The 144,179-nt window shown below is 39.0% G+C and overlaps 1 protein-coding gene across 1 annotated transcript; it reads right to left on the reverse strand.

The window, feature by feature from the left end:
• Positions 1-27,337: 27,337 nt before the first annotated feature.
• LOC137502821 (gastrula zinc finger protein XlCGF57.1-like) lies at positions 27,338-117,911 on the reverse strand. Its single transcript, XM_068229866.1, has 4 exons — positions 117,842-117,911; positions 96,544-96,661; positions 86,595-86,677; positions 27,338-29,555 (listed from the first exon to the last, which is right to left on the reverse strand). The coding sequence occupies exons 2-4, from the start codon at positions 96,607-96,609 to the stop codon at positions 28,589-28,591; spliced, it is 1,116 nt and encodes a 371-aa protein (XP_068085967.1). The 5' UTR covers positions 96,610-96,661; positions 117,842-117,911; the 3' UTR covers positions 27,338-28,588.
• Positions 117,912-144,179: the final 26,268 nt, after the last annotated feature.

Genomic DNA, 144,179 nt, shown 5'->3' on the forward strand with positions numbered 1-144,179 from the left:
ACTCTGGGCTGCAGAAGGTAAAATTATACGTAGTGCCACAGTCACATACGTTATACTGCTCCACACGAACTTATGTCTGGTAAAAAACTATACATTATTGGTTAATCATCTGTGCATTGTTTTTTCTGTTATTAAGTGATCGGCTGATTACGACCCGGAATTTCGGTCGAAACCGGTACCATTTATGATCAACTAGTGATGTAACCTTACATTACTAAGCTTACATGTATTGAAAAGGTGGAACCATTACAAATTTTATTCATTTTAATTCTGCAGCACTGGCAAGACAGTATCAATCAATACTGATCTGCATTTAGGGCAGTCACCCAGGTGGCAGATTCCCTATCTGTTGTCTTCCTAGCCTTTTCCTAGATGATTTCAAAGAAATTGGAAATTTATCGAACATCTCCCTTGGTAAGTCATTCCAATCCCTAACTCCCCTTCCTATAAATGAATATTTGCCCCAGTTTGTCTTCTTGAATTCCAACTTTATCTTCATATTGTAATCTTTCCTACTTTGATAAATGCCACTCAAACTTATTCGTCTACTAATGTCATTCCACGCCATCTCTCCGCTGACAGCACGGAACATACCTCTTAGGGTATTAACTTATTGTTATTATTCCAAACAAATATCATCAATACAGATCAAAAATGATATTTATCACATGTAACATACCTCTTAGTCGAGCAGCTCTTCTTCTTTCTCTCATTTCTTCCCAGCCAAAACTTTGCAACATTTTTGTAACGCTACTCTTTTGTCGGAAATCACCCACAACAAATCGAGCTGCTTTTCTTTGGATTTTTTCCAGTTCTTGAATCAGGTAATCCTGGTGATGGTCTCATACACTGGAATCATACTCTAGTTCGGGTCTTACCAGAGACTTATATGCCCTCTCCTTTACATCCTTACTACAACCCCTAATCACCTTCATAACCATGTGCAGAGATCTGTACCCTTTATTTACAATCCCATTTATGTGATTACCCCAATGAAGATCTTTCCTTATATTAACACCTTGGTACTTACAATGATCCCCAAAAGGAACTTTCACCCCATCAATGCAGTAATTAAAACTGAGAGGACTTTTCCTATTTGTGAAACTCACAACCTGACTTTTAACCCCGTTTATCGACATACCATTGCCTGCTGTTCATCTCACAACATTTTCGAGGTCACATTGCAGTTGCTCACAATCTTATAACTAATTTATTGCTCTATAGAGAATAACATCATCCGCAAAAAGCCTTGCATCTGATTCCACTCCTTTACTCATATCATTTATATATAAGAAAACATAAAGGTCCAATAATACTGCCTTGAGGAATTCCCCTCTTAATTATTAGAGGGTCAGGTAAAGCTTCACCTACTCTAATTCGTGTTTCGTGTTTTCGCGCTTCATCCGTCTCTTGACTTTATCATCTGTAATAGAAACCAAGGGATAAGAATTAATGTTCAGTGTACCAACCCAACATATAAGTGTTTAAATAAAAGACATGCGTTCATTTCGTAGTCATGAAGTGAGCCTAGAAATGTTAGTGCATGGATGATCCTTTGGTTATTCTGTTTAGAATTTTTTGATGATACACACACCACTATCTGACCTGTAGTGACCTAAGCATCTGTACACCTGGGATAGCCAAATTATAGAGAAAGTGACCTCTGGTCTGGAGACAAATAAGAGCACAGAATCTCCCCGCCAACAAAATTATACAGAAGAACATGGATATAATTAAGAAAAGTTCCAAGCAACAGACAGTAAGAAGGTTTAGGATCATTATACCCAGTAAGATTTTCACTGGCATTTTGGAAGGGAAGGTGCAATCAATGGTTGAGATTAAGTTAGATAAACTGGCTTCGGTGGTGGGGTCATGTGAGGAGAATGGAGGATAGGTTACACAGGAGAATAATGATCTATGTCGTGGAGAGTAAGAGAAGTAGAGGAAGATCAAGACAATTATGGTTGGTCAGCTTCTTTCTTTTGCTGGTGGCTTTACGTCGCACCGACACAGATAGGTCTTATGGCGATGATGGGATAGGAAAGGCCTAGGAGTTGGAAGGAAGCAGTCATGGTCTTAATTAAGGTACAGCCCCATCATTTGCCTGGTGTGAAAATGGAAAACCACGGAAAACCATCATCAGGTCTGCCGACAGAGGGATTCGAACCCACAGTCTCCCGGATGCAAGCTCACAGCTGCGCGCCTCTAACCCCTTGGCCAACTTGCCTGGTGCAGTCAGTTTGTAATGATTTAAAGATAAGATGCTTGGAAGTAAGCAAGCCACAAATAGAGGACTGTGGAGATGTTTTAAATTAACTGAGGCCTGCAGAATGAGCACTGAAAGACATAACAGTCTTCGTTTTTCTTTTCTTTTGCTAGTGGCTTTACATCACACCGACAGAGATAAGACTTATGGCGACGATGGGATACGAAAAGCCTAGGGTTTGGAAGGAAGCGGCTTTAATTAAGGTACAGCCCCAGTATTTGCCCGATGTGAAAATGGGAAACCACAGAAAACCATCTTCAGGGCTGCCAACAGTGGGATTTGAACCCACTAACTCCCGGATGCATAAGTCTATAATGAAGAAGAATGTAAGTATGAGTTACAGTATGTTTCTCTCGTCGTTGGCCTCCTTCCTTCATGACCATTGTTCTTGAATCTTGGTTATGGATTTTTAGTGATATACTCTCAATCTAATTACCCGCCGTCAAGTTCGCTTTCTGTTTCATTCCAGTATGACAACATTGTTTACTGCGGACTTCCATGTCTACGAGGCATTTTCTGGTTACACGAAATTGTCATTTGACCTACCCTCTTTTATTGGATAATCTTAGCAGCGTTTTTGACATATTCTTCAAAGTTTCATGATGCTTTTCGACATACTACGATTTTTATCCAACATTCCAAGATGTCTAAAGTCTATACCGCCTCCAATTCTACTACATATTTTCATCTTTATTTTAAATACGGTGAAATTATGCTTGAGGAAGTGGAAAGGATGGTTAAAAAAAAAAAAAACATTGTCATTAAGGCAGCAGGAATAGATGACATTAGACCTGAAATGGTGAAGTAAAGTGGGAAGGCAGGGATGAAATGGCTTCATAGAGTAGTAAGATTAGCATGGAGTGTTGGAAAAGGTACCTTCAGATTGGACAAAAGCAGTAATTGCACCTATCTATAAGCAAGGGAACAGGAAGGATTGCAACAACTATCGAGGTATCTCACTGATTAGTATACCAGGCAAAGTATTCACTGGCATCTTGGAAGAGAGGGTGCGATGAGTAGTTGAGACGAAGTTGGATGAAAACCAGTGTGGTTTCAGACCACAGAGGGGCTGTCAGGATCAGATTTTCAGTATACGCCAGGTAATTGAAAAATGCTACGAGAGGAATAGGCAGTTGTGCTTATTTTTCGTAGATCTAGAGAAAGCATATGACAGGGTACCGAGGGAAAAGATGTTCGCCATACTGGGGGACTATGGAATTAAAGGTAGATTATTAAAATCAATCAAAGGCATTTATGTTGACCACTGGGCTACAGTGAGAATTGATGGTAGAATGAGTTCTTGGTTCAGGGTATTTACAGGGGTTAGACAAGGCTGTAATCTTTCACCTTTGCTGTTCGTAGTTTACATGGATCATCTGCTGAAAGGTATAAAATGGCAGGGAGGGATTCAGTTAGGTGGAAATGTAGTAAGCAGTCTGGCCTATGCTGACGACTTGGTCTTAATGGCAGATTGTGCCGAAAGCCTGCAGTCTAATATCTTGGAACTTGAAAATCGGTGCAATGGGTATGGTTTGAAAATTAGCCTCTCGAAGACTAAATTGATGTCAGTGGGTAAGAAACTGAATAGAAATGAAAGTCAGATTGGTGATACAAAGCTAGAACAGGTCAATAATTTCAAGTATTTAGGTGATGTGTTCTCCCAGGAAGGTAATATAGTAAGTGAGATTGATTCAAGTTGTAGTAAAGCTAATACAATGAGTTCGCAGTTGCGATCAACAGTATTCTGTAAGAAGTAAGTCAGCTCCCAGACGAACCTATATTTATATTGGTCTGTTTTCAGACCAACTTTGCTTTATGAGAGCGAAAGCTGGGTGGACTGAGGATATCTTATTCATAAGTTAGAAGTAACAGACATGAAAGTAGCGGGAATGATTGCTGGTACAAACAGGTGGGAACAATGGCAGGAGGGTACTCAGAATGAGGAGATAACGGCTAATTTATGAATGAACTCGATGGATGAAGCTGTATGCATAAACCGGCTTCGGTGGTGGGGTCATGTGAGGCGAATGGAGGGGGATAGGTTACCTAGGAGAATAATGGATTCTGTTATGGAGGGTAAGAGAAGTAGAGGGAGATCAAGGCGACGATGGTTAGACTCAGTTTCTAATGATTTATAGATACGAGGTATAGAACTAAATGAGGCCACAGCACTAGTTGCAAATAGAGGATTGTGGCGACGTTTAGTAAATTCACAGAGGCTTGCAGACTGAACGCTGAAAGGCATAACAGTCTATAATGATAATGTATGTATGTTTAAATATTAGACTTCAACTTCATCAAATACTTTATCTTTTAATTGTACTATTCTTATCTTGTGAAACCTTGATTTTGATAACCTGTTCCCAGGCGTGAAATATATTGTTCAAGCCTCTTATCAAAAAGATCCATTTCAGTGTCAGTCATGGATTAGTTTTTAAAATTCAATGTGACACAAATACTTTTAGACGAACGTTTTAATCTTTCAAAATGATTTTAGTATATGTACTTCTTTTTTTTCAAAATTTTTGTGCTGTAATCGTTATGCATCCACAGTATCAACACCGTTAATTGTTCATCAATATGCTTTATGTAATTTCTTAAGATTCCTCAAATCAGTGTGTGTTTTAAGATTGATCGAGGCTGATGATGCCCATAGAGGGCGAAGCATGTACCTTTAAAATTCTGGTAATTTCTAAGTGTTTTTGACCACACAACAGTGGAATAAATTGTATTGAATAGGTGGTATTAAAATTACTTCTTGTGTAAACTTTGTGATCAGCTATTTTCAATACGGAATAATGATGAGAATAATGGTTTGTAATGTGATAGCCAACCAGGCAAGATATTACAAGTGATAAGCTTTAACAGCTTCATTTCAAGTAATACTAATCCCGTATCGACTATAATCAATTAGTGAATATTCAAGATAAACTTGAATATTATAACTAAGTGGTCCGCCTATTCAATACAGTATATAATTTATTATATTTAGTACATGTTTCGTCCCCTAAGGGACATTATCAGCTAATAATAAATTAACATTAATATATCAGAAATACAAAATAGATGTTATTAAAATTGGAAAGCCACATTAAAATATTTGATAAATGGTTACGATATTAAAATAAGATCTTCAAAAAGTTGTTAAAGTTGTAAGTCATATGATAGATAAAACATTTAAACTGTCCATTTTACTCTTGTTGATATTCTTGGAAAATACCAGTTTTGCTTTATAAAATCTTAAATGATCAATTGTTGTAAATAGCACACTTGATTTGTATCTCTTGATGAAAGATTTGTTAAAACTTTAATATGCATTCCTTAGATTAGTATAATATATTGAATGCTTCAGAATTTAAAGTCAGCTCGAGGCTGTAGTGGCAAAGTTCTTTGTGGTAATGGATATAATTTTATTCCTTATTATTGGCCCCGATGTGCGGAGAAGCACTCACTTCTACCGAGGTAAGAGTGCAGAGAGTAAGTAAGAGAGATCTAATACACATTTTGCTACCCAGACATTGTACATACCTGTATATTTTTATATATTATTGTGTCACTTTACATTGTGTTCATTATTTCCAGGACCTACTGAATTCCATGAGTGTATAAAATTTTTACAACACAGAGCACCTTATTTGTACTTTTATTCCAGACTTCTTAGTATGTATAATTTACTTGTATTAATTATTACTCACCCGCATCACACTAATATCTCTTTTTCATTTGCAACATTTCAACCACACTTCATATTGTAAATTATATATTCATAAGATTCTTACTGTTAAAAAACATGTTTTAGGATTTCGCCAAATATTGTCTATGTTTTAATATGGCTGATGATGACCCCGAGGAGGGTTGAAACTAGTCCCATGTAATGTAAATATTGTAAATACATCTTAGTATTGAATAGGTGGAAAACTCTACTGTGCATAATTTATATGTTATTCTCAGTTCAATACGGACCAACAACATGAAATTCATAACCCTTGAGGCTGAAATTAATTCCAAAATTCTTGATACCAATGCAAAGAAAGAACTTAAATAGTTATAATATTAACAAAGTTCAAAATGAAATAAATGATATTTGGATAAAGAATGAATTTAAAGCATTATATAAAAAGAAGTCGCAGTTAAATTTGCAACTTTATAAGACACATTTAATAGTGGCCCAAGTATTGGTCCCATTAGAATGGAAGTCCTTCCAGCAACACATAGATAACAAATTAATGCACTTGTTGGATAAGAAACAGGCGACACTGGATAAGAAACGAATGCAGTTGAGAGTATTACAAACACAGCATTCTAAACAAAATATAGATAGACAGAGAATAAACCCTATAGACACCAACGCTCCTTCGGTCGTAAATTTGACAAGTACACATTTTTCGGGTAAAGAGATGGAGCACTTAAATAAAGGCCCTAAATACAATTGGCCTAACAAGAAAAAAGAGGCAGAGATCATTAACACAGTGGCCAAAATAGAGACCGTTTCCAAACTCGCGTAAGAAATACAAAGCGTCATAAAAACCGAAATAAAGAGAAAACTTCCTAGGCTAGGCAAAGATTTGAATGTTAAATTTGATATTAATCAACACACATTAGCACAAAATTTAAATCTAAGGTAGAAAACAACAACATTGTGGTAACTAAGGCCGATAAGAGGGGATCAATAGTTCTCTTAGACAAAGAAACATATATTCAAAAACTGAGGATTTCTTTAACAGTAATGGGTACACAGTTGTTAAAAAATCCATTGATAAAGATACAGCATAATTTAAAGACAATAATAAAGAATTCAACATTTCTGTTTAATGAACAAGATCAACAGAAACTCGTAAATATGAATCAGAATATTCCAGTGGCAAGAGCTCTTCCTAAAGTTCATAAGAATGACATTCCAATTCATCCTATTATCAACTGCCGTAACAGTCCAACTTATAAATCCTCTAAGTACATTCATGGCTTCCTTAAGAGACATTACGTATTTAATAACTAGCAGCCCATAAGGAATTTAATAGATTTTTGTGAGATTTTAAACAAAATTAATCTTCAACCAAATCAAGCAATATGCTCTTTCGATGTGATTAATATGTACCCAAATATTCCGACTAGTGACACAGTTAACATCATCTGTGATAGCATCTGTAAACATAGTGGCCTCAGTAAAGAGATATATGAGTTCATGAAACTTTTGAATTTTGTTCTGGACAACAATTATTTTACATTTAACAAAAAAATTTATAAACAGAACGGTTTAGCAATGGGTGACCCAATATCGGGCATTCTAGCTGATATTTACATGGACTCAATAGAACACAAAAAATAAAAACTAATATTAAAGGGATTTGCTTATGGTTGAGATACATGGACGATACATTCGTAATAATTGATACAGATATTACCAACAGCAGCGAGATTTTGGAAAATTTAAATAAAATTGACCCTAACCTGAGTTTTACTAAGGAGGATGAAGACAAGGGTTCCTTAAAATTTTTAGGTATAAAAGTTACACGAACCAATAACACTTTTGATTTTCAGATATACAGAAAGCCTGCACATTCTCCGATAACTATAAATAATTCCTCATTACATCCCGGTTCCTAGTAACAAACATCTTTTCATAGTTTAATTTACAGAGCACTAAGGATCCACCTTTCCCCTACTAACTTAAGGAATGAGCTAAATTACATAAGAAACCTAGTCAGACTTAAGGTCGAGATGATAAACCGCTTAATTCATAAAATCAAAAACAAGTTATTCACAAATCCCATACCTGACAAACCAAAGCGAAGCTTTTATATAAGGTACATGGAACACTTCATTGCAGAAAAATATAATAAATACGGTACTCGGCAATGAGCACCCATATGAAGGAAACTGGACACCGTTTCACCTCAATAGAAAAAGATCTCACAATAATCAGGAATACGGGCAAAAGTAAAATTTTGAATGAATTAGAGAGTATATACATTTTCTTGGACAAGACATATAATAAAGATCGTAATCTTAATGACGACACGGAAGCCAGAAGTCCACTACATATTTTAACGCCTAAGTTATTAAATACGGTCAATCCAAACCATAGTAAAGTCCCTCAGATATTTAAATCCTTAGAATTAAAAACTCCTTCTATTTCGTTAAATACCGGCCCCATACTTGCTCTTCCAAATAACGCCCCTCCTATACCGACAACAGCACGTGATGCTCCGCCTGCTCCCTCTTCCCCTCAGCATTCCCCAACACCTCTCCCGTATCGATACAACACTAGAAGTAGGAACTTCATACAGACTAACGCTGCTCATACATTACGACATACGTTACATATTGAGAATGAGTAAGTACCCATTTCAACAAATAGTTTTTAGTGATATACTCTCGATCTAATTACCCGCCGTCAAGTTCGCTTTCTGTTTCATTCCAGTATGACAACATTGCTTACTACGGACATCCACGTCTACGAGGCATTTTCTGGTTACATGAAATTGTCGTTTGACCTACCCCCTTTTACTGGATAATCTTAGCAGCGTTTTCGACATATTCTTCAATGTTTCATGACGCTTCTCGACATACTACGATTTTTAACCAACATTCCAAGATGTCTTAGTCTATACCGCCTCCAATTGGGAACATGCTTCATTTTCAAATTTTTTTTTTGAAAAGTACACCAATGAAATAGTACGTAAACGTATTACATTGTGGTATGTTGCCTTGTTTTCTACCATTAAAAAAATATTTAATAGTGCCTTTCCGCAAGGGGAGTGAAACGGCCTCTGACGTAAGCGGCGCGCTGTGACGTCACGATCCAGTACCGCATGGAGCTCTACCAGCCGTTGTGCATCAGCCGTTGCTAAAAGCCGATTGTTTATTATTCATGATCGCGAATAACTTCGAAATGACAGAAGAAAGGTTCAAAACAGCACAGTCAGACAATCTACCATGTGTAGATGTCGTCATTCTTGAAAAATGTGACTTTTGTGGCCGTAAAAATTAGCGGATAACAAGCAAGTTTTTAAGTGGCGTCTTTTATATACATGCAATGTACTGTAACCCATAGTATTAGGATAACAACGAACCTGGATAGATATCACATCACTTTCAACATTTCCTTCTAGACTGATTCCCCTATTAAAGAATAACATTACATTTTCGGGCTTTCAGCATTAGTAAAGTAAGAAATCGGATTTCAGCACTAACATAAACATATAGGTAGCATTATAGTACTAGTCCGCTTCTGTGGTGTAGTGGTTAATGTGTGTCACTCCCGGAGGCCCGGTTTCGATTCCCGGCTCTGCCATGAAAGTTGAAAACAAATAGTACGAGGGCTGGAACGGGGTCTACTCAGCCTCAGGAGGTCAACTGAGTAGAAGGGTTTCGAATCCCACCTCAGCCATCCTCGAAGTGGTTTTTCGTATTTTCCTACTTCTCCTCCAGGCACCTAAGGCCACGGCCGTTTCTTTCCCTCTTCCTTGTCTATCCCTTCCGATCCTCCCATCCTCCAACAAGGCCCCTGTTGAGCATAACAGATTAGGCCGCCTGGGCGAGGTAATGGCCCTCCTCACCAGTTCCATCACCATACTCAAAGTTTCACGTTCCAGGACACTACCCTTGAAGTGGTAGAGGTGAAATCCCTCGCTGAGTCCGAGAGAAAACGAACCCTGAAGGATAAACTGATTAAGAAAGAAAGAAAGAAAGAAAGAAAGAAAGAAAGAAAGAAAGAAAGAAGGAAAGAAAGAAAGAAAGATCATAGTACTGTAGGTCTATAACCTATCATTTCTGAAAAAATATATATTTATGGTCGGGGCAACTGGCCTACCCACTTCCGGGGCCCATGAAAGAGAATTAAATATCTATGTGGAGGGAAAAATTTAAACATGATAAAGATAAATATGACTTCATCTAGTTTTCACAAGTTGGGCTGAGTGGTTCAGACGGTTGAGGTGCTGGCCTTCTGACCCCAACTTGGCAGGTTCGATCCTGGTTCAGTCCGGTGGTAGTTGAAGGTGCTGAAATACATCAGCCTCGTGTCGGTAGATTTACTGGCACGTAAAAGAACTCCTGCAGGACTAAATTCCTGCACATCGGCGTCTCCGAAAATCGTAGAAGTAGTTAGCGGGGCGTGAAGCCAATAACATTAATTACATTTGGCTTTTAAGAAGCTGAGCATATCAGGAAAGAAAAGTGTCCTGGTGACATTTTAATCGCTCAATACAGGAATGTCTTTGGGTGCTGTGATTTTTACTTTTTTTTTGTTTTTGCTGTTTGCTTTACGTCACACCGTCACATCTAGGTCTTATGGCGACGATGGGACAGGAAAGGCCTAGGAATGGGAACAAAGCGGCCGTGGCCTTAGGTACAGCCTCAGCATTTGCCTGGTGTGAAAATGGGGAAACCACGGAAAACCATCTTCAGGGCTGCCAGCAGTGGGGTTCAAAACCTTCTATCTCCCGGATGCGAGCTCACAGCTGCGCGCTCCTAACCGCACGGCCAACTCGCGCGGTATTTTTACCCTTCGGTTTATTTACTTGGCTTGTATAACCTAAAACTTAGGCTAAGTTGGATACTATTTTAAACACTTACATCACTATTTTCACCTGTGTGCAATTATGTTATTTATTTCATTAATATTATGATAATTATTATAATTGAGCATTGTTAACTTATAAGACCCCAACAGACAAGCATTGTTTTTGTGTAGAGTTATACATTTGTTAAATTCACGTTGTTTCCTTTCATGATGTACACGCCTATTCTTTGTTACATTATAGAGTATTTAGATATAGCCTAAATTTCTTTACCAATTAAGCTCTTCAATAAAGACATACATAACTGTCCCATGCCAAGATATATTGGTAGAATTAGAGCTGTCAAAATGGTTCATAACCCCTTTGATTTATTATCTTGACATGGATCACCCAAAACATAGGTTAGGTTTGGAGAATACTTTAATAATCAGCATTATTTAATGCACTGTTTATTACGTTTATATTCCAAGATGTAATTGAAGCATTTAAATAAAGCATCATACATTAAAATTTAAAGTTTTACTACTAGAACAGCTGACATGGAAAAGTGATTTGAAAATTCAAACAAATTCATTTTACGTTAGAATCTTCAAAAAAATAAACAGTAGACTTTTCCAATATATCACCAGCATTTCTCCGGCTCGCCAAAATCCATTTCTCCCTAGTTTTAGCGTCTTTGGAACATGTATAAACAATTTGTTTGGTATGGTAGGCGATGTGCTATTGCACATCGGAACTCTACACCATTTATAAGTTTTCTGCCTCACTGTCTGCGCAGGATTCATTTTAAGTCTAAAATATACCACTCAGATTATTATCCGATGTATAGACCTCGAATTTAACCCTACTAGACACTAACGTAAAGTAGAAATACGCGAAGTGTATCCTGCTTCTCACAGCACACTATGTGTTATTTCGTCTGCTAATTCAGTCAACCTGTACGATGACGTCAGACCAATGAGATCGCGTACTTGCGTGACGTGACATTTTCGTAGATTTTTATCATGTTTGGAGTTATTATTTGTACATTCTGATCACATTTTTGAATTCTACATGAAATTTTGAATCAGATTAGCATATTTTTAATTAAAACCCCGGATCATGCATGTTCCCTATTCGACTACGTATTTTCATCCTTATTTTAAATACTAGATTTCAACTTCATCAAATACTGTATGTTTTAATTGTACTATTCTTATCCTGTGAAGCCTCGATTTTGATACCGTAACCTGTTCCCCAGGCATGAAATATATTGTTCAAGCTTCTTATCAAAAAGATCCATTTCAGTGTCAGACATGGATTAGTTTTTAAAATACAATGTGATACAATTACTTTTAGACGAACGTTTTAATCTTTCAAAGTGATTTTAGTATATGTACTTATTCTATTCAATATTTTTTGTGCTGTAATCATTATGCATCCACAGTATCAACACCATTAATTGTTCATCAATATGTTTTATGTAATTTGTTAAGATTCCTCAAATTAGTGTGTGTTTTAGGATTGATCGAGGCTGATGATGCCCATACTGGGCGAAATATGTACCTTTAAAATTCTGGTAATTTCTAAGTGTTTTTGACCACACAACAGTGGAATCAATTGTACTGAAGAGGTGGTATTAAAATTAGTCCTTGTGTAAACTTTGTGATTGGCTATTTTCAATACGGAATAATGACGAGAATAATGGTTTGTAATATGGTACACAAACCGAACATCGCCGGTTCACTTGTAGGCACTGTCAAATTCTAATAAGACACATTCATTAGGGTACAAGGAGGGAGTAGATGTGCGTAAACACTGGGTTTTTGTACTATTACCTGACATATATGACTCTGAAGAGTACTATATATGACTAGGAGAACACCATGGCAACCATGTTTACTTAGTGACTGCGAGGTGATGACATTACAGGAGGTTAGAGACAATGAATTAATATCCAAAAGCTAAGTCCAAATTTTTGCTACTGGGCATGCAGAAATAAATTATTTAACATTTCATCATGGACAAGAAAAATGATTGTGATGTCATACATCCCCTGTTCCTCTATAGACAGCAGCTGCGAGTATGTGACGTAAGCCAGGGCCGCCAACCCTTCGTCGCGGAAGGAAGGGGGCGTAACACCCTCAGTCCTTATGTGCTTGGGGTCATCTAAATATGCAAATATACGTGGCTTGTAATGGATTATTGAAAAAATGCATAACCAAGGCGAATAAACATTGTGAAAGTAAAACTAATCAGGAAAAGGTAATCATATGATCTACTTTCTTCGTCAATAAACAGGTAAGTATTGGCATTAGGGGTTGAAGGGAATCGCCAAGCGGTAACGTTCGTTAGGTTGGTACTTTTCGTGCGCACTTGTAGACCGAAAATGGAGGGACGGTTACCTGCAGCCATTACCACTTGGTCGCGATAGTGCCAATACAGTCAATTCAAGTAACTTCAAGGGACAAAATTTTGTTAAGGGTGTGAGCATTTAATGTAGCCTTAACTAAAAGTGTTGAAATGACTAGTGGGTTATTGACGCAGTACGGATAACAATCAAATGACCATAGTTCCTGCTCCTTCCGATGTACATTGAAAGTTACTCTCAGTGGAAGATAGCTGGGAATCTTCTCCGTGTGTGAAACTGGCATCGAGAACAGCAAATCCAGTAAGATGTGAGGCAGATAGATGTCCTGTATAAAATAAAGATAACATCACATCAAACGAACTTCAATATAAAAACAAAGAATCCAGATGCAATTACACTGCTGAATCATACATACCCTGCAGCCTTTTCTGCATATCGAAGGGTCCTGGAGTCGATGAAACCACTTCATTGAATGATTTCTCCTTACATTCAGAAGAAAGTTGAAGATGACAATGTTCTCCTCTGCTTTCCACAGAGATATCCCATGTCATAAAGCTTCTTCGCAGGGAGCGGCAACAATTCCCTATTTCCACAATTTTGGACCCAAGAGCGGCACCTAAGAAAAGTAGACGTAAAAATAGTACATATTGTCTTCCGACAATTTATCAGAATTATTTTCAATTCAATGTACGAAATAATTGGACCCCTGAATATTGTAATGGACTCAAAATTCTTCTTAAATTATATCTTAAATAAAACTCGCTTACCTAGCAGAGTCCTTCGGAAACCTAAAAAGCGCTGTGCTTTTTAACCTGTCAGCGTACTCCTGACATCCTGGCGCAACACACCGTTTATGATGTGGCATATTGGATCAAAAATCTCGTTCACTGCGAAAGAATCTCAACAAATTTTCGTCTATTAAAAAAAATTAACAAGCACAATTACTGGCCGTACGACCAAGTTCCCTTCGCGCGCAACGATACGGTGTCAAAGAGAATGAGTAAGAGATGACTCTCAACGTTATTTTTCACTTCTGTACGCAACGGCTGCCGCAAAGATTGCCAGGAATTGCACGCTAGCGCTTCTGGCGTCAGCAGGGCTGAACTAAAATTACCGGGCGGGCGATTGAAATAGTTTAGCGCGGCAGGTACCCAGGTTCTCATCCTCCCTCCACTCTTAAATATTATATTAATTAATTTTTCTCTTTTTATTTCTTTTATTTCCTTTTCTTTCTTTCTGTTACCTTTTTCTGAAATACTGCATTCTGAACTATGATACACCCGGAGGTTGGCCTGTGTTTTATTATTATTAATAATAATATTTTTTGCTGGAGAAGAGCCTGTACTGCTTACTATAATTTTATTTTTACTAATTCACAAACCCATGAAGGATGGGAGTGTCCGGCCTTGCCTGTGCTGCTTTTTTCCTGCTGAGGAAAAAAGAAGCTAACTTACAAAGGGAGGAAGGAAGGAAGTGACCAGAAGGTGAGTGGGGCTGGCAATCCTTATGGCGGATTAAGAACTACAACAGAAATAGACACTAGCATCACCTCGTACGTCAGTCTTCTTTAACACCTCAAGTCAATAGCATCAAGATATGCCACTTATGCAGGAAATGAAATATAAATACAATGCAAGAAAGAAAGCCACATACAGGAACCAAAGTGATTAAAGGAAACTCATATGCTAAGGAAGGAGTTTGTAGGATTCAAAGGTAAACTCAAATGAAACATGATCTTTTGATTTATGGAGCTATATTCTACCTACTATCCACAGTATTACAGGTATAAACATTGTGTAGAAATTTTCCAAAAAATTTAGTGATCATAGTAATATCATAATTTCATGACATTACATTCAGTAGTGTTAATCATCAGTTAGAAAACAACACAATACAACATCATTCATTAATGAAAGACTGGAACTGACAAGTTTATGCAGTCTAACGTTGCACTGACATGTCAAAAGTTTTCGGCAACACCATTTGTATTTTCTCAAGGAACTATATGATACATCTTTCAGTCTGTCAAATGAGGCACCTAGGGCCACACACTGAGAAATATTGAAATTTGTACTGCTTTTGCATCTGCTAGAGGATGGCAAGTCTCTGGCAGAGTAGTATTTGAAGAAAGCAAGACATGATAGCACGTATAATAATTTCGTGTGGCTATTGTAAGGCAGACCCTCCGTTGAGGGTTGCTGGCATCTGCCATGTATAGGTAACTGCGTGTTATTGTGGTGGAGGATAGGGAACGTGCACGGTACTAGAGTAGAACGCAGCCCGGAAGGCGGTTTCGTTGCGCAGAGAGAGACAGAAGCATGAGGTGCGCTGATGCCAATTTAGCTACTCATAACAGAAGGTATGTGTAAAATCCAGTTATATCTTTAATTCCAAAGCGATGACCTATATTTTTCGTGGGCTTAAACGTTTCCTAAAAGTCCAAATTAATTTTTAACATCAAACCCCGCGAATATGTTGAGGAAAATTTTCGAGATATTAAGGAAGGTAAATGTAAGGTGAGAGAAATGAAGGCGAAGTGCAGACAGCATAACAGCATGAATGTGTAAACATTTTTCATCCAGTTATATCTTGAATTACAAAGCGATGACCTATATTTTTCGTGGGCTTAAACGTTTCCTAAAAGTCCAAATTAATTTTTAACATCAAACCCCGCGAATATGTTGAGGAAAATTTTCGAGATATTAAGGAAGGTAAATGTAAGGTGAGAGAAATGAAGGCGAAGTGCAGACAGCATAACAGCATGAATGTGTAAACATTTTTCATCCAGTTATATCTTGAATTACAAAGCGATGACCTATATTTCTGTCGGCTTAAAAGTTTCTTGAAAGTCCAAATTAATTTTTAACATCAAACCCCGATAAATTGTTGAGGGAAATTTTCGAGATATTTAGGAAGTTAAATGGAAGTTGAGAGAAATGAAGGCGAAGTGCAGACAGCATAACAGCATGAATGTGTAAACATTTTTCATCCAGTTATATCTTGAATTCCAAAGCGATGACCTATATTTTTCGTGGGCTTAAACATTTCCTAAAAGTCCAAATTAATTTTTAACATCAAACCCCGCGAAAGTGTTCAGAAAAATGTTCGAGATATTAAGGAAGGTAAATGGACGGTCTAGTTTCAATGCCGTAGGATATTCGCCGTTTTTATACATATCAAATATTGTTGTACGCAGAACATTTTTATCAAAATCATCAAGGTCACTGGCTTCTTCCTCTAAGGGTTCTTCTCTGGCGACCGGAACACCGCATTATTTTTATTTCCGAAGCTTGTTTTATCCTCTGTACTGTTCGCAGGCCGATACCACACGCGAGTGCTGTCTTCTTTTGAAGCGTGGCAACATGGCTTTTCTCACCTTCTCCGCCTATGAACGCCTGCTGCTGCATGCTTACAAAATACAAATACACTTTAAATACTATTTCCCTCGCCTGTCGACGGAATGCTTGTCTTTTTTGCTCTTCCTGGATCTATCGTACACACGCAAATAGTTCCCTAAATTCGTTGATTATGATATTTACAAATAAAACTCGAAACATTCACTCGTGACCCGCACAAACAGGCACCTCTTACTGAAATGATTCTATTGGCTCAGCGGAAAACACGTCATACTACAAAACGCGCGAATGTTACTGCGCAACCCTCTTCAAACCGCCTTCCGGGCTGCGTTCTACTCTAGTAACAGAGCGCTCTGGCAGAGTTCCGAGAATTAATACGGTGAGAGTGCGGTCCGCTAGAAGACTTGCTTCATAGTTATGGCAAAAAATATCGTTGCATCTTGTCGTCAAGATAAATTTGAAGTAATGCTATGGAAGTTGTAATGCTGTACATGTAAAAATACATTTAAACCTGATATTGTTGTCACAGGGCGAAATTAATAACAATATTGTAACTACCTCATATCTATGAATCTGTGAAAACTCAAATTTCGCGAGTGAGATTTCCGGTGAAATTGACTGTGCTTTTGACAAGCTATTGACAGGCAGCATCCAGTAAGCAAATAAACAGGAATTCAGTTGGAATAAGTAGATAACACGTCATGTTGCTAAGCGAAGTTCTGATAAGATAGATTTATAAGAGTGGATTATGTGCAGGGGTTACAGTTCTGCGTTATTTATTATTGGTGGCAAGAAATTTGCTAGCACATAACCTACGTAAACAATGTCGCTGGTATACAGAAACAGATTTTTAGGAATATTTTTGAAGATTTTGAAAATGTTCACCCTCTGTATGCATCGTTCAACATGAATTCGCACACTTGCTACACTCTGAGTTTGTAACACTTCATCTGCTGTACATCTCCCATTGTGAAGAAAAGGCGGCATAACAAGTAAAGAATGAGGTGACTGCGTTTTAATGCCTGGAAATCCTTCGTCCGCTAATATAACGTCCCCTTCACTCAAAAAATTTAGGAATTCTGAATTGTTTACATTAAAAGTATCACTAGTTCTTCCACCATAACAAGGGAAACAAAAACAATCGTTCCGTTTGGGGCCACAGCTAATAAAAATTTAAATGTATAACATGACTTGTACGAAGAATACATGTAACATCTCTCATCTATTCTTGCTGGCGTTTCTGATTTCATTTCTGTGCAATGTATTACAACTCATGCTTCAGGATAATATGTTTTAAAAGCGCGAGGTAAAGTATTTTGCATGGAAGTTTGCTAGACCAGAAAATAAAATTAGAAGTGCGTTTCTTGACTACTCCGACAGCAGTAAAAAATATTCACGCAGCAGTAGTCCGATGTACACCAAATATGACTGCCAAGGAAGCAAGGGTCCAATTTATTTTCATAAAAAGTGTGAAGAAACATCGTTATTACTTATATTTATAGACACTTTAGAAACAAAGAAAGAAATTAAAATATTGAATGTTTCATTTGGAACACTTGTTAAATCCTTCAACTGTGCCTCACTTTTTATGCTCTGGTATCCATGAAATCCTCTGCACATGTCCAGGGGTTTGTGTGTTTGTGTGTGTGTGTGTGTGTGTGTTGGGACCACAACTTTTATCCATCTTTTCCAAAATACTTGTAGGTACTGTGCTTGAGTTTCACTGTGTGCCTACTCATTCGCACTAAAGACACAAGTGAATTCGAAAGTCGTTGCTTCAATCTCAAATGCTGCTTGTACTGACTTATGTAGTTTCTCACACACTCATTTTTCACAATAAATTCATGAGTTTCCTGATTAGAAGACGAATGTATAATTGAGCATTTCATTCATTTACTCGCTCTTAAAACCGGGTTACATCACATTCTCTTCTCGGTTTCTTCTTATAGCTCTCATGAAACACAGATTGTATATATGATGGATGATTTTCAATATTATTTGGCTTTCCTCCAACAAAATGTTCACTGCAAATGACGGAGTATTTGGTGGGTTCCGATGGAGTTCCATCTGCACTGAAATGCAGGAACACATTTATTATTATTATTATTATTATTATTATTATTATTATTATTATTATTATTGCGAGAGCCTTCGTGGCTCAGACGGCAGCGCGTCGGCCTCTCACCGCTGGATACTGTGGTTCAAATCCCGATGACTCCATGTGAGATTTGTGCTGGACAAAGCGGAGGCGGGACAGGTTTTTCTCCGGGTACTCCGGTTTTCCCTGTCATCTTTCATTCCAGCAACACTCTCCATTATCATTTCATGGCATTTATCACTCATTAATAAATCACGTTGGGAGTGGCGACCCCATTGAAATAACAGCCTGTATATGTTTCATTCATTACATCCCTGACCTGGTCAATGACTGGAAAACAGGTTGTAGGTTTTCATTTTCTTTATTATTATTATTATTATTATTATTATTATTATTATTATTATTATTATTATTATTATTATTATTATTCGGCGTAGTCAAGACACGTGCACACGGAAGGACATGAATGTAAACATAAGAACCTGCTGCAATGCATAATTGAAATGAAATGAACAACGTGTACTTAAATGAACGTGTTCTTGACTTGGCATACCTGGTATGTTTGAAATGTGTGATTTACGTCACAAATGAAATAAGGTAGCCTACTGTACTTACTTCATCATTCCCACAGCCGAAATCCACTTCCTTGCATCTGCCCGGTTCCTATGGACGACCAGCAAATGTATGAAATGTAATTCCTTTTCCATGTGTTTCTTTGTGTGTTGTGGCAGTTCATTGCACAACAGTTTCTATTTGATTTAGGCATTTTAATACACTACTGCCACCACAATTTCACACCCACAGTTACACAGCCTGGACTGACCGCTCAAGACAAGATCACCAAAATATTACCGATTTCTTCCGCTAGAGGCGCTAAGAGCGGCCGTGCACGCTCCCTATAGTGTTATGTGTGGTGTGTGAGTTCCAAGGAGCCACTGGAATTAACCAATGAAGGTTAAAATCCCCGACCCGGCCAGGAATCGAACCCGGGACCCTCTGAACCGAAGGCCAGTACGCTGACCATTCAGCCAGCTAGTGGGTCATGATAGCACGTACTCTGTTCCTACATACTGCACCAAAACACAACATATCAATCAGTCATCTGCATTTAGATGATAACCAATGTCAAGGTACAAAATTGCATGCATCCCTTATATTCATTGTTCTGCACTACTTACAGTACTTACAAATGTTCTATTTTATGTGACAGTAGGATATATCTAAATTTCTCTACTACATGGAAAAGGATAGAATGATGAATATGTTTGTGGGTTTAAAAGACAAGAGAGCGCTTACAGATTCTGTGATTGTTCCCTCTTACAATATGCAGGAGGTACAAATAATGCTTCCTTTCAGTCCATCTGCAGGAGTGGAGTTCCAATAAATTGAAAGGAATATGTAGCATCGAGATCTACGTACAATAATATGGCAGCTGATCCAGCACAAAACATTCCCATGCCACATCACAAGATAGCTCCACCTATTAAGATCTACGTCCAAGGAATTGGTCGCTAATTTACGTACAGTATTATGAAAAATATGCTGCTGCCTTCCGCGACATTACCGAGTGCAAGGGACTTTGCTGTGAAGTGAAACCATCTTCAAGGTTGCCGACAGTGGGATTCGAACCCACCAGTGCCCGAGCGCAATCAAACAGATACGTGACCACACTGTGTAGCCTACTTGCTGGATGTTTTGTAATACAAAATTAAATACATTAATACCCTACCATTAGGATTTTACAAATTGAAATTGTTGAATTTGAAGTCTTCAACAATATTTTAACCCATACACAATGTTCTCCCTAGGACCTTTCACTGACCGCCCGGCTATCTTAACCTACATATGTGCTAGTTACATAAAATTTCACGTTGCTTTACATCGTACCGACACAGATAGGTCTTAATGGCGACGATGGGATAGGGAAGTGCTAGGATTGGGAAGAAAGGGGCGACAGCCTTAATTAAGGTACAGCCCCAGCATTTACCTGGTGTGAAAATGGGAAACCACCATCAGTGCTGCCGACAGTGGGGTTCTAACCCGCTATTTCCCGAATGCAAGCTCACAGCTGCGCACTCCTAACACACTCGGTTAACGTAATATTAATACATATTTCAGTCATTGAAAACTACCAACCTGTTTTCCAGTCAGTGATTGGGTCAGGGATGGAATGAATGAGGCCCATCTTGCGGCGAGGATAGGAATTGTGCCGGCTGCCCAAGCCTGTTGCACTCCTCAGGGGCAATGATTAATGACTGACAGATAAAATGATAGTGGAGTGTGTGGCTGGAATGAAATATGATAGGGAAAACCGGAATACCCGGAGAAAAACCTGTCCCGCCTCCGCTTTGTCCAGCACAAATCTTACATGGAGTGACCGGGATTTGAACCATGGAACCCAGCGGTGAGAGGCCGGCAAGCTGCAGCCTGAGCTACGGAAGCTACACTTATTTCAGTCATTATGTGTTCAAAATTAAAATGTAAACACTGTAAAACTGTTTATTTAAATGAAAAATCTTTATTACTGTCAGCATAATTGCGCGAGTTACACCGTAATGTTGTGCACGAAGTGACAAACCCCAACCGGAGCAGTAGAACACTACACCTTCGTTATAACACTAAAATAGCTGATTTTTGCAGTTAGTGTTTACTTGTCTAACAATAGTGCTAATCGCCCGAGGGGAATAAGTTCAAATTCTATCATATTTATTTTTTACGTAGTATTCCCCGCCTGACTACTCATTCCTGTCACCCAGGTAACGAAAATTTCTGGGGAGAACACTGTATACATCACGAATGAATATGGACATATGTAATTACTAACTGATGTACCCTTGCTTCGCTACGGAATTCTCAAAAAGACCATTTTTTGTGGTTTTCTCAACTGCAGTCAACATAGGTCATTACAATGACTTCAGTAGGATTGTAGTGATTAAAATCAATGTTATATAAAATACTCGATCAAATGAAAAGCGCACATTTTTGCACTTTTTACATTTCTTTTGCTATTGGCTTTACGTCACTCCGACACACGACACAGATAGGGCTTATGGCAGCGATGGGACAGGAAAGGGCTAGGATTGGGAAAGAAGCAGCTGTGACCTTAATTAACTTACAGCCCCAGCGTTTGCCTAGTGTGAAAATGGGAAACCACGGAAAACCATATTCAGGGCTGCCGACCGTGGGGTTCGAACCCACTATGTCCCAAATACTGTATACTGGCCGCTCTTAAGCGACTGCAGCTTCGAGCTCGGTGCGCACAAACAGTTCTACAGTGCCGATCTAACAATCCATAGTCCCAGTGCTGTAATGACTAGGCTGCAGACAGCCGCGAACACTACCCTGCCATTTTCCGTTAAATGCGTACACTGCTCATTCCAATCAGCGCTTCGGAGTAGGGACTGATTAACGGGAATGCTATAATGAACCAGTGTGTTACGTACCAGTAGTATCAGAAAATGTATGGCCGGGCTGAGTGGCTCAGACAGTTGATGAGCTGGCCTTCTGACCCCAACACGGCAGGTTCGATCCTGGCTCAGTCCGGTGGTATTTGAAGGTGCTCAAATACGTCAGCCTCGTGCCGGTTGATTTACTGGCATGTAAAAGAACTCCCGCGGAACTAAATTCTGGCACCTCGGCGTCTCTGAAAACCGTAAAAGTAGTTAGTGGGACGTAAAGCAAATAGCATTATTAAATTAGAAAATGTATGAACCAGACGAGTGGCATGCTAAAGAAGAGAAATATCTAACTCCCCAGCTACCTGCTGCCAATATTCAGGCCGGCTGTTATACTCGGTTCGCAGCAGTAATCCCATCTAACGGAGATGAGTGGCACCATGAGAGACGAAGAACATCACAACAAACCATGGTCAATGTAATGTTACTGTTGATCAATTTTATGAGCTTTCTATATTGTAGGTCTTCACATTTAGTTTTCTTCCAACTTTGTGATATTAGGGTATCTTATAAAATTATTTATAGCACAGACTGTAGTTCCTTATTCCCCGACTTTACATACCATTCCATTGAATTCCGTTTACCCATTTACTCATGACTCGGCGCTGATATGGACTTTAGAAACAAAAATACAAATTCATCAATATCTCTGTTATCATAGCTGGTACGGTAAAAAGACATACATGATCGGTAATTTAATACTATATAACTTTATTTATGTAGTATTTATCAATATTAACGCTAATAACATAAATATTTGAGAAACACATTTTACGCCTTCCCCTAAAACTACCATTTCACTCACCGTGATTAAAATTATTTATAGCCTAGATAGTAGCGACTTATTCCCCGACTTTACATACCAGATTTCATTACATTTCCTTGAGCCGTTTTCCCGTGCTACGTGTACATACATACAGATAGAAATCACGGGAAATTAAAAGGTGCATTTCCTTGTTATTGTTGACAAAATAGCAGCAGTAAAGGTTTAGGTCTGTTAACATTGCACCACTGAAGTTAGCCATGCTTAAAGTCCATGCCCATGTGGTTAAAAGATGACAGCTGTAAAAAAACCGTGGAATTTCAAATTGCCCGCCACCATGTGCATAAGGTAGCAGCCATGAAGTTTAGTGCCGTAAAGATGGCAGCTGTCAAAAAAGCACGTGCCGGGCTGAGTGGCTCAGACGGTTAAGGGGCTGGCCTTCTGACCCCAATGTGGCAGGTTCGATCCTGGCTCAGTCCGGTGGTATTTGAAGGTGTTCAAATACGTCAGCCTCGTGCCGGTGGATTTACTGGCAGGTAAAAGAACTCCCGCGGGACAAAATTCCGGCACCTCGGCGTCTCCGAAGACAGAAAACGTAGTTAGTGGGACGTACAGCAAATAACATTATTATTATTATTATTATTATTATTATTATTATTATTATTATTATTATTATTATTATTACCATTATTATTATTATTAAAAAGCACGTGGCTTTGTTTAAAAACAAGAGCACGTCGAATACAAATTTCCTGCGCTGCTGAGTCAGCAGTCACGTAACCCGTGGGAACCCCACTCCCCTATTACTGTCCACCTGCTGTGTGTCTAGTTACTCAAGTCACTCTTATTTATACTCGTTTTCACTCTTCTTCTGGTTCATCAGAGGTCAACCCAGAAAGAGGGGGTCGTTTTTATAAATCGGTATTTGGAAGCCGACATTTTACCAAAGAACTGTCTGATAATATACTCTTACTCGCCGTAATTTTATCCAAGTTCGATCAAAATTAATAAGATATAAATTTATTTCCGTCCTCCACATTTGGTGCGTTTATTGGCGTCGTAACTGGCGTGGTGTAGCATGCAGTCCAGCTGGGGTCAATTCCTAGAAATTGATTCCTTAATTTATCAAATGTATTGTTAATCATGGGGACGGTCTTATAAATTCCCCACATTTGAATGACTTTGGTTTGAATATTTCATTTATTATTAATTGGAAAGATAGCCGGATTTCGTATTTACTGATTCAAAGCTGGCACACCTAGGGAAGATAAAAATACTACCAGAATTTTATCATTCGCCATAAACTAAAGCGGGTCTTTTAAATGTACCCGTCGCCAACCTGACAACTATACGCCCGTAGGCTATTGGAAGTTTGTTTCAACATTTCTGAGAGCCTGTGTCGTAGTGCGAACTCGCCTTGTTGAAGAATAACACTCTTCTCTTCCTGGTAACTATTAGCGTCTGTGTTAATGCTCTCGCCTTTCCACTATTGTAAATAAGGGAGCGGACACTTCGTATACTTTCTGTCAATGTAACCATCTTAACTAGGCAGGCTTTGTGCCATGGGCATTCCCCACTGCTATTGAACGTTTAGTCTCCCTGGCTCCACGTCTGTCTGAATATTCTAGCAGGTGTGGTAATATTTCACCAACAAACACCAGGTTCCCCATATGTATTTCAGTATCCTATCAATTCATATCAGTTGTATCAAATCATGATGATATAGCCCTTTCCACACGGGTGAAATACGTCAACCGAATCCAGGATGTTTTAAATTTGAAACCTGACCGGGCTACCTTAAGCTTTGGTACTGAATTGCTGACCCGTTTTAGCGACTTTAGTTTGGTGATACAATGTCTTAATTAGAATTTTTTTCAATCGGGGATGATGTTCAACCTAAGGAAGGAGACGTGAATAATTGTGATGAAAGCCTTAAGCGCGAATTGAATTGTCTGTGCCCGATATTCCTGCATCTAGTTCACCTGTATCTTACAAACCTGTTGATCTCCTAGGAAGTGGTGTATTACCCTGAGTTGATGTCGTTCCTAATCCTGTAAATGATATGCTCAAAAATGCCAACGATCTTTAAGTTCCATTGAAGAGACTCTTGGTTTTCTCGTATAACTGTTGAGTTGAAGGAAACTGGAAATTTTAGAGCACACTTCCCTCATTGTACACGAATTCTGAAAGATGAAAATTAATATGCTTATTCCCCAAATATGTCTGTTGATCAATTTCATGAGGCGATCATAAATAATTTTATGCTCTCAAGAACCTCACTACTAAACACTGCTACAGAGTCCAAATATTTTCAGAAAATGTTTTGGGATATGTGAGACATCAGAAATTTTATAGTGAAGTGTTTGCACTCCCTATCACTCATTCTGAATTGGTAAATAACTTTATGGGCGGTGTATCCCCAGAGTACCATTCATATTCGTCATTCAGAAAGTGCCCTGTAATATTCGCTGTACTGAAAGCAGCTTATATCAAAGATGAAGAGGTCAAATGTATGATTATGCTAGGCCTTTAAACGTATCTCCTCAGGGATATATTAACCCTAACCAGGGTGCTACTATTAAAGAGTCTTGCTTGTGGTTACGAGGACCAACTCAAGTATAAGTGTCCGAGTGTCAAGAAAATGTAATTCCTATTTCGCCGTATTAGTGACCTTGATGTTGAATGTTATCAGATAGATGACGTCTGTACCGAGCTCGATAGCTGCAGTCGCTTAAGCGTGACCAGTATCCAGTAATCGGGAGATAGTGGGTTCGAGCCCCACTATCGGCAGCCCTGAAGATGGTTTTCCGTGTTTCCCATTTTCACACCAGGCAAATGCCGGGGCTGTACCTTAATTAAGGCCAAGGCCGCTTTCTTCCACACTTCCTAGGCTTTTCCTATCCCATTGTCGCCATAAGACATATGTGTCGGTGCGACGTAAAGCAAAATAGCAAAAAAAAAAAAAAAAGATGATGTCTGTGGACACATTTGGTAAGAGAGCGCTCTTCCATATATTACAGTATTGTTAAGTCCCCAACTTAACTACTTATTCTAGGTTTACTCATACGGGCGATGTTGTGGTGTCAATCATCTACACTGGACTCCGTCATTTTAAACTAAGTATGGGATTAGTTTATTTGTGCCTTTCTGTTGGATTTTCTGATGCTATTCTTGGTAGATTATGGAGTCTACTTGCTGGAGCAGATAGTTTCCCCTAGTTTGCTACAGACAGTCATTTCCATTACTGCGCTGTTGATGTGTATGGGGCTTAACGTAGGGTGTTGTCCTTTCGATGTATATTACTGGGCCCTGGGAGTCTCAGGGTATAAGAGATGAGTGATGTTGTTTCCGAGAATCATTTGTATGCTTTTCTTTTTCTGCATCTCTTGGTTACAGGTTAAGTTTGGCATATACCTTTAGTTGTTTGGTCATTACATTTCATTGCTCTGTATTAATGTAGACTGAATGAGCACTGGAATTATTGGCTGATAGCACTTCTGCTATTTCAGCTCGTTATTGTGTTGTTGACTAAGAACCTTGAACATTTCAAGCTCTAATGTTTTCTTATTACCGTTGTGGGTGTACAGCACAGTTAAGTGGTAGTTGTATTACGTCTTAGTTGGAATTGATGGACTGTTCTGATTTCATTTTGTCTAACTAAAACTTTCTTTTCAGGCATTGTGATGGAGCATGTTGATAGCTATAAAATTTATTTCAGTTCGCTCGTTAGATGCCAATGATCATCATGTAACTGCTTATCTGCTTTTGTTCCCATTACTGTAGAGGGATCAGGTTTTATCGTGTTATAGCATTATTTGTCTTGCAGTACTGTGATGGATAAGCACTCCCAAGAAAAAATGAAATCACAATATAAAATCAACCACAGAGAAACAAATATGAGCAACAACAAATACACTTACCTTGGTCACAGCAACTGGAATGAGATTGAGGACGTGGAACAGGCCCATTAAATAAAGGTAACAGTAGTGTCCAAAAGATGCTTACACAACACTTGACAAGTCATGGTTATTCAGTAAAGCATTAAATAAACAAGACCAATGACTGATTAATGGAAAATATTTAATGAAATAAAAAGAAAAGTATACAATAATCTCCAAGAGAGTAACCATAAGGAGGGAATGCAGATCATAATTATATCAGTACTTTATTTAGAAACATCAAATAATTTTTCAATCAACTCAAGAATTGATTAATAAATTAATGATGATCATCATTATTAAAGAAATATGTAATAAAATTGAAAACAATCATGAACTTGGTCAAATATAACTTAAACTATTCTTAATCGCTAAATAAGAAGGTTGAATATAATTCTCAACTACTTGTCCCAAAATTAATTAAATTAATATTTAAGAGTGCACAAGAGTTAAGTGTACACCATCATACAAACTTAATGCAGATGAGAAGATCCAAATAGTTGATTAAATCATTAATAAAATGTAACCAAAAAGAGCAGGTAATGCTACACAAGCATAAGCCACCTCAACAAACCAAAGAAGAAACAAAAAGTAAGATAATGGGTTTGATAAACCAAGCAACAACCAAGAAACAATCAGGCAAAGTACCTGAAGCAGAAGGAGAACAAATGAGTAAAGATGTAACATTCAACCCTATTTTATGGCCTCGAATAATCATAAAATAGTTGAAAATGTATACGCTTGTTATTGTTGTATGTTTGTGAAAGAATATGTTTTCGAGAATGGCCTTGAAGTGTACATCTCACATGATCTTGAGTCATGTTATTTGTTGTGGACTGGAAAACCTAAAAATTCCAAGCTCCAACATTGCTTGCTTATTCTTGTTGTGGGTGTATGGAACAGTTCAGTGATAGCTGTATTAAATCTTATTTAGATATTTTGAATTGTTTTGGTTTTGCTTGTTCTATTGAAAACATTTTCAGGCATTATGAACGTATGTGTTGATAATTGTAAAATTTATTTTTGTTTATCCTACCACCTGTTGGATGTCAATGAACATCATGTGACTATTTACCTGTTTTTCTCCTATAGTGATCACATTATGTGGTGTTGTTGCATTATTTGTACTGTGATATATCTTTTCTGTGTTTATGCATGAAAGACTCATTTAATTATTTTATTTTCCAGACTTATCTTGTAGAGCCTGCCTCACAGTATCTTGTGTCTTGTTCCTATGTATGGCACCTCAAATTACTTATGTGCTGTAGTGTTATGATTAAAGTCTACAATGTGACATCTTTCCTGCTTCTGGAAAGGAATACTGTTAGAGATATGCGAGGAGGATTTTCTCACATTACCTTCCTCTACTGGTCTTATCATGAGGGGCTTCTGTATAATAACATCAGTATTTTCCCCAACATCCAGCCTGATCAGGTGTGAGAATGCAAGTGCTGTTGACATTCCTCATGAGTTATAGGTATACACCCCTAGGTTTTGAATATTGTAATTAGATTTAAACTTATTTTGATGTTATGCTTGTTGCAAACATAATCCTAATCTTGATGAAGTTCACGAAGTGTGAGAACGAGCTGGGACTAAATTAGTTGTTTCTTATGAAATATGCTTTCTGCATATTGGAGGCTTGACATCGCGGTCCTTATATTGCTTTGCAATTTCTGACACCTGTGTCACGATTAATTAATAATTAAATAATTAGCAATAGATGTGTATATCTGAGTCAAATCAAACCTACACTATCACTGAAAAATTAATTGTAAACCCGGAAGATTATCCTTATTTGAATAAGTAGATCACTATAATTTCCACGAAACTGTTTTATTCATTTATCTCGAAAATGAGATCTTAAATGTTTTCTGACACTACCCTTACTGGAAAACGTACGGCTGCACAGTGTACATTTACGCGGCCAGTCTCCGCTGTGAATTTTCCGATGTTGCCTTAGATAAATCATACATCCGAAAGACTTACTACAAATATCACACTGGTGTGGCCTTTCTTCGGAGTGGGTTGCAATGTGTGTTATCAGATGACTCCTACGAGCAAACGTCTTCTTACATGTATCACATTCAAACCGTTTAACACCAGAATGAATCAAAATATGTCCTAAAAGACATTTCCGATTAGCGAACGCACTACCACATACTTCACAGGAATACGGTCGTTCTCCGGAGTGCACTAACAGGTGCTGTCTCAGTGAAGAACGCAGAGTATACGCACTATTGCATATCGCACACACAAATGGTTTATCCACAGTATGAATAAGCTTATGATTTAAAAGATAAGATTCACGAGCGAATGAACGACTGCATCTATTACACTGATACGGCATGTCGATAGAGTGAATTAATTCGTGGGATTTCAAATGACCTTTCCGGTAAAATGCCTTACTGCACACGTCACAAACGTATGGCTTTTGTCCGGAGTGAAGCAAGATGTGCATCGTCAATATAGATTTCCTAGAGAACTTCTTATTGCATTCATGACAAGAAAACGGTCTCTCTGTTGAGTGAGAGATCATGTGCGACTTCAGTTCACCTAGAGTGTTGAACGAACTAGTGCATTCACTACATTGGTGGGGTTTTGCATTAGAGTAAGCAAACATATGTTTTCTGAGATTACCGCTGGAGTTGAAGCCCTTGTTGCAAATTTTACGAACGTGTGATCCTTCACCTGAGTGAAATGAGAGGTGATCTCTAAAATGATCTTTACGAGAGAATGACCGACTGCACACGGTACAATGGTGCGGCTTTTGTGGATCCTTTACTGCCATTCCCAATTTGTCCATACTGAAACATACACAAAACTAGTTACAATTCGCGAGTAATAAAACAAATTCAAATATGGGAACTAGAAACAAAATCAATATAATTACCAATTATTTAGACAGACACAAGCTAAAACCACTTATAAGATAGTTGACTAGTACTATTTCAGTTTTAAGGTACCAATATAAACATTTTTTCCACTCTAAACAGATTAATTCCCTAGGTGATGGAAGCATTGAACTGAGATTTTTTTTGTTTCTAGTGTTGATGCTTATTAGCAGGAGTCAAGTTAAAATTTCGCACATTGAAGGTAAATTCCAAATTAAATGTTGTCTAACATTCAAGTTTTTTGTCTGTTCTTCCTTTTCACATCTCATTGCCTTTGTACGTATCTCAAAATCATAAATAAATGTTACATGAGTTTTATATTCCCTTACTGTGGTAAGAGACCTATGTCTAATTCCCGTTTTCTTAAAAAATATTAAGTCACTGTAAGATATAAATCAGGCATTTAAGAGTAAGAGAATTTTCATGCAGCATTTGCAAATAGCCATTCAGACAAAGGGTGCACAAAGGAATGCAGTTAGTTGATAGCTAAAACATTAACTTGTACCTAGGACAGCGATATTTCCACGATCTGAGTGAAGACACAAGTGAAAGTAACTAAAAAACTTTCCACTTAGTGGAACACGCATACAGGTGTTATAATGTAATATTTATGTTCAATTTGCGAGTTCGACAGACTGGAAGGAATTTCAGTTACATTCAACTGAGTCGACACTAGAAAGTGTGGCTTCTACCTTAAAAAATGAAAAACCCCACAAGTATGGTCATAAATATGCAAATAGAAAATTCAGCACATTACGGCAGGTATGTTCACTAACAATTTTATAAATCCATATCAAATATCATAGTAGTTAGAAAGGCACAGATGGCCTGTCCAGTAACAATTATTCAGACATTTACTGTCTTTGATTTAACATGGAGAAAGAAGAGAATAGAAGTTTTTGAAATGTGGTGTTACAGAAGAATGCTGAAGGTGAGATGGATAGATCGAATCACGAATGAAGAGATACTGAATCGAATTGGTGAGAGGAGATCGATTTGGCTAAATTTGACGAAAAGAAGAGATAGAATGATAGGACACATCTTAAGACACCCAGGACTTATTCAGTTGGTTTTTGAAGGAAGTGTAGGTGGTAAGAACGGTAGGGGTAGACCAAGGTATGAATATGACAAGCAGATGTAGGATGCAATAGTTACGTAGAAATGAAAAGGTTAGCGCAGGATAGAGTGGCATGGAGAGCTGCGTCAAACCAGTCTATGGACTGATGACTCAAACAACAACACTTTATGTTTTAAACTTTTTTATTATACACTTAAACATAAATTTACAATATGCACATAAGCACTTAACAAGGGACATGATGTATTGAAAAAGAAACGTTATATATTTATCTATCATCATTAACACTTTTCTTGCACCTCAGTGTCCTGTGCTTACTTTTTACGCCAATACACTTACATCAAAAAGCATTACGCAACATGCTACATGCAATTCACCGCGCGTCGGTGACACTCGCACCGCTTACCAGCACGTTTATGACAAGGATTAAATAAAGAAACTACGAACACACACGAGATAATGGTGGAAAGTTTAGACACTGCTGAGACAACAAACCTGAAAATATCACAGTATACTTTGGAGGTCTTTTATGAGTAGGCTAGCGTCGGGACTACCACATCTTGCTATTTTCCGTTTACATTGTAGTAAGCAGCTTCTGAAGTAAGTCAGGGATACCTTGTCGTCGGTTCGAAGGTAACAGAGATACCCCATACTAAGCCAAGTCAGAGCATGTCTACTATGATGTCTACTAATGTCCAAAGTCAATACTGCACGATACACGTCGTTCGGGTTTCTAGATCCCGTCAACCTGTGGAACGCTACTCTGAGCCACTGCCAAATGTCCTTGATGGCTCCACAACTAGTCAGTCAATGAAACTGAGTGTCAATTACCGAGCATTTCTTGCATAGCGGCGATTGTGTCATCCTGTGGCGGAATTTCTTTTCTTCCGTCGGAAGTAACTCGTTTATAACCTCATAACTAGCTACTTTCCATTCTAAGGGGATGCAAGACATTTGGAAAGTTGTCCAAATAGTAGTCCAATTGTAATTGGCGTATTTGACCATAATGTGTGGAAGATGATCATGCTTCTGTAGCAATTTATTATAAAATAGTTTAACAGTGAGGATATTGTGGTCAGGAAGTTGCAAGCTGTGCAAAGCCTGCGGAAACGATTTAAAACAAGACGAGCGAAGGTAATGATTATTTTCCATAAGGGGAAAAACTGGAGTGCTCTATCGTGGTCGGAGGACGAATACTGCACCATTTCTCTGATCAGGAGAGCTTTGCATTTTTCGGAGACTGCTATGAGGGCTAATCCCCCTTGGTCAATTAGTTTCCTCAGTTGTGGCCTGCCTATACGAAAAGGATATCCTCTCCATAAGTAATATCCGACACAAAGTTCTATCCATTGGGCAATTATTTCGGGAGTCAGTAAAATTTGTGCTACGTACCATAGTTTTGACAGGGCAAACAAGTTGATATGCCATACTTTTTGTATTATGTTGAGGTTCCTGCTGAGGTGCATCGATAGGGTGAAGCGCACCATTTGAGTAATATTACTCCAGCTTAAATCGACTATTTCTTCAATGTTTGGGGTAAAGATGATCCTTAGTATTTTAACACGCTCTGTGGTTGGTACTTCGGCTAACGTTACTGCCTGCGGCCATCCACCAAGAGGAAGAAGTTCCGATTTCTGATAACTTACAAGGGCGTTGGAGGCCATTTCGTACGTAGATATTATTCCTGTTAGCTGTTGAGCGACTTCAGGGGTCCGAAGATGAATAATGACGTCATCTGCGTAGGCTCTAACGGTAAACAGATTATTTGGATTAGGTATTGAGTTAAGGACGTGGTGAACAGCACGTACGAATGGTTCGATGCCCAAGGAATATATCATAGACAAGAGGCATCCTTGTCGTACTGACGCCTGAATAGGAATCGGACGAGAAAAGAAACCATTAAGTAGAATTCTAGAGTGGGCGGATTGATAAACATTACGTATAATGTTACAGAGAGCGTCGGGGAACCCATGTGTCTCAGAACTCCCAGCAAGTATCCGTGAAGAACTCGATCAAAAGCTTTCTGAAAGTCCAGACTTAAAAAGGCACCAACCATATCTGTATTCCTTGCATAAAATAGCACCGTGTTCCTACTGTCTTTAAGATTGTGTGTTATTTTTCTAGTTGGAATACCACACGTTTGACCTTGTTTGATGACTCTTCGCATGAAAGGCATTATACGACTGTCAAGAATTTTCATAAATATCTTATAATCTGTGTTGAGCAATGTTATTGGATGGAAGTCTGATACTGTTTTGGGCATTTTAACCTTGCCTATGAGTATTATTATACAATCAGAGAACCCGGTACAATCAGGCAGTTCTTCGATTAGTACATTCATTAGCTCCACAAAAGTATTTTTGATGATAGGCCAGTAAGTCTTGTAAAAAGATAGCCAAGGCCATCGGGGCCTGGTGCGGACTTGGGACTAGCTGCGAATATTGCCTCAAATACTTCCTCTTCAGTGATGGGACGGGTCAGATGCTGTTTTCCTTCTTCACCCAAGTGCTGCTCTACAAATGATATAATTTTTTGTTGCTCGCCTACGGAGTTCCCGTTATCTTGAAATATTTCTTTGAAGTATTTATCTGCTTCCTCTAGGCATTCTTCTGTACCATTGAACTGTCTACCATCTTCCGAGTGTAGCTATCGTACAAATTTCCTCTGAGCCTTTCTTTTCTCCATGGCTATATGGTAGAGTTGAGCTTTCTTGTCCACCAGGAGGGATGAAGGGCAGGACCGCACAAGGGAACCTTGAAGAATGTGGTCCTGGATAGATGTTATTCGATGTTTGAGAGCTGCTATACGGTTGGAGGCATCAAAGCCTGCTTATTGGCGAATCAATAAATCATTGAGGATTACATAGTTGGAATGTAGGGTTTGTCTCCTGTTATTTGCCATTTCCACCCCACGTCTTTAAAAAAAGGATTGAATAGCAGGCTTCAATCTGTACAACCATGTTGATATGTTGAGGGGCCTCTGCCTTTGTAGTCGGTTAATTAAGTCTGTCCATATCTGATTAAATTCTTCTTTTATTCCCTCCGTACTTAACAGGGAGTCATTTAATTTTCAGTATCCCCTCCCTATCCGGGGTAAAGAAAAGTCAGATCGCATTTTCAGGACAACTGCATGATGGTTACTGAACGGTACGATATTAACTGTTATGTCATGAACATTAGGAGTAGTGTCTTTATTAACATAGAATCTATCAAGACGGGATGCCGCTGATCCTTGGAAATATGTAAACTGAACAAGCGGGCCATATTTGGATTCCCAGACATCACGAAGTTGGAGAGCCGTATCTAGTCGTTCAAGCGCCGGCGACGAATTGAAGTGACCTTTTTTATCTTTGGAATGCAACACGCAATTAAAATTACCTCCAATGACTAGTCTGTGACAGTTGTGTCGCAAATAGTATGGTAGCTGTGTGGTAACAAATTCCTCCCTTTGATGTCTTCTATGTGTCCCTGAGTGCAAGTAAATGTTCACGTAAAATGTGTTGTCGTCTGTTAGTATAGATGTAATCCTTCCATTGGGATGACATTGGGTTAACTTGATGGGTATACTGGCTCTAAACAGTATAGCGGTACCTCTGGACTCCTCTCCGGGGTTTGCAATGTAATCATATAATGGACCAAGAAAAGATAGATTACTGATGTTTATCTCTTGCAGAAAAATGATCTCAATGTCGTGATCTCGAATAAATTCTCGGGGAAGAACTTGTTTCCTTCTACTTCGCAGGCTGTTCACGTTATGGGTGGCGTAAGTGCGAAGGAGTATTATAAACAAAAGGAGAAATACTTTAGCAACCCATATTTTACTGACCATTTCTGATCTGGCCTCGAATTTTGTCTTCGGAATGTTTTTAAGATTTTTCGGTCCTCGCTTATTACTAAAGTCGTCAACCGGGCATTTTTATCTGGGGTCTCTCGAACTGGTGCCCGGAGGTTTGATTATTCGGACATCCATTTCGTATTATCATGTGAGCTGGTTGGTAATGAAAGTGTTTGTAGTTGACCTGGACCATTAAGACCTGCTCCGGCACTAGAACATCTGGAGTAGAAAGGTGTTCCGCTTGATCAGCTATCATGGGTTCTTCGTCTTCCTCTATATGTTGTTGGTCGCTTATGGATTCAAGTTCATGGGGATGTTGTTGCTGTTCTGGGATATCTAACGCCGGGGAGAAGAATCCTGTTCCGTAGACTCATTAACTAATGTTGAGGAGAGGTTCGGTACAACAGTCCTCTTGTCTGCACTTGTCATATCTAATTTATATGTCTCAATGTTTGTATCAACATCCATGAGTGGTTGTAGTGGAACTTGTTTGGAGTTCTGTGGATCCTCATTCTCTCGTGGTGTGCACTCAGGTACTGTGTCAACTGTGTGTGTGTTGTTGATTTGTCCTCTAGTGTGAGTTGGGCAGCTGATAAGGGAACTAGTTTGGTTGGGAATTTGCCACTCGCTAGTGCTGCCCAGGTAGGGGCATCGACCGCGGCCGGCGTTTGAACTGGATGTTTTCGTTTGGGGCATTGACCTCGCCGATGACCTGTTTCACTGCATATCAAGCATGTTATGGGTTGGCTTTAGTAGCTGATTAAAGCTCTGAAACCACCGATATCAAGATAGGAAGGGATATGCTGTTTTAACAAGATTTTAACTGCACGGACACCATTATTTACTTGATGTCGAAAGCTTGAACCCCAGGTCTCATCAGTAATAGAAAGCACTGTACCAAATTTACCTATCCGATCGGAAATTAGTGTGTGTGGCACTTCTATCGGTAAGTTGAAAATCCTAACCAATTTGGTGCCTAGGCCGGCAGAGTCTACTGTCACTTTACTTCGGAAACCATTACTATGAAGAAAGGTGTGCTCACCTGAGTAATCTTGGAGTAATCGGTCCGATATTTCAGAATTCTTGCATTTAACGAAGAATTGTCTTGATATGCCGTTGAGCTGTAGCATTTCGATGTCATTTTCCTCAAGTTTCAGGGTGTCGAATATTCAATCGTGAACTCCATACGGTGCAGGTCAGGGAATATCACGATCAATAAAACGAATCACAATTGTGGTTTTTTCGTTCGATTGCTGTCATGTTGATTTGTCTAATTACGCTTGCCAATATGCAGAAACACCTTGTCTGGAATTGGTAACAAAGTCACTGTTTGCAAAATTTCGAACACGACCAATACAACGGTACTCGTAACTTCCTCACCACACTAGTACTAAACACGTCCGACGCGCTCGCAAGCACAGCGAGAACTATTCACAACGAAGCCTCTGTGGCTCAGGCGACAGCGCACCGGCCATGACCACTGTGTCCCATGGTTCAAATATCAATTACTCCATGTAAGATTTCTACTGGACCATGCAAAGCTGGGGAAAAGTTTTTCTGTGGATACTCTGGCTTTCCGCGCCATTTTCACTCCACTTCACTTCAATCCAATATTATTTCAACTTTCAAACAATGGTCATTGCCCCAGAGTGCGAATGTCTTCGGTAGAGTGCACAGTACACAGTTCCTATCCTCGCCGCTAGATGGGGCGTCATTCATTTCGTTCCTGGTCCAGTTGAATGACTATAAACAAGCTGTGGATTTTCATTTTCACTTTACTCGCAAAATCTAGTGAATCGTTAATGAAATTTTTGGATGCATCAACATCTCCAGACTGGCTTGCAAATGTGTCATTTTACTTTCTTTGACGTTACAAACATTTTGCTGTCCACCTAATAAAATGAATATACAAGACAGCTATAATAGCCAATAACGTCCGTGTTTTCTGGTAAAATAAACAGAATGCCCAAGTCTACAAGCAATCAGTCTAAAGAGAATCATGTCATAAATGCCTCCATCTGAAAGGGAAATTCTCTGAGTGATGTGCGCGGTATTCATGCACATTCAAGATGCTGTAATTTTATTAGTATGTAAGAGAAATTCCTTCCAGTCAGATTAGAACCTTATTATTCAGTTGTTTACTAATATGAACGAAGAATAAAGATTCAGACGGCATTTTTTCAAATATATAAAAAACGTCGTTGTGATGCACAGGACATAAATATTATTTTTAATAACTGTGACTATTTGATCCACTTTTACTGTGACTTCTAAAATGCTATGGAAATTATTTTCACAGCATGATTTTGTGCATTAAATTAAATTTTCATTACAGTGAATATCTCTGTTAATCTCAAGTAATAAGGCCCTTAATGTGCTTTATTTCACCTGTGATGCATGGGTCATTTGTGAAGTGAAACACAGGACACATTCATTCTTCCTTCACATATAATCTGGATGCATATTACTGAATTATTTGAAGCATTTAGTTACAAATTTAAGAAGATATTTATGTGGAAGTACCTGGAGACTTCGCTAGGGAGGGGTGTAGCTGATGGAGAACGCATACAAGCTAAAATCCTTGTCTGGTCTCAGGTTATAAGTAAATCAATGTCAGCACCAACTGTCCACAAGTTAGGACAACGTCCCCATATTATTAAGATGGCAGTGCGTAAAAGCATTGTTCAGCTATCAAATGGAGCAGACATCCCTAGAGAAACTACAAATAAGGAATATTCATAGACCATGGAGTTTAAAGAAAAGTCCATTATTTTCCTCAACATAGAGAGGCTAGATGTTAAGTATATAAGTTTATGATGGACAACATGGAATAAATGAGGTATTTCACAGTGACTATAGTACCTTATGAGACTTTGCTTACAAGCTTTATTTTTTTCCCTGTTTAATAATGTGCTTTTAACAGGTATGCCATATGTATATTTAACTTGTGTGTTCAACAGACTAGAAAGCTTTTACATTACATTTTACTTAGTCGACACTTGAAAGTATGGCTTTCTTCTTAACAAAATATTATAGAGACTGATTATATTTCCCTTAACAGTCCTTACTGCCTATATTCCAGCACAGATGACAACCCCTCCCCCTTCCCACCTTTGGAAAGTGCAGTACTGAGCAACACAAAGGACAAGTTCCTGGACCCCACCCATTTATTTTTTGAAGCATGAGATTCCTTCCATTTTGCCTTCTGATCACTGTTTAATAGACTATGGCTCCAAGTTATACATCCTTTTAAATCAGTAATCACCACCACCACCACCACCACCTCAATCACTCCTAAAATTCCAGCTTTTGCCGAAAGAGCAATGGCACATCTCCCCTACAAAAAACCAGTTTATCACTTAATTTACAAGTATTCAGGATCACTTGTACAGATGTCTTGAAGTCTGTAATATTGAAAATTTAATGTTGAGAAGCTTTGTTAATTTTGAAGTAGCTAAATTAATCATTCATTAATGATTAATTATATTAATATAATTAAGTGTCCTGCTTTCATTTAAATAATCGTTTGGCGAACGTGAAACTGAATGTTAGTTTCAGAGGGAGAATTCTTCATCATAACTGGAACCCAAAATACCTTGGTGTCATCTTGGACCGTACACTATCCTTCAAACAACACCTCCTGAACTTAGCACAAAAGTTGAAGTCTCGAAATAACATCCTTCATAAACTGTGTGGAACTACTTGGGGATCTTCAGCAACCACTTTGCGATCTTCAGCCCTGGGTTTGGTGTATTCAAGTGCCGAGTATTGTGCACCTGTTTGGATGAACAGTCATCATACAAGGCTTGTTGACACCCAGCTTAATACCACAATGCGCATCATATCTGGCGCAATCACATCTACTCCAGTTCATTGGCTTCCACTGCTAACTGGTATAATGCCACCTGATCTACGCCGATCTAATGCCCTTATGAAGGAATTTCACAAGATCTCAAGAAATCCTAGTCTACCCGTGAATAGTGACCTGCCACTTCTGAATCTTAACAGACTAAAATCACGCCATCCAACTCTGCGTGATGCCTCTAACATGGATGCTAAAGATTTTAAATCTCTTGATGAGTGGAAAAGTAGATGGGAAGCAGCAACGGATGTGCGCCTTCATACCTTCTTCTCAGGTCCCAGACTTCCAAGTGGATCCCACCTACCACGCAAGACCTGGACTGCCCTGAATAGAATCAGAACAGGACATGGTCGGTGCAGAGCCGCTCTCCATAAGTGGAAAAAGCTACCTAACCCAGACTGTGACTGCGGAGCTCCACACCAGACTGTTCGTCATATCGTCAGGGAATGTAGGATTCGAGCCTATCACGGTGATGAGGATGACTTCCTGCTGCTAACTCCGGATGCTGCACGCTGGATCGAAGAATTAGACATTCAATTGTGAAGCACAAGTTGCTTTGTTTCTCAGCTGTAAATATGTATATATGTATATTACTGATTATGTCTGTATAAGCCATACGCTAAATAATAATAAGCTAAATTAATTACCATATTACTTACGAAGTATAGCATACACCTTCTTTCAAATCTGATTTGTTAAAATTTGTCCAGTATCTCGCTCTTGACAAAAATTAATGTCATCTTTCTAAAAGAATAAAATTACACAAAAATGGTATCGTTATTTTATTTTCAGAAGTCTAGTGAAGAAAAGCAGCAAATCACACACAAGTGACAAGCAAATACAGACAGGAATAATACAGTGATGCACATGCAGATAGCACAGACTTCCGAAGTGAGTATAAAGCCGATTTATATCTCACCATTACAGCAGAAAACTCTGCACAACACCCATTTCAGAAATTTTCTGAAAAACTCCTGTCACCAGTTGGTCTCACCACAGCATCACTTCGTCACTTGTTTGGACACAGCCTACAAAGAAGGTATCTGCAGAAGTAAAGAGCATTTTTATTAATGGATCTTTATTGATGAACAACAGGCAGCCTTTGGCGTTTTGTAACAAACATGCTTATTGGGAAGCTTAATTCTGACTTTGCATGCAGAACTTTATTATTCTACAGCAAGCTGTTCATTAAACTAACCAGGACACACTGGCTGACTGTGTGAATAGTTTGCTAATGCTGAATGACACTAATAAAGATAAAGCCCTGAAAGCCTGGTGGGATGCTGCTTTATACATCGCCGATGACTCGTACAGAGTAACACGACAGCGCACTAGTCAGTAGAGAAGCAAGCATATTTCTGTACGAAGACATCTTTATTGCGGAGACTTTTGTTGGCTTATTGAGGTATCGTCATATGTCTCTTAATAATATCATGGATCATCAGCGAGTGTGATTCAGTGGAACTTGAAGTCTCTGACTTGGGGATTCCTTGATTGGTATGACTAGTTTCGTCATTAGTAGGACACAAGAACTTTACCAGTAGAATGCTTTTATTATGGGAACTAGCAAATGTACCCGTGCTTCGCTACGGTATTCTACATTGTATTCGAATATAGAAGTAAATACTGTACATGCAGTAAATAAGATCGTTTAAAATGGCATGTCTCTTAGCGTTATCTGAGAAACACCATGGGGAGGTTCCCAATACGGTGTTTCCAACGTAAAGTGCTTGTTACAGATTTATGATGATAACGGCAGGCTCACTTGCCTACTGCCATTCACAATCGAGTTGGAAAGTTTTCATTATAATTGCAGGCCCCATCGTCTACTGCGCGGTCACAATCGATTTGGGGAGTTTTCGTTACAATGGCAGGCCCCCTTTCCTACTTCCAGACAGATTACAGTTGGGGAGTTTTCATTAGAATGGCAGGCAACTTCCCTACTACCAGTCGAAACTGAGTTGTGCAGTTATAATTATAATGACTGGCCCCTTTTCCTACAGCCAGCCAGCTGACCAGTCACACCAAGTTGGTGAGTTTCCATCAAAATAGCAGGCCACTATGCCTAATGCCAGTCACATTTGAGATGGATACATTTTTCTTTATAAGGGCCAGCACCCTTGCCTAGAGCCAAACACAATCGGGTAGGGGAGTTTTAAACAACACTGCATGCTCCCTTGTCTTCTGCAAGTCAAATCGAGAAGTGAATTATTCATTACAATGGTAGGCCTTCTTTAGTAATGCCAGTTACACAGGTGTTGGAGATGGACCGCATTCCTACTGCCAGTCAAAGTCGGTGTGGGGAGTACTGATTACATTAGCAGACACACCTTTTCTCGATCGCTACAAAATGACATCAGTGAATATATATAGATCGACATATGAAAGTATATGCATGCTTACAATATGTAGACATTAATTTACAGATTAACTGCTGCTAAACGGTATGTCATATCGACAAAGGATTGTACCACAAGACGCCGGATTTAGCGGCCTAAATGGCTGGCCCTATGATATCTCATCTATTCATGGGTCAGAATGAATTAGAAACGTTTTGTAAGATTATCTCACATTGCATTACTTTTCAGATAATTATGTAACAGCTACATACATAGCATTTGGCTCACATATTGCTACTGGGTGGGCCAATTTTCGTGTAGAGTTTGATGATTCTATCTTTCTTATAAGTGATTGAAAGTATGCAGTGTGCATGTAAAAAGTCCAAATTTACTTAACATCGAGAAATCGACAAAAATCAAATGTAAAAGGGATACAGATGCGACAAAAAGTCATAAGACCAAGGCTGTAGATCACTCCAAATTGAACGGAGATTGTGCCATCCGTTATGTGATAGGACTTCCCGAAGGTATGCACCATCATTAAAATTGCCTCCATATTTCGATATTCTTCGGGGATAAAAAGTGAAAAATTTAAAGATCTTGGAAATGTTCTGTCCGTTACAGCCTAAAACGTATAGTTTTGCCAAATTTCAGTTTCTTTGTTCGTCTGGCAGATCCGCAATGTGGATTTTGGGTGAGGAGGGTTAAAATCAGGACTTTCAGGAAACTAAACGAAAAAATATGCAGATGGTCATTGTTACCCCTTAAAAGCGTAGCTGTACGAAAATTTCGGCAAAATAGTCAATGTAGAGGCACATAGTCGTTACGATTTTATTTATATAGATAAGGAATCTGCTCCACGTACAACACCTTCTGGTCTATGTCTGCTGGACTTAACCTGCAAAACCGACCATTCATGATATCCCCCTTTTAATCTTCCTGTCGAAAAATGCACATGAAAAAAGTTTTAGATATGGATTTCCAACAAATTTGATCGATTTCCAGTCAGATTGGTCTTGTACTGTATATATTGTGGAAGAGTAAATTCAACATTTCGGTTCACTATAAACCGCCAGTCCATTCCGGGAACAGGAAATGTTATTGACCTTTAAAATCTACCTCTGGAAAGGTGGATGCTAAGTATAAAGTTTGGTTCAAATATCTTCAACAGTTTTCAAGTTGTAAGAAATACGCTCAACACGCAACCCTTCTTAAGTTAAGTCCGGTGGGACTTGTACCGAAAAACGGTCTATGACTATGACTATGATATCTCCCTTATGAATCCTCTTATCGAAATGATGCACAAAGGTTTAGAAATGAATTTCCATTAAGGCAGGTAGGTTTCTATTAAGTATGGTTGTGTATATTTTGTAGGAGTGCAAAATCACGGTTTCGGTTTCGTATAAACCCCCAGTTACTTCATGGATTTAGAAACAATATTTGCCCTAAAACCTACCCAAGGACAAGTGGATTCTAAATATGAAGTTTGGTGGAAAAATATCCAGTAGTTTCAAAGTTATAGACAGACAGACACCAAAGCTAAAAATATGCAGCTGGTCATTATTACACCTGAAACGGATAACTGTACAGAAATGTCGCCCAAATAGTCAATGTACAGACACACTCTAGAAGTGCTGACCTTTATTTCAGGAGTTACTGCTTTGAAACTCTAAGAAATATCTACAAATAGACTTCACCATCAGACGCCTTTTTCAGTGTTCTACATGGTTGGTCCCATGACATCTTCTCGCAACACCTATATTTATGGGTTAGATTGAGTTAGAATCATTTAATGGTGTGAAATTTTGTACAGTTTTTGCATACTACTTTATATTTGCGATACAGCTAGAATCATCAAATTTGGCTATCACATGGCCACTGGTCATATCAATGTGCGTTCCAAATGTCATGATTCTATCTTTCCTATAAGTGTGCCAAATGATAACATATACATGTGAAAGTACAAAATCAACTTGAAATCAAGAAATACAGCTCTGTTTAACATATAAGGGATAGAAATACGACAAAAAGTCATAGGAGCAAAGTTGTAGATCTCTCCAAAATGAAATGCGATTGTGCTTTCTGTTTTGCGATTAGCCACCAATTATCCCGAAACGAAGGTCTGCACCGTCGTTAAAACTGCATCCATATTTCGATGTTTTCCAAGGCCAAAAGTTATACACTTGCATAGCTTAAAATATTTCCTTAAATGAGAGTGTCAAGCTTTCGGGATTAGCAATGGCATACATACGGAGTAATTAAGGAAGAAAATAATTCAGTATAGTTGAAATTAATAGAAAATGGATTAAAACTGAGGACAGTCGGATGACGACAAATATATAAATACCAAGTGTATGTATTGGAAAATCAAATGCCCTTCAATAAATTATGCTGGTGTGAGTTACAGATATAAGAAAGAAGTAACAGAGAAGAAATTTAGGTGCAGGCATTCTTAGGTCAACAGATAAGAAGATGACTAATGGTGTTATTACATTAGCTATTCGAGGACGGTTATAAACTCCAACGATATTCCGCCAATATCCTGCAGAATGGCCAATTGACGCCTCTCTTGCCTTCTACCCAAGGAACAACCGCGAATTTGAAGGCATGATGAGGAAAATGGCAATACATTACTTCCCCGCTTGCAAGCAGTCAGAGACATTGCCATGGTAACCTGTAGGTTCGTTGTCGGTCTGTCGGTCACACACGCAGACCATGATACCCGCAGAAAATAATAAATTTCTCCGTCATTTGATTAGTAAGGTAAATTATGAACATAATGAAAGTTGTTTATAATGAAGAGACGTTTCACATACAGGTCCACGGAGTTTATGGAAATCAACAGTATAAGAGAAAATGGAGGAAAACCGTTCTGGTTTACCTATAAACCCCCCGTCTAATCAAAGATTTTAAAATGATACGCATATCAAAACCTTCCTCAGGATGAGTATACTCTAAATATGAAGTTTGGTTGAAATCTATCCAGCCGTTTTGCCGTGATGGTGGAACAGACAAACAAACAGACAGACACGAAAATAAAAACAGCGGATTCGGTCTTGTGTTGGCCTAAAAACGGATAAATATCTGAAAAATCGGCAAAAGAAACTAAATTACAGACAGCGGACCCTCTACAACTTTATTTATATAGATGACGGAACATTTGACTTTGGAACTCTAAATATAAATACGGGAGACAGAACTATGACTTTATTTCCAGTCAGGGCACAGTTAATGCACACAATAGTAAGAGACCGATAATTCGTGGAAGGTAACCACTCAGGACTTTACTTAGCAGGTTTTGACAGTGCAGAGATATGTAGGATTCGATAACTTTCACGAGGAGGCTGGGACATTTCAAATATTGACGTTATGTGGTGCATTCATTTAGAGTTGCTATGCAAATTTTCTAATTACTTGGAGGAAAGGAATGCAGAATGAGGAACTTGCTTGGGGAGATAAGAAGAAACTTGATTAGTAGGTCAAGAGATCATGGAACAGTAGCCAATGAACCAATCTGGTATGACAAACTGGTTGTGGAGTATAATATAACAGTGCCGTGAGGTTGAGGCAGTTCCACTAAATACCTCCGTGTAGCTAGGAATGACCACGAGGCCAAAGAAAGAAACCATCAGAACGAGAGTTGCAGATATGGAGCAGTGGAACAGATCATTCTTCTTGTTTGCTGATACTACTGTAGTGATGTGTGATCACTAAAACCATGCGGCAGCCCGGCTAGTGGTGAATGAGCCCTCCATTTCATATTGCTTTACAATGTATGCTTACAAAATCGCCCAGGGGACAGGTTAATTTCCTAAAATTTGTTTTATTAAGATGCAAAATATTTTCTGATTAGCTGCAAATACTGTAAAGTAACCAATGACCAGTGTATGAGGTCATAAGGTGTGTATGTTTTTAAAAGCCAAGCAGGTTCATTTGATTATATTTAGTTGCTCAAATTTGCTCTTTCCTATTTTTACTTTGTTTTCTTTTGGACATTGTCTTGGAATTTAAAGTAAATAATATGGAAATAAATTCAAGTAAAGTGAAAATATTTAAGTCAATGTCATTCTTATCAGGGTATTTTCCGTGTGAGTGGAAGGTTACATCATACCAGTGTTCAAGAAAGGAGACAAAATGGTGTTCGATAACTATACGCATGTTGTGTTATTGTCCCTAATTTCAAAGGTAACAGAGAAGATTATGTATAAGAGACTGTGCAGTTCAGATTCACAGTATTTTAATATAGCGCAGCACGGTTTTGTACAGAAAAGTTCTACCTTGTCCAATATGGTGGTGTATATCAATTTCATATCAGAATCTCTCGATAGGAGGCAACATGTGGATGTTGTTTATACTGACTTCTCCAAAGCCTTTGATTCAGTTCAACATGATGCTCTATTCACCAAATTGTCAGCATATGGGATAGGAGAAAGTGCTTTGGAGTGGATTAGAAGCTATCTCACTAATAATGTCAAAGCTGTACCACCTACTTCAGGTATCCCCCAAGGCTCTTTACTGGGCCCTTTTTCTTTTTCATATTCATAAATGATATAACACCAGTTATACAACACAGTAATTGCCTTCTCTATGCTGACGATCTAAAGATCTTTAAGGTAATCAATAGTGAGTTGGACTGTAAGTTGTTACAGTCTGATTTAAACCTACTAAGTAACTGGTGTAAAAAGTGGCTGCTTGGTTTGAATGCTTCAAAATGCAACGCAATTACATTTTCATGCAAGTTGGAACCAGTAAATTACCCTTACCATTTATGCAATTTCAAAATAGCTCGTGTGAATGAAATAAATGACCTTGGTGTGACACTTTCAAATTGCTACGGTCCTTCCTTCGAGAAATATTTAGACAAGATTTCTAGGAAAGGGTCTGAATTAATTGGCTTCCTGAAAAGAAATTGTGTCGAATTTGTTCCTCCTAGAACTCTAATAACTTTGTTTTGCACTCTAATCAGACCATCGTTAGAATATTGTTGCGAGGTGTGGCTGCCTTCTCAGCAGTATTTAATACAAAACTTGGAAAGAGTCCAACAATAAGAACATGAATGTTTTATACAATACTTCACACATCAACAAGACCAGCAGTTTTTTAAAATCAGGAGTTTATAGGATCAAATGTACCACCTGTAAAAAAACCTACATCGGGCAAACCGGGAGAAACTTCATTATCAGATACCACGAGCACACTAACGCAATAAAATACAACAAGTTTTCAGCCATCGGCCAACACATGCAAGATTATAACCATAATTTCACCAATATTGAACAAGACATGGACATCCTCGTATTAGCAAACAAGGGCCCTTTACTGAACATAATGAAAATTACTACATACACCTAGACCAATACTTTAATGCCAGTCACAATCTCAATGAAATCTCAGAGAAACCCAACATACTCTTCGATCTATTTATCACTTTCCTCAGAAACAATAATGCAGCCAACCTAAACTCAATCCTAAATTTAATCAAAGGTACTTTTCCAAGACAATTACACTTTCTCCCGCACCCTTCAGCCCCACCTTAAGCCCTCTTCCTAAGCCATATTTCATTTCAATACAAGAACTTACTGATTTCCATGATTATAATTTTTACAACACCCCATTTATACTTTATTCTTTGTTAAAAACCTCTTATTATGTATATTCCTTGTATTATTAACTATTACCATAACATCTCATTTCACTTGTTATTCTTTAAAATAATATTGTCTTAGGATTTCGCCACAAATGATCTTTGCTTCAATACGGCTGATGATGACCCCTAGATGGGTCGAAACTAGTACCGTATAATTTTGTAAATTTGTGAATATATTGTATTGAAAAGGTGGAAACATTTAAGTTATTATTATTATTACCAAATAAGGTTCATGAAATGGATCAGGTACAAGGGTTTGGGTATTTCTCTCCCTTCGTCCGATTGTGAGTCTTTTTGTGAGACTATGAGCATGAGGACATTGCACTCACGCCGCAGATGTGCCAATGCCCTCTTTCTTTATAAGTGTCCGACGAACAGAGTGGATTGCTCAACATTACTGGAGCTGAGTCCATTACATGTTCCTCGTTGAAATACTAGGCAAAGGAATATTTTTCATCTGCCTAAAGTGAGAACTGTGGCTCGGGCTAACTCATGGCTTATGAGGGCACTAACATCACTGAATGAGGTGGATGAATCAGTGGACCTTTTCCACTCACCCCTGTCTAAAATCAGATATGCCCTAATGACGTCATGAATGTAAGGCCCTATCTGTAAGATATGTAAATATGTAAATGTTACTAGAGGTACTTTAATAATGTAATTTATTTAAGGTTTTGTAAATATGCATATAAAAAGATCTGTAGATTTAGTTTGAACTTGGTTATTATTTTAGGAAATTAGTGTTATTTACTTAAGGTGTATTTGTTGTATATCATGTTTTATTGAATCATCTTTAATTGGGAAAATAACCTGTTGATGATAAATAAATCTATTCTATTCAGTAAAATAAAGATGAGAAATCAAAGGGGAAGAACATGCTGTCAGAACTGGACAGATCTCGTGTTCGATGCCAGAATAGGGTCATCGAAATTTATGTAAATGGTTATGTATGGAAGTGCATGTTTATTTTGTGGAGAATTTGGGCTTCGCAGACTAATAGTGTCTTCGCCCGATTTCTGTGTAAATATGTTTTTGTAGAGTTGAGTTGTCAGTGTTTTCATAATTTTGAATGAAGAATTATGTTGTAAACCAGCTGGATCACTATTTCGAACCCGCAAATAATTAATGTGTTAATATGATTTCAAGTTATCATTTAAATACTATTATCAAGAAATGCTCAGTAACGTTAGAGTCGAGCCTTAGTAACATTCTTAATTTATTACGTCACGTTGAATTAATAGAGGCCAGGTTTCAGTCATCAAAATTTAACTAAAAGTAAATTTAACTGACCCGATTATGTCATTCCTGTACACACAAGTATGATCTTCGTGATAAATTCAAAGATATTGCTGGTAGAGGATCTGAGTTATCAATAATCATATAAGCAAATTTTAGGATGTGTGGATTATTTGATTCGATGAAGAAGCTTGGTCTTCAGTTAGAAATGATGATGGTATTGACTTTACATCCCACTAACTAATTTTACCCTTTTGGAGATGCCAAGATGACAAAATTTAGTCCCACAGGAGTTCTTTTACGTGCCAGTAAATCGACCACCATGAGGCTTACATATTTGAGGACCTTCATATTCCACCGGACTGAGTCAGGATGGAACCTGCCAAGTTGGGGCAGAAGGCCAGCACCTCAACTGTCTGAGCCAGCATGAGTGCGTATATTTTGTGCCAGACTTGCCTTCGGTAGTAAATTAATTTGAGCCTGGACCCGGGCAGGCCAGTGTGTGGGGACTGGAATCCCAGGATTATTCAACTGTGAAAGGGGCATTGGTCTGTGTTGTTCATTCTGGCGAGGTGATACCAAGGTGAGTTTATGCATATATTTCACCCGCGTTCCTAGATGCTGTTTAATACGATGATTCATTAGTGTGTTCTTTATGGTTCTTATTCATTCCAATTCAGTTATAATTCAAGTGTAAGATTGAGTTACCAGTCTCATGACAGTTATACCAGGAAACAATGTTAAATCGAACCTGAAAATGTACCCAATAAACGGAATTCGTCTACTGGTAACACAGGTGTTGGCCTTTATTATTTCCCACAATCATAAAAACTCGATTCACTTTGTCCTATTTTCAAAACAATCCATCTCAGATCAAAGAGTACCATACTGGAGGGTGCATTCCATTAATTCCCACTCCTTTTGGTTTTCTTCATCCCCCTGTTAACAGAAAACCAAAATAACCAAAAAAACAATAATAATCTGACAATCATTTCGCTTACACAGTTTAACAAGACAAGATCTTATCACAAAACTTATGTCTTACATCGTGCAGAGAGTTTCACCAAACGTCCACTTATCGTTTTCACTTTGTTTTCTTACAGCAGAAACAACACTTTCATCCTCATTATCTCCATTATTTACCACTGGTAAGGTATCCTGCGATAAAGTCATCTCCAGTGGGTACAAACATGAATGGGCCTGGAATTTACAACATACTCCACATCGCATAGGACAGTCAAAGCATCTTCATAGGTGAGAGAGGCTGTTCTCAATATCCTCTTCAACAACTTATTGACCATCTGAATCATCTTCTCCCACCATCCAAGAACAGGAGAAATCTTCTCAAACATACTCTCTTTTCCCCTTGAGGTGCATTCCCAGCCACATAGTTCAAATCTGGCTCTTGAAAGTAGTTTCACAGACTTATCCACAAAATGGGCATTTCCTCCTCTAAATCAAGGGATGTTACGCAGTTGTGCTGTTTCTTGCAATTCACGTGGGCTGATTTCTAAATGGAGATCAAGAACTGCACTCAACAAGAAAGGACTGCACTTGAGCCCAAATACAACTGGTCGATGTCGGAATATCTTTAATTTCTTTATGGAGGAATCCTCCCACCATAGGAAACTCAAAAAATCTCTGTATGAAGGAGCAACATAATTTTGTACGAAGGACTCCAATTTCACGATGGCGAAACCTGACCAGAACAGAGGGAATTTGTTCCAGCAGATTTGGTCGTTTCTCTAGGCATTCATTCAGAGATGGGCTTTCCTTTCCCCCGGCAAGAGGTATCAAACATGGGTCCTAACGGTGTGATTGAAATTTCTTTGAATACACCTCTGTTAGTTAAATAGTGACATTTATTTCCAATGTCTTGAAAGGGTACCTCTTCAATCACCCCTTCTTGAAACCAATCCTGAAACACAACATTGTATTCCTGACCCTTGTTGCCACTGAATAGTTTGTTAGTCGTCGTCCTGCAGCTTTTCTCAGCAATTTCCAAATTGTCGTGGAGCTCCTGAAACACATCATTTCATGGTAAACGGACTTCATAACGGACATCCTCATCGATGATCTAAGGCAGCCATTTTGATTTCTTTCTTTGATGTTTTCTCAGCAGAATCCCTAATTCCCAGGGTATCCCACTTCCATAAATCAGTAACCACAGTGTTTGACGTCAACACTGAAGTTACCACCATGCTGGATGAGTCGGAGAGACTCCCCATAACAACCCACACAAGTCGAATCTCAACAGCCACTGATCCACATCCCATGTGTTTTATTCTTCCAGTGAGAAGTGTTCCGTAGGTGTCCGCTCATAAAAGAAGTTCAATTTCAGACGTCCCTTCTCCAGAATCAGAGAGAAAAATTCTATTTTTTCGAGATTTTTCAATCCAAGGACCGCTTTGGATTGTAGGGATAGTACCACAAACAATTGGCTGATCCAGTACAGGGATCTTACATGTGTACCTGCCATCTAAGCTACTCAACTGTATTTGATAATTAAAATGTAGATGCCCTTTTGATTCAGTTCCACCAAACAGAGCATGAATCATGTTTTCAGATCCTGGCGGTTACAGTCCGATAGTATTTACTAGTTTCTTTAATATATATGATCGTTGTGATCCACTATTTATGAGTGCTTTTACTACCCGATCCCCTTTCCTTCCTGTGATCTTCACCAACAAGGTCTGCAGAAGAACAGCCTGGTTATAGTTTTGGTTACCCAAGGTAGCACTGGCATCTTCCTTTTCATCGTATGTTTCTCCCGCATTTTCCTTGGAAGTTGTTGAAGGTAAGTTGGGCACATAAGAATAACATGTTTCTTTCCACAGAGTGACACAGTACGTTACCCTTGCTATATGACTAGGTCTCAAGCACTGAAAACAATACCCCGTTTCCATCAAAATATTCTTTCTTTCCACTAGAGTCATTTTCTGTGCCTTGAAGCACTCTTTGCTCTCATGAGATTTTCCGCATAACACACATACATTTCCAGGATTTTTAAAGTCTCCTGTGAATTAAGTACTAGGATTGATCGCGTTTTCCACTTCGTTTAACTTAAGTTTCTGCTTTGTAGGTTTCTGATTTGCTGTATTAAATCCTCCTTGGGCAAGTGCTACCATCTGTTCACTTTCCACTTCATTTTTGAGGAATAAAGTCAGTCGTGCGAGTTTGCCACAGTATACATCCTCGGTAGAGTCATTTATACGATGATGGACAGAATTTCTGAGCCATATTCTCAGCAAGTCTTCAGGTAGAGGAACAAGAATGCTGCGTACTTGTCAGTAGGCATGCCCAGAGATTCAAGGGATCGAAGGCGGGACTCTAAGCGAACGTACAGCTGTAGGAGAGTCAGTCTTTGTGTTGAAGAAACATTTTGAATCACAAGTCCAAGTATTTCATGAACATAAAATTCTACGAGTAATTCTTCTTTTCCGAACCTACTTTTAACCCTAGAACTGCCAAACGTTGCGCTTGCGACTCAATATAATGCCACTAGAATCCCAACATCGCACGCGCAACACATAGTTCATGCAGTCGCTTAACCAGTCATAACACCATTTATCGTTCACTTACGCTATTTTAATAAGTAACGCATTGAAGAGGAAGCTTCAAGTCTTTCACCACATATTCCTTACTAGCCGGAAATGACTCATTAAAGGTCAAGGTAGGTATAAATTCAGCTACTATTTCTTCATACCCTGTCATCTCAGTTGCTATGTAACTTTGCACTCACTTGCTGTTCCTGTCAGTTTCTGTGAATATCTTTCGTTATCTTTCAACAGGTTGAGTTTATTTTTAAACTGTTCCTTTTGAAGTGTAAACTTTCTTTATGTATGATGAGCTACGTGATTCAAGTAATATTCGCATTGAAGATGATTGGGATGCTTCCTCTTCCAGCCACATATTTTCTTTAGCTGATGATTCTTCTGACAGCAGAGAAGAATATATTCCAGAATCTGAAGCTGAAAGCGATTCCGATGAAGAGAGAAGGCCTGCCAACCTTCCATTGGATGATACTGTTTCCGTAACACCAAAGTGATGCAGGGTTTATCCACCCGAACAGGAGTTCGGTGTTTCCGACGAATTCTGCGTAAGGGATCCTGGCATTAGGATCTGTCCGCCCCGAAACAGTACACCTATAATGTATTCCTACTTTTCTTTATGGATTTGATTTGGAAGCTCTTGCTGAAAGAAAGTAATGACTACGCGGCGAAAAAAATTAAACCTAAAAGAAATTCTGGAGAAATTAAGGCCCTTTCTTGTATGCGATTCTGGTTCGAGATAACTGTCTCCGAAATGAAAAATTAAATTGTCATTCTAATAAATAAGGGGTGCACCACGATTGTTTTCATAAATTGCAGCATTTCTGGAGGCCTATGAGGCATGGCGGGAAAAGAAAACTCTCAAAGAAGGACTCCCAGTAGTGCTCGGCGGCTGACGGGACTGTGTGCAGCTCGGAATTTTTATTCTTTTGTGATTTTATTTCTGCGTTTACTTTTGAGAACGTAATATTTTTTAAAACTAGAAGAAATTTCGCGTGCTTTGATTATGGTCATTTTTTAAAATGAATGTTTTTTATTAATGGTGAACTAGAAAATATGAAAATCATTTTTCTTTTTAGTTTTCCGAACATCTGATCACCTGATACGCATCAGATAAGCAAGTAAATTATCAAATACTTATATAAGCACCTTAAATAAAGCTTTCTGAGTAATATGGTGTGCTGCATGCTTAACTTTTCTGCATGTAAACATGCTTAAATTTGTTAAAAATATAAAAGTGTAATGCGTGCGAAAATGGCCTGGCATAAAGGGAAAAACACTCGGCATTTCTAGGGTTAAGACACTGAACTGCACTATCATAATTTTTAGCTGTTGGAGGGAAGCTTGTTTTCAGCTCCCTAGTTCTACTTCCCTCAACAGTACATTGGATCAAATATTGAAATTTATCTTCCTTTTCTATGTCTGAGTCGTCTTGAATTCGATGGAACTGGCTCCAAAAACCTAACCAGTCCCTAACCTTGCTGGAAAATTTTCGAAGTTCAATTTTTGGCAGTTGAGTTTTATCTGTGAGAAACATATGAAACCATCACTCAATATTTGATTTCCAGGGATGGACGCTGGAACAATGGCATAACATGATATAGTGGAACGAATCACAATTTCAACAACACCATGCCGATGGGTGGCACCGTGTATGGGGCAGACCACATGAAGCGATGGATCCCGCCTGCCTCGAAGGTGTGGTCCAGGGCACTGGTGTTTCTGTTATTGTCTGGGGTGCATTTTCCTGGTATGGAATGGCCCCCTAGTTGTTCTGGAAGAGCCTCTGAATGGCATGCGGTATGTTGAGCTGCTCGGAGAACATCTTCACCCATTTTTGGCCTTCCAGCGCCCAGACGGTTCTGCAGTGTTTCAAGATGATTATTATTATTATTAGCGTATGGGAACGTACACAAAACAATACAAAGATTAAATATAGAGCACAAAATATTACATACATAATTACAAGATAAACACATAGCATTGAAAACAATCGTGCAAGCAAAAGGGTTCAAAGAGTTAGATCTAAGTTCTCTAGCCATTGTATGGCCTCAGAAGAAGCCACCACAAAGTCCTGGCTGGATCCAGCGAATGACCTTCCAATGCATTCGGTGACAATATGGTTGATGGTCTGCTTAACTGCACCACAGTCACAGGCTGGAGATGATCTCATACCCCATTTAAACAACATTGATCCACATCTCCCATGGTTAGTACGTACTCTGTTGAGGGCTACCCATGTCTTGCGGGGCAAATCAAAGCCAGCTGGAAGATTCTTATAATTGAACAGTGTCTGCTATTGAATCGGAGCTACGCTGTTCCACTCATGTTGCCAATCAGTTTTTGGATTGAAATCCCTCCTAACAAGTTCCTGTGCTGTTTGAATAGGAGGAGATCTTGATTTGAGGCGACTGAATCTGACGTTAACATCTTTATGGATAGGGAGATCAGGACTGGTTAATATCTTATTGTATTCTCTATACAAGTTCTTCAATCTTCTAATTCTAGGAGGTTCTATGTGGCTGAGCACTGGCAACCAGAAGAGAGGAGTAGATTTTACTGTGTCACTTATGACACGCATTGTTTCATTCAAGACCGAGTCCACCTTTTTAGTATGAGAGCTGTTGATCCAAACTGAAGAACAGTACTCAACTGTGGAAAGCACCAACGCCATAGCTGAAGTACGCAAAGTAGATGCAGAAGCTCCCCATGTGGAGCCAGCAAGCTTGTGGATGATGTTGTTGCGTGACCTTAATTTGGCTGCTAGGTTGGATCGATGTTTCCTGTATGATAACGTTCGGTCGAGAGCAACTCCAAGATATTTGGGGCTGGCATTGTGAGGGAGAAGACTTCCATTAAGTGACACTTTCAAGGTGATAACGCGCCACCACATCGCACCCACGTCGCCCGGGAATGGTTCCAGGAACATTCAGCGGAGGTCCAACAACTGCCATGGCCACCCAGGAGCCCCGATATGAACCCTATCGAGCACATCTGGGATGTCCTGGAACGCAGACTCCGTGCCATGGATCCTGCACCCACGAACAGACCAGCAATGGCAGCTCTGCAAATGATTTGGTGTCAGCTGCATCCAGAGGACTACCAGGGACTTGTTGACTCACTTCCACGGCGTCCCACGGCAGTTCCCAGGGCCAGCGGAGGCCTCACACGCTATTAGGTGACTATCCCTTGACATTTGCTAAGTCAGTGTATTTAATATTTTATAATTATATTTATTATTGTTATATATATATATATATATATAAGACTACATAAAGCACCTATCATATTGCCTTGTGAAACACTATCTTCATCATTACATGATCAGTTAACATTTCCCCTACTCCAATTTTCTCAGTTCTATTTTCTACGAACTTAGCCATCAGTTGAAGGAAATGGTGAATCAGTATATTTGCGTAGGTTGTTGTGTAGATTTATTTTTAGGATTTCCTCAGAGGCGATTACGTAGGTTTAAAGCTAACAATGCACTACCATTTAATGGACAGATATCCAACCTGAGTACTAATTCCTAAAGCTTAAAATCAATAAGTGCCAGGAATAACAGCAGGGTGTCCACCAAATCCAGATTTTAAAATTCCTTGACATTTCCCTGTTTTCCAGACATAAAAACCAGTTTTTTCCCTGACACATGATGACAAAAAACATAATTATAAGGGAAGTGTCAGTAATATTAAAATACATTTTTAAAACTTAACATCCAAAAAAATAAATGAGCAATTAATGTGCATATTAAAACTTGGAAGTTTAATTTAGTCTGATTAAATTCACTTTAAGATTTTTTTACATGTATTACCCTTACTGCTTCAGCGAAGAAACTTCTTTGTAGCCACCAACGACTCTAGCTTCTGCCATCACCCTCCACTTATTTTCTTCTAATTCCTTCAGCAACGAAACGGCCTTTCTCTTATTTTTTGCAAAGAAGCTTCTACTTAAAATATTTCAAGTTTCTCCTTTAGATTTTGAATGTACAAAGCATGAGCACTCCTTGCAGCATGGAGCATGTTCTTATTAATGGAGACCTTTTCAATTCTACCAGGGTTTGGGATAGCATCATATATTATTCTTTGTGCTACAAGGGATACTTGTAGCAAGTTCCCTACTATAATTTCTTTATTAACAGGAAAACCACATTCAAGTGAAGCATTTTCATGAAACAACATTAGTATCATTTTGAGAAATGAAGCCAACTTTTCTGTTTTCAAATTTACTATTGGAAGAACAGTGCGAAGCCAAAAGTGATCTAACCTCTCGTCTTTAGAATACAAAGAATTCACTTCTTTCAAAATATCATTCTCACAAACAGAAGTGAACTCCCTTTGTACATGAACGGCTCCATTACCCGAGATCCATTTGTTTTCAACAAAGGCATTTAAAGCTATCCTTAGCAGTCTGCTGCTTAGAGGCTACTTGGCTACACTTGGATCGAAACAAGAAATTAATTTAGTCAGTTTATATGCTAGCGGTGAGCAGATGCGGCCAACAGCTGGAAACTGCAGATGATGACGACGATATGCCAGCGGTGACCTTTCCAGTAACTATTTGCACAAAGCAACCATTCCTCTTAGACAAATTGTGCAAAACACCAATATATCTCTATCAGTTAATCGAGGATTGCCACGAAGTGCTGCTTTAGCAGCATAACCTATGTCAATTTTAGATGCAGGCAGAAGATTTTCTTTACTGTCTAAATACGTTTTAGGAGATCTTCTGAAGACTGCAGTGACTCAGACTTAACAAACCTTGTCATGATATTTATCATCAATGAAAGATTCATAAAGGAGTGATGCAAATGGGAGACCTGTCTGAAACTTTTAGGAATGGTTCCAAGTGATAATAAAAATGACAACTTGGCCTTAAGAACCTTATCTTTAAGTGAAGTTGATACTATTTTGAAGCTGTTACAGCTTGGGATTTTCTTGTCTCTGTTTGTTCCTTCCACATATTTTTTGACATTAGGTAGGATATCTATAGCATGTTCAATGACTTGAAAATTTTCAAGCCATCTTATAGCACAATATTTTGAAGCAAATACGTTTGAACCTGAATAATGTATATAATCAGCACGACTTGCAGGAGCGTAGCAAAACAAGAAGTGAAAAGCACGAATAAATTCTGCAATATTCCACTGGGTTTCTTTAACTGACATTTTATATGAATTGTGCACAGTATGCAAGCCACAAGATCCAATGTTCAACAAAATAGGAGCATCTAGATCATCTAATAAATTACCAAAATCCTGAAAGAACATTTTATTAACATTTGGACCATCCACTGAAATTTATAATATTTTTAGATACGGTCCTTGCTGTGCTTGCATGAAACCATTAACAAATCTGAGGAGGTAGAGTGATCAAGAAACATGGAATCAAAATAAGAAGTGCATACTTCATTAGTATCAGGATTGAAACAATGAACTACAAGTTCCATTTGGCCTACCTGAGAAACTTTATTCAGTGACTCGTCAAACCCAATGGTGAAATGTGTGCACTTACTACCCATCTCAAGAACTTGTTCATGGAAATAGAGAGCCAAACCATGAGTGATTATATATGCAACTTTTGTTCTGTGCAGTTGAACTTTCGAAGCTGTTTCAGAGTCTGGAAACATTACTGGAGAAAACTGAGAACGCAATATAGGTCTAATTCATCGAGCTCACCATTCCCCAACAACACAGAATATTCAATAGTAAGCAGATCAAAACACTGAAAATTCGATCGATCAATCAATCAATCATATAGCTATTGATATTATTGATTACTTCACATTCGAGATCACACTTTTTCATTAAAATTTATTCCTGGCACAAAAGACATGCCCTAGATTAATGTTATAAAAACTGAAAAATGTGTTTGTATTACACGGATAAATACGGTATGTCAATTTTATCTGGCAGAAGAATGAATTTCCAGATTTTTTCCTGAATTCCCTGACATTTCCAGGTTTTCCCGTTAATTATCTAATTCCCTGACATTTCCCTGTTTCCCAGGTTTTCCATACGGGTGGACACCCTGAACAGTGGCATGTAAAAATTTCAGCCCAATTGAATAATGATTAAATTCATGTGTCAGCGCACAGAGCTTGCATTAAGATGAACTCTACCAGGAGGTACATTTTGAGTGTCATTGTTCTCATGTTATTTTGTTTGATCTGATCAGTTATTAGTTCATGTCTTAGACCAGTAAACATTTTCTATCAATCTTGCATCGTGGTCAGCCTATCGTCAAGGTGTAATTTATTTACATGTATTTTTAGCCACGGACTGAGCGTGTCTTGCGATCTGCTCAGTAGCTTGGAGCCTTGCCAATGTGTACATTTCAGGGGACCTTGCACTGATCCAAACGAAGTACTAAAACCTTATAAACATCATAATTAAAACTAAATGGACATTTTGACATGGAAAAACTTACAACCTGAATCCCATTTAGCATCATGCCGTTGTCTGCTGTCTGAATGATTAGTTAACACTTCCCCCACTCCAATTCTCTCCGCTCTATTTCCTATGAACTTAGCCATCAGTTCAACCACACTTTCATATAACCAGTAGCCCCGATTTTTGTGAGTAATCTCCTATGATCCACCCTGTCAATTATGTTTGTCATCATATTAACCTGTTATTTTTGCTAAATTTAATTCCTTAGTAAGTTCCAGCAATCTTTCCCTACTTCTGCAATCATTCCTCACACTATTTCCTTCTAATTGGTACTTCCTTCTTAGTCTCCTTATTTCCCTGTTATAATATAATGGGTCCTTAACTTTCCATACCATTTTTGAAGGTACTAACCTTTATCCATACTTATCAACAATTGCTCAGAACACATCCCATAGGCTGCTTACACTTTCATTCAAAATTTTCCATTGATCATAATTACGTTTTAACAATTTCCCCATGCCTCTCTTATTATTCGTGTCATATTGACAAACAGTCCTACTTTTACAACCTTCCCTTCAATCATGTTCGTTTTTAACTATGTCAAAAACAGCTTCATGAACTCTTATACCATTTATCACTTCAGTTTCTCTATAGAGCTCATCTGGTTTCATCATCATTACATCTAGAATATCTTTCCCTCTAGTTAGTTCCATCACTTTCTGAATCAACTGTAATTCCCATATTACCTTATTCATCATCTGTTGTTCATGTTTTCTGTCATTCACATTCCCTTCCCAGTTAATATTTTGTAAACTGAGATTACATGCTACAATAGCATTCCTTTCTGTGCCGTACCCCACACAGCTGATTACCATATCAAATAATTGTGCATCAGCATCAGAGCCAGCCTCATCAGGTCTCTGTGACCCATAAATATCCAGCTGTCTACTAAATTTAGAGATAAGTCTTGCACATAGAATTTTATGTTTCCCATCCTTAAATTGTCAATGTTATTTGCTTTACGTCCCACTAACTACTTTTACTGTATTCAGAAACGCAGAGGTGCCGGAATTTAGTCCTGCAGGAGTTCTTTTATGCGCCAGAAAATTTACCGACATGAAGCTGATGTATTTGAGCACTTTCAAATACCACCAGACTCAGTCAGGATCGAACATGCCACGTTGGGGTCAGAAGGCCAGTGCCTCAACCAACAGCCACTCAGCCCGGCCTTAAAGTTTTTTATCTTACAAATTCCTGTTTCTCCAGTATGAATGCTCCCTGATACTGTTTATAACTGATCTTTATGATAAAGACTCTAGTTTCATGAGAAAATGTCTGCACCCATAACATCACTTCCCAGCCAAGATTCAATACCTATTAGAATATCTCGTAAATATATATATCAATTAAATTACTTAATTCTATTATTTTCTAGTTCAAATTTACGTGACTTTACTAGCATGACCCCCAACTCTATATACCGTCATAGTCACTTTCCCTGAATCTCTCTCCTAAACAAACCCCCTAAATTATATGTACCACTGTGATTCAAGTGAAGCCCATCTGAGCACTGATCCCTGTCTCACTCGCAGTTTCCCATTCCATAGTATTATTTAAATTTCACAATCGCTATTCAGTCAGTATCCCATTAATACAAATCCCTGCTTCCTGCTGTCATATCAGATCCCACACATAACCAACTATGTTAGTATGTAATCCTGCGTCCCTTATGATGTTGTCACCAATGTGGAAAATTACCAACATTTCTTTACCTTCCTCCTTCACTACTATATTCTTTGACATGTTCCTGGCATTTTTTCCTGGATAACCCTAGACCCTGGTTCCTTTTCCTCCACACACATTCTCCACATGACTAACAATTGAATCACACATGATCAGTAACTCAACCCCACCCTCCTCATTACATCCCCTCCTCTCTTGTCTCCCGTACACCACTGCACAAAACAAAGGTCTTCCTACACCTACCCAGACTTTGGCATCTGCTGAAATACTTCTGACAGAATCTTCTCCACACCATACAACTCAAAGTCAACAAAGTGCTGGATATTTGGAAGAATACGGTTACTGAATTTGTAGTAAAGTGCGTTCCGCTCCCCCAGCAGAGCCTACAGTGGACATGCATGCTTCGAGCATTGGAGCACTCTAAAACTAAATGCTCCTCTCAAGTATCAAACACCCTCACTGACTTATAGCATTCTATGATGGAAAGAAGTATCAACCAGAAGTTGTGGGAGAATCCATGTTAAGGTACAAGTAGGGGGAACATTACTTTGAGTCTGGCATGAGAAAATATACAAGGTACTGCATTCGGCTAACTAAATTCACACAAAAATAACATTTCTCATTCAGTTTGGGGACATTTCAATACAAATACTTTTATACATGCTTTAAATGAAGTAAAAAATAACACTTCATTAATTCATTATGAAAATTTTTTTTAGTGTCTTGCATAGACTGGTAAAGAATGATTTTTCCACTGTAAAACTACTCATCTAACTGGGCTGTTTCAGGAGATCTTGATCTCTCTTCCTAGTAGTTCATGATAAAACTACTCATCTAACTGGGCTCTTTCAGGAGATCTTGATCTCTCCTCCTAGTAGTGCACAATTAAACTAACCGGGCGAGTTGGCCGTGCGCGTAGAGGCGCGCGGCTGTGAGCTTGCATCCGGGAGATAGTAGGTTCGAATCCCACTATCGGCAGCCCTGAAAATGGTTTTCCGTGGTTTCCCATTTTCACACCAGGCAAATGCTGGGGCTGTACCTTAATTAAGGCCACGGCCGCTTCCTTCCAACTCCTAAGCCTTTCCTATCCCATCGTCGCCATAAGACCTATCTGTGTCGGTGCGATGTAAAGCCCCTTGCAAAAAAAAAAAAAAAAAAACAATTAAACTACTCGTCTAACTTGGTCTCTCTTCCTAGTAGTTCATGATAAAATTGCTCATCTAACTGGGCTGTTTCAGGAGATCTCTCCTCCTAGTAGTGCACGATAAAACTACTCGTCTAACTTGATCTCTCCTCCTAGTAGTTCACGGTAAACTTACACATCTAACTTGGTCTCTCCTCCTAGTAGTTCATGATAAAACTACTCGTCTAACTTGGTCTCCCCTCTTAGGTCAGAATTCTTTTGGGTCATATGACATTTCAATCACTCAGACATTACCTACAATAATACCTGGCTAATACAAAATTTCAATAGCCTATACATGATGATGATGATATGATTGTGCTGCCTATATTGTAGCAGTAACTATCATTTCATTGTACAGTCAGCCAAGTCCAACGTTCATATTTGGTTTAAATCACTTGAACATCGTTACTTTTACAAAATCCTTAGTTATAACAAAAACTCCTTAATTCAAAACATACATACATAATCATTATAGACTGTTATGCCTTTCAGCATTCAGTCTGCAAGCCTCTGTGAATTTACTAAACGTCGCCACAATCCTCTATTTGCAACCAGTACTGTGGCCTCATTTAATTCTATACATCTTATCTTTAAATCGTTAGAAACTGAGTCTAATCATCGTCATCTTGGTGTCCCTCTACTTCTCTTACCCTCCATAACAGAGTCCATTATTCTCCTAAGTAACCTATCCTCCTCCATTCGCCTCCCATGACCCCACCACCGAAGCTGGTTTATGTGTACAGCTTCATCCATCGAGTTCATTCCTAAATTAGCCTTTATATCCTCATTCTGAGTACCCTCCTGCCATTGTTCCCACCGGTGTGTACCAGCAATCATTCTCGCTACATTTATGTCTGTTACTTCTAACTTATGAATAAGATACCTTGAGTTCATGGAGCTTTCACTCCTGTACAGCAAAGTTGGTCTGAAAACAGATCGATGTAAAGATAGTTTTGTCTGGGAGCTGATTTCCTTCTTAAAGGATACTGTTGATTGCAACTGCGAGCTCACTGCATTAGCTTTACTACACCTTGATTCAATCTCACTTACTATACTACCATCCTGGGAGAACACACAGCCTAAATACCCGAAATTATTGACCTGTTCTAGCTTTGTATCACCAATCTGACATTAAATTCTGTTGAATTTCTTACCTACTGACATCAATTTTGTCTTCAAAAGGCTAATTTTCATACCATACTCATCGCACCTATTTTCTAGTTCCAAGATATTAGACTGCAGGCTTTCGGTACAATCTGCAATTAAGACCAAGTCGTCAGCATAGGCCAAACTGCTTACTACATTTCCACCTAACTGAATCCCTCCCTGCCATTTTATACCTTTCAGCAGATGATCCATGTAAACTATTAACAGCAAAGCTGAAAGATTACAGCCTTGTCTCACCCCTGTAAGTACCCTGAACCAAGAACTCATTCGACCATCAATTCTCACTGAAGCCCAATTTCAACATAAATGCCTTTGACTGATTTTAATAACCTACCTTTAATTCCATAGTCCTCCAGTATGGCGAACATCTTTTCCCTCGGTACCCTGTCATATGCTTTCTCTAGATCTACGAAACATAAACACAACTGCCTATTCCTCTCATAGCGTTTTTCAATTACCTGGTTCATACTGAAAATCTGATCCTGACAGCCCTTCTGCGGTCTGAAACCACACTGGTTTTCATCCAACTTCCTCTCAACAACTGATTGCACCCTCCCTTCCAAGATGCCAGTGAATACTTTGCCTGGAATACTAATCAAAGAGATACCTCCACAGCGTTGCAGTCCTTCCTGTTCTCTTGCTTATAGATAGGTGCAACTGCTGCTTTTGACCAATCCGAAGGTACCTTACCAATGCTCCATGCTAATCTTACTACTCTATGAAGCCATTTCATCCCTGCCTTCCCACTATACTTCACCATTTCAGGTCTAATTTCATATATTCCTGCTGCTTTATGTCAATGGAGTTTATCCTTAATTCAAAAAGGCACAAAAATTCAATTCATGAAGAACAAACCTAGAATTGTAACAAAATTACCTCAGCTACCAATTTAACATTGATAATGAAAAGAAAACCCATCATTACTGGTATTGTGAGGGAAGGAAACCTCATACAACAAAATGTACTACTGCTATGAGTCTTGCCAACATAGAAATATTCACAGATAGAACAGGGTACCACAGCCAGCATGAAAGAATGAAAGCACAAGTTCAATGAGTATGCAATGCTGTCAAACAACCTGTACAAGTTCATAATGACTTGCGATATTGTTTGAAGGGGTACACTGCTTGGATTTCCATTGTCTGTACCTGTTATTAGAGTAAGGGCTGTCTATTCAGACTTTGTAATACAATCACACTATTTGACTGGACCCATATTATGATGTTGCAGGAGTAAGGGCTGTCTGTTCAGACCCTGTAGCACAATCACACCATTTTAATGGACCCATATTATGATGTTGCTAGAGAAAGGACTGTCAGTTCAGACCTTGTAGCACAATCACACCATTTGACTGGACCCATACTGTGATGTTGCAAGTGTAAGGGCTTTCTGTTCAGACCTTGTAGCACAATCAGACCATTTGACTGGACCCATACTGCAATGTTGCAGGAGTAAGGGCTGTCTATTCAGACTTTGTAATACAATCACACTATTTGACTGGACCCATATTATGATGTTGCAGGAGTAAGGGCTGTCTGTTCAGACCCTGTAGCACAATCACACCATTTTAATGGACCCATATTATGATGCTGCTAGAGAAAGGACTGTCAGTTCAGACCTTGTAGCACAATCACACCATTTGACTGGACCCATACTGCAATGTTGCAGGAGTAAGGGCTGTCTGTTCAGACCGTGTAGAATTATCATACCATTTGACTGGACCCATACTGCAATGTTGCAGGAGTAAGGGCTGTCTATTCAGACTTTGTAATACAATCACACTATTTGACTGGACCCATATTATGATGTTGCAGGAGTAAGGGCTGTCTGTTCAGACCCTGTAGCACAATCACACCATTTTAATGGACCCATATTATGATGTTGCTAGAGAAAGGACTGTCAGTTCAGACCTTGTAGCACAATCACACCATTTGACTGGACCCATACTGTGATGTTGCAAGTGTAAGGGCTTTCTGTTCAGACCTTGTAGCACAATCAGACCATTTGACTGGACCCATACTGCAATGTTGCAGGAGTAAGGGCTGTCTATTCAGACTTTGTAATACAATCACACTATTTGACTGGACCCATATTATGATGTTGCAGGAGTAAGGGCTGTCTGTTCAGACCCTGTAGCACAATCACACCATTTTAATGGACCCATATTATGATGTTGCTAGAGAAAGGACTGTCAGTGCAGACCTTGTAGCACAATCACACCATTTGACTGGACCCATACTGTGATGTTGCAAGTGTAAGGGCTTTCTGTTCAGACCTTGTAGCACAATCAGACCATTTGACTGGACCCATACTGCAATGTTGCAGGAGTAAGGGCTGTCAGTTCAGACCTTGTAGCACAATCAGACCATTTGACTGGACCCATACTGCAATGTTGCAGGAGTAAGGGCTGTCTGTTCAGACCGTGTAGAATTATCATACCATTTGATTGAACCCATACTGCAATGTTGCAGGAGTAAGGGCTGTCTGTTCAGACCGTGTAGAATTATCATACCATTTGATTGAACCCACAGTCAAGTGATCATGGTGAACCTTACAGATGCCGTGAGAATTTGGAATCAAGTCCAAGAAACCAGGAGACTGGAGAAATTGCCTAGCATCAGACAACCATGATCAATAACAGTCACTCAGAGGACATACTTTGTATTTCAGGACTTCAGAAACCCTGGAGATAAAGCAATGGAGCTGTTCATTGACATTTTGGAGGCTGTTACACCACAAACCATCCACACCATAATGTGAATCTGCATGCCAAATGTCTGTGATCATCCGTAACTATATCACAGGTACATACAGGAGAGGATGATTTTCACAAATGAATGTAGGATCACGCTCAACCCTATCAATCTGCATGCTAGATGTATGTGGCAATCGGCCTACACCAGTACATGTAGGAGAGGATCCTCTTAACAGATGAGTGTAGGATCACGCTCAACCCTGTCAATCTGCATGTTAGATGTATGTGGCAATCGGCCTACACCAGTACATGTAGGAGAGGATCCTCTTGAGAGATGAGTGTAGGATCACGCTCAACCCTGTCAATCTGCATGTTAGATGTATGTGGCAATCGGCCTACACCAGTACATGTAGGAGAGGATCCTCTTAACAGATGAGTGTAGGATCATGCTCAACCCTATCAATCTGCATGTTAGATGTATGTGGCAATCGTCCTACACCAGTACATGTAGGAGAGGATCCTCTTAACAGATGAGTGTAGGATCACGCTCAACCCTATCAATCTGCATGCTACGTGTATGTGGCAATTGTCCTACACCAGTACATGTAGGAGAGGATCCTCTTAACAGATGAGTGTAGGATCACGCTCAACCCTATCAATCTGCATGCTACGTGTATGTGGCAATCGGCCTACACCAGTACATGTAGGAGAGGATCCTCTTAACAGATGAGTGTAGGATCACGCTCAACCCTATCAATCTGCATGCTACGTGTATGTGGCAATCGTCCTACACCAGTACATGTAGGAGAGGATCCTCTTAACAGATGAGTGTAGGATCACGCTCAACCCTATCAATCTGCATGCTACGTGTATGTGGCAATCGTCCTATACCGGTACATGTAGGAGAGGATCCTCTTAACAGATGAGTGTAGGATCATGCTCAACCCTATCAATCTGCATGTTAGGTGTATGTGGCAATCGGCCTACACCAGTACATGTAGGAGAGGATCCTCTTAACAGATGAGTGTAGGATCACGCTCAACCCTGTCAATCTGCATGCTACGTGTATGTGGCAATCGTCCTATACCGGTACATGTAGGAGAGGATCCTCTTAACAGATGAGTGTAGGATCACGCTCAACCCTATCAATCTGCATGTTAGATGTATGTGGCAATCGTCCTATACCGGTACATGTAGGAGAGGATCCTCTTAACAGATGAGTGTAGGATCACGCTCAACCCTATCAATCTGCATGCTACGTGTATGTGGCAATCGTCCTACAGCAGTACATGTAGGAGAGGATCCTCTTAACAGATGAGTGTAGGATCACGCTCAACCCTATCAATCTGCATGCTACGTGTATGTGGCAATCGTCCTACAGCAGTACATGTAGGAGAGGATCCTCTTCACAGATGAGTGTAGGATCACGCTTAACCCTATCAATCTGCATGCTACGTGTATGTGGCAATTGTCCTACACCAGTACATGTAGGAGAGGATCCTCTTAACAGATGAGTGTAGGATCACGCTCAACCCTATCAATCTGCATGTTAGATGTATGTGGCAATCGTCCTATACCGGTACATGTAGGAGAGGATCCTCTTAACAGATGAGTGTAGGATCACGCTCAACCCTATCAATCTGCATGCTACGTGTATGTGGCAATCGTCCTATACCGGTACATGTAGGAGAGGATCCTCTTAACAGATGAGTGTAGGATCATGCTCAACCCTATCAATCTGCATGTTAGATGTATGTGGCAATCGGCCTATACCGGTACATGTAGGAGAGGATCCTCTTAACAGATGAGTGTAGGATCACGCTCAACCCTATCAATCTGCATGCTACGTGTATGTGGCAATCGTCCTATACCGGCACATGTAGGAGAGGATCCTCTTAACAGATGAGTGTAGGATCACGCTCAACCCTATCAATCTGTATGCTAGGTGTATGTGGCAATCGGCCTACACCGGCACATGTAGGAGAGGATCCTCTTAACAGATGAGTGTAGGATCACGCTCAACCCTATCAATCTGCATGCTACGTGTATGTGGCAATCGTCCTACAGCAGTACATGTAGGAGAGGATCCTCTTAACAGATGAGTGTAGGATCACGCTCAACCCTATCAATCTGCATGCTACGTGTATGTGGCAATCGTCGTACAGCAGTACATGTAGGAGAGGATCCTCTTAACAGATGAGTGTAGGATCATGCTTAACCCTATCAATCTGCATGCTACGTGTATGTGGCAATCGTCCTATACCGGTACATGTAGGAGAGGATCCTCTTATCAGATCAGTGTAGGATCATGCTCAACCCTGTCAATCTGCATGCTACGTGTATGTGGCAATTGTCCTACACCAGTACATGTAGGAGAGGATCCTCTTCACAGATGAGTGTAGGATCACGCTTAACCCTATCAATCTGCATGCTACGTGTATGTGGCAATTGTCCTACACCAGTACATGTAGGAGAGGATCCTCTTAACAGATGAGTGTAGGATCACGCTCAACCCTATCAATCTGCATGTTAGATGTATGTGGCAATCGTCCTATACCGGTACATGTAGGAGAGGATCCTCTTAACAGATGAGTGTAGGATCACGCTCAACCCTATCAATCTGCATGCTACGTGTATGTGGCAATCGTCCTATACTGGTACATGTAGGAGAGGATCCTCTTAACAGATGAGTGTAGGATCACGCTCAACCCTATCAATCTGCATGTTAGATGTATGTGGCAATCGGCCTATATCGGTACATGTAGGAGAGGATCCTCTTAACAGATGAGTGTAGGATCACGCTCAACCCTATCAATCTGCATGCTACGTGTATGTGGCAATCGTCCTATACCGGCACATGTAGGAGAGGATCCTCTTAACAGATGAGTGTAGGATCACGCTCAACCCTATCAATCTGTATGCTAGGTGTATGTGGCAATCGGCCTACACCGGCACATGTAGGAGAGGATCCTCTTAACAGATGAGTGTAGGATCACGCTCAACCCTATCAATCTGCATGCTACGTGTATGTGGCAATCGTCCTACAGCAGTACATGTAGGAGAGGATCCTCTTAACAGATGAGTGTAGGATCACGCTCAACCCTATCAATCTGCATGCTACGTGTATGTGGCAATCGTCGTACAGCAGTACATGTAGGAGAGGATCCTCTTAACAGATGAGTGTAGGATCATGCTTAACCCTATCAATCTGCATGCTACGTGTATGTGGCAATCGTCCTATACCGGTACATGTAGGAGAGGATCCTCTTATCAGATCAGTGTAGGATCATGCTCAACCCTGTCAATCTGCATGCTACGTGTATGTGGCAATTGTCCTACACCAGTACATGTAGGAGAGGATCCTCTTCACAGATGAGTGTAGGATCACGCTTAACCCTATCAATCTGCATGCTACGTGTATGTGGCAATTGTCCTACACCAGTACATGTAGGAGAGGATCCTCTTAACAGATGAGTGTAGGATCACGCTCAACCCTATCAATCTGCATGTTAGATGTATGTGGCAATCGTCCTATACCGGTACATGTAGGAGAGGATCCTCTTAACAGATGAGTGTAGGATCACGCTCAACCCTATCAATCTGCATGCTACGTGTATGTGGCAATCGTCCTATACCGGTACATGTAGGAGAGGATCCTCTTAACAGATGAGTGTAGGATCACGCTCAACCCTATCAATCTGCATGTTAGATGTATGTGGCAATCGGCCTATACCGGTACATGTAGGAGAGGATCCTCTTAACAGATGAGTGTAGGATCACGCTCAACCCTATCAATCTGCATGCTACGTGTATGTGGCAATCGTCCTATACCGGTACATGTAGGAGAGGATCCTCTTAACAGATGAGTGTAGGATCATGCTCAACCCTATCAATCTGCATGCTAGGTGTATGTGGCAATCGTCCTATACCGGTACATGTAGGAGAGGATCCTCTTAACAGATGAGTGTAGGATCATGCTCAACCCTGTCAATCTGCATGCTACGTGTATGTGGCAATCGTCCTATACCGGTACATGTAGGAGAGGATCCTCTTAACAGATGAGTGTAGGATCACGCTCAACCCTGTCAATCTGCATGCTACGTGTATGTGGCAATCGTCCTACAGCAGTACATGTAGGAGAGGATCCTCTTAACAGATGAGTGTAGGATCACGCTCAACCCTGTCAATCTGCATGCTACGTGTATGTGGCAATCGTCCTACAGCAGTACATGTAGGAGAGGATCCTCTTAACAGATGAGTGTAGGATCACGCTCAACCCTGTCAATCTGCATGCTACGTGTATGTGGCAATCGTCCTATACCGGTACATGTAGGAGAGGATCCTCTTGAGAGATGAGTGTAGGATCACGCTCAACCTTGTCAATCTGCATGCTACGTGTATGTGGCAATTGTCCTACACCGGCACATGTAGGAGAGGATATTCTTGACAGATGAGTGTAGGATCACTCTCAACCCCATCATGTATGGAAACACCATCGCCTTGTTCTGTGGGTCTAATAGAGGGGAGGGTCCATTGTGATTGGGGCCGTAATCACGTATGGCCACCAGAAGCCACTCATTAATGTTGAAGGCAATAATAATAATAATAATAATAATAATAATAATAATAATAATAATAATAATAATACAGCCTCAGCTACCGTATGCAAGCACTTTAATCTGATGCCTCCTGGTTGCTTGCTCATCAATTTTGACGTTCCATTCTACTCTACGCTTATGAGATTACAGAGAAAACTGAATCTCCCTAGGGCAATGAGAGGCTGAAAAAACTTGTGGAACATTTAGAGCAGTCATTCAATTCAGGCATACCAGACAATGACCACACCCACGAATGTTTCCTCCAGAAACATAGAATAGTTCCAATGCATGTACCACTGGTGAGCTGAGAATAAACAGTTCTTCAAAGGCTGGCACAATCAGTTTCATAAAGCAGTTTCTGCATGCCACAATCTGGAAAATTGCAGATAAGCTCAGCAGCAAACTACATGGCAATTTCTTTCCATTTATCTGTAAAGGTGAGGATATTGAGAGTTCCAATTCTGAGCTGTTTCCTCCTATGTAATGTCAGTCTCTTCCTTCAACTCCAATGAGCTTTGGGTTGTTGGCTGTCGTAAGTTTGTGGGCTGCATGTTCAGCTGCCTTGCTAGACCTAACACTATAGACAATTTTCTGCTGGGGTAATCTCCCTTAGCTTTTGGCAGCCCCTGCCACTCCAGCAAGGGAGCAGCATTTTGTGTCATTTCCTACACAAAATCTTCACCAAGCTTCCTAAGGGATAATTCCACTGCCCTTAGCCAATGGTTCTTCCTTAGTCTGTCAAGTTTGGTACTGGCTGCCCATCCCTCAGCCAGGAAGTCACAGGTTGTCAATACTAGAGTACCTATCCTCACACAACAGTTGTTGATACGTTGCAGTGGCGTATCCTGAGGGCTACCAAGGCTATCGATGAAGCCCAAACCTCAAAATCTGTGAATGATTGAAAGGTAAAGCACATTATTATGTAAACATCTGATGCACTGTTCTATTTATAAAACTTGAAAGCAATGAGGAAAAACATCGCTCATATTTCTGAGTGTAAGGCATCGGAGATTGACATTGCAGCCCAGCCTCTACCTCCCTCTCTCCTCCAAACTTCTCATGCAGCTTGCTGGTATATGTCCGATGTGTGCGGGGAATGGGGTGATAGGTGTGCTAGGCTTCGGCCCATCAGTTCGCCATTGACAATCAGGGAGAGAGAGCAATCCTGCGTTCCTTATCGTACATACTTCCTCACCTCATCTTTCTGACTCAATTATACAGATAATGGAGTGCTGGTAATCCACTCCCATTTGCTTTTAAATCCTTGTAGAAAGACATTGCACGCTACTGTTATAGGAGTAATACAGTTTTCTTTTTATAGGTTGTTCTGCTGAAATTAAATGCAATCTTTCAAATTTAGTGTTCTCTTTGGTTGGTTGGGATCAAACCTGTGATCATGGGTCGGACACCACCACAGACCTCTCGAGGAACCTAATTACAGTATGGAATATTTCACCATACGAGCAAGAACCCAAAACATGTAGAACAGTTTCATACACTGAGTGGGACATGCAAGATACAGTCCTAACAGCACTGACGTTTTCTCATCTTAATGGCTTAACACATGGGTGATGGGCCCCGAGAAATCTCGTAGTACGCTCGCCAGCGGTAGGTGATGGGCCCCGAGAAATCTCGGTTTCATTCACGACATTGACTTCGGTCTTCCTGTGACATCTCTTGAATGGATCTTGAAGTATTTTGGACGTGCGTATTGAGTAGAATAAATCATAGATACGGTGTTAGCTGACAACAATATTTTAGAAGAATTATATGCCGATGATCGTTCAAATAGAAACAGTCTAATGAATTAGTGGAAACTGAATGTGAGAGTGATAGCGGAAGTGATATTCAAGCCTCTACAGGCCGTAATTTACCTAGTGTACTTATTTATTCAAGTGATTCTGACGACGACAACGATGTAAACATTAATGATGTTTTAGGAATTGACGCTGAATATGGTTTTGTAAAGGCAGATCCACTATTACTAGGGGCATTGGAGAGTACCCACACCAACTTTAAAGATAAAATATTGACTGGTTTAATATTTATTAACGTCTTTATAATCAAGTGCACCCTATCATGGTTAGTAGAAAAATGTCCGGTCCACAGGGTATGTGACAAGCTCAAGCATCCGGTCAGCAATGTGTTAAGAGAACACCAGGAATGAAATCCACTTCTCCAAAATTATGGATTAGCAGAGTTCAGATTAACAGGATTCTAATGTACTCAATTATACACTAAATAAGAAAACCATATACGTTAATGGATGATGCGGAACACTGGTTCAAATCGTTCCTTATCATTTCTGTTAATGACGTACAACATGGGGAAACTTGCTGTACTGATCAACGCTATCTCTGTTGTTAGTTATGACAGTTTGAAGTATTTAAATCATTTTCAATATATTGTAAAATTGAACAAAATGGAACCAGTAGATCAAGTGAAAATGGCTTCCTCTGTGTGGTACTAGTGGTACATAACGCTCAAAACTGAAAATACATTGGAGGAAATAGTTGGAACATTTCAGATGATGCCAAATGATGCAGTGACAGTGAAAGAATGAAGACATTTTTGTATTTGCTAACAGGTACAGTGATACAAACCCCGTTTTGAAATCTCAGACATACTTGGACACATATCTTATAAAATTATATCCAGAAACAGATTTGACCTGTTCTTAAAGAACTGAACATTGCACTTAGTCTTACCCTCAGCTTCTTAAGAAATTAAAAGTAATAAACTGACAAAAATAGCTACTTACAGAGATCAAGCCCCACCCTGAGGATGTTGGGGAACATGATGATGATCATCATGTATGGTGTCAAACACCATGTGGGTGCTATCTGGCTGCCTGCTCCTCAATTAAAATGTTACACATTGTGCTAACATTGATGCCTTCATGGCCCGTACTCGTAGACATGGTATCGGATTTTGGATTTATGCCATGTTAAGAAAACAAGGTGAAACTCTACGCTCTGCAGAGACTTCTCCATAAATAGAAAGGAAAGTTTTAACAGCAGGACTATAAGGCAGCACCGTATGGCTGATAAAGGAGGCATGAGGGAGTTTTTAAAAGTAAGTGTAATCAGTGGAAAAGGGTAAATAAAAATGTAAACAGACTCTGAGATGGAATGTGAAAATAGGTTTGTACCTTTAAAGGTGGTAAGGAATGGCAAAGACCCACTATATTATAATAAAGAAATAAAGACACTAAGAAGAATGTGCAGATTGGAAAGAAATAAAGAAAAGAAATGATTTGGCAATAAAGAGAAAATGAAGGAACTTACTATGAAATTGAACGTAGCAAAGAAGTCAGCTAAGGATAACATGATGGCAAACGTAATTGGCTGTCATACAAATTTAACTGAAAAATGGAAGAGTATGTATAGGTACTTTAAGGCCGAAACAAGTTCCAAGAAAGACATTCCAGGAATAATTAATGAACAAGGGGAGTGTATGTGAGGAGCTTCAAAAGGCAGAAGTATTCAGTCAGAAGTATGTAAAGATTGTCGGTTACAAGAATAATGTTCAGATAGAGGATGTGACTAATAGTACAGAAGTATTAACATTTACTTATGATAACAATGAAATTCACAATAAAATAAAAAAGTTGATAACTAGAAAAGCAGCTGGAATTGAAAAGATTTCTGGGGATATACTAAAGACAATGGGTTGGTATAAAGTACCATTATCTGAAGTACTTATTTGATTATTGTTTGCATGAAGGAGTTATACCAAATGAATAGAGAGCTGCTATAGTAGCCCCTGTGTATAAAGGGAAGGGTGATAGACATAGAGCTGAAAATTTACAGGCCAGTCACGTTTGACATGCATTGCATGTAAGCTTTCGGAAAGCATCCTTTCTCAAATTAGACATGTTTGCAAAATTAATAATTGGTTTGATAGAAGGCAGTTCGTGTTTAGGAAAGGTTATTCCACTGAAGTTCAACTTGTAGGATTCCAGCAAGATAGAGCAGATATCTTGCACTCAGGAGGTCAAATGGACAGTATCGCAACTGATCTGTCTAAGGCATTTGCTAGGGTGGATCATGGGAGACTACTGACAAAAATAAGTGCAATTGGACTTGACAAAAGAGTGACTGAATGGGTGGATATATTTCTAGAAAAGAGATCTCTGAGAATTAGAGTAGGAGAAGATTTATCTGATTCTGTAATAAAAAAAGATGGTAATTCCTCAAAGTAGTATTATTGGACTGTTTTGTTTTACTATATATTTAAATGATACAAGTAAAGAAGTGGAATTAGAGATAAGGTTTCTTGCAGATGATGTTATTCTGTACAGAGTAATAAATAAGTTACAAGTTTGCGAGCAACTGCAAAATGACCTTGATAATGTTGTGAGATGGACAGCAGGCAACGGTACAACGATAAACGGGGTTAAAAGTTGGGTTGTGAGTTTCACAAATAGGAAAAGTCCTCTCAGTTTTAATTACTGCATTGATAGGGTGAAAGTTCCTTAGGGGAATCACTGTAAGTACCTAGGTGTTAATATAAGGAAAGGTCTTCATTGGGGTATTCACATAAATAGGATTGTAAATAAAGGGTACTGATCTTTGCACATAGTTTATTTGAATACCAGGATTACTTGATTCAAGAATAGGAAAAAAATCCAAAGAGAAGCAGCTTGATTTGTTCTGGGTGATTTCTGTAAAATGAGTAGCTTTACAAAAATATTGCAAAGTTTGGGCTGAGAAGACTTGGGAGAAAGGATACGAGCTGCTCGACTAAGTGGAGGACACCTGTTTTTGGTTTCAACCTATTTAAAGGAAATCTGGATGTTTGCCTCTAGATATATATGCAGCTTTAGGCATGATTCAATTCTGTGATGTGAACTACTCTATTTGTCAACTAACTATTGAATGATTTTCCATGCCTGACTGATTTCTATGCAATAGAATGAGAGTTAACTAGTGACTATTCCAGTCTACTTCATACTGCATTTCAACAACAACAATAATAATAATAATAATAATAATAATAATAATAATAATAATAATAATAATAATCTTTAGAAGTATTGTAAACATTTTTAGTGATTGACTGATAACAATGGGACATTTAATAAGATTTTATTCACTTTAAGCCAACAGCCGTAGCCGTGTTGAAACACCGGATCCCGTGAGATCTCCGAAGTTAAGCGACATTGGGCGTGGTCAGGAGTTGGATGGGTTGCCACGCGCTGTTGGTGGGGGTAAGGGAATGGAGGAGCGGAAAGGAACTGGCCACCCTACCGCACGTAAACTCCGGCTCAGGAACACCTCTGCGGAGGTTTGGATCTGCCTTCGGGCAGAATAACCCTTACCTACCTTATTCACTTTTTTATCAGCTCATACAATTTGATATATATTTTAACCTCCATCAAATACCAATGTAGTATTTTTAGTTTATTACCTTAATTATGTGCAATTGTTAGAAGCTTACACTCTAGTTTTTATGGTTATTGATTTTCACTTATGTGAATACGAGGACGGTTTGAAAAGTTCTCGGAATCACCGCTAGATGTCAGTGCTAGAGCAACGAGGTTCCCGCGCAACAATCACACATCCTTTGTGAGTGAACACGTGGCGCGTCAGTGCTCTAGCTGCAGGAGTGTGGTAGTGACGACTCTTTGTTGTTGTTCCCGCGTAGTGATTTGTGACAATGGAAAGAACTGAGATTCGAGCAGTGATTAAATACTTTGTAAAGAAAGGTATGAAAGAAAAGGAAATTCATGCCGACTTTCAGAACACACTGGAGGACTCTGCTCCTTCATTTTCAACTGTTGCCAAGTGGACCAGCGAGTTTAAATTTGGTCGGGAGAGCTTGGATGATGATCCGCGTAGTGGACGGCCAAAAAGTGTTACGACCCCAGAATTTATTGCAAAAGTGCATAAAATGGTCATGGAGGATCGTCGACTGAAAGTGCGGTAGATTGCTGAAGCTGTAGGGATGTCTTCTGAACAGGTATATTATATTTTAACCAAAGAATTGGGTATGAAAAAATTATCCGCAATATGGGTGCCGCGGCTCTTGACACTGGACAATAAACGCACCAGATTGGAAATGTCTGAACAAAGTCTGGCCCGTTTTCAGTGCAACCAACAAGACTTTTTGCGCCGGTTTGTGACTACTGATGAAACTTGGGTCCACTACTATACCACAGAGACAAAACAGCAGTCAAAGCAGTGGAAACATGCTGATTCACCACCACCAAAGAAAGCAAAGGCAATGAAGATATGCAAAACAAGGCCTGGTTTGGCAAGGAAAAAGGTCATCTTTCATCAGGACAACGCTCCGACGCACACAAGTGTTATTGCCATGGCAAAATTTCATGAACTGGGGTACGAATTGTTGCCACATCCACCTTATTAACCTGATTTGGCACCATCAGACTTTCATCTATTCCCCAAGCTGAACATTTTCCTTGGTGGATGGAGATTTTCTACAAGGGAAGAACTGACAGCCAAATTGGAGAGGTATTTTGCAGGCCTGGAGGAATCTCTTTTTTTGAGATGGAATCAAGGCATTGGAACATCGCTGGAGACTATGTTGAAGAATAAAAGAAGTTCCACCGAGGTAAGATACTTAATTCCAATACATTCCGAGAACTTTTCAAACCACCTACGTATTAGATCTTAGAGAACTATCGTACTTTGAGGTCACTAGGTTTAGGGCCCTGACCAAACCTTTAAGTGTGTTGTGGCTGATGATGCTTATGACAGTTAAGCAAAACATGTCCCAGTTGTAATGTTTGTATCCTAAATGTAATGATTGATAAGAAATGGAAAGGTGCTTTTATCTTATTGTTTATAAGTGGTATGTTCCAAGCTGTCAGTGAAAAGATGCTGTGGAATATGATGTCTTTAAAAGTAGGAGGGGAGTTAGGGATTGGAATAACTTACCAAAGTAGATGTTCAATAAATTTCCAAAATTTTTGAAATTATATTATAATAGTTCATGTAAGAAAAGGCCAGGAAAGCAACAGATAGGGAATCTGCCACCTGAGCGACTGCCCTAAATGTAGATGAATAGTGATTGATTGATTGGTTGATTGAGACTTCTACTCAAAAGTTTTCTGCAAGACATAAAGCGTTTCACCTTGTTTTCTTGGCACATAATAAAGCCAAAAGCCCACATCATGTCTAAATGTTCCCTTTTGCTCTTCGCCTACTACATGCTAAAGTGACCTGAATATCCTTTTTGCCTTCTTCCGCTGAGTATTAACATGCAGTGACTCACATGGTGAGCGCAGTGCTCACCTTTGTAGTATATCGCTTGGCATTCGAATGTTAAAACACCTATACTTTTTTTTTTTTTTTTTGCTAGGGGTTTTACGTCGCACCGACACAGATAGGTCTTATGGCGACGATGGGATAGGAAAGGCCTAGGAGTTGGAAGGAAGCGGCCGTGGCCTTAATTAAGGTACAGCCCCAGCATTTGCCTGGTGTGAAAATGGGAAACCACGGAAAACCATCTTCAGGGCTGCCGATAGTGGGATTCGAACCTACTATCTCCCGGATGCAAGCTCACAGCCGCGCGCCTCTACGCGCACGGCCAACTCGCCCGGTTCCCTATACTTTTAAAAGTCCATATTCCTCTCAAACAGATTGTTAGGAAAGAGAGATATCATTTATTTCTGTACCAGAGGTACACCCGCTCTGTGCATTTAAAATAAGCACCCTTTAGAAGCCTTCACAAATATAATCAGTGAAACTCATTTTGGAAGAAGTGTGGATGTTTATCTCCAGAGGTCATTACTGTATAACTAGGGGCTCCCTCTGGAGAGAAGATGGACTATTAATTTTCAAGAGAAAATTTGTAATCATTAGTTGGTAAAACTGAATTATTTTTAGATTGCTTTTGGTGTTCTAAAGTCAACAGCACTTCTATCTCTTCCTGCCGGCTTCAAATTGCAGCCAACAGGGAATTTTGTACATTTATTTAATCAACCAATCACGAATTTTTGATGTGTATTTGATTATCCAATGGCAGACATGCCAACTTTCAAATGTGAAAAATCAGGAGAAAATTTCGCAGCGAATCGCGACGTATTACGACACATCGCTGATGGCAAAACATGTACAAATTCATTATAATTCAATACATTAACAATTCTATTTGCCCATATATATATTTTTTCATCATTTACATGTGAATACTAAATACTGGACATACCTGAACTGTAGAAACATGTGACTTCTCATCCTTCAACATGGTGATCACTCACATTATGACTAATTGTTGTTCAACACACCAGTAGCTGACTTAGCCCTCTTCAGAAACTCGGAACTAAATTTTTGCTCAAAGCACTTGCCTTGCTGAAGGTTAAAAGTTTCTCCAAAGTTTGTTCAGACAGCAAGGATCTGAACTGTGTTTTTGTCTTTGTGACTCTGCTAAAAATCCTTTCACATTCTGCATTGCTATGTGGAATTGATAAAATAGCAAGCATCACCTTAGAGAGTCTGTCATATTTAAGTACACCATCAGCTGATTTCATCTGACCTACGAATGCCCATTGAGCATCAATTCTTCCTTTTGCCAGGTCTGTTTCTTCGAGCTGAAAGTTACAGAACTGGGAGTGCAGAATATCAGTTACTTTATCCAAATGTTCCGTTTCACTAGTCAAAATGTTCGGACACTTGTTAATGAAAAATCTAAGGCTAGAAAATGATGCCTTACTTATAGCAGAAATATTTGCAACTTCTGCATTAATTAAAACTTCATCTTTGAATGGAAATTTGTGAACCATGTAGTCACACGATGAAGAGAAACACATTCTAACAGACTTAAAGAATACGCACTTTTCCTCAGACTTCAAGGTGTTCACTAAAACAAACGCAGAGTTCCCTATCATCAAATCACAATCATCCTTTTGATTTGCTGGAGTATGATAATCTACATCAAGGAGAGAGGAGGATCTTTTAATAACGTCTGGTTTAACAAACCTTGCCATCACATTCTTCAATAGTTCCTCCAAAACTGACCTCAATAAGTGGATGTGCGGCATACTTGACTGAAGAGCTACGTTTGGATTCTCAAAGATATCCATAAAACTTGAGAGAAAATGGCAAAAAGATTTATGTAAATTTGATGAAAGGAACATGAAAAGACGTTCTTCACGTGACAATGCATGGCTCTTAGTGTGATCAGTAGATTCATTTTTTTTTAGTGAAACTGATGACTGGGTTTTCCTTTTAACTGAGGAGTGAGGTAAAATGTTATGACATTCCTTAATGTTTTCAGACAAACAAGACACATCTGCACTTAAACTGCGCTTAGGAATTTTGTAAGTCTTCAAAGTTCCCATCTGAGAATCCTTACTCACAATTTCGCTCCTGAATAATGTAACCAAAGGGTCCCACTGAAGCAAAATCCTATCTAAACACCTTCTTAGTGATAACCATCGAGTAGGCACATGCTTCAGAATTTTCCTGATCTCAGTGTTGTGTAAAGTCTGAAATTCTCTGAACTTTTCTTTCCTCTTTGCACTCCTTTCCAGATAATAAAATATATCAATTATACTTTCATCTACATTTACGGGCAAGCACGCCGCACCCTTCTCGGCAGCAAGATTAATTAGGTGACAAGAGCAGCCTACGATGATTATGTTACTATTTTCCCGCTTCAAACATCCTGCCACACCATTCTTTAATCCTACCATTACTGGAGCATTATCAGCACCAAGAGCTAGGCAGTTTTTTAATGGAATGCAGAATTCCCGAAAAGTTGAGAGCAAAAGATTGGCAATGTTAGCTCCAGTAGCATCCCCTTCTAAATTAGGCACAGAGAGTAGACAACTCTGAATTTCATTGAGTTCAGGCCTAAAAAATGTTACAACAATGGGATATATCTTCAAGTCGCTTTTATTGCTACCATCAGTAGCAACAGAAAATGCATTCACCTGCAAATGTGATACAATTTACTTCCTTTCTTCCATGCACATTTCTGTAATGATAGTCGCTGTTTTCGTTCTAGCACACCCATATCGTTTAGCGATTTCCGAATCAGGAAACATTTTGCGAAACAAATGCCCGGCGTGATAGGCACAATTTACAGGCAGGTTATGTTCTACTATAAATGACGTAAATAACGCCTCGGCATTCGTCACAGGATTTACATCTTGGTTTTTACATGAGAAGTTCAGTTTCTGGTTTCTTTCTACACACTGGACACTCTCCTTATGTTTTTTCGTTTTCATATGCTTGAGTATATCGCATTTCCCGCCATGTGCAACTGAAAATTCACACCTACATATAGTACAGAATGTGAACGTTGGTCCCTTTCTGGATTCACTCAAACACGGAAACTCTTCCCTATAAGCACTTTTAAACACTGCATCATATTTCTTTTTTGACATTTTGGCCAAAACAAATATTAAGGCACAACACGAGCACTTCTACGGGTAAAACAACTATGGTGTGCTACTTCTGAGGTTAGGTTACTCCAAAGAGAATGTTACTCGCTTGACTCGCTTGCAAAGAGAATGACTGTATTATAGATCAAAGAGCAGCACATAACTAGCCACCGTGCCCCGTACTGCCATCTGGTATCATTATTAGAACTACTATCGACCAGCCATACTCAGCCATATATCGATAGAACGAGGAAATACGCGGGAGTTTAAAATAATACGAAAATTACGGATATTGCTCTGAAAATCGGGAGATCGGACTCGGCGATCGGGAGATCGGGAGGAACGATGAAAAATCGGGAGACTTGGCACGTCTGCAATGGTAACTGTGGGTGAGTTCAGGGCTTTGGCCGAGAGAATTCTGGAAACTTCCTCTGCGCTATAAAAGCTGGAATGTCGTGGGCCATGTTCTCTTTGGATCGCTCCAGTCCAGCAGTAGAGTGTGTCCATAGAGGAGGCACGAGACATGCCTCGCCCATCTCCAGAAGGCCCTTCAGCTCAAGGTAATGGCAGACATCTTGTAATCATGTAATATTCTCTGAAATCTAACTTGAGGCAAAGGTTTCAAAATCTTTCCTGTCCTCTTCATTCGTACCCTGGCACTCACACCTGGTTTATCTGAATGGCTGAGAAGGATGGACTTTAAAGTTTGATTTTGCCTTGTGCATACCTGCCAACATTACAAAACCCAAAATCAGGAGATTTTGATGTGAAAATCAGGAGAAATCAGGAGCTACAATTGGTCAAAACTGCTTATTCTACATGACTTGTGCAATAACACTTGTAGACTCAAAGCCCAACTGCTGCCATACAAGGCTACAAGGCTAAAAAATTACACATCTCTATTACCTCACAGAAAGCGAGCGAGATGATTGGCCTCCGATAAGCCTTCCGAAAATAGTATGAACTCATGTTCCACACGTGTCAATCGGTCATGCACTCAGATGCCATTACTTAGTAAATGCATAGATTACAGTAATATCTTGCATCAAGCGTCTGCACGATTATGTGAAGTTCAATGCTATTTGTATCAAATAACTAGCTGTTGTAACCATGCTTCGCTACAGAATTCTCAGAAAGACTGTCCTTTTAGTTTTCCCAACTGAAGTCAACATAGGTCTTTACAATAACGTCAGTATGAATGTCACGATTAAAAGTAATGCTGCCATATGAAATATTTGATAAAATGGAAAACAGCACATTTTCTCATTTTTAACGAAAAGTACTATGGTGAAGTCAAACAAATATTAAAAATAAATTTTAATATTTATTAATATTTTATTTTTATTTATTATTTTATTTTATTTATTAATATTTTAATATTTGACTTCATTGTACATTTCAATACGGACCAAAATATGGGAATTATAACATGTAAAGTACTACGGTGTCGATCTAACAGTTGAAAGTTTCAGAGCTAGAACGACCAGACCACAGACACCTGCAAAACACTCCTGTGTCATTATTCCATTGAAGTGTGCACAACCACTGCCTCACAGAAGGGATCAAAAAGCTGGAAAACTATGACGATCCAGTGTGTTACGTACCAGCAGTGTCAGAAAATTTATGAACAAAACAAGAGGAATAGCATGCTTAAGAAGAGGGAGATCTAACTCCCCAGCTACTTCCCGCCAATATTCAGGCAGGCTGTTATACTCGATACGCAGCAGTAATCCCATCTACCGGAGATAAATGCCAGCAGAATACACAAAACACATTATAACAAACAATGGTCAATGTAATGTTATTGTTGATCAATTTTATGAGCTTTCTGTATTGCAGGCCTTCAGATTTAGTTTTCTTCCAACTCCGCGATATTACAGCATCTTATGTAAAGTGACTCCTTTCTTCATGACTCCCTCTTGTGTTATTATTTAAGTAATCGTTCCTTCATGACTTTTTTCTCATTCTTATAATCATTTTCACAATGTAATCACCATCATCACCAATATTGTTATAGGTGGTGCAGTAAAACTGAATAAGACATAAATAACCAGACATTGTACTTTCTATAACTTTTGTTATTTAGTAGTTTCGATATGGCCAATAAGATAGGTAATTGAAAATTAAATTTTTGGCTCCTTTCCCTAAACTACCATTTCAAACAGGGTGAACAAAATGATTTATAGCTTAGACTGTAGTTCCCTACTTCCCAACTTCACATACCAATTTTCATTCAATTCTGTTTACCCATTTTCTCGTACTTAGGCGCTGATATGGAATTGGCAACAAAAATCCAAATTCATAAATATATCTGTTATCATAGCCAGTATGATAAAAATGTATAAAACATAAATGATAGGAATTTTCATAACTTTAATTATGTAGTATTTATTGATAGGGCCAATAATAACAATAATTGAGAATGAAATTTTAGGCCTTCCCCTAAACTACCACTTCATTCAGCGTGAATACAATTATTTATGGCCTAGATTGTAGCGACTTATTCCCCGACTTTATGTACCGATTTTTGTTAAATACTCCTCAGCCATTTTCTCGTGATGGATGTACATACATACAGACACAGACAGACATTACGGAAAATAAAAACTTACATTTCTCCTTGTTACTGTGGTCACAACCGGTACAGAAATATCATTCTTTTTAAATTCTGAGCAATGTATAGACACTCTTTTTATACTGAAATAAATTAAAATTAGTCAGAAATGTCTCCAAATGGCTCCTAAAATCTCTAGAAAAGTAATTAGTCGTTATCATTGAAATTCTGTCACTAAATTGCTAAAAAAGAATCCATATCTAGTGACTAGAATCTGAATATCTAGAACCGACTAGACTGATGTGAACAAACATTAACATAGCACGCGAGAATGAGAGATTGACAATCAATACACGCATCACGATATACAGGTTTCAATAATCATCGCACATTCACTCACATTTCTCGCATTAATAAACGTCGATATTTCGTTTGAAAGCGGCCAATGAGCGGAGGACTTCCGGCCACTGGCGTAAAAAAACAGAGATGGCGGGATTTGCAAACAAATGTTTGAAGTTCACCACAAAAATAAGCAAAAATTGGGAGAAATAATAGAATAATCGGGAGGTGAGAAAAACTGTGGAAAATCGGGAGTCTGCCGCCTAAATAGGGAAAGTTGGTATGTATGCTTGTGTATACATACCGTATTTACTCGTGTATTAGACCCCCTCGCGTATTAGACCCCCCCTGGCTTTTCGAGACGAAGAAAATGAAAAAAATAAATCTCGCCTATAAGACCCCCAACGTAATTCGTCAGAGAACGATGACGATTCCGCTTCGAAGCGGATACAAGTCTTATTGCAGCACTGATGACATTGCACAAATTTGTGAATAGTTTCGTCCGTACGACCTACGCAATGAAAAACGCGTCAAATCCATGCGTTACATCTGTGTTTCGTAGTTAAGAAATGTCCACCTCTTTAGCGTAGGTCTACTGCAGCTCTGATGACGTCGCACAGATAGGTGAATAGGCCTAGCTTCGTGTCCGACCCGCACATTGCGAGCATGCATCAGTCATGCTATATGTCTGTGTTTTGTAGTTAATAATGTCCGCCAGCGTAATAGTTAGCACAAGAAGTTCCTGTTTTCCGGGGTCTGACTTCGATTCCCGGTACTGTACTGCCAGAGATTCACGAATGGCAGGAAGGTTGATATGCGATAAAAGCGGTACATGTAACTCCCCTCCACTGGGGGTGTGTCTAAAAAGAGCTGTACCACCTCGGGATGAGGAAACGAGTTTACTTTAGTTGAGAAATATTCGCGGTTGTTGCTATTTATACAGCAGGCGAGATCATTAACAAAGTGGTCGTTTAACATCTCATAACTCGGGCCAATATAGGTAAATATTTGGAGAGAAGCAAGTTTAAAACGTGATAAAAGCTATTCAACTAAAACGATTGTTTTACTCGCCAACGTACCTAACAAATAATAATAATTTTATGTCCCCACGTACTTTAAACGATTTTCGGAGACGCCAAACAAAACATGCCCGGGTATACGTTAATAAAAAAAGAGACAACGAACGTACAAAATTAAACATGATAATAAAACGCATTACCGCCACACCTGTAGATATCCATAAATACGGCATATTTTCCTGTTATTTTTTTTTTTCATCGAACTTTTGGCACTATCAGGGCGATAATATACGATACCTAACCTAAACAATGTGGTCTGTCTTATCTCATGGACAGCTGTTTACGCAAATGCTGATGTGATAAATGTAGAGAACAAGCATGAAATATACTTAAAAATAAGGGTCTGTGTTTCAACAGCCGCAGTTATCAAAAGAATGTTTCCAGTTACTATGTATTACATTCGGAAGTACAACTCATAACATACGCTAGTTATCAGCTGATGGTTTGGCATGCCTTCTACAGCACGACTTTATTCGGAAGGAGTGGCTTCTGCTGCATATACACCAACTGCGAATATCAGAGATCATCTGGGAATAGATTTACACTGTTTAGACTCTATAGTCGGGAACGAAATTATTTTTGAAAGGTTCAAAAAGACGGGACCTCGTGTGCTCTTGATTGCAGTGCATGGCTCAAAGAGAATGAACAATGAAGCATGGCTGACGTGACTGACGAGAGATAGCAGTGAGGATGACGTCACGTAGAATGCCGACACGCCGGTAGCAAGGCAGGGAAGTTGGCGGCGCAAGGCGATAATTCAAATGAAAGCAGTGATCAAGTTTACTGTGTGGTAGGCCTTCTGCTGAACTGACAGAGACAAATGACTGGCCATCAAGTTCTTTTGCATCAATATTTAATTATATGATAACACGATACCCTTATCCCTTTCTTCTATGGGATCGAGTATGAAGTGAGACGAATCTTCGTAGCGAGTTTTTACGGCCGTATGCCCTTCCTGACGTCAACCTCACCAGAGGAATTAATGAGATTTAACGAATGACGTGATATGAGTAACTAAAACGGACTTTTATATGTACCGTAGGCCTAAAAGTCGTGTTCACCATTTTTTGTCTTTTTATGTTTAGAAATACTGCCTTCCGATGAAAATAGCCAGTATAACTTAAATACATTTAAAGTTTGTTAAATGATAGTATGGAATGTTTACACGTACAATTTATAGCTCTTTATAACCTAGAAGTCATGTGTTCGCTGCACAAAATTTTGACGTTATTGCATATTGGACCCCCCTTCATTAGTTTTGGCGGTAAAAGTGGGGAAAAAAGGGGTCTAATACGCGAGTAAATACGGTATTTATATTGTATAAAATCACCATACGATTAACACGTTCCCTGCGGCAGTGAATTTCGATGACTTAATGTTACGTCGTATCGGCCCACCGGTGACCCGATGCTGCCTTTAGTTATTATCGGTTCGGGTCACCGGTGACCTGACGAATTTGACTTTGTTTACTCCCTAGTATGACATCCTAAACCATGCATGTGCACTTGTTGTGTGCGTTATTGTTGAGGAGACATTCCAGCGTATTTACCTGTGCGACAGTGTTCCGATTCAACAATTGCGTGAAACAGAAATGACCCCGGAAATAATTGGGTCACCGGTGGGCCGATCAAAACTAGCAGTATGCCTCGATCCTTTACTTCAATTGGAACACTATGTTGCCATTAGTTAACAGAAATTCGTAACTAGGACGTAGTTACTTACTTCGCAATTCTGGGAAGTTCGCACCGACGGATAAGAGTAACATGTTTCGGGGCACATGGTGACCCGAACCGCACGGAACGTAATATAGGCCCACCCCAGTGCTGTCCTAACCCTCTTTCTTTTCCGTGCCGCCGGTGTGTCAGAATGTGAAAGCTCCATACCTAAAAAAGGACATGATATTGCTTGTAAATATTATATACGGAAGATAGTAAATATGTCAATAACTATTCCAATAACTCCAATAACCTCTATTGGCTTTCCTAAGAGCAATGTAGAAAGCAGATATCAGAAGGGTGGTACTCCTTAAACAACAGTCTACGATCTGCGGACAGCAACACTCTAGGCTTCATTCACCGTAACCGCGCTAAGCGATTCCCGCGTAAAAATATAGGTCAGACAACAATCGGGACTCAGGGTGACCCGATGCGATATGAACGGAAGATGAAAAAAAACTTCCTTCGGGTCACCGGTGGGCCGATCAAAACTAGCAGTATGCCTCGATCCTTTGCTTCAATTGGAACACTATGTTGCCATTAGTTAACGGAAATTCGTAACTAGGACGTAGTTACTTACTTCGCAATTCTGGGAAGTTCGCACCGACGGATAAGAGTAACATGTTTCGGGGCACATGGTGACCCGAACCGCACGGAACGTGTTAAATTAAATAAAATATAACTCTGTAAAAGTTTAAGCCATGTCTAAGACCTTAGTCAAACTTAGGGAATAAAGAGTGTGTACCCTCATTGGCATTGTGGTGACTACGACTACCTTTAAAATCTATCTCTTAATTTTGTAACTTAATACTTTCTCTCCATCTAGCCTCTGTAACTTCCGGCCATGAGCCCACATAGGGTTTTAATGATGTTCTGGTGAATTTCAAAGGAGTGCAAATGTTTGCCTCCTAACATCTTGACTTTTGGCCAATGATATTATTCTTTTCTTTTTTCACTGAGGCCATGTACAATGGGTACTTATTACCCCTGTTAAAGTTAACTACTATTATTCAATTTCCTATGTAAAATCGACTGCTTAGCAAATAACACAATGAATACTGTTTGTGATTTGTAAAACGTAGACTGTGCCTTTAAGAGGCCTGGATCTTGTAAATTTTGGAGAATAGTCTCCCAGAGAGTAATTGTGTGGAGCAATGATGATGGAGCTCAGTCTCTTTGAGGGTTTAGTGGTGCTCTTGTAAAACTGAAACTTGGGAGCTTCAAGCTCATTTCTTAAATCATAGTTGTTCCAGGCCTTTCTAATATTGTTTTTCGAACTCACAAGCTAACCTTTGTACTATTACTACTTGTTATTCACCTCCATGCTCCACGGTATTTCCGTAACAATTTCCATTATTTTGACAATCAAGACCCTCAGTCCATTATTGGACATGGCACTGCTGTGCTCACCAGCGAGTAACTCAGGGTTCAAACTGTAGTGTTAATCTACCTGATAAAAATCACACTACCTCAGGCAGGTTTGCACCAGTCATCTTGGAATCTAGTGACTGACATTCTACCACTGATCTACAGAGAGAGCTAGTGAACAGGGTTAGGGGTGTACAATCTAATTAAGCTACTTACTTGTTTTCTACTTTGACACATGGGACCAGTTGATCAACTGTTCTTTCTTCTACTTTTATTTCATGCTTGATGTCTGCAGTAGGCTATAAACAAGAGAAGTAATTTAAGAAAAGTAAAGAGGTAACATGAAATTAATATATAAACAGGAAACAGCTGATAAAGTAAAAATCACAATTCCACAATAGAAATACCATTATCTTCCAATGTGTAAAAATTGTCACAGCCCCCTTTTGTTACTCCATACACATTACCAAACAACAGAGATAACACAGAGAAAAATGCAAATGAGAGTTCATGATAACACAAGGTGATAAAATACAAGATAGCAGAGTCTAGAACAAAAGGAGCAATCATCATAATCCTCCTAAACCATCTCCAGTTTCCCGGGTGTGGTATATGAGCCTCCTCCATCTCATCCTGTCCTTGTACCATTCTTCCTCCACCAACTTGTCCCAATCATGACCTCTCACCAGTACATCGCTCTTAACTAAATCTATCCATTTCCTTCGTGGCCTTCTCACGGGTCGTCTTCCTTCTACCTTTCTATCAAATTCCTTCCTTGCAGTTCTGTTTACTGGCATCCTCTTCAATATGGTGGAAAATTATTCAGGACTGATAAATCGTCGATCGGAGCAAACAAGAAACAGTTCGAAGTTGGACTCCTTCTGTCCTAGGTAATATACAAATCCAACTAACCTAACCTTACTACCGGCAAAGGAAAGAAGGAGATAAGACTTAAACATGGTAAGGTAAGGGTGCATTCTGCCCAAAGGCAGGTCTGAACCTCCACAGAGGTGTGCCTGAGCTGGTGTTTATGTGCACTTAAACATGAGTTTATTAAAAACAAAAGGTTCTAATGAAAGATAACTAAATTCATAACAAAAGAACACAGATAATAAATTCTTTTGGAGAGTACTCACAAATGATTGCATGTGAAGGGTGTCAATATATCACCTTCCTAGCAACCCTCATGAGATAATAGAATTGGTGTACTTCAGTGCCAGGGAGGAAACTTCTCGCACAACATCCCATTTACCTCAGAGATGATATATTTCAATATTAATAACTGATTTAGAAGTAATATATAATGCACCACAGAGAAGATACAGACCCTAGAAAAAAAAGCTCCTCAATAAAGACTAGAGACGGGAATTTGCCTATTTAATTCCTGTGTTCAGAAATGTAGGCTTTTGAGATATAAATCAGTTTTAGTTTCTTTTTAGCTATATTTTGTTGGTTTTATTGTGCCTATAAATGCATATTTCAGGGGTTTGTGCCCATTTGGAGTATAATTGCCTATTTGATGACTTTTGATTCTATTTAGAAAAGCCGATTTCTTTCCAATGCATTATATTGTACCTAGTGTGCTCGACAGAATTATCTTCTCTTTTCTCAAAATCTGTTTATCCCACAAACAAAAATGGGAATTCTCAGAAGTCACCAGAAATAGTTATAGGGAAATTTCCATCAGGAGAAACATGGAACAATTTGACCTCAAAGCCTTCAACCCCTCCAACCTCCTAAGAACCAGTCAACGTCTAACTATGTTGCACAACCCATATGCCCTGTACCTCCCTTTCGATGCGAACTGTTGTACACGTACGCTTTATGTTCAGAACGCGTTGTGATTTATTGTGAAGTGGAAGCACAGGGGATCCCAATTTCATTCCAGGTGGAAAGGTAGTCTGTCAAGCTTGCTGTAAGGAGGTAAGTTCATGTGTTCCTTTTGTCTTTTTTGTGATTGAGAACTATGATTGCATTTCATTGCAGCATATATAGGCCTATTAATTTATGTATTATAGCAAGTTGTTTTGTTGCTATGCTGTATTAGTTGTGAACTTTCAATAATTTATATTGCTAAAATGTAAATAATCATTAAATTATTAACTAGGAATTAGAACGCCGGTGGTCTCTTGTCACAGAATAGATGAAAAGTAAATCAGTATTTTGAACTGTGAATCATTTCCTATGAACTGAAATGCTATTTTTAAAACTCCCTTTGAAAAATAGTGAATTCTATTTTATTCTGTTAAGCCTTCGCGATCCAAATAGCCCAGCTAGGATAATGCCACAGCGTGTTTTAAAAGGTTGGCAAGACTATCTTTACAAGACCAGGCCAGTGGAAAGATCGTTGGTCTGGATTGGTGAGGTCTTGTTAGAAACCGTTTTGCTTGGCGGGGAGGAGGAAGCAAAGAGAGCCTGAGGGGCGTAAGCTCCCAGGTTAACAAGCCTCTAGAGTCTTGCTAAATTGTGACATAAATAAGGTTATGCGCATATGTCACGACAATTTCAAATAACGTGGTTTTTTAATTTTCAACGTGGGTGGCAGCCTTGAGGGCACACATGATGTATGATCCATTGTAGGCAACAGAAAATAGTCTTCATGACAGCTGACCTGCCTGACCAATGCCAGCAAACAGAAACAAATAAAATGTTCACAAATCTGAAACGATACAGCCGAATTATAATTGAAAATCCTTGAGGACATATTTCCATCTAAATGACTAATTACCTTGTTCCTACTTTAAAGTTTTGTACTTCCAAAAAGATCATCTCTAAGTCTTCTTTTTATGAAATAAATGCTTGATATATACTAAGCATTATTGCCAATTATCCCAACTGTAGAAATTTAAGATATAGGAAGAATGTAATTTATGTCAGTTTTATTATTTTTCAGATCAAATATCTATATCAACCCAGCCTTTCTACCAATCCACTTTAGGCAGCGACCAACAACCATTTTCTTCAGACCTATTCACTGCAATGTTGGGAGCTAATATGACCCTGCATAAAACGGAGCATCTTCAAATTTCAACAAGTTGCCGGGAGCAATCACCAAGTTGGAGAAGAGTGGCATGCCCCTGGTAGTCATTTAGGATTGTGGAATAAGTCAGGGGAAGTTTTGATAGAACCTCTGGGAAAGCAGCCGCTGTCGGCGAAATAAAACCAGATGAAGTGAGTTCATTGAAGTTTTGTCCAATCACTCCATATGATGTTGAGAGATCTTTCTCGCAGTACAAAATCATTATGCATGAGAGGAGAACAAGATTGCTACTTGAAAACATTGAAACGCTTGTAAATTCCTTTTGAAGCAATTGAAAGTGTTATTAAATTATCAGTAATTTTTTCATGCCTATTTTACATGTTAGTGCCTATTTAAATCCCTATTTTGGCTCATTTAAGAGCCTATATGCCTGCCTATTTTAACTGTTTTTAGTGCCTATAATTCTTGTCTCTAATAATGATTTAAGGCAAAAAAGAAAACGAAAATATGACAAAACTGCATCACATGTGGACGGGTGTCACATGAAAGGACAAAAGATAAGGATTCGTGCAGAAAAATGAAATGGCTATCTCCAAAAGTAAAAGGATAAAGTTACCAGTATGCCGCACAATGGCAGGACATAAATGGGATGTAAAGAAGGGTCAGTAGAATAAAAAATTTAACCCGAGTAAAATAAAAACTAAAGGTGAAATAATTTGTTTTTCTTCATTGTGTACCAAAATAAGATCCATTCCACTCAACCGCACAATAAACATGCAAAATCGGGCATCTTACAGATTCAAAGCGCCATGTAGAAATGCATGAAAAGGCAAAGTGAAATGGTATAACAATACCGGGAAAGTACCATAGATTGGCCCAAATTACCAGAATAGATATGTACAAAATCATGATGTATAAAAACACCACAACGTCTCAAGAAAACAGCTTTGTTGATAAATGACATGTAGGCATTTAAAAGCAGACTTAAGAGACCTTAAGACAGGCCGAGCATAAAACATCGATGAAATCCCCGACAAGATATCCAAAATACCAAGCATGTATAAACGGAGTTGTCAATCACACCAACAAAATTGGAATAGACCGTATTGTGCCACAACATTGAAGTGATACATACAAATAAGGTGGAAATAAAGATAAGAAACACATACATGTGACGAGACATCAAAAATAGACAAAACCCAAGCAAAGGGTGAAATAATATGGCAACACCTTCAAAGCGTAACATTCGGCCGAACGGTAACCAAACTGCAACCGATAAGACAGGGGGAAAAAAGCATAGAATTAATAATCAAGGTAAATTGGACATAGTCACAAACTTAGCGAGTAAAGATAAGGAATTATAGATTCTGTGCGAATCTCCAACATAATATCTGCTAAATCTTTTATAAATATTATAATACGGTAAGAAGCCATGCAATGTGTTTCTGGACTCAATTTTGCTTTTCTCCAAAATTCAAACAAAAAATCACTATGGGACTTAGAATGAAGGAGGTAGAAAAGCCAAAGGTATGAGAGGGGATCCTATTGCCATCTTGTAACAATATGATAAACCATGAAGTGCAAGACTGCCAGTACAGAAACACAGTAAAGGATTTCATAACATAAATTAAACATACGTGAAACTGAAGGTAAACACAGACAGAGAAGCAGGAACATCTCAAGATAGAAGAATGAAAAGGGAGAAATATATGCCATAATTATATTGAGAGATGGAAACATGAAAAGGAACACATCACAAGATAAAGATAACAAGGAAGAGAGATCAATAGAAAAGGGAGAACAAGAGAGGACAATCTCCACACCTCTCTTTCTGTTCATTTCATTCCCTTGACTGTCCCATCACTGTGTTCATGTGTTCCCTTCCATTACTCAAGTCCCCAAAGAGGATTCTTATAGGTGAGCAGACATAAGTTGGTTCTCATCCCAATGAAACTCTCCATGTCAAGTTCAGTTTAGAAATGGTCAATCATTTGACTGTGTCTTACAAATCATTATCAATTATTCACCTTGTCCAGCTGCCACTGGGTGCAGATGTCATTGGTACCTTTCCATTCTCCTGCATCCAACCACCATTGTATGTCCTGAGCAGTGTTCCAATCCAGGTTTCTTCAAATTATACTATTCTTAGTTTTTTTAACCACCTTAGACAAGGTCTCCCTCTAACCTTCGTTTCATTTGACTCTCCATCATCTGCTTTGGCATCCTTACCTCCTCCATCCTCTTAATATGTTCCTCACTCTCTTATGACTTCACTGGTAGTTCCTTCTTTCACATCAGGGTTCTCACACTCTGGTGGAATGCATTTTCTTTTTGAATCCCTTTACTTATCTCCATGTCCAGCCCTGCCTCAATTTGCTTTCCACAGACCTGAAGCTCTCCATGATTTCCATGTGCCTTTAAATTTATAATTCTTTTGCCTTCACTCTAACTCTTATCAACAGCATAGCCTTACTCCTTTCCACAATGATTTTCATTCCATCTTCTTCTTCTTTTCCTACAGCTTTTCTCACACCTGTGGGGTTGCGGGTGTGAACTGCGTAGCACAAGTGGATTTGGCCCTGTTTTACGGCCAAATGCCCTTCCTGATGCCAACCCTATATGGAGGGATGTAATCACTATTGCATGTTTCTGTGGTAGTTGGTAGCGTACTGTGTTGTGTGAATATGAAGAGGAGATTGTTGGGACAGACACCAACACCCAGTCCCCGAGCCAGAATTAATCAGAAGCGATTAAAATCCCCGACCCGGCCGGAAATAGAACCCGGGACCCTCTGAACCGTAGGCAGTATGCTGACCATTCAGTCAACGAGTCGGACAATGATTTTCATTCCATAATTTTCAATAATCTCACTTAATATGTCGAGTTGCACTTGTGCTTCCTGTCTGTCTTCAAACACCTTCAGGCCCCCTGTCACAGTATTTTCACTTTGTCTTCTTAACAATTTCGTCCATAAACATTATGATTAAAAGATGTGAAAGTACACTTCCTTGTTTCATTACAAAAGCACATGTGTCTGGATACTGCTGGAACAATTTTTCTACATTGCTTGCACACATTCTATCAGTTGTTTTCCAAATCCTTTCCATGATCATACTTACCATATCTTTGCTCTGATTACATTATCATGGGGATTTTCCAAACAAGGAATGTCATCACCATATCTCCCCCGTATTCTCACTGATTTTCTATTACTGCTTCAAACTGAAGATGGAGTCTAGTGTTGATATTCTATTCCAAAAACCATATACGTACACAGCTGTTCTTGTAATTGTCCATTCACCTCTCTTCTTATTCTCTTTTCTAGTACCAACTCAAATATTTTTGCTGCTTGATATACGATTGTGACACATCAATAACTATTCCATATCTTCTTGTTCCCCTTCTTACATTTTAGGTGTTGCTACTCCTTTACTCCAGTTACTTGAAACCAATTTTTCTTTCCCAATTCATCTCAATAACCAATTGTCACTGTAGACCAACAGGTCCTACTGCTTTTATAATTCCCCAGACGTTTCCCTCTTTCATTCACTTGACCGCAGATTCTTCTTCTTCACTTTTGGATTTTGTCTCCTCACACTTTGCATCTATCACCTTGTCACAAAGAGGAGTTCAAATGATTTATTCCATCTAGTCCTGTTCTCCTCTTACTGTGTTATTATCCTTTCTTCCTCCTTTTCCACCTGCTTTCTGTAGACCCTTTCTTCTCTCTTCCTTGTTACAAGTCCACACAGAATCCTTTCGTCACTATCCGCATTCCGTTTCAGCTTTCCGGCTTTTCTCAACTTACTACTTTGTTATTCCTTCTTCTCATTTCCTGAACCTTTCTTCTCCTTCCAGTTTATCCCAGTTTCACAACTGCCATGCTTTCTTATTTCTCCATTACTGTATAATTTAAATATGGGGTCTCTTTATCTTTCATTCTATCAACTACTCTGCCATAGGCTCTCTCTGCATGGCCTACAAATTCCTTCTTGAACATGTCCCATTCGACTTCCACACCCTCCAGCTCAATTCTGGGTATGTGTTGTTGCAGTTCATTTTGGATTCTTCTTTCACTTCCATCTATATACTACAAGTTTACTAAAAAGCTCTGTGAAGTCCGTTCACTTGTTCTACTGGACTGATTTGCTTTATTCTCTCCAGAATGACATGCTGGTGAATCAACAGGTATTGACAGATTTCAAACTTGAGTCAGCTTCTAGACATCCTAAAATAAATCACTGATTGACCACTTTAATAACAGCAGTTCAATGCTTACCCTAGCAAGCAACACGTTCTGTACTTAGCAGGTTGCATACAGTTAAGGAGCAATATCTTCATGTAAAGGAACTGGTGCAGCTAAACAATTAAAAATGATGGCGACTACAAGCAATCCGGCACTTTAAACTAACCTTGGTACACATAATTACTTAATAATATCTGGAGAGAAATACTGTAAGTTGCTTAACGTCGCACCAACACTGATAGGTCTTATGGCGACAATGGGATAGAAAAGGGACGTCGCACCAACACTGATAGGTCTTATGGCGACAATGGGATAGAAAAGGGCTAGGAGTGGGAAGGAAGCGGCCATGGCCTGGTACAGCCCCAGCATTTGCCTGGTGTGAAAATGGGAAACCATGGAAAACCATCTTCAGGGCTGCCAACAGTGGGGTTCGAACCCACTATCTCCCAAATACTGGATACTGGCTGCAATAAAGCGACTGCCGCTATCGAGCTCAGTAATCCATAGTTTTCAGGTTTGCTGAAATAAACAGTGACATTGTGGATGACAGGTCTGAGTTCAGCCATTATCTCTATGGGAGGTGAGAAGGGGTGAAAAAGAAAATGTCCTAAATGACCAAGGTATGTTCCGCTGGCCCTGCGGTGTAGGGATAGCATGTCTGCCTCCAACCTGGAGTCCCTGAGTTCTATGGAACAGTACCATGTGAGTCAATCAGCAAGCTGTTACAGTGTACGGCGATGGTGTTATTCATTACAACATGGTTCAGAGACAACATCTGGATGACTTCACATGGGAAAGAATCATCGCGAAATTAGAAGAAAGATGAAGTGTGACTAGTGTAGCCCAGGAGTTTGGTATTGCTCACAGCATTGGTTCACGTGCATGGAGAGTGTTCTGAACCACAGGCAGTGCTGCCTGAAGGAGGGGAAGGTGTTGACCACAGTCAACTACAGCAGCAGATGACCGCTACAGTATGCAACAGGCAAGAAGAGACTCACTTCAAACAGCAGGTGCAATTGCAACCATATTTAACAGGACTACAAGGAACCCAATTTCGCACTCCACAGAAGCACGGCGACTGCTCTGTTATCTCGACGACCCTTATGTTGTGTTCCATTGACGCCCGCACATCAGCGGCACCGTTTGCAATGGTGCCAAGACATCAGGTGCACACTGACGAAGAGTGGGGTCGCGTTATCTTCTCAGATGAGAGCAGATTCAATTGAAGTAGTAACTGCAGATGTACCCTAATTTCGTGAGAGGTGTAAACATGTAGTGCACCAGGAATATTGCTGAACGTGATCATTTTGGTGATCCAAGTGTTATGGCGTGCGGAGGCATAATGTTGCGTGGGCGTATCGACATCCGAATTTTTGAACGGGGTATACTCACCAGTTATTGTGACAGTGTACTCCTGCCCTACGTGAGTCTTTTCAGGGGTACATCCGGCTCAGTTTTATGGATGACAATGCATGAGTGCATCGAACAGCGCAGGTGGAGGAGCTCTTGGAACGAGAGGATATTCAGCCAATGAGCTGGTCTGACCACTGCCCCAACTCAAATCCCATCCAGCACGTGTGGGACATGTTGGGCAGACATATTGCAACATGTCCACATTCACCAACGACCATCCAGCAGTTGTCAACTGCGCCGGTTGAAGAATGGAATGCCCTACCAAAAAAACTGCTTACCAATGTTGTGGCCAGCATGAAACACATTGCAGAGCATGTATCCCTGTCCGTGGTGATCACACACCCGTTTAAGAAAAATGTACCTTCTTTTGTGATGTCCAGGGGACCATCATGAGCCGCAGTGACTTACGTGTAATTTACTGTCTATCTACAAAAGTGTCATTTCTGTTCGTCTCATTGCATATTCTTTTCAGTTGCCTACTGTAGCGGTTCTACCTATGTTTCGTCGAGCTATGTTACTTGGCAGTGAAAGTTACTTTCGTCCTTAAGTTTTGCACAGCAGTATTATTATTAGCGTATGGCAAGGACATTATATACATAATACAAAATATGTACACAATAACAAGAAACATTGATTCACTTCAGGTATTAGTGTTATCTGTTATCATATCTGAATGTCCAACTTCTGAATCCAAAAGTAGTGCTTCCACTGTTGAAGATAGGAAGTCTTCCAATCTACCTAGATAAGCCCGTAGTTGACACTCACTTATAATGTGAGGTATGGTCTGGTGACCCACATTCTGGAGATGGTACAGACTTCCACTTGTAGAGAGAATCCCTGCACCTTCCACAACCTGTCCTGATCCTGTTCAGCCTGGACCAAGTTGCACAGCAGTGTATGTACAATACTAAGCTTTTAGCAACTCTTGAAATATATCAGACCTACAAAGTAACAGGTCAGAATTTTTGGGGTATATTTTAAATGTCAAGTTGTCATTATTACTAGTTTTATGGTTTTCAAAATACCAAGATACCAGAATTTAGTGCAACAAGAGGCCACTTACTTGCTAGTAAATCTACTGATATGAGGCTGGTATATCTGAACACCACCAGGTTGATTAGGGACTGAATGTGCCAAATTGAAATCAGAATATTATCCTCCTACTATCTGAACTACTCAGACTGGTACTTTTCCTGTCAAGCTACTTAAATACTCAGAGGATTACAAAGGACAGTGCTGAATGCAGCAACAGAACAAAGAAGGATGAAGAGAGCCCATTTCTTCTTCAAAATCTTACCAGTGTATTCAGCATTCAGACATGATATGTATAATAAAAGATGCAGAAATTCCACATTTCCACCATTAATGTAATCATATAAATAAGTTTATGTCAATTTGAGAAGAGTATTTTAGAAAATATGCGACTCCATTTTATGAAGAACAGATACACAAGTAGAGTTATGCAACTAGTCAAACTCTAACGGTTAAATTCTAATCAATATAAAATTATCTGGAATGATACTTACAAGTGAAGTATTTCCTGTTTCCTCAAGGCCAACTGGTTCCTCTTTGACAGTTACTTGCAAGTCCATTTCACAAAGCGTATGTAGTTCTAGATGGAGCAGGCGATGAAAATTATTTCCTCTGAAACAAGACCCAGAAACATATTATTTTTAATGGTTCTGTTTGTGTCATCAGTCAACGCTGTAGGCTCAGATGACTGTTGATATTGTGCTCATAGCAAGAGGACACCCAGATCTGCATGGAAACTGAATCCCATGGATGTACACATTCACTGGGTAACATCCCATATCCGTTAGCTGGGATTGATTTGCAGCCCCATAGTAAAGAGCCAACAACTACGCCGCTTATTTCATGCTCGATACACTTGGGTGTGCATCTCTCCACATCACCATATAATGTACTACACTATACTCTAATCTTATCTAATTTTTGTGCACTTGAAGACGGGCACCCACCTCAAGAAACTAAAGCAGGATTGGAAGAGAAAGCCTCTTTCAGATAGACTCCACAAAATATACCTTGACTCCTTACCATGGGAATGCTATCAGAGAAGACTGCCATTGTATGATTAAGATCAGGAAGGCTATCTGAGCTGTAACATGTCAAGAAATACCCTCAGATGGTGGGCCATATCATTATTTATGCCAAAAGGACCTAATTCTTGGTGCTCATGCCAACGAGCCATAGTGGAAGGGAAGGTTCAGGCTTTCAAACACCAGAATAACACACCCCTTGTACTGCAGGCATACCACCCCGCACATTTAAAATAAGCACCCTTTTGAAGGCTATCTATAACAAACTCTGAAACTGATAGTGGAAGGAATATGTATGTTTCTTGACAGAGGTCTCTAATGCAGAAAATTAAGGTTTTCAAGGGTCCAACTCAATACAATAATATTTTATTGTGAGTCAATCACGTCATAAGGGTACTAGTTTCGGCATCGTCAGCCCTAGATGTAAAGTAAACAATTCTATACACACACACCTAAAGCAACCTAAAACACATTTTAAAATGCATTATAAAACACATTACTAGCAACTACAATGAAGCATGAAATGAGTTTAAATTATGGTACTATTGAAATGCTGCGGTATAAAACTTAATAAAATGTTGACAATTCCGTTGTAAGGTTATTATGTAATGTCGACTATATGAGTTGGCACTTGTTCACTTGAATTAGGTGGTTCCAAAGAAATTTAATGGGTCATATGAAGATCGAAGTAAGACTTGAGATTGAGATTCCCACTTCAATTTGAAACCTGAGGAAGAAAATATTCATTACATTTGAGTCTGTATGTCCCAGATTTGGAGTAAATGTTCGGAGTATTAATTGAAGCAGAGTTGTGTAAAATTTCAAAGGTTCTGATCTTAGTTCCGAATAAAATTCACGCAGTGTTTCCGGAAAATGTTTGTGATTTTATGGACGTCGTTATCAGTAAAAGTAGATGAAATGCAAGCTTTTGATTTTTCTTTCATGAGAGTGGACTTGGGCCGGTGCCTGCATTTGTTGATATTTGTTCTATGAGTGGTCTGTTGTACCCATTGAACTTGGCAATTGCCCTTATGGTATCACGTTCATTATTAAGGTCTTTCTTTGTCATGAGTATCGCGAAAGCCTGTTAGACCATACTATTACATGCTGCACGTTTATGCATTAAGGAATGTTCCAAGTCATCCATAATACAAATTCAGTAACTCCATATTCATCGTACCATACCCCGTCTGAACTCACATAAAACTACACCACCGTTACATTCCAAACCTGATTAAGAATTTATATACCGATTTATTGCACGCGGTAATGGGTAGGAATATATATATATTTTCAATATAAATAAATATGTATGTATGTTTAGTCATCAGCCCAAAGGCTGGTTCGATCCTCAACAGCTCTGCCATGAGCTGTCATAAATAGCCTAGACATCACTGAAGAGGTGTACTAGGGAAATGAAGAGTGAGGTATTTCCCGTTGCTTTCCTCATTGAGCCAGAAGTTGCTATTACATATCAGTCTGCCAAGCCCACTGAAATGTATGCACCAACCGATCCTATGAGCAACAGTTTCACACCATTCATAGGAGGGACTGGCTGCATCAGGAATGGCATTACTAGCATCACTCATACCTCGGTCACTTTCATCTTGTCAAAGCCAATTATAAGACAGAGACAGACAGATCAATGAAAGTAACAAAATTGCTCTAGCCTATACCAGAAGACACAGAGCACTGTAAACACTAGGTCCCGCCAGCAAAGGCACTATGTACAATATTAACTAGGTGGGAATATCCAATTTTATTGTAGACTACTCATGATGGACAAAGATATTGAGAATTCAGACACAGCAGGCTTATTCCTTAGTGCTCAAGAAGGAAACAAACATGATGAAGCGGACAACACAATACTTGGCAGTCATTGAGAGCCCCATAACTGCATTAACATGAATATCTTCCCTAGTTCTAATTTTGAATAGCACTCCCATTCGTTGGTGCTAGCCCTGGACCTCAGGAAGGAAACATAAGATAGCATGAAGAAGCGGAGTGCCACAGAATAGAGTCGTGTCTAAAATGAAAGAGTCCCCGTAGGTACATACGCATATTTCTCTAGTAATAATGGTATTTATTAATTTACTACTAATTTTACTGTTGATTTGTGTGAAAGCAAGTGATTTCCTCCATTCAGGACAAAAATTACAACCAGGCGAGCTGGCCGATCGGTTAGAGGCACGTGGATTGCATCCAGGAGATAGCGGGTTCGAATTTCACTGTCGGCAGCCCTGAAGATGGTTTTCCGTGGTTTCCCATTTTCACACCGGGCAAATGCTGGGGCTGTACCTTAATTAAGGCCATGGCTGCTTACTTACAACTCCTAGGCCTTTCCCATCCCATTGTCGCCATTAGACCTATCTGTGTCCGTGCAACTAGGGGACCCGGTAGGGTCTATATTATTCTAGAATGTTAAATTTACTGTTTTTAGGTACATTTATCTCAGAAACGGTTCATACTAAAGGCTTCATTTTTTTCTCATGCTTTCTTTATACCTTCTTGCGTGTTTTAACACATGGATTTATTCATTAGAGATATATGCCCAATTTTAAATTTTTTTATTCAGTGCAACATTTTTTGGAAAGGAATTGCTCACTTTTTAGCCCTTTGTTTCTGTACTAAACACTTCTCTCCAAAAATGTTGTGTTAAAGTGTGCATATTATGACTTTATGTAATATCTGAAAGTTTCAAGATTGTATACTAAATAGTTTGAGAAAATGTTCCTTTTGTTCAGAAAAAAGTGAACGTGCAGAAACAAGCTTTCAAAGTTTTTCAATGTAATCCTGCCCCATCATCGGGGTTGTCTTGCATCTCATCCTCTAGTCTTCTTCTCACAGCTCTCTTAGTTTGTCTTGACAGTATTTTACAGTCCTTTTCTTCACCTTCAGCATTTCTTTTCCGTTCACAATCAATTTTCTTCATCCTTGTTATCATGTGATACCCTGGAGAGATACCCAATTTTTCTAAGGTTTTACACTTTATGATGTTACCTTCATTATATGTAGCCACAGCATAGTACACTCCAAAATGCAAGGTATTGACCTCTACAAAAACTCTCTTGGGAGTTTGGGTCCAACTACCAAGAGCACTTCATTCACATTTTCTGTCAATACTTCACCCAGTGATAGCAATTAACCTGTGAGTTGACCAAATGCTTGCCTATTTCGAGCTCCATCAGTCAAATGTATTAACTTTGATATTAATTATTGCTGTCATTTTATCTTTAAAGTACGGCTCTTGAGAGAACCTTTTGTAATTCCTGGATGATACATAGCCTATGTTACCTGGAATTATTCTATCTTTCAAATCGTGAAACTGGTCCCATAGTTTCTGAGGTTACCTGTTACATATAAGCAAACTCACATTCTCTCTTCATATAATCAATCAATCAATCAATCAATCAATCAATCAATCAATACTGATCTCCATTTACAGCAGTCGCCCAGGTGGCACATTCCCTATCTGTTCTTCTCGTAGCCTTTTCTTATATGTTTGCAAAGAAATTTGAAATTTATTGAACATCTCCCATGGTAAGTTTTTCCAATTCCTAACTGCCCTTCCTGTGAACGAATATTTACCCTAATTTGTCCTCTTGAATTCCAACTTTATTTTCATATTGTGATCTCTCTTACTTTTAAAGACACCACTTAAACCTATTTGTTCTCTGATGTCATTCCATGCCATCTCTCGACTGACAGCTCAGAACATACCGCTCACTGCAAGAAATTAGCTTCATTTCCCGTATCAGATCTTATTTACACTAAATCAATAAAAGTAAATATCCACCTTTTTGATACTTATATTTGCTTCAAGCAAATTAGTTATGGTTTGTTCCTTGGGAACATCATCTGCTATGATACAATGCATAGGTGAAATTACGAAGTATATTTTTTTTTCTTAAAAACATCATAAAAATAACTTGTTATGCTTAAAAATTATATGAATATAAAAAAATGAAAATAATTAAAATTAGTGACAAGGGTAAAATGGAGCACTGAAAGGGGAAGGGAAATGGATCTACTTTCTTCTAACATATTATTAAACAATTTCTATTCACTTGAACAGATGTTAAAATTTTTTTGGTTTCCAACACTTTTGTTCACTGTGATGTGTATGTTTCCTAATTGTTTATTATTTTAAAAGTTTATAAAAAATACTTTTTGCTTGTCACTTGTCCATTTTTATTAAAAAACTGCTACCTTCAGCTGCTCTTCTCCGAGGTGAATGTTGTCATTTGTTTTAACAATCCCCATATGTATGCAGTAATGAATCTGTTCAGAAAATATAACTATAATATTGCATACTCAACTCGTAATAATACTTGTTGCCGAGGTTGGTGGACCAGCAGAGGTGAAAGAAGGTGCCGGGGTGAAGGGGTATAACTACCAAATCAAAGTTAATTTAAAACTGTAACAAAGGTTATATTTTTTTCTTTTTAAAAATGTCACAATCAGCGAATAACAATGTAACAGGTACCAGTAGCAATAAACAGGTCTAGTAAAGACAAGATTGGTGGTATAAACAAAACTTGGGCTTCAAGTCCTCACTTAACAATTCCTGAGCTACACACTTAGCTTTACAAAGATCACCATTTCATGGAAGGGCACAACACCCCTCAATATATGGAGCAATTGCTTCCAATTTTCTAACGTCAGGCCTCCCACAGGCACTTTACAACACTAGAAAAGAACTGACACGCTCTCAGTTTTTCAAGCCTATTCAAGGCAATATCAGACCTTACAATTACTTGCCATCAAGGCACAACTTACAAAAATGAAACAGGGGTATCTCGTACCCAACCTACACGGCCTTCATGTAAAAGAAATAACAGTTAAATAAATGGCCCGAAAACAAAATGAAAGGAGGCGAATACTTGCACTCCTCGATGTGACTTCTTAAAACCTAACGGGCACTAGGCGATGAAACAGGGGCTATTCCCAAACTACGGAGGTGACACGTATGAGGAAATTTAAAATATTATGGAAGGGAGAAAATCAGTTACAAAACATAGTCACCTCAAACCAAAACGAAGGGGAGCTCAAGAGGGAAAATCACTCTCTATCCCTGAATTACAGTTACAGATTTTATGAAATTTTCACATTAGCCGGCAGAACTTACATTTTAGAGAAGAAGTTTCGGACTTATCCCTTGGGTTAAACTGCGGAGCTAGCAAGAAATAAAAATGTTGCCTTGCTGAAGAACTGCTGCGTGATGAAAGAGGCACCTCCCGCCTCCTGCTTCACATACACACACTTAGATGTTGATCCAATGGCCAAGAGACGTGAAAATCTGCAGTTTATAAACCCTTGGGGAAAGTTCGAGACCTTTCATGAATAATTAAGCCACACTCTCTCAATTTTAATGGTAGATGAAAAAGTTACACACAAAATCGAAGAAGAAGCCTGTGATAGGCTGAAAATTAATTTCAGAAATTAGGGATTGGCTGAATTTAAAACTGGCAGAAAGAAAACATCAATATTGCCAACCCAAAATTGAATGAACATAATTTAGTAAAGAACAAACTTATGCATACAAACCTTCTCAAGAAGGTTCTTTCACTTTGCACCAGGGTGCATGATCATAGTTTTTGTAGTCAGATCTGTTGCAGAAAGTCCAAACTTCTTAATAAATGGTAAACAAAACATGTAGAATTTTATACAGTACTGGGAACTTCACAATCACAAAATTAAGGTAGTGACATCTTCTGAGTAAAAGCTTAAATAGGTCTTGTTTCAAGTTCAGTGCTTCTCCTGTAGAGGAGGTTTTATTGGCGCAAGATTTAAATGTGCGGCATTGAGGTGTACCTCCCGGTACAATACCCATTGAAATATTTCAACTACCATAGCATTAATTCCATAGGTAAGGACAATCATTCAGATTCAGGGGTACACAAATTAAACTGTCACCAATGCAAAAAAAAATCTTACGTAGGACAGACTAGACACAGTTTTACGGTGAGTTAACTTGAGGAGAACAATAAAACTTTGATTTACACCTATTCAATACATTAAAATCAATTATAAAATTAGGATCTCATCCTTATTTTATTGCTTAATTGTTAAAACATAGGACACGTTTCGTTCATACTTTGAACATCTTCAGGTATAAATATTCTTATAAGGTTAAATTAGTAACATTTTTCTAGAACTTACACTTATGGTTTGCCGTTAACAAACTTATCCAAAATAAACTTTAAAAAACCCCTTAAATATAAAGTTTTTATATATTACGTCGTCTTAGTGAAATTAATATGACGGTATAAGTCCAGGATCCGCCGGCACGGGTGAGCATGGGCTCCGCGGCCACTGCTTGTCCGTCTATATGACGTCATATATGACGTGTTCGGCGAGTTGATGTTTGCAAACATGGCAGATAATTCGAAGGGACCTGTAGCGGCAGCTAAATATATGAATGAATGGTCTGATATATTTGGGTTTTTGAGACTGTGCAACACAATTGATGGGCATGGGGTTGCACTTGTTGGTTTGTGAAACAGATATTAACAGCCCGATATGATAGGGCTGGCTTGAATTCGCGAAAACTTTACGAGTATTAAGCAGGTCGGGGTAGTGGCAAAACCATTGGTCTGTGGACAAGCAAAGGGGATCTGGGAGCGTAAGCCCCCATGTTAGGGCCGCGAAGCGGCCAACAGGCCTCTGGCATCCCTTACGAAAGCAATTGTGATCCATTGAAAAACCACTGGTAGTGACAGGTTAGATTGTGATCCACCGAAAAGCACTGGTAGTGACAGGTTAGGTTAGGTTTGGTTAGGTGCGACAGCATTGCTAATTGAGCGACTGTTGTTGAAAGTACAGTTCTGGTCAGTATGTCACTAATTCGAAAACAACAACACTATACATTGGGAGTACAGTAGAGTCTCGCTCATCCGACCTTCGCTTATCCGACATTCCATGTTATCCGACACTGTTAGACTTAATTTCAGCTTTTGATGGAGACTAAATTCAGGCACACTCGCTGTGGAGGATGCGACCATGGGACAAGCACTGGCCTGAATGCTGGCGGTAGGAGTGGGTTTTTCTCAAGGACAGGTGCAGTGAGTCTTCAGTCATTGTAGTATTGGTTGGGTGCGGATGTTATAGTTTTCATATCCTCTGTGAGTATGGCGAGTAAATGGAAGAAAGTGACTGTTTCTATAGAATGCAAATTGAGAGCATTAAAGAGACTTGACAAAGGGGAAATTCTTCAAAATGTGGCTTCAGATTATGGTGTTGGGCGTGTTACAGTGGGAGACTGGAAAATACAGAGGGAAGAAATTGAAAAGATGTGCTCTACCAGAGCAGAGAAAAACAATGAAAAAATGTCAGTACGAAAAAGTAAGTGAAGCACTATTTCTTTGGTATCTCAACACCGGGAAAATGGCCCGCCAATATCTGGCACCATTCTGCAGGAAAAGGCTGTGTATTTCCAGGAGGAGTTTAATGAAGGGGACCCTAATATTCCTGCCAGTGCTGGGTGGCGTGATCGGTGGCAAAAACGGTACGGTGTTAGGTAGCTTAATATGTGTGGAGGAAAGTTTTTTTCGTAAGACATCTGGATTGTTTTCATTTAATACTGCATGTACTGTACAATTGAATTGGTAAAAATAGAGCACCGTAAAGCATGCCATTATTTTAGCCTTCCTGTTTGTTTTAGTTCATTTTCAAAGTTATTCCGTATTATCCGACATTTTCGGTGATCCGACGTACTCCAGGTCCCGTTTACGTCGGATAATCGAGACTCTACTGTATATGGAAATCACTAAAAGAGGATATGAATTTATGAGTACTCACCATAAGTGTAGGAACTGTTGCAACAGGAGTGGCACAAGATGGAATTGTTGTCCTGCGTAGTAGTACTCTCTGAAGTGCAAATACAGGTGGAGTACCGAACAGGAGATTGAATTGTTTTCAGTAGTTGTACTTCCTGTTGAAAACAATAATTGGTATGATGAGCCAGGACAGGGTAGAATGTTGAGTTCTTTCTTGGTAGTTGTACTTCCTCTTAAAACAATAATCACCACCATCACAGAGCTGAACAGATGACAGGAATGTTTGTTTCCAGTTGTACTTCCTCTTAAAACAATAATCACCACCAGCACAGAGCTGAACAAATGACAGGAGTGTTTGTTTCTGGTTGTACTTCCCCTTAAAACAATAATAATAATAATAATAATAATAATCGTATGGCCTCAGCTACCGTGTGCAGACATTTCAATCTGACGCCATCTGGCTGTCTGCTCGTCAATTTCGACGTTCCGTTTTACTCTAGGCCCCCACTAGGTGGCAGACCGAGTAAACCGAAACTCTCTTGGGTGTCTATGGCTGAGATGTAATGAATTTTGTCGGGTAAACACCAAATGTGTCACCAGAGATCTTTTACATGCCGACATCGTACGACATGGAGTGTCAAATGGACTTTTTCCCGCCCTTCAAAAATCCGACTACCTCTGCCGGGTTTGAACCCGCTATCTTGGGATCCGGAGGTCGACACTCTACCGCTGATCCACAGAGGCAAAACAATAATCACCACTATCACAGAGCTGGACAAATGACAGGAGTGTTTGTTTCCAGTTGTACTTCCTCTTAAAACAATAATCACCGCCATCACAGAGCTGAACAGACGACAGGAGTGTTTGTTTCTAGTTGTACTTCCTCTTAAAACAATAATCACCACTATCACAGAGCTGGACAGACGACAGGAGTGTTTGTTTCCAGTTGTACTTCCTCTTAAAACAATAATCACCACTATCACAGAGCTGGGCACAGGACAGACAACAGGAGTGTTTGTTTCCAGTTGTACTTCCTCTTAAAACAATAATCACCACCATCACAGAGCTGAACAGACGACAGGAGTGTTTGTTTCCAGTTGTACTTCCTCTTAAAACAATAATCACCACCATCACAGAGCTGAACAGACGACAGGAGTGTTTGTTTCCAGTTGTACTTCCTCTTAAAACAATAATCACCACTATCACAGAGCTGGACAAATGACAGGAGTGTTTGTTTCCAGTTGTACTTCCTCTTAAAACAATAATCACCACTATCACAGAGCTGAACAGACGACAGGAGTGTTTGTTTCTAGTTGTACTTCCTCTTAAAACAATAATCACCACTATCACAGAGCTGAACAGACGACAGGAGTGTTTGTTTCCAGTTATACTTCCTCTTAAAACAATAATGACCAATATCAGAGAGCTGAACGCACGAGTGGAATGTTTTCGTGTAGATGTACTTGCTGTTAAAACATCACTCGACACTACGGCGACGGTATCATGTCTGTTACAAAGGGAGGAACGGCGAGAACTGTCGTGTTGCACACGTGCAGTGAGAGAACAGAATCATTTATTTATTTATTTATTTATTTATTTATTGTGAACATAACAGGTCATTAGTCCCAATTACAATGTTCACGACAATTGTTACTTACATGTTAAAAATACATATTAAGAACAAAAACCACTACCTAGTTAGAGTAATCCTAAAACTTAATTACTCTGACACACAAGTCACATCACTAAAATAAAAAAAATAAAAAAATAATTATGGTTAATATAACTAATAATGCATTACATTACTAATACATTCTAATTAAAATCAGTATAATATTTAAAACAATTATTTTAACAGGATTTCCACTTGGAATGTACTACATTTAAAAAACACGGTTTACAACATTTATACTAGTTTATACTATTTTTCCTTTTTTTTTTTAAATCTTCATAATCTATTAATTATGTTCAGAAGTACAGTTTTACATGTCGAAATGAATGTAGCTTCAACCATACTAAAAATATCAACATAAGGATGAATATTGTTGTAGAGCCTAATTGCTCTGTTAATTGGGGAGTTCTTATGTATTTCGGTCTTAGCCTTTGATAGAAAGAATATATTTCTAGGACGACTTAGTTTATGTGGCACATAAAATGTTATTGATTTCAATATCTTTGAGTCATCAATTACAGAATTAATTATTTTATACAGGAAAGTCAAATCTTTGCAACTTCGTCTGTGGCGCAAGCTATTCACACCATGTTCCTTCAGCATACCTGAGTAATTTATGAAGGTTGGGTAATTTCCTGTGATTTATAAGTGATGAATTTTAAAAACTTGTTTTGAGTACTCTCAATAAGATTGATATTTTTTGTGGTCATTGGGTTCCAAACAACTAAGCCATACTCAAGTCTGGACCTTACAAATGAGTTAAACAAGGTTAATAGTGTCTTTGGACGAAATGATAATGAATTCCGTATAATGAAGCCTAACATTTTAAGAGCATTATTGGTAATTTTTTGAATATGGTCGTTGAACCTTAAATCTTCATTGAATGTTATTCCTAAATCCATTTTTGTCTTGACACGAGTTAATATGTCAGTCAGTATCCATTGCATAGTTATATTTAATCTTCTGTTTCTTCCGAGTAAATGCCATGGCTACACATTTATCTAAATTAAAATTTAACTTATTCTGTTTGCTCCAGTCTAAAAGAGAATCTAAATCGTTTTGAAGTAGTTGACAATCAAATACTGTTTTAATAGATTTGTATATTTTAATATCATCAGCAAAAATAAGAATTTCAGAAGATGTTATAGTTTCCGGTATGTCATTAACAAAGATTAGAAATAGCAAAGGCCCCAAGTTAGAACCTTGTGGAACTCCCGAATTCACATCAAATTTGGAAGATATATGACATTTGTAACCTACAACCTGAGTTCTATCCTTTAAATATGATATCAGTAAGATTTGTAATGTAGTAGAAAATCCAAAGGAAGAAAATTTATTTATTAAGCAATCATGATTAACCTTATCGAAAGCTTTTCGAAAATCCGTGTAAATTACATCAGCCTGAGCATGATCATCTAAACTAGAGGGAGTGGTGAATGTTGGCAAGCCTGTTCGGACTTACCACTGTATTTGCTTACCAGTCAATCTCACGGACGATTTCCAAAAATTTATTAAATTTATCTTCGCCTGCTACTTTGCATTGTTTATTAAACATGTACGTCGCGAGGTAGCCGGTGTAGAGGCTTTTCCTGTGGTTATATTCCGGGACGGGTGCTTTGACATGGCGCCATGTGGATTCAATTGTATTTGCGTGCGCACCAGTTATTTTGTCCACGAATTCGACTGAATGATTAACTGTGAGGTGCTCATACCCATGTTTTTTGAGAGTGCTGTAAGATTTCCAGCAGTCTGTGATGATGGTGGTCCACTGCTTTATTGTGGATATGAGGGATTGGGCGGTTTTGTCTTCGACGGTGGTGAAGAAACACTTGCCCAAACCCCTCTCTACACCACCGAAAACCCACTGGCCTTCCACGAAGTGCCCCCTATAATATTTTCTTCGGCCGAATTTGCTCTCGTCGACCTCGACAATTGTATTCGGGCCGCCGATGGATTCTGATGTCGTTTCTATATAGTTAATGAGTACTTCTCGGTAGAAGTTTGTCCAGTCGGTGATGGTAGTTTTGGAGAAGCCGTATTCACGGATTATATCAGCCAAGTGTGTATTGTGAGCTATTTCATACATCAGCTGTATGATTTTGGGAATTGTCAGGTTGCTTTTGGAAAACCAAGACTTCTGACGTATGGTTCTGATGGTTTTGCACCTCGATTCCCTTGGCCCTTTATTGCAGGTCCATCATACGCCATCGCCTGTTTGTTTTGTGTCCCCCAAGGTCATGTTGGACTGACACTTGGGGCACTTTACGGTGTCTTTAATCAGTCTGGTTTCCCGTAGGAATGCCATGACCATTTCCTTGTTCGATACAAGCTGTTGTAGAAATCTCCTATTCGGTACTCCTGGCTTCCCGAGTACGATTTCGAGTAAGAGGAACGCGGAATGAATGTGGATTTCTGCAGTTTCTCTTGATATTTGCTGACTACTACGGCGATTCCCGACATATTGTTGGTACTGAATGTCCACTATGTATGCCTATACTGTGCCGAATGACTGGAAGGAACGTGGATACATGGTCTCCTTTTATACAAGGAACGTGTGGTGGTAATGAAACTCGTGACTTGAGTTTGATGTATTTTTGTTTCTCTTTGAAATTTAAGTTGGCAACAGTTGAGGGTCGGGGGAGAGTGAGGGGGAGACGAGAGTGCCATCTTTTGGTGTAAATATGAAATTCTTTGCGATGCCATCTGTTTCACTTCTTGTGCACTATGTGCATGTATACGTATGTACATATACATATCTCCTTAATACGTTTGAATGTCAAGTAACTCGTTAGCCGAGTGGAGAAGGTGATGGACTATGGAGTCGAAGATCGTTGGTTCGAGACAGTCTGCCCCCAGGAATTTGTAAGTGAAATTAGTATAATATGGAAATATGTAAATGATAGAATAAGTGTAATATGTGATATGTGGATACCAGTGAAATAAGATGGGAAAAGAACGAGCGTGAAGAAACGGACTGTGAAACGGGAAAATTCATCAATAAACTTTTGAATTGTCCCCACCCGAAAGCCCCTACTACCCAGGGGGTCCCGCAAGTATGTCGTCATAGCTGTGATGGCGAATTCTGGCCTTATTCCAATATGACTATTTGTTGAGTTTGAAACTTTAAAATCTTATTCTAATATTTAAAATATAATGCCATCAGTTAGTCTCTGTATAAATACATTTACAATCTGTTAAATTGCTGAATGTTTTAAAATTATTTGTTGTTTACACATTAAAACATTTTGTTACAACTGGCGTAAACTTTTTCACATGCTGTACCATATGGAAATGAAATTTTAATACCCTCCCAAACAGCTGAGTTTAGGCGTGAATAGTATTCTCTTCATCCATAAAATGACAAATTTGATGCACACTGTTGATAGTAGGGTAGTAATTTTATCCTATTTTAAATATTTAACATCAAATTTTTCGAATTCACAAATTTCACGAAATTACCACTTGCACATCACTAATGCTTGACTGTCACCATTTGACTGAGTCCCAGCTTATGTCTGTAAGTTTGCACTACACTGGTTAAGGCGCATGATGAAGCGGACAACTCAGTACATGGCAGTCACTGAGATGTGAGATTTAGAGCCCCGTATATCTTCCTTCGATGTTCGGCCCCTTAAAACAACAAGCAAGCAGAAGCCATTGAAACCGTGACAGGAAGCGACATGCCTCCTCCCCACTCCACAGCCTTGCCTCCCCCAAAGTAGGAGCAAACTTCAGAACGTATGCATCGCTATTTCACAAGACGTAAAGCTGCATCGGTTGCCGCTAGACTCCTCCAAGGCCACAGTATATTGTTGTAATAACAAGGTATGATACCATTCTTTTAAATACTAGGTTCTCTTGTGCAGATTTTAATACACGCTAATACAAAAGCAATTCCCCATTCTATTTCATTGCAGATTTTGGGAAAGTTCTTTTCATAATAATAACAATAAGACAGCAATCAGCTTCAGAGATCCTGCATTAAACAGAGTCCAAGAGAATCATTTTTATAAAACAAATAAAGAGACAACATTCACCTTGAAAGAGAGAAGCTGAAGAGAACAGTTTTTTAATACAAATGGAACATCAACAAGAATTTTTTTTTTAAACTTATTAAATAATAAACAAGTAGGAAACATACACATCACAGTGAACAGAAGTGCTGGAAACCAAACAAGTTTTAACATCTCTTCAAGTCAATAGAATTTGTTTTAAAATAGATTAGAACAAAGTAGATCCGTTTCCCTTCCCATTTCATTGTTCCATTCAAACCTCCTTACAGACTTTCATTATTTTCATCTTTTCTTAAAATTCATATAGTTTTTAAGCATAGCAAGTTACTTTCAATGATGTTTCTTAAGATGCTAAAATATGCTTTGTAATTTCACCTATGCTCTCTAACATAGCTGAATTTGTTCCCAAGCAATGATCCATAAAGCAAATATAAGCATCAAAAAGGTGGATATTCAATTTTACTGATTTAACATACAACTTAGTTAAAAGCTCGTCTTCTTTCTGCCAAGTTATCCCAGCCATAACTTTGCAATATTTCTGTAACACCAGTATTTTACAAGTTACAAATCTCATACTATGGTCTGCATTGAACTGTACTTAAAGTCAAAGAAGAATACTAGATTATAAATTCCACCTATTCAATATATAAGAGATTTTTATTTAAATTTAAGAAATAGATCTTCACATATGAGATACAGGGACATGTTTCGCCCATAATGAAGGCATCATCAGCCTGAAAATCTCATACCTGAAAGAATGAAAAATCAGGATCCTGACTGTTCTTATTCGTAGATTTTAATGAAAGTCTAAAATATAACTAAGGGAATACTGTTGTAGGTACAAATGTCTAAAAAAGTAAGACTAGCAAGTGAATGACAGTATTTAGAAGTACTCTTATGACAAAGTCGTATAATCAACCCTTATTACAGAATTTTTACTAATGTCCTGTTTTTGAAATATGGTAGCAAATAGCGAATTTAAAAAGTTCAAAATAAATATGTAAATTGCTGCGTTGAAATTAAATCTGGCAAATATGGTGCCTTATTCTGGAGAAAGGACCTTATAATAGCTTAATATTTAGGATAAAAGTCACTTTTAATGGTGGTTAAATTAAAATTCAAAGTTGTTTGCCTGCTGAAGTTGTTAATCTTATGTGAAAAGCTAAGATGGCAAACTTATTAATGCAATTACGAGCGAGGAGGTGGGACAGGTTTTTCTCCGGGTACTCTGGCTTTCTCTGTCACACTTCATTCCAGCAACACTCTCCACTATCATTTCATTTCATTTATCATTCATTAATCATCGCCCTTGAGGAGTGCGACAGGCTTCGTCAGCCGGCACAATTCCTATCCTCGCCACTAGATGGGGGGTTCATTTATTTCATTCCTGACCTGGTCGAATGACTGGAAACAGGCTGTAGAAAACAATATTGCTCTTCAGTAGTTTCACTAATTCCAATATAGACCTAGGCTAATTCTGAATATCTGCAGTGACTCTTACCTGAACTGTCTTTTTTTTACCCCCTCTTGATTATATACTTTTTAAACTGAATGGGAAATCTGGAAACAGCACTCTTCACCATTAACTCGGTAGCACTCCAAAGATAAACCAATAGATGCCTTTCAGCATGAAAACAGAGTAGTCAACTATGCAAATACAAAATAACAGGAAAAGTTTGGCAAGCACATTTGAAAGTTTTCCTGCCAAAATTTTCATGCAAACAAAGTTTAATTCGATGTAAATTTATTAAATCTATTTTATATGATTTCACTGTACGATATGCTTCTATGTATATTAAAGAATGCTGTGAATCAAATACATTTTTTTCTCCCAGTAAATGGCGCTCAAAATAAGCTTGTCTTTTATTTGCCCCACCTTCTGTGTGTCTCATATTTACCCCTCCCTACCCTATTTATAATAGCAGGTAGATGTGGTTGTAGCTTCTTATTTTAAAAGTCAAAAGGAAAATGTGCGAGGTTGAGTAGAGCTTGTGATGTTATATCTGAAACAAGAGGAGAGTGAAATGTTAAGGAAAATAATTAAAGGAGGAGAGGATGAAGAAAAAACGATGTGTGTGAAATTATTATCTGCGCACTTTTTAGTGATAGATTTACACCCTAGTGCTGAAGCGGTCGACTTTGGTTATCTTCAAGATTCGTATTGGCAACCTTTGAAACACAAACTAAGAATCGGTTATCATCGCTGTGCGCCATCTGGCGTACACTTTAAGTACTCGTACTGTTGTTGTTTACACAGCAAAGCCAAACTATAGAATTCATGCTAGGAACACGTTTCGCAACGGGAAATGTTATATAGTATTAAATATTGTGTGTGTGACACAGTTGTTTGCTTAAAATAATAAAGGTTTATAAAATTCATATCGATCGATCATATTATCGATTCAATTCAGATTTCATTTCCATTCAGTTGGCAGTATTAACGGAACCCTTCTTACTTCTCCAACGAGTACAAAAATCTATCACTAAAAAGTGCGCGGATAATACTTACCCCTTCGACAGTAGTGATGTTAAATTGGTTAAAGATGTGGTGACCTGAAGAAAATATGTTGTGTGTAATTTCATTTATCATTTTGACTCTTGTAATGTTATTTAGTTGCCATGGTAGCGTTTGAATGACTGGTATTTGTGCTTTTAGTGTTATATCGATGTGAGACTGGTGGGGGCAGGGTGTGGAGGAGGGGGTGGGTTGGGCAGGGCATTAAGTTTATGTGCTATTGGATGCAGTTGGCTTGTGGGGGTGGATGAGGAGGGATTTGTGTTCCTAAAAGTGGGAGGGGTCTTGGAAGATGATAATTTAAGATTGTTTATTATGTTATTATGATTATGGTTTAGTGATTGTAACAATTTTGGTAAAATCTCGTATAATGGGTTTTTGACTTCAACAATGTCATTAAAGTTTAAATTTTTGTTGTAATGTTGGTCTAAAAATAGACAGATGTTTTCCAATTCGTTCATTAATTTCCCTTTACTTACTTTTTTTAATAATAGTGGGGTCTTGATCAATAGTAATGAAATAATGACCTGCTTCTGGAACAAGGCCAGAATTCGCCGGCACAGCTATGACGACATACTTACGGGACCTCCTGGGTAGGAGGGGTTTCGGGTGGGGAGAACTTAAAAGATACTGAAGAACTTTCACCTTGTATTTCCTCTCCCTTCACTTTCTTTCAGCCCCCCGCCTGTATTTCACCGGCATCCATTTAACCTATTTTATACGTAGTTATTTCACTTATATATTCGCATACTAATCTAATTTTACTTACCTGTTATAAATTCCTGGCGACAGGCCGTCTTGAACCAGCGATCTTCAACTCCGTAGTCCATCAGCTTATCCACTCAGCTAACATGTTACTTGATAATTTGAAGCGTAAACGACGTATATATAGATACATATAGTACATTACCAGTAATAGAGATAGCATTGCAATGTAATTAATATTTACCCCAAAAGATGACTCTGTCGTCTCTCTCTGAACTGTCGCCAACTTAACTTTTACGAGGAACAAAAATACATCGAACTCAAATCACGAGTTTCATTACCAGCAGTGTGATTATTGTTTGAAGAGGGAGTACAAGTAGACGAAAACAAACCAGTCGTGTGTCCAGCTATGTTATAGTCTTGATTGCTATCTTAAGAGGAAATAGGCCTACAACTAGACGAAAACAATCGAGTTGTGTGTCCAGCTCTGTCATAGTCGTGATTATAGTTTTAAGAGGAAGTATAACTAGAGATAAACAGTCGAGTTGTGTGTTCAGTTCTGTGATAGTCGTGATTATTGTTTTAAGACGAAGTAGAACTAGCCAAAACAATTAAAACTCCCATTCAGTGCTGCATCCATACTAGTAATTATTATTTTAAGAGGGAGTACATCTACGCAAACACAAGAAGTCCATCTTCTGTCTACTCCTGTGCCAACTTTTGGTGAGTACCCATAAATTCATACCCTGTCTCAGTGGTTGCAATATACTCGTGTGTATAGTGTTGCTTTCCTATTCGTGATATCATCACCAAAAGTGTACTTTCAACAACAGTCGCTCAATTAGCAATGCTGTCGCACCTAACCTAACGTGTCACTACCAGTGGTTTTCGGTGGATCACAACCTAACCTGTCACTATCAGTGGTTTTCGGTGGATCACAACCTAACCTGACACTACCAGTGGTTTTCGGTGGATCACCCCGCTAAATTAGTAATGCTGTCGCACCTAACCAAACCTAACCGAACGTGTCACTATCAGTGTTTTCGGTGGATCACCCCGCTAAATTAGTAATGCTCTCGCACCTAACCAAACCTAACCTAACCTGTCACTAGCTTTGGTTTTCGGTGGATCACTACCTAACCTGACACTACCAGTGGTTTTCGGTGGATCACCCCGCTAAATTAGTAATGCTGTCGCACCTAACCAAACCTAACCTAACCTGTCACTATCAGTGGTTTTTGGTGGATCACAACCTAATCTGTTACTATCAGTGGATTTCGGTGGATCACCGCGCTAAATTAGTAATGCTGTCGCACCTAACCAAACCTAACCTAACGTGTCACTACCAGTGGTTTTTGGTGGATCACAACCTAACCTGTCACTATCAGTGGTTTTTGGTGGATCACAACCTAACCTGACACTATCAGTGGATTTCGGTGGATCACCGCGCTAAATTAGTAATGCTGTCGCACCTAACCAAACCTAACCTAACGTGTCACTAACAGTGGTATTCGGTGGATCACCGCGCTAAATTAGTAATGCTGTCGGCAGCCCTGAATATGGTTTTCCGTGGTTTCCCATTTTCACACCAGGCAAATGCTGGGGCTGTACCTTAATTAAGGCCACGGCCACTTCCTTCCCATTCCCACCTATCTGCGTCAGTGCGACGTAAGCAACTAGCAAATAAAAGTGTTTTTCGGTGAATCACAATTGCTTTCGTAAAGAATGCTAGGGGCTGTTGGCCGCTTCGCGGCCCTAACATGAGGGCTTATGCCCACCGACCCCCTTTTGCTTGTCTCTAGACCAATGGTTTTGCCACTAGCCGGACTTAACCAAACCAGATCAGTGCTTTTCCTACTTGCCGGACGTACTTAATATTCGTAAAGTTTTCGCGAAATCAAGTCAGCCCCATCATATCGCGCCGTTAATATCTATTTCACTATCCAACTAGTCAATTTTTAACCCAATCTAGTGCCAATCTAGTGGCTGTGAATTGTGTTACGCAGTCTCAAACAACTAAATATATCAGACCATTAATTCATACATTTAGCGGCTGCTACAGGTTCCTTCGAATTATCCGCCATGTTTGCAAACATCAACTCGCTAAACACGTCATACATGACGTCATATAGACGCACGAGCAGCAGCCGCGGAGCCCGTGCTCGCCCGTGCCGGCGGATCCTGGACTTATACCCTGCTTCTTTCGTGTGAGAGCTCGTAGCTGAAAATTTGTTTTGTCTGGAGGTATTGTAATGTTGTAAGTATCTAGTGTGAAAGCTGCGACCGAGACGCCACATTGGGTGCAAGTGAGTCTGTAAATGCCTGAAATAAGTAAATGTTATTGTTTGATTTGACTGTGTTGTGACTGAAAAATAACGTCTGGTTGGTGTTATTTGTTCTAAAGGCTATGCAAATGTTTTTCTTTGTTCTTTAGGGGGTTCAAAACCTGGTAAATGTCTGTATTGTCATAAGTGAAAGTAATAAAATTGGATTTTTTGGGTCTGTCAGGCATGAGGTTTGTTGTTAATTTGAGTTTTATCTTGTTGATTAAATGGTTAATTGTTCCTGGTTTATATCCATTAATTTCTGCCAAATCTTTTATGTAACTGTGTTCATCTTTCAGGTTCTTTAAGAAGCTAATGGGTTCTCCAATCAAGTAATCCTGGTTAGGGTCCCATGCACAGGAACCATACTCTAGTTGGAGTCTTACCAGAAATGGTGGTGGTGGTGATTATTGTTTTATGAGGAAGTACAACTAGACAACCATCCTCTATATAACACTAATCAGAGAGAAAAATGAAGATATCGGCCAAAGTAAGACAAGGGCCACGAAGGGCGTGAAAATGAAAGACTCCCTAGGCCTCGAGAACCTAATACTGTCTGGGTCGAAAAAACAAGAGTTGACCAAGGGAGGTCGAATAGGATAGATGAAAGCGAGGAGCCTGTCGCAAGTAAGTAGAAGCAATGCTAGGACTCAGCTGAGGGCTCCGTGGTCGCCAACCCATGCTCCAAAGTTCAAAGCCCCTGAGGCCCCTTTCAGTCGCCTCTTACGACAGGCAGGGGATACCTGGGTGTTATTCTACCGCCCCCACCCACAGGGGAACTTACCAGAGACTTGTATGCCCTCTCCTTTACACAATTACTACAACTCCCTAAACACCCTCATAACAATGTGCAGAGATCTGTACCCTTTATTTAAAATCCCATTTATTGTGATTACCTAAAAGAAAATCTATCCTTATTTTAACTTACAGTCAGGAACTTTCACACCATACACCTCTATATAGAATTACGTCATCCGCAAAACCTTACCTGATTCCACTTGTTTACACATATCATTGATATATATAAGAAAACATAAATGTTCAATAATACTGCCTTGAGGGATGCCCTCTTAATTACTACAGTGTCAGGTAAAGCTTCGCAGATTTCCATTCAGTCACTCGTTTGTCTAGTCCAATTGCACTCATTTATCCCACTAGTCTCCCGTGATCCATCCTATCAAATGCTTTAGACAAGTCAATCGTGATACAGTCCATTTGAACTCCTGAATCCAGGATATCTGCTATATCTTGCTGGAATCCTACACGTTGAGCTTCAGTGGAATAACCTTACATAAACCCGAACTGCCTTCTATCGAACAAAAACATGTCTAATATAATCAGAAAGAAGGTTTTCCCAAAGCAGTAGCATAGATAAAATTGCCCGACGATTATCCAAGTTCTGTTTGTAAACAAGAAACTCGCCTGATTTCGAAAGTACAGTACTACCGTACGATGTTCAATTCTGTGTTGAGATCTAGAAGAAAGTTACTTGAAGGAAATCGAAGAGAAATGCACAATCTGCGAAATGAAACGGGGAAAGCGATTACGATACATATATAAATTCTCACTATACAAAACAATTGAATTCAAACATTAAACAACAACCCAACCTTTTCGAACGCAAACCAGAAATAGTGAATAGCTCTTCTCACTACCGGTACAAATTAAATCTCAAAAAGAAAATGTTTTCTTTTTCAAGTATTTTTTCAATTTTATGCAATCACAAATTACTTTCCAGAGACTGAATATAATAATTTTACCTTGCGCAGCCCAGGCAAGCACTACATTCTGCTTCTGTTAAACCCTTGCGCGGAACGACTATACTCGACGTTAGCCCCTGACGGGACGTACTGGCTCCACTCTGAAGCTTTACCGAAGCCTTACGGAACAAGCCGAAGCTTTCCGAATGGCGTACGCCGCCATCATGAATCGAGTAGTTCAAATCACTAACTGATCTCTGAACTGAACTATTCTGAAGACCATTGCTGTATGTTTATTTTCACCTACTGCAGCTTCACATGGTCAGCGCTATTTCTATTATTTTATGCTCAGAGTATTAGCATATGTGTATATAAATGTGACTCGTGTGTTGAGAATGTCTTGTGAGAAGATATTGGATAGTGCTTTCCGTCTCTGGAGCTCAATTATTTTTATTGTTTGTTGTTATATCTCCGAGTGGTACATGTGATCGACTACCCGTTGCTTGTGAGAAGATACTGGATAGTGCTTTCGGTCTCTGGAGCTCAATGATTTTTACTGTTTGTTGTTATATCTCCGAGTGGTACATGTGATCTACAACCCGTTTAAAGCAAGCACAGTCTTTTAAAATGTACAGGCTTTATATAAATAAATGTATTAAAAAATTTTTGTGTATTTTTTAATGTTATATTTGACGTTTATATTGTATACGGTATTTCAGTTCAATATTGCATCGAGTATTATAACATCAAATTATATATTGGAATGAATGCCCTATTTTACCTTAGATACCGATATACAGTTTCATTAATCAATAAGAATTGCACTAATAATCAGTGATCTGCATTAGGTGCTGTTGCCCAGGTGGCAGATTGTACTTTCACTTTTAAGTCTCAACTAATACAGTAGGCTATAGACCTACGGGATTGATAAAATTAGCCAAAAGATAATTAATTATAGTACAAGGTAGTGAAACTAAGGCTGTACTTTTATTCCAGTATTGCTGATCTTGATGGGTATATTCCATAGGCAGAACTGACAGTGAGCTGATATTGAAGGGTATTCTTTTTTTTTCTGCCAAGCATGAGATAATAAGATTCAAGCAAATTCGCTAACCACTACCGTAATGGATATAGGCTATCCTTCATGATCAGCAATGCCGAAATACAAGTACAGCCTCAGTTCTACTACCTTGTATTATAATTAATCTCTTGGCTACTGTTATCAATACCATATACTGTATTAATTGAGACTTATAACAGTATTTCTAGTGAAAGTATAATCTGCCACCTGGGCGACAGCACTAAAGATAATCTCTCATCCTAAAGGGTCAGTGGTACAGTCCTGTTTCTATTGTAAAAAAGGTCAAATCACATGAAATTTTCGAGCATGATGTACTATGGTATGATTTTTTTAATCACACTCCATGAACTGTGTGACTGATATATGATAATTACCTTCCTGAAAGCTGCAGGTAACAGCTAAATCTGTTCTCAAGATTGTTGGTTTGTAGCTTCCCTGCTGGTACATGGTAGTACTGCTGAAAGTGTCAGTCATTAGTGTGCCAGGGCTCAACTTAAGAGTTCTGCAACTGTTAAGCCATGATCAGAAATTGAAATAAAGTGAGGTGTCATTTGCATAACTGAAATTTACTTCCAGAGGATTCCTGTGCAAAGTAAATTTTATAAATGTCTTACATCCATACATCATCATCTTCAAGCTCCAGTTTCCCAGGTGTGGAGTACAAGCGCTTGCTACTTCATCCTGTTAAAGTTTAGTTTCTGTTCCTCTATATCTTCCCACTTGGCATTCCTCTTGCTGACCTCAGATTTCACTGTCTCTATCCATCAATTCCTTGGCCTCCCCCTTTCACTTCTCTATCAAAATAATTCCTTGCTGTTCTCATTCTGTCCATCGTCATAACATGTCCAAACCATTGTAGCCTGCCTCTTCCTAAAAGCTCGGTAACAGGCATTTTGATGCCAGCCTCCTTCCTATTTGCTTTATTTCTAATCTTGTCCTTCCTGGTCTTTTGGTTCATTGTTCTGGTGAATTTCATTTCTGTTGACTGGATTTTATTATTTGCCTTGTTATGCAGGGTACATGTTTCAAGTCCATATGCGAGAAATGGAATGAAGTAGGTATGAAACATGGTCAGTTTTGCTTTCTGGGGTATTTTATCATCCCAGAGTAGGTTTCTCACTTGAAAATGAAATTGAGAAGATTTCTGAGTCCTGTTAAGTATTTCTTAATTTAATGGGTTATCTTTTGAAGTGATTCTTTCAAGGTAGCCTATTTGAAGTTAGAACCAGACTGCAATAGACTTCCCTCCAGGAAATTGTTTGAATCTGTGCCTTTACTGTTGATAGTCATTTAAAGAGCTTTTGTTTTATTGATTTTTAGTCCATATTCTTTAAATTGCTATTCCAGGGATTTAGGTTCTCCTGTACGTCTGCTTCATTTTCTCCCCAGATCAGAACATCATCTGCAAATATTAGAGTGTTAGGCTCTTTGCAATGTTCTTTGTTGGATTTTATGATCCAATCCATGTCAATGATGAACAGGAGTGGTGACAAGGCACTTCCCTGCTGGACTTCTCTTTTGGTTTCAAACCAATCTGATCTTCCATCCAATATTTGGACACAGATTAAGCACTTTTGATAGAGCATCTTTACTTTATCAATCAGGATGTCTGGCAGACCTATACCTTCTAGGTATTCCCAGATTATCTCTCTAGGAACACTGTCGTAGGCCTTCTCGATGTCCATAAAAACTATCACTAAGTTCTTAACATAGCCTATTCCCAGTGCTTCTCCATTATCATTCTGATGGCAAATATCAGGTTTGTAGTGCTTCAGTTGTTCCTGAACCTGCGTTGCTCCTCCTCCAATAACGGTTCAACTATATTCCTAATTCATTTTCAAATGATCTCCAAAAGTTTGATTTAGAAAGTTGAGTGATGCCCCTATAATTTCTGCATTTCTTCCCGTCTTCCTTTTTATACAGGGCAGTAGCAGCGATTGTGGGGGAAGGGGGCAGTTGCCCCCTCACTTTGTGGATAAAAGATTACATTTTTATTCCATTTTAGCCAGCTGAAACTAGGAATTATAGAAATTATTTTTAAACAAAGCAATTTGTACAAGCCCTGTTGTCTTATCGGCTAATTTTTCCCTCATCTTATTTAATTATTAACAAAATGTTTAGAGGAAATACGCACAGAATGTCGTTCGTCCCGGATAACCGATTTGTATACCGCCATAGCAAGTAGTGGACACTGCATGTGCTATGAGGAAGGGTAGCAAGGGCATATTTTTTTGCCAAGGTCATAGGCACTGAGGTATGGTTCACCCACTTACCACGTGCATTCTTCAGTCTGGCAGTCTCTTTAGTATCTGTTAGTTTCTTAGTGTGTAGTCAAATACTAAATGATTTTAATTGTATAATCACACCGTACTTTATTTAATTGTACTCAATGCGTAATATTGTTCCTTTGGTGAAAGTTTTATTGTATGGTATAGTATTGAATCGACCACCTCTGTGGTGTAGTGGTTAGTGTGATTAGCTGCCACGGTTCACGCAGACAGTTCTCATCCTAATTCCTCCAATGGCTAAATCTACCCAAGTCATCTCCTCATTTACGAGGCTAACCAAAATTATGTTGTGTGCAATAGAACTCCTGATTAACAGTCCTTCCCATTTTAACACCTGTTAAGAACATTTTCTAATCTATCTCTTCCTCATTATCTCCACTTACCTCTGCCAGTTCTACTTTCCTTCTTGCATAAGCCTCATTGATATTGATGGATCCGCATTGAATTCCATTTTATTTGCCAAGTAGTTTCCAAGGTAAATACCCAGAAAACAAAAGCAATGAATATCAACGTGAAGAGTTTACATATCTTGGCAGTATGGTTACTCAGGATGGAGGAGCAGCTGCTGATGTCAAAATGAGAATCCACAAAGCAAATGTGGCATTCATACAACTCTATCCGATATGGAGGGCCAGAGAAATCTCAATGAAAAGAAAACTTCGCATTTTTCGAACAAATGAAAAAACAGTACTGTTACATGGTTGTGAAACCGGGAAAGTTACCTCAGAGATCACTCATTAACTACATGTATTTATAAATAGATGCTAAAGGGGAATTAAGGCATTTTTGGCCAAAAGTATTTTCAAAGGAAGATCTCTGGAAACAAACAGAAGAGCCCATTGGCATACAAATAAAGCGGAGGAAATTGAAATGGATCGACCACACACTGCAGAAGCAGCAGGATGCAGTGGAGAGAAAGGCTCTGTTTTGGAACCCCAAGGATAACGGAAGAGAGGTAGACCCAGAAAGTCATGGAGACACAGTGTGATGGAGGAGGCAAAACAAGAAGGGAAGACCTTTGGAGAACTGAAAATCCTAGCTCAAAATAGGATACTTTGGCGCTTCATTGTCAAAGCCCTATGCTCTCCAAAAGAGTAAAAGGATATAACTAAGTACGTAACTTTAAAAGGAGTCCCTCCCCTGTCAAATAGAAGTGGGACTGAGTAACTCCCATAGGTTCAAGGCTTGTTTAAAATATTCTGAGCTTGGTACATTCTGTGAAGCAGGATGCTGCCTTACTTACACATAATCACAGTGAGAATCTCTCCTATAGGGTAGAGACCACCGGTTGATTGTATAGTTCTAGCTGCCAGAACAACAGGAGGGTCCTGGCTTGGAACATGTCAAAAATGTCCACCCCAATTCCATAGCAATGAGTATCCCAACTCTGAAGACGATTAACTTTGCCACTCAGCCGTTGCCCATGGTTCACACACTAGGATATGTCTACAGTAACTCTCACCATAAACCACACATTTGGACTTAACAGTTGAGGGTTATTCAAACATTTATGTAATGTAATACTGTTATGTTACAAAATGTGTGACATTATGTTAGCTGGCGACACCTTGAGAACTGCACAAACCATGGATCTTAATGTCATGGTCCATTCTCCATCAATACTTCAGATCACAGCCTGCATGGTTGCTAGGCAACATAGCATCACACATTTTATTGAAAAGTATTTATGCCCATTTGATTTTTCCCAGAGGGAAATGCAATAACGTTTTTAAATATTCATTATTTTCCATTACCAAGACATAGTTTGCAGAAAATGTGCAATTCATTACTCCTTTCTACACTCTTGTTTGATCACAGGAAATGTAGTTTCATAGAAGTTATTAACTGCACAATAGTTGTTGTTCAAGAGTACCTATGTGGAAAAACTATTCTGAAGTTCAGTTTGGGAGCCATTCTCAGCAAAAAACCACTTTCTTTGGGTACACGCTTCTGATATCTGAGAACTTGGCAGCTGTTAATTTGTCATGGTAATAAAATGATGGAAACATTAAAGCTTTTTGCAGAGTCTGTTTGATTAAGCTCAGCTGATTATGATAATTTTTAAAATATACACACTGTCAAAAATGAAAGTTTTGAAATTGTTTGAGAGATGACACTCATAACTTGCAGATATTGACAAGTCCTTAAACATTACATGGTTCACTCTGGTATTGTCTGCTATTATCACACAAATTTTAAGCCCTCATGTTACAACAGGCTTCACTTGCGTAGGATGTTAGGTCCTTACCTGTGATATTTACAGGAGTAAGGGATAAAGTTTGCTTCTGTCTGTTAGGTCATCAGCCCAGAGGCTGGTTGGATCCTCAATTAGGACCACCAAAGGCTATGCAGTTATATGGAAATTGCAAAAAATAATGGCAGAGTCCAAATGAGGCATACTAGGCAAGATGAGGAGTGAGATAGTTTGCCATTGCTTTCCTCACTGGACCAGAAGGTGCTACTGTAGCACAACTGATCCTATGAGCAACACCTTTCATAATACTCAAACACTAGTTGTGCTCCAAATGTCATTACTCAGCACAACCCATACCCCAGCAGCTTCCATATTGTCACAGCCAATGATGAGATTGGGACTTCAGTAGAAGCTACACTTTGCTCTGGCCTGTGCCAAGAGACAGATACAAAGAAAGTGAAATAAATAAAGAGGCACTAAAGATGCCACAACAGTTTTTGCTGCTGCTGATAATTTAAGCAAACCCATTGAGCACACCTCCAGTGTAGACTGTACTCTCCTGTACAAACACAAACTTCCCATTAATTAAGCCACATATTTTTCACTTGAATGTGGTACCATTAATGGTGGACTTTAAATAAGGTAAGTTTTCGCTGGGATTGCCAACAGCCATATTCAGTGGGAAGTATAAGTGCTGAAATTTTCTGAAAATTAGTTTGCTTTTGAACTTTGATAACTACTGACTCAAAAATTATAAAAAATGCATACTGCATCACGAGAACTGAATAATTTCTACCATGTTCTAACAGACAGAACTAAGTCTCGCTCTTCAAAAATATTTTGTGAGTGTTACCACAAACATATCAGTACGGTTTGTAGATCCGTAACATCAACTACAAATTAATCGATACTTTCCTTTTTAAAAATGTAACATACAAGGGTGAATTGAGTTTTATGCCTAGTGCAGCTTTGTTTTTTTTTTACAAGTTGCTTTTCGCTGCACCGACACAGATAGGTCTTACAGCGATGATGGGACGGGAGAGGATTAGGAATGAGAAGGAAGCGGCTGTGGCCTTAATTAAGGTACAGCCCCAGTGTTAGCCTGGTATGAAAATGGGAAACCACGGAAAACCATCTTCAGGGCTGCCGACAGTGGGGTTCGAACCCAATATCTCCTGAATACCGGCCGCACTTAAGCGACTGCAAGTATCAAGCTTGGTGTTTAGATTACTCTCTGAGACTTTCCAAAAAAGAGAGAATGTTTATGCAAGTTTCTGTATGATGAGCTGAAGAATCTTGGCTACTATATCATTTGTAGGTTTGCAAGACTGATGTATTATGAAGGCTGAAAACAGCATGGATTAAGGAGGAGATATTTCAGTTATGCACTTTGTGAAAGACTTGCCAGAAAAAGAAGCCCTTTTTTCTTCTGAAAAGTGTACAGGAACACTATATCACCAGTTGCAAACATCTTGTGGGGGAGTGGGGGAGAATCTACTTCTGCATATTTTCTAATACATACCTGTTTTTACAACCTAAGGAGAAAAATTCACATCACTGCTGTGTAGATATAGTGAAGGTTGCAAAGGTTCTTCCCATTGATATATCGACTTATATTCTTCACAATAATAATATTTCTATTTCCATTTATTTAGGAACAACGTCCTGTATTTACAGGCTGCCACTATGGACAAGGTAAAACATATCAAATTTCTGTACAGAACTATTAATTGAAGAAAACTCTAAATTATAAAGGTACAGTATAATTAGTGTGGCATTCCAGAGCTGTAGCTGTAGAGGTGGTGACTCAGGATTTTGATGGAGCCTCTGAGGACGAGGGTCGCAATTTCAGGGATGAGCTTCATTGGAAGTTCGAAGCGCTTCCATGTGGCGACGAAATGACGAGGTACGGTACCGCGAACGCGACCATTACTGTATTTCTATTTTCTGAAGGTGGTATTTAGATTTGTAGTAAGGGATAGTGGATTTGTATTTGTTAATCTTTTCAAGATTAACCTCCTCTGGCTGACCGCTATGATGCTCGAATCTGACAGTTGGATCTAATATGAATCCTTGAGAGCTCCTATCTTTAAAGGCTATGATGTCAATTCTCCGCGAACTACTGTTTATGGCCAGTCCGTGTATCTCCTCATGTACATTGAATTCCTTCTTTCTTAGTTCTTCGGCAATGAGGGATCTGATCTGGTGGTGCCGCATGTTTATTAGGAGCTCCCTGTGTGTGCAGAATCCCAGGACATAACCAAGAGTTTCTTTCTCTCTGTGGCAATGCCAACAGAGGTTGTTGTCCAGGGATCTGCCTGGCACCGAACGCACCGCACAAACATTAGCAGTCATCTTTATAGCCTCTCTCCACTCGTAACAATACAGTCCGGTATGATCTCGCACCCAAGAGTTTGCTGGTGTGTACTCCTTGTACAGTTGTACTCAGAGTCCTTTTTGCAGCAGTGAACACCAGGAGGTGAATTCACATTCTCGTAGCTCTTGCCGGATCTTCTTAGTATCGTACAAGTCGTTCTTGGCGCTTATTTTCTGGATATCAGCGTTTGTTAGTTTTAGGCGTTCTACGCATTCCCGACTCTCCGCATGAGAATCCCTTGAAGCGACGCGAAGTGGGTGTTTAGTCTTAAGCAAGATATTACAGGCATTAATACATTAAAGGTAAACTTCCCACGAGGTTTTAAAAAGAGCGAGTCCTTTGTATTTCTTTTCGGTGTACAGCATGCCATCTGGAGTATCCGTCGGTAACTGCAATATCTCCTTTGTTGCACTTTTAATCATTTTATTGCTATCGGATAAGAATTTCTGTGCGATTTTCTTGAAACTGCATGTCAGGAAAGGGTACATCAGGGTGGGACAGATTAAGAAATTCAGTACTATGAGTTTTTGGTCTTCCTTAAGCAGTGGCGACGATGTTAGAATTTGGAGCTTATTGTGAAGGTTTTTCATTACAGCAGTCTCGTCGAACACTGGAGTATCCCTGAAGGTAATTCCAAGATAACGAATTTGTTCGCCGTCTCCAATTAAGTCAATCTTACAGTCTTCCTCCATGGATAGTATTATCCTTCAAGATGAATGGAAGATATTTAAGTTTGAGAAAGTTAAGGCAAATTAAAAATCTGTAAGTTAAAAGAACCAGAAACCTCATATCAATCTAAAACTTCCATGTGGGAAAAGGAAATATCCTGAAGTAAGAAATACAATTAAGATATGTTTCACTCTATCCTGTAGGAGTGCAGATGTAGAGAGCTTTCTCTCAGAAGAGCCAAGATTTGATCAATGACAAAGCATCGCCCATGTCACCAGGAATATTAAATACAAGAACAAATATTCAGGATGCTTTTAAAAATTACTGCAGTAAAACAAACCACAATTGATCTGGTCACAACGAAGCAACTGACAGTGACAAGATCTGCTCACTCTTGCTACACTGCTCATCCAAAAAGGAAAGAATGAGCACCAAATGAACTTGATGGAGAGGAAGAAAAGTGCATCAAAATTGGAAAAGTAAATAAGAAATGCAACTTAAATATTGAAGAATTTGAAGATTTCAAGAAACTTAAGAAATAAAGGTGAAGAAATGGCAACTAGTGACAAGCTTTTTGAAGAAGTAAAATTGAAGTTAAAGAAAGCTGTGTAATAAATGGTCTTGGCAATATAAAGGTTGCTCATGGAATGATAACTTTAAAACAAGAGAAAGCTTGTATATAAAGAAATAGAATGCATGCAGAAGAACTTAGATGGATGTCTTATCTTATAACAAACATTTTCCAGAAAAAATAGCAATTTAATGGTTCATAGTAAACCTTTTTAGTTATTGATCTAATATTCATATTATAGTACTTTTTTATTGCATTATGGTAGTATTCTGATAAAAATTAGAAATTGAGGGCAAATGACAGACTGCTGTAAGAGGTGATGTAAAGATTGTTTTGTGAAGAAGATATGCAATGTGTTTCCTTTTGTTTTATTTTAGAAAAAATTAGTATATCAATACTGAGGGGCAGCCTTGAGTTTTGTACAGATTATTCACTCACTTCCAGACACAGGTCCGACAGTGAGCTGCTGATAAGTTTTTCCTTCCTCTGCCAAGTATGACTGCTGTTGTTTATTAAGTGACTTAAAGTGTTCTGTCTCCTGAATTTCCTCCATCATGACTTTGATACTGTTCCTTGTATGATTCTTTCAACAAATGTAAACATCACTTATATTTTTCTTAACTAGAATACCTATTCTAAAATACTTAGGTATTCATAATAGGATATATTGCAGTTGATTTCGATGAGAAAGACTTTGGTAGGGGAAGGTGGTACAGTACTGTACTCCTGCACCCTGAAGATAATCTCTTGCTCTAAACAGACAGTGGTACAGCCCACGAGTCTATAGTAAAAGGTCCAATCACATTAAATTTTCAAATGTAATATTAAGTAGACCTCACAAAAAAGCTTTACCTCTTTTCCAACTCGCAATCTTCTGCCCTATGAAAGGTCAACTATAAAGCAAGTAAGTTAAAAATAATTATACCCACCAAGTTATGCACCACCTCCATCATAACGTCTAGTGATCCTTCAGAACAATACTTCTGAGGATTGCAATTCAGGAAGAAATAAATAGTAGTTTGTATATGCCTAAATGCGTTTATTCATGATTAAATAAAGGACCTCAAATCTGTATCACATGTTCCTCTTTTTTCTTTCTTTTCTTTTTGTGTGTGTGTAGTCCATATAGGATTAATTATCAATGTTACAAACAAGAATTTTACAGTGATGCTCATAACTTCCTACATTTTGCATTAAAATCCTGAAAACAGTGATTGCTTAATTCTGTGTATTATTTACCTACATACTGACTATATATTTCAAAACATTCTAAACCCTTTTCTCTACAACAGGCCACAAACACATATCTCATCTAACACTGATATCACAACATTTGGGGCTGATGACCTAGATGTTAGGGCCCTTTAAACAAGCATCATCATCATATCACAACAATCCAAACTACTCATTCCTAACTGAAATAACAACTGCTTTGATCTGAAACACTCAAAGCACAATGTTCATAGCCACTTTAAATCAAATGTTGCATGATACTATACACTCACTGACATAGCTACTAGGTGTGCAAGACCACCCCTATTTAATTCACAAAAATCTAAATATTGTTGCATTATTGTTCACAGAATTTTATAAACATTTCCTTGTTTTTCCTTCCCATTTACTTTGGTCTGAATATTCTTTCTCCATGCTCTGTCAACATGCCATGAGCAAAATAATCTCATGGTTGCAGGTCCCATGACTGCATTCCAAGCATTGTAGAAGGCTTCTGCCAAATCGGACATGAAGACCTTTGGGGATACACAACCAACCTCATTCTTAATGTAGGTGAAAAATAGAGACAATATTTTCTGGTCACTTCTATTGGAAATCAAAAATGCACAAGGAAAGTCTGTCTCAAGTCATCCAGAACTAAAAGCGTTATTAACTCAAACCCGTAGCTATTAAGCCCATGTGTTCCATCAGTGCATACACAGTCACTACCATATTTCTTTAATATTTCACTCTGAGCACTGTTCATAATAATTAAAATAAAGTCATCACTTCTGAAGTTTGGATGCTTTTCACTGGTGGTCCCCTGATGTTTATAGAATAATACACAAGGGCCTGTCACCTGAATTAACTTCATTGACCCAGGCCTCAACACTTGTACCATCCTCCTGATGTCTCAAGTTAAAACTACGCTCAATATTATACAAATCCTGTTTTGTGATTAAATGAATTCTTTCAAGCTTTGAGTCTGTCACAGATTCGCGAATTTTGTCCAGAATAGCTTGAAAGGGAATCTGGTTGGCAATATCTGTTGCTAATGTTTTCTTCTCTACATCTGTGAGGGCAAGATGGCTTAGATCATTTTGATGACCTCTGTGAGTGGGAACATATTTTACTTCACACATTCCATTTTCGTGTTCAATTAGTCGAATACTTGCTGGACAGATCTCATCAACTTTGTTGCTTCAAGTGCCTGATGCCTTTACTTTCAGACACAGAAAAGCCTGATCGATGACACACATAGTAATGTCTCTTCGTGTTATCTGTTGCAGTGTAAGAACCCCTTTTCTTTACATACTGTGAACATGTTTTGCTTGCAATGTGCTGTTTCCACTCTAGGAAGCTTGAGAAAGAAGGACATTTTTTATCCTCTGTCTCAGGTCCTCCAATTAAGTTTGTGTGGCACTGACGCTCGTGCCGTTTTAAATTATAACTGTGCGTGAACTGTTTATCACAAAATTTACACTGGTGCGGAAGAGATGTCTCGCCCTTTAAACAAGGCGCAATTTCATCTAGTTTCTCTGGATGGACCTTAGAAAGATGTTTCCAAAAATTTTTATAATACTCATAGCTTTTACCACATTCAGAACACGAGTATTTCTTAACGTTGCTCATTATAACGCTATGTAAGTAGGCCTACCTAAACTGAAGAAAAACTAAATATACACGCGGCACGTAACTAAATACACACTATAGCTGGGCACACCAAACGAAATACACTAATCCCACAGGTACAGTAACGAACACTATGCACAAGTAGATCTTCGAAACACTGCCTGCTGGATCTGCATCCGATGGCTGCTTATACTGCCTGCTCATTCCATGTTCAAACGTGTAACGCGACTTACAATTGATCTGCCGCTAGATGGTAGCACCAACCGTACCCAATTATCGCGTGAATACAACTAGATAAGCATACAAGCGTACAACAGTAACAGAAAAATTAAAGAATTTTCCGTATAAAGTGCTGCTCTAGGGAGTTATAGCTTTAAGACTTTTCGAGAAAGAGGTTTTGACGAACAAGAAAACCTTGAAACTTTTTCTGTATGGTACTTCCCTACATTACTAAGTAGAGGTTTCACGAATTTAGCAAACACAGCTTCCGGCACAAGTTCCTGGTGCTTATTGTTACTAAAACACTTTAAAATGTTACACTGGCACAAAGAAGGTAGAACATAGTTTTTATAGTCTGGAGCAGACTTGCAGATTTCTTGCAGTACGGTAGAGCCGCCTCAACAAATTTCTGTAGCCCAATAATTAGGCCAATAAATCTTTGCTGGGGATAGCGCAGGCCTCCTCTATCCGACTGTCTGATTAAGTGCATCAATGGGGAAGCGTTAACTGAGGTGGAAACGTTATTCAAGCACGTACTGCATTCTGTTTTTTCTTCGATTATCCGCACTAAATAACCACACACCAATGCCTGGGATGCAGTTTCCAAAGTGACACACACTGACTCAGGGGGCTCACAAATATCTTCTAGTAAATCAAGTACATACTCAGGGAGCAACACAGGTTTCTTTTTGCTAGGGGCTTTACGTCGCACCGACACAGATAGGTCTTATGGCGACGATGGGATAGGAGAGGCCTTGGATTTGGAAGGAACCGGCCGTGGCCTTAATTAAGGTACAGCCCCAGCATTTGACTGGTGTGAAAATGGGAAACCACGGTAAACCATCTTCATGGCTGCCGATGGTGGGATTCAAACCTACTATCTCCCGGATGCAAGCTCACAGCCGCGCGCCACTACGCGCACGGCCAACTCGTCCGGTATTTTATACTACTAACAAAGGACTTGTAATGGAATATATGACAGCATATTATTCTGTTTTGTACCTTCATATTAACAGTGCAATTGTCCCCAGATTTTTTTTTTTGCTAGATGCTTTACGTTGCACTGACACAGATAGGTCTTATGGCGACGATGGGATAGGAAAGGCCTAGGATTTGGAAGGAACCGGCCGTGGCCTTAAATAAGGTACAGCCCCAGCATTTGCCTGGTGTGAAAATGGGAAACCACGGAAAACCAACTTCACGGCTGCCGATAGTGGGATTCGAACCTACTATCTCCCGGATGCAAGCTCAAAGCCGCGCGCCACTACGCGCACGGCCAACTCGCCCGGTATTTTATACTACTAACAAATGACTTGTAATGGAATATATGACAGCATATTATTCTGTTTTGTACCTTCATATTAACAGTGCAATTGTCCCCAGAATTTTTTTGTTTTTTTGCTAGTTGCTTTACGTCGCACTGACACAGATAGGTCTTATGACGACGATGGGACAAGAGAGGGCTAGGAGTGGGAAGGAACCGGCCGTGGCCTTAATTAAGGTACAGCCCCAGCATTTGCCTGGTGTGAAAATGGGAAACCACAGAAAACCATTTTCAGTGTGGTTCGAACCTACTATCTCCCGAATACTGGATACTGGCCATTTACTTCCTTTGCTGTTTCCTTCCCTGGATATAATACTTAACCACTTTCGACGCAATTACGTACTTGAAGGTATTTATGAAATACCACGGCATTCTGGTTTCCCTTTCTTTGATTTGCAGAAAGGCACGCAGCAGTAAACCATTTTCACTGAAAACAAGTACAGTACTACCCTATTTCCCGCTATTTCATTCCGACAGGTCTGGAGCCGGTTGGTGCTGCCACCTGCTGTGGGTATTTATAAACGGAGTGTTTCATTTAGTGCCATGTTAAAATGTTGTAATGAGCAGGCAGTATAAGCAGCCATCGGATGCAGATCCAGCAGGCAGTGCTTCGAAAATATACGCACGTAATTTTCTTCTCAAACCACTCGTTCGAAAGAACGAACTGTACGAGATCTGCTGAACGAACGAATGAACGAACGAACTATAGTAATGTTTATGAGGTACACTACGAATACATACGAAGAGAACCGGGCAGTGACGATTTCGAGTTGACAGCAGGAAAGTGTATTTATTGTACGAGTGGTTTGAGAAGAAAATTACGTGCGTATATTTTCGAAGATCTACTTGTGCATAGTGTTCGTTACTGTACCTGTGGGATTAGTGTATTTCGTTTGGTGTGCCCAGCTATAGTGTGTATTTAGTTACGTGCCGCGTGTATATTTAGTTTTTCTTCAGTTTAGGTAGGCCTACCTTAATCACAAAACAGGATTTGTATAATATTGAGTGTAGTTTTAACTTGAGACATCAGGAGGATGGTACAAGTGTTGAGGCTTGGGTCAATGAAGTTAATTCAGGTGACAGGCCCTTGTGTATTATTCTATAAACATCAGGGGACCACCAGTGAAAAGCATCCAAACTTCAGAAGTGATGACTTTATTTTAATTATTATGAACAGTGCTCAGAGTGAAATATTAAAGAAATATGGTAGTGACTGTGTATGCACTGATGGAACACATGGGCTTAATAGCTACGGGTTTGAGTTAATAACGCTTTTAGTTCTGGATGACTTGAGACAGACTTTCCTTGTGCATTTTTGATTTCCAATAGAAGTGACCAGAAAATATTGTCTCTATTTTTCACCTACATTAAGAATGAGGTTGGTTGTGTATCCCCAAAGGTCTTCATGTCCGATTTGGCAGAAGCCTTCTACAATGCTTGGAATGCAGTCATGGGACCTGCAACCATGAGATTATTTTGCTCATGGCATGTTGACAGAGCATGGAGAAAGAATATTCAGACCAAAGTAAATGGGAAGGAAAAACAAGGAAATGTTTATAAAATTCTGTGAACAATAATGCAACAATATTTAGATTTTTGTAAATTAAATAGGGGTGGTCTTGCACACCTAGTAGCTATGTCAGTGAGTGTATAGTATCATGCAACATTTGATTTAAAGTGGCTATGAACATTGTGCTTTGAGTGTTTCAGATCAAAGCAGTTGTTATTTCAGTTAGGAATGAGTAGTTTGGATTGTTGTGATATGATGATGATGCTTGTTTAAAGGGCCCTAACATCTAGGTCATCAGCCCCAAATGTTGTGATATCAGTGTTAGATGAGATATGTGTTTGTGGCCTGTTGTAGAGAAAAGGGTTTAGAATGTTTTGAAATATATAGTCAGTATGTAGGTAAATAATACACAGAATTAAGCAATCACTGTTTTCAGGATTTTAATGCAAAATGTAGGAAGTTATGAGCATCACTGTAAAATTCTTGTTTGTAACATTGATAATTAATCCTATATGGACTACACACACACAAAAAGAAAAGAAAGAAAAAAGAGGAACATGTGATACAGATTTGAGGTCCTTTATTTAATCATGAATAAACGCATTTAGGCATATACAAACTACTATTTATTTCTTCCTGAATTGCAATCCTCAGAAGTATTGTTCTGAAGGATCACTAGACGTTATGATGGAGGTGGTGCATAACTTGGTGGGTATAATTATTTTTAACTTACTTGCTTTATAGTTGACCTTTCATAGGGCAGAAGATTGCGAGTTGGAAAAGAGGTAAAGCTTTTTTGTGAGGTCTACTTAATATTACATTTGAAAATTTAATGTGATTGGACCTTTTACTATAGACTCGTGGGCTGTACCACTGTCTGTTTAGAGCAAGAGATTATCTTCAGGGTGCAGGAGTACAGTACTGTACCACCTTCCCCTACCAAAGTCTTTCTCATCGAAATCAACTGCAATATATCCTATTATGAATACCTAAGTATTTTAGAATAGGTATTCTAGTTAAGAAAAATATAAGTGATGTTTACATTTGTTGAAAGAATCATACAAGGAACAGTATCAAAGTCATGATGGAGGAAATTCAGGAGACAGAACACTTTAAGTCACTTAATAAACAACAGCAGTCATACTTGGCAGAGGAAGGAAAAACTTATCAGCAGCTCACTGTCGGACCTGTGTCTGGAAGTGAGTGAATAATCTGTACAAAACTCAAGGCTGCCCCTCAGTATTGATATACTAATTTTTTCTAAAATAAAACAAAAAGAAACACATTGCATATCTTCTTCACAAAACAATCTTTACATCACCTCTTACAGCAGTCTGTCATTTGCCCTCAATTTCTAATTTTTATCAGAATACTACCATAATGCAATAAAAAAGTACTATAATATGAATATTAGATCAATAACTAAAAAGGTTTACTATGAACCATTAAATTGCTATTTTTTCTGGAAAATGTTTGTTATAAGATAAGACATCCATCTAAGTTCTTCTGCATGCATTCTATTTCTTTATATACAAGCTTTCTCTTGTTTTAAAGTTATCATTCCATGAGCAACCTTTATATTGCCAAGACCATTTATTACACAGCTTTCTTTAACTTCAATTTTACTTCTTCAAAAAGCTTGTCACTAGTTGCCATTTCTTCACCTTTATTTCTTAAGTTTCTTGAAATCTTCAAATTCTTCAATATTTAAGTTGCATTTCTTATTTACTTTTCCAATTTTGATGCACTTTTCTTATGCACTTTTCTTCCTCTCCATCAAGTTCATTTGGTGCTCATTCTTTCCTTTTTGGATGAGCAGTGTAGCAAGAGTGAGCAGATCTTGTCACTGTCAGTTGCTTCGTTGTGACCAGATCAATTGTGGTTTGTTTTACTGCAGTAATTTTTAAAAGCATCCTGAATATTTGTTCTTGTATTTAATATTCCTGGTGACATGGGCGATGCTTTGTCATTGATCAAATCTTGGCTCTTCTGAGAGAAAGCTCTCTACATCTGCACTCCTACAGGATAGAGTGAAACATATCTTAATTGTATTTCTTACTTCAGGATATTTCCTTTTCCCACATGGAAGTTTTAGATTGATATGAGGTTTCTGGTTCTTTTAACTTACAGATTTTTAATTTGCCTTAACTTTCTCAAACTTAAATATCTTCCATTCATCTTGAAGGATAATACTATCCATGGAGGAAGACTGTAAGATTGACTTAATTGGAGACGGCGAACAAATTCGTTATCTTGGAATTACCTTCAGGGATACTCCAGTGTTCGACGAGACTGCTGTAATGAAAAACCTTCACAATAAGCTCCAAATTCTAACATCGTCGCCACTGCTTAAGGAAGACCAAAAACTCATAGTACTGAATTTCTTAATCTGTCCCACCCTGATGTACCCTTTCCTGACATGCAGTTTCAAGAAAATCGCACAGAAATTCTTATCCGATAGCAATAAAATGATTAAAAGTGCAACAAAGGAGATATTGCAGTTACCGACGGATACTCCAGATGGCATGCTGTACACCGAAAAGAAATACAAAGGACTCGCTCTTTTTAAAACCTCGTGGGAAGTTTACCTTTAATGTATTAATGCCTGTAATATCTTGCTTAAGACTAAACACCCACTTCGCGTCGCTTCAAGGGATTCTCATGCGGAGAGTCGGGAATGCGTAGAACGCCTAAAACTAACAAACGCTGATATCCAGAAAATAAGCGCCAAGAACGACTTGTACGATACTAAGAAGATCCGGCAAGAGCTACGAGAATGTGAATTCACCTCCTGGTGTTCACTGCCGCAAAAAGGACTCTGAGTACAACTGTACAAGGAGTACACACCAGCAAACTCTTGGGTGCGAGATCATACCGGACTGTATTGTTACGAGTGGAGAGAGGCTATAAAGATGACTGCTAATGTTTGTGCGGTGCGTTCGGTGCCAGGCAGATCCCTGGACAACAACCTCTGTTGGCATTGCCACAGAGAGAAAGAAACTCTTGGTTATGTCCTGGGATTCTGCACACACAGGGAGCTCCTAATAAACATGCGGCACCACCAGATCAGATCCCTCATTGCCGAAGAACTAAGAAAGAAGGAATTCAATGTACATGAGGAGATACACGGACTGGCCATAAACAGTAGTTCGCGGAGAATTGACATCATAGCCTTTAAAGATAGGAGCTCTCAAGGATTCATATTAGATCCAACTGTCAGATTCGAGCATCATAGCGGTCAGCCAGAGGAGGTTAATCTTGAAAAGATTAACAAATACAAATCCACTATCCCTTACTACAAATCTAAATACCACCTTCAGAAAATAGAAATACAGTAATGGTCGCGTTCGCGGTACCGTACCTCGTCATTTCGTCGCCACATGGAAGCGCTTCGAACTTCCAATGAAGCTCATCCCTGAAATTGCGACCCTCGTCCTCAGAGGCTCCATCAAAATCCTGAGTCACCACCTCTACAGCTACAGCTCTGGAATGCCACACTAATTATACTGTACCTTTATAATTTAGAGTTTTCTTCAATTAATAGTTCTGTACAGAAATTTGATATGTTTTACCTTGTCCATAGTGGCAGCCTGTAAATACAGGACGTTGTTCCTAAATAAATGGAAATGGAAATATTATTATTGTGAAGAATATAAGTCGATATATCAATGGGAAGAACCTTTGCAACCTTCACTATATCTACACAGCAGTGATGTGAATTTTTCTCCTTAGGTTGTAAAAACAGGTATGTATTAGAAAATATGCAGAAGTAGATTCTCCCCCACTCCCCCACAAGATGTTTGCAACTGGTGATATAGTGTTCCTGTACACTTTTCAGAAGAAAAAAGGGCTTCTTTTTCTGGCAAGTCTTTCACAAAGTGCATAACTGAAATATCTCCTCCTTAATCCATGCTGTTTTCAGCCTTCATAATACATCAGTCTTGCAAACCTACAAATGATATAGTAGCCAAGATTCTTCAGCTCATCATACAGAAACTTGCATAAACATTCTCTCTTTTTTGGAAAGTCTCAGAGAGTAATCTAAACACCAAGCTTGATACTTGCAGTCGCTTAAGTGCGGCCGGTATTCAGGAGATATTGGGTTCGAACCCCACTGTCGGCAGCCCTGAAGATGGTTTTCCGTGGTTTCCCATTTTCATACCAGGCTAACACTGGGGCTGTACCTTAATTAAGGCCACAGCCGCTTCCTTCTCATTCCTAATCCTCTCCCGTCCCATCATCGCTGTAAGACCTATCTGTGTCGGTGCAGCGAAAAGCAACTTGTAAAAAAAAAACAAAGCTGCACTAGGCATAAAACTCAATTCACCCTTGTATGTTACATTTTTAAAAAGGAAAGTATCGATTAATTTGTAGTTGATGTTACGGATCTACAAACCGTACTGATATGTTTGTGGTAACACTCACAAAATATTTTTGAAGAGCGAGACTTAGTTCTGTCTGTTAGAACATGGTAGAAATTATTCAGTTCTCGTGATGCTGTATGCATTTTTTATAATTTTTGAGTCAGTAGTTATCAAAGTTCAAAAGCAAACTAATTTTCAGAAAATTTCAGCACTTATACTTCCCACTGAATATGGCTGTTGGCAATCCCAGCGAAAACTTACCTTATTTAAAGTCCACCATTAATGGTACCACATTCAAGTGAAAAATATGTGGCTTAATTAATGGGAAGTTTGTGTATGTACAGGAGAGTACAGTCTACACTGGAGGTGTGCTCAATGGGTTTGCTTAAATTATCAGCAGCAGCAAAAACTGTTGTGGCATCTTTAGTGCCTCTTTATTTATTTCACTTTCTTTGTATCTGTCTCTTGGCACAGGCCAGAGCAAAGTGTAGCTTCTACTGAAGTCCCAATCTCATCATTGGCTGTGACAATATGGAAGCTGCTGGGGTATGGGTTGTGCTGAGTAATGACATTTGGAGCACAACTAGTGTTTGAGTATTATGAAAGGTGTTGCTCATAGGATCAGTTGTGCTACAGTAGCACCTTCTGGTCCAGTGAGGAAAGCAATGGCAAACTATCTCACTCCTCATCTTGCCTAGTATGCCTCATTTGGACTCTGCCATTATTTTTTGCAATTTCCATATAACTGCATAGCCTTTGGTGGTCCTAATTGAGGATCCAACCAGCCTCTGGGCTGATGACCTAACAGACAGAAGCAAACTTTATCCCTTACTCCTGTAAATATCACAGGTAAGGACCTAACATCCTACGCAAGTGAAGCCTGTTGTAACATGAGGGCTTAAAATTTGTGTGATAATAGCAGACAATACCAGAGTGAACCATGTAATGTTTAAGGACTTGTCAATATCTGCAAGTTATGAGTGTCATCTCTCAAACAATTTCAAAACTTTCATTTTTGACAGTGTGTATATTTTAAAAATTATCATAATCAGCTGAGCTTAATCAAACAGACTCTGCAAAAAGCTTTAATGTTTCCATCATTTTATTACCATGACAAATTAACAGCTGCCAAGTTCTCAGATATCAGAAGCGTGTACCCAAAGAAAGTGGTTTTTTGCTGAGAATGGCTCCCAAACTGAACTTCAGAATAGTTTTTCCACATAGGTACTCTTGAACAACAACTATTGTGCAGTTAATAACTTCTATGAAACTACATTTCCTGTGATCAAACAAGAGTGTAGAAAGGAGTAATGAATTGCACATTTTCTGCAAACTATGTCTTGGTAATGGAAAATAATGAATATTTAAAAACGTTATTGCATTTCCCTCTGGGAAAAATCAAATGGGCATAAATACTTTTCAATAAAATGTGTGATGCTATGTTGCCTAGCAACCATGCAGGCTGTGATCTGAAGTATTGATGGAGAATGGACCATGACATTAAGATCCATGGTTTGTGCAGTTCTCAAGGTGTCGCCAGCTAACATAATGTCACACATTTTTTAACATAACAGTATTACATTACACAAATGTTTGAATAACCCTCAACTGTTAAGTCCAAATGTGTGGTTTATGGTGAGAGTTACTGTAGACATATCCTAGTGTGTGCACCATGGGCAACGGCTGAGTGGCAAAGTTAATCGTCTTCAGAGTTGGGATACTCATTGCTATGGAATTGGGGTGGACATTTTTGACATGTTCCAAGCCAGGACCCTCCTGTTGTTCTGGCAGCTAGAACTATACAATCAACCGGTGGTCTCTACCCTATAGGAGAGATTCTCACTGTGATTATGTGTAAGTAAGGCAGCATCCTGCTTCACAGAATGTACCAAGCTCAGAATATTTTAAACAAGCCTTGAACCTATGGGAGTAACTCAGTCCCACTTCTATTTGACAGGGGAGGGACTCCTTTTAAAGTTACGTACTTAGTTATATCCTTTTACTCTTTTGGAGAGCATAGGGCTTTGACAATGAAGCGCCAAAGTATCCTATTTTGAGCTAGGATTTTCAGTTCTCCAAAGGTCTTCCCTTCTTGTTTTGCCTCCTCCATCACACTGTGTCTCCATGACTTTCTGGGTCTACCTCTCTTCCGTTATCCTTGGGGTTCCAAAACAGAGCCTTTCTCTCCACTGCATCCTGCTGCTTCTGCAGTGTGTGGCCGATCCATTTCAATTTCCTCCGCTTTATTTGTATGCTCTTCTGTTTGTTTCCAGAGATCTTCCTTTGAAAATACTTTTGGCCAAAAATGCCTTAATTCTCCTTTAGCATCTATTTATAAATACATGTAGTTAATGAGTGATCTCTGAGGTAACTTTCCCGGTTTCACAACCATGTAACAGTACTGTTTTTTCATTTGTTCAAAAAATGCGAAGTTTTCTTTTCATTGAGATTTCTCTGGCCCTCCATATCGGATAGAGTTGTATGAATGCCACATTTGCTTTGTGGATTCTCATTTTGACATCAGCAGCTGCTCCTCCATCCTGAGTAACCATACTGCCAAGATATGTAAACTCTTCACGTTGATATTCATTGCTTTTGTTTTCTGGGTATTTACCTTGGAAACTACTTGGCAAATAAAATGGAATTCAATGCGGATCCATCAATATCAATGAGGCTTATGCAAGAAGGAAAGTAGAACTGGCAGAGGTAAGTGGAGATAATGAGGAAGAGATAGATTAGAAAATGTTCTTAACAGGTGTTAAAATGGGAAGGACTGTTAATCAGGAGTTCTATTGCACACAACATAATTTTGGTTAGCCTCGTAAATGAGGAGATGACTTGGGTAGATTTAGCCATTGGAGGAATTAGGATGAGAACTGTCTGCGTGAACCGTGGCAGCTAATCACACTAACCACTACACCACAGAGGTGGTCGATTCAATACTATACCATACAATAAAACTTTCACCAAAGGAACAATATTACGCATTGAGTACAATTAAATAAAGTACGGTGTGATTATACAATTAAAATCATTTAGTATTTGACTACACACTAAGAAACTAACAGATACTAAAGAGACTGCCAGACTGAAGAATGCACGTGGTAAGCGGGTGAACCATACCTCAGTGCCTATGACCTTGGCAAAAAAATATGCCCTTGCTACCCTTCCTCATAGCACATGCAGTGTCCACTACTTGCTATGGCGGTATACAAATCGGTTATCCGGGACGAACGACATTCTGTGCGTATTTCCTCTAAACATTTTGTTAATAATTAAATAAGATGAGGGAAAAATTAGCCGATAAGACAACAGGGCTTGTACAAATTGCTTTGTTTAAAAATAATTTCTATAATTCCTAGTTTCAGCTGGCTAAAATGGAATAAAAATGTAATCTTTTATCCACAAAGTGAGGGGGCAACTGCCCCCTTCCCCCACAATCGCTGCTACTGCCCTGTATAAAAAGGAAGACGGGAAGAAATGCAGAAATTATAGGGGCATCACTCAACTTTCTAAATCAAACTTTTGGAGATCATTTGAAAATGAATTAGGAATATAGTTGAACCGTTATTGGAGGAGGAGCAACGCAGGTTCAGGAACAACTGAAGCACTACAAACCTGATATTTGCCATCAGAATGATAATGGAGAAGCACTGGGAATAGGCTATGTTAAGAACTTAGTGATAGTTTTTATGGACATCGAGAAGGCCTACGACAGTGTTCCTAGAGAGATAATCTGGGAATACCTAGAAGGTATAGGTCTGCCAGACATCCTGATTGATAAAGTAAAGATGCTCTATCAAAAGTGCTTAATCTGTGTCCAAATATTGGATGGAAGATCAGATTGGTTTGAAACCAAAAGAGAAGTCCAGCAGGGAAGTGCCTTGTCACCACTCCTGTTCATCATTGACATGGATTGGATCATAAAATCCAACAAAGAACATTGCAAAGAGCCTAACACTCTAATATTTGCAGATGATGTTCTGATCTGGGGAGAAAATGAAGCAGACGTACAGGAGAACCTAAATCCCTGGAATAGCAATTTAAAGAATATGGACTAAAAATCAATAAAACAAAAGCTCTTTAAATGACTATCAACAGTAAAGGCACAGATTCAAACAATTTCCTGGAGGGAAGTCTATTGCAGTCTGGTTCTAACTTCAAATAGGCTACCTTGAAAGAATCACTTCAAAAGATAACCCATTAAATTAAGAAATACTTAACAGGACTCAGAAATCTTCTCAATTTCATTTTCAAGTGAGAAACCTACTCTGGGATGATAAAATACCCCAGAAAGCAAAACTGACCATGTTTCATACCTACTTCATTCCATTTCTCGCATATGGACTTGAAACATGTACCCTGCATAACAAGGCAAATAATAAAATCCAGTCAACAGAAATGAAATTCACCAGAACAATGAACCAAAAGACCAGGAAGGACAAGATTAGAAATAAAGCAAATAGGAAGGAGGCTGGCATCAAAATGCCTGTTACAGTACCGAGCTTTTAGGAAGAGGCAGGCTACAATGTTTTGGACATGTTATGACGATGGACAGAACGAGAACAGCAAGGAATTATTTTGACAGAGAAGTGAAAGGGGGAGGCCAAGGAATTGATGGATAGAGACAGTGAAATCTGAGGTCAGCAAGAGGAATGCCAAGTGGGAAGATATAGAGGAACAGAAACTAAACTTTAACAGGATGAAGTAGCAAGCGCTTGTACTCCACACCTGGGAAACTGGAGCTTGAAGATGATGATGTATGGATGTAAGACATTTATAAAATTTACTTTGCACCGGAATCCTCTGGAAGTAAATTTCAGTTATGCAAATGACACCTCACTTTATTTCAATTTCTGATCATGGCTTAACAGTTGCAGAACTCTTAAGTTGAGCCCTGGCACACTAATGACTGACACTTTCAGCAGTACTACCATGTACCAGCAGGGAAGCTACAAACCAACAATCTTGAGAACAGATTTAGCTGTTACCTGCAGCTTTCAGGAAGGTAATTATCATATATCAGTCACACAGTTCATGGAGTGTGATTAAAAAAATCATACCATAGTACATCATGCTCGAAAATTTCATGTGATTTGATCTTTTTTACAATAGAAACAGGACTGTACCACTGACCCTTTAGGATGAGAGATTATCTTTAGTGCTGTCGCCCAGGTGGCAGATTATACTTTCACTAGAAATACTGTTATAAGTCTCAATTAATACAGTATATGGTATTGATAACAGTAGCCAAGAGATTAATTATAATACAAGGTAGTAGAACTGAGGCTGTACTTGTATTTTGGTATTGCTGATCTTGAAGGATAGCCTATATCCATTACGGTAGTGGTTAGCGAATTTGCTTGAATCTTATTATCTCATGCTTGGCAGAAAAAAAAAAGAATACCCTTCAATATCAGCTCACTGTCAGTTCTGCCTATGGAATATACCCATCAAGATCAGCAATACTGGAATAAAAGTACAGCCTTAGTTTCACTACCTTGTACTATAATTAATTATCTTTTGGCTAATTTTATCAATCCCGTAGGTCTATAGCCTACTGTATTAGTTGAGACTTAAAAGTGAAAGTACAATCTGCCACCTGGGCAACAGCACCTAATGCAGATCACTGATTATTAGTGCAATTCTTATTGATTAATGAAACTGCATATCGGTATCTAAGGTAAAATAGGGCATTCATTCCAATATATAATTTGATGTTATAATACTCGATGCAATATTGAACTGAAATACCGTATACAATATAAACGTCAAATATAACATTAAAAAATACACAAAATTTTTTTAATACATTTATTTATATAAAGCCTGTACATTTTAAAAGACTGTGCTTGCTTTAAACGGGTTGTAGATCACATGTACCACTCGGAGATATAACAACAAACAGTAAAAATCATTGAGCTCCAGAGACCGAAAGCACTATCCAGTATCTTCTCACAAGCAACGGGTAGTCGATCACATGTACCACTCGGAGATATAACAACAAACAATAAAAATAATTGAGCTCCAGAGACGGAAAGCACTATCCAATATCTTCTCACAAGACATTCTCAACACACGAGTCACATTTATATACACATATGCTAATACTCTGAGCATAAAATAATAGAAATAGCGCTGACCATGTGAAGCTGCAGTAGGTGAAAATAAACATACAGCAATGGTCTTCAGAATAGTTCAGTTCAGAGATCAGTTAGTGATTTGAACTACTCGATTCATGATGGCGGCGTACGCCATTCGGAAAGCTTCGGCTTGCTCCGTAAGGCTTCGGTAAAGCTTCAGAGTGGAGCCGTAGTACGTCCCGTCAGGGGCTAACGTCGAGTGCATTTCACGGCCTTGCGAGTGTATAACGTAGACAACGGTTGTAGAACTCTTTGGACCTGTATTGATGCTCTTTGGTTTATTGTTAATCTCGTTAATTTCGTAACTGAGTCTCAATATTGAGATTCATTTCATAAAACCCACCTAAAGGTCAACAATCGTTTTCTTCTTCGTCGCGAATCGATCACTTAGGACCACGCTGAATCAACTTTTAGTCCAGTATTCCTCCATACGTAGTGAATGGGTGTGTTTTCGTTGCAAGGATCATACGTGTTGGTAAGACTTCTTCTCATCATCTCCAGAACCCCGTGTGACTGTGATTAGTCCAGTAGATTTGGTGATCCTAATGCTGTCTGTACCAATTTGATCTAGTGCTTTTATTCTTTAAGAATGAATAAATTCAGTGAGTCAGTTTCTAACTGCCCCATGATTGCGCATTGTGTCTGTAATGTTGGAGATTCGTTTTCATATTTCCGCATTTGGTTTTGGAAAATGTACTCCATCTTTGATTCCCGGTCCTATTACTGCATCATTTATTTATAATTGTACACAACAAGTATTTTAGAACTGACTCCATATTATTTTAATCAACCACACGATTATTTTTTGACGTCC

The sequence above is a fragment of the Anabrus simplex genome, chromosome 12, assembly GCF_040414725.1.
Source record: "Anabrus simplex isolate iqAnaSimp1 chromosome 12, ASM4041472v1, whole genome shotgun sequence".
Taxonomy (NCBI): Eukaryota; Metazoa; Arthropoda; class Insecta; order Orthoptera; family Tettigoniidae; genus Anabrus; species Anabrus simplex.

Coding starts and splice junctions, on each gene's coding strand:
- LOC137502821 (XM_068229866.1), bottom strand. CDS start 96,609: ATGGACTTGCAAGTAACTGTCAAAGAGGAACCAGTTGGCCTTGAGGAA. Junction 86,678..96,543: donor AAACAGGAAATACTTCACTT/GTAAGTATCATT, acceptor TCTTGTTTATAG/CCTACTGCAGACATCAAGCA. Junction 29,556..86,594: donor TGTGTCAAAGTAGAAAACAA/GTAAGTAGCTTA, acceptor TGTATGTTTCAG/TATGGACAAATTGGGAATGG.